This window comes from Colossoma macropomum, unplaced genomic scaffold (assembly GCF_904425465.1).
Source record: "Colossoma macropomum unplaced genomic scaffold, Colossoma_macropomum, whole genome shotgun sequence".
Classification (NCBI taxonomy): Eukaryota; Metazoa; Chordata; class Actinopteri; order Characiformes; family Serrasalmidae; genus Colossoma; species Colossoma macropomum.
Window position 1 is genome coordinate 901430 of NW_023495456.1, and position 144179 is coordinate 1045608.

The 144179-nt window shown below is 40.9% G+C and overlaps 3 protein-coding genes, 1 long non-coding RNA gene and 5 other non-coding genes across 11 annotated transcripts; 5 read left to right on the forward strand and 4 right to left on the reverse strand.

Moving 5' to 3' along the window:
• The first annotated feature begins 18553 nt into the window (after positions 1–18553).
• Positions 18554–51796, forward strand: ctps1a (CTP synthase 1a). Its single transcript, XM_036562582.1, has 19 exons — positions 18554–18663; positions 21256–21436; positions 21755–21925; positions 27985–28085; positions 29227–29343; positions 30718–30801; positions 31827–31907; positions 33429–33580; positions 36849–36981; positions 38706–38794; positions 41325–41419; positions 41506–41568; positions 42592–42635; positions 43265–43361; positions 43444–43499; positions 43610–43706; positions 43900–44044; positions 48941–49040; positions 51138–51796. The coding sequence occupies exons 2-18, from the start codon at positions 21259–21261 to the stop codon at positions 49023–49025; spliced, it is 1788 nt and encodes a 595-aa protein (XP_036418475.1). The 5' UTR covers positions 18554–18663; positions 21256–21258; the 3' UTR covers positions 49026–49040; positions 51138–51796.
• A 44-nt stretch (positions 51797–51840) lies between these two features.
• Positions 51841–57523, reverse strand: LOC118802110. Of its 2 annotated transcripts, none has more exons than XR_005006621.1 (8): positions 57468–57523; positions 56787–56832; positions 55507–55564; positions 54596–54661; positions 54344–54390; positions 53562–53608; positions 53319–53376; positions 51841–51960 (listed from the first exon to the last, which is right to left on the reverse strand). It is a non-coding gene; the product is annotated as an uncharacterized LOC118802110 (long non-coding RNA). The 2 variants fall into 2 exon arrangements; XR_005006622.1 differs by having other exon boundaries at positions 54123–54390.
• LOC118802141 lies at positions 53441–53514 on the reverse strand. Its single transcript, XR_005006625.1, has one exon. It is a non-coding gene; the product is annotated as a small nucleolar RNA SNORD99 (small nucleolar RNA).
• Positions 55636–55771, reverse strand: LOC118802143. The gene has a single exon (XR_005006626.1). It is a non-coding gene; the product is annotated as a small nucleolar RNA SNORA16B/SNORA16A family (small nucleolar RNA).
• On the reverse strand, positions 56937–57078 carry LOC118802144. Its single transcript, XR_005006627.1, has one exon. It is a non-coding gene; the product is annotated as a small nucleolar RNA SNORA16B/SNORA16A family (small nucleolar RNA).
• Positions 57524–58603: 1080 nt separating the features above from the next.
• On the forward strand, positions 58604–76081 carry rab42a (RAB42, member RAS oncogene family a). The gene is made up of 2 exons (XM_036562610.1): positions 58604–58971; positions 74880–76081. Exons 1-2 carry the CDS (start codon positions 58757–58759, stop codon positions 75304–75306), a joined length of 642 nt encoding a protein of 213 aa, XP_036418503.1. The 5' UTR covers positions 58604–58756; the 3' UTR covers positions 75307–76081.
• An 11577-nt stretch (positions 76082–87658) lies between these two features.
• On the forward strand, positions 87659–87794 carry LOC118802140. The gene has a single exon (XR_005006624.1). It is a non-coding gene; the product is annotated as a U11 spliceosomal RNA (small nuclear RNA).
• A 2027-nt stretch (positions 87795–89821) lies between these two features.
• Positions 89822–89956, forward strand: LOC118802145. Its single transcript, XR_005006628.1, has one exon. It is a non-coding gene; the product is annotated as a U11 spliceosomal RNA (small nuclear RNA).
• Positions 89957–94626: 4670 nt separating this feature from the next.
• gmeb1 (glucocorticoid modulatory element binding protein 1) lies at positions 94627–119556 on the forward strand. Of its 2 annotated transcripts, none has more exons than XM_036562590.1 (11): positions 94627–94717; positions 101188–101337; positions 102026–102081; positions 103607–103728; positions 104100–104203; positions 105881–106029; positions 106256–106387; positions 109342–109479; positions 111831–111953; positions 115712–116019; positions 118285–119556. In XM_036562590.1, the coding sequence occupies exons 2-11, from the start codon at positions 101207–101209 to the stop codon at positions 118717–118719; spliced, it is 1698 nt and encodes a 565-aa protein (XP_036418483.1). In that variant the 5' UTR covers positions 94627–94717; positions 101188–101206; the 3' UTR covers positions 118720–119556. The 2 variants fall into 2 exon arrangements, with proteins under 2 accessions (XP_036418483.1, XP_036418484.1); XM_036562591.1 differs by lacking the exon at positions 94627–94717 and adding an exon at positions 94779–94886.
• The last annotated feature ends 24623 nt before the right edge of the window (positions 119557–144179 follow it).

Below are 144179 nucleotides of genomic sequence, written 5' to 3' on the forward strand. Positions count from 1 at the left end.
TTCGTGGGCAGTGAAGCTCCAACAGCTCAGAGCGTTCGTCGTTGGTTCCACAACACTGGATGATCTCCGAAATCGCACTGAAAGAGCCGTGAGTGCAGCGACACCCGACATGCTCAATCCAGTATGGGATGAGTTTGACTATGGCGTTGATGTTGTCTGTACAGCTGGGGGAGGTTCATACTGAGCACATATACAATTACATAATAACTTTATGCTCATTTAAACCATTTACAGTTCACTGCATTGTTCTGTAATGATTTAAAAGTGAAATCAATCATTTTCATATTATATGTATTATTATATATTATATGCATCTCCTCTCAGACTGAAGGGGCAGCCATCTTCGGTGACAGTCAGAAACTCTATGACCCCCTTTTTCAATTGGATTGTGATTGGTTCCTCAGCGCCTCTCGGTTGTAAAAAATATGGTGCTTTGAAATCGGATGAATCTTTTTGAATCACCCTGTATAGTGAGATGATTTCTCTAAATAAAATTAAAATGTCTTTTCATAAGTTAAATAATCTTCTTATGACAATCTCAAAATAAGAAATATTAGATATTATCAACTAGATGAGTTCACTTACCAAGATATAGTTTTTTTGCAGTGTTAACAGAAAAGGCACTCAGAGAGCCAGAACTTTTGTCAATTTAAAAATTTACTTCCAGGGGGCGCCATTCTGGCCTTTTGTCCAGATTAGGGGTCGCAATCCAAATGTTAAGAAGAGCCATTTTGTCCTTTCAACAAAAATCAAACCACCTTGGGAGCCACAACATTTAATGTCAATTTAACCATCTTGTCTGTAAATATGTCTCAGTATGTGCTGATGTTCTGGTATAGACTAAAAAACATAATATAAACAAAAACACAGACTTACTTTGCTCTGCTTTAAGCTTTAGCTCAGCTATAGCTGCTTTTCTCACATCTCCAGCAGGAAACTTTCCCAAAAGTAGAACAGTTTCTTGTAAAATGTCTGTCAGTGTTTGGCTGAAGTCGCTTCTCATTCACCAGCTTCTTGCTCGAATTCTCCCATTCCTCCTTAAATGGGGCCTGAGGCGCCAGAATGTAACTGCTGCACCATTTAAGGTGGAACGGGAAAATTCAAACAAAAAGCTGGAGAATGAGAAACTGAATTCAGCTTCATGACTTTTTAGTGTTTCAGTTTCTCCTTGCATTATAAATGCTAATAAGTCCATTCATCTCCAAATTATCGATGTTCATCTTAAATCTCTCTCTTTGCCGTTTCGTTAGCTACTAGCTAGGCGAGACTGTTGTCTGTGTTGCTATGGTGACCAGCAGTCTGTGCTGATCTTCAGGGTTAAAGGGGGAATCAGCAGTTCTACATTAACTCCAGAGTTTAAGACCATTTATTGTTAAACTGTGTTGAACTATCAGCAGAGCTTTATTTTACTGTAAAGGAGGATTATTTTATTTTTACCTACAAATCTGATTCAGCTGTGGAGCCACAACAGGGCAGTAAAAGAGCCGCATTTTGCCGTCCCCTCAGCTAGGGCATTAGAATCACTAAATCTGCCCCTGCTGGTCAGTAATGAAAGCACACTATTCCTGTATTTGCTCTACAATCCTGCAAACTTTTGTGGTTCTGGCCTGAAAAATAAGAGTTTTAGGGATTTGGAGACCCCTCTGGTGGAAATGTGTAATTACAACATGTGTTATGCTTTAGTCCCCTTCCCTGATTAGGTGACTCTGATGACTGAACAATTATTCATAACTGAAGTTAAACTTTTAATGCTATTTAGAGACAAATGGTGCATTCTCATGTATAAAAATGATTAAACATTTACCAATTTATTTTAAACTAATTTGGGAGCGCCCTCCAGTGTCAGACTAAAAATTCAGTCTGCCAGTCTGTGACGTAAAACTGCGAGAGGAATGTTCTAATGAATGTACTTTCGTTAGCGAAATTGCGTTGGCAAACAGCTACCCTGACTGAGCACTTAAGGGGCTCACCCAAGGGTTGGGGGTTAATGTTTGGTTTAGGATAAGTCATTCAGGGACAAAGGGTGAGAAAACGGGCGAAGGGATAAAGGAGCAGATCGTATTAGCTGAGGAGGGGAGAAAAAACTCAGAGTGTCCTCGATGACTCAGCCTCGCTTTTCTCGGGGTTGGTAACATCACAGTTCTGTGAAAATTCCCAAGGAGAGATTCGTATCAGGCTGACTTGGCATGACTTCCCGCTGAACGGAGCGACGGGGCTTTTGGCCTCGTGCTTTCCTATTCGCATGCATCACAGCAGGACGAGAAGGAGGGACGCTGATTTTTTCACATTTTCCCCGTAAATCAGGCTCCAGGAAAATGACCAGCTGCTTCTTATAGCTGCTGAGAGAAAGAGAGAGAGAGAGAGAGAGAGAGAGAGGGAGGGAAAGAGAGAGAGACAGCAAGTGCAAATGAAATTATCTCATGATGAACAACACTGAAGGAGTCCTGGCTTTCTTGCAGAAAGAGAGAGAGAGAGAAAGAGGGAGAGAGATTCTGCAATTAGGAAAAAGAGAGAGAGAAAGAAGGAGAGAAAAGGAGTAAGAGAGAAGAAAAAGAAGAAATTAGAAATGAATCAGAAAAATTAAGGAAAGAGAAAGAGAAATAGAGAGAGAGAGAGAGAGAGAGAAGAGAGAGTTTGCAACTGGGGAAGAGAGACAAAGAAAGAGAAGGAGGGAAAGGAAAAAGAAAGAAAGAGAGTGCAACTGGGGAAAGGAAAGAGGAAAAAGTGAGGAAGGAGAAAGAGAAGAAGAGAGAAAGAAAGAAGAGAGAGATGGAGAGAGAAAGAGAAAAGAGGTAGGAGGGGAGAGGGACACACATGGACAGAAAGACAGGTAAGAGAGAGAAAACAAGGAGACAGGGAGAAAATAGAAAAAAGAGAGAGAAAGAGATAGAGGGGTTAAAACAAAAGGAAGAGGGAAAGAGAACACGAAGAAGCCTGTGTTTTTTTTTTTTGTTTTTTTTTTTGCAGAGAGAGAGAGAGTCTGCATTTGGGGAAAAGAGAGAGAGAGAGAGAAATAAAGAAAGGAAAAGAGAGAAAAAAAGAAAAATGACAGATACAGAGAGCAAAAAGAGAGTATGATGGCAGAGAAAGGAGAGAGAGAGATAAATTCAAAAGAGAGAAAGAAAAGAGAAAATGAGAGAAAGGGAGAAAGAAGACAGAAAAGAGGGAGACAGAGGAAAAGAAAGTGAAAAAGGAATGAGAGAGACTAGAAAGAAAGGAAAAAAGAAAGAGAGAAAAAATGAGAGATAAGAGAGAGAGAGAGAGAGAGAGAGAGAGAGAGAGAGAGATGCTAATGCAGTTAGAGGTGAAGGCGTCTGGGCCTCCTGTTTGCAGGACAGGCAGCTGGAGATCCAGTGATGTGTCCAGATGACGGACAGAGAGCTCACAGTGTGGAGAGGCTGATCAAATGTCATCTGTTCTGCATAATTAGATAAAAGAGAGAGAGACTGAGAGAGAGAGAGAGAGAGAGAGAGGGAGAGAGAGAGAGAGAGAGAGAGAGAGAGAGAGAGAGGGAGAGAGAGAGGGAGAATAAATAAATATTTTAATCTGTTGAAGAACAGATAAATAACTTCAGGACGTTGGAGATAAAGATAAATTAGTGATTCTATTATTAGAGGGTCCATCAGCGTCCACTGCAGCCAGATAAGTGTATATGAGTGCCACACACTCCGGGACAGTGAGTGACCACCACACCACAGCCTTTTCTTTACCTTCACTGTTATATATGTATATCTGTGATATAGACGTCCTTTTTCCTTCTCTTTTTTCCCTTCTTAATCACATAAATATATTTGATAATTAACTTTTTTTCTCTCTTTCCTGTTATAAACTACACATATTCAATAGGCTTTGTTTTATTATTACATATACTTTTATATTATTAATTGATAATTAACACTTTCTCTTCTTTCTCTTCGTTAATCTTGGTTTTGTATTTTTGTTTTTTTTCATTTGTTTTGTTTTTTTGTTTTTTTATTATTATTAACTTTTAATATATAGATCATTTTTGTTGTGCTTTGACAATACAAACATAAATTTGTCATGTCAAATGAACTTGAGAGACAGAGAGAGAGAGAGAAACAGAGAGAGAGCGAGAGAGAGAGAGAGAGAGAGAGAGAGAGAGAGAGAGAGAGCGAGAGAGAGAGTAAACCTGGCAGTAAACCTGAAGAAGACAAAAGTTATGATCTTCCAGAAAAGGCCCAGGTGTCAGGAACACAGGTACCGGTTCACTCTGGGCAGCACCGCCCTGGAGCACACGCTGCAGTACACTTACCTCGGCCTCATCGTCACTGCGTCCGGGAGTTTCAGTGCGGCAGTGAATGCACTAAAGGAAAAAGCTGGCAGAGCGCTGAACGCAATCAGGAGGAGACTCTACAGTATCGACATTCCCATCTCAGTCTGGTGTAAAGTGTTTGATAGTGTGATCCAGCCCACTGCGCTGTATGGGGGTGAGGTGTGGGGTCCACTCAGTGAGCACGGCTACACTAGATGGGACAAGCATCCAACCGAAGCCCTGCATGCAGAATTCTGCAGAACGATCCTGAAGGTCCAAAGAAAAACACCAACCAATGCATGCAGGGCAGAATTAGGCCGATTTCCTCTGTTAATAAACATTCAAAAAAGATCTCCACATTTCTGGATGCACCTGAAGACGAGTCCCAGAGAAACGCTGCAGTTTAAGGCACTACAGACCCAAGAACTGAACCCTGAGAAGAGCTCCCTCAGTCAGCTGGTTCTGAGGCTTATTAACCCTCTAACAGCTCCGAACACACAGCAGCTTTGCTCCAGCACTGCTTTACAGCCCAAACTAAACATCAATCACACCATCAGAAACAGTGAGAGTGACCATCAACACTGGGGTAAAGAAATGAACACTCAGAGTAAATTAGAACACTATCAGGCCCTAAAAACAGAGTATGAACTGGAAGAGTATCTCCTGACTGTCAGAGATACAGAGCAGAGACAGATCCTGACCAAGTACAGACTCACTGACCACAGCCTGGTCATAGAACGGGGCAGGTATAAAAAGTCCTGGCTTCCCAGAGAGGAGAGGCGGTGTGGTCACTGTCTGACAGGTGAGGTCGAGACAGAGATGCACAAACAAATTCAACAAATTAATCCCAAATTTTGAAAAATATACAGAATTGGAGAAATTACGAATGTTCCTTGGAGAGGGGCTCACAGCTCACAGCCCCCCTCGCTGCCAGATACATAACAACATGCCACCGCCTGAGAGACAGCGGGTAACAGTAATAATAATACTCTAATATCGTGATTATAATAATTAATATGGTTATTTATGTTGGTTCTTTTATCTTATTCTGTTTTCATTACTGTTTTTGTTGTTCACTTCTACTGTTGTTATGCTTTAGCAATACTGTACCTCACAGTCATGCTAATAAAGCTATTCTGAACTGAGAACTGAGAGAGAGAGAGAGAGACAGAGAGAGAGAGAGAGAGAGAGAGAGAGAGAGAGAGAGAGAGACAGAGAGAGAAAGAGAGAGACAGAGAGAAAGAGAGACAGAGAGAGAAAGAGAGAGATACAGAGAGAGAGACAGAGAGAGAGAGTGAGAGAGACAGGGAGGGAGAGGGAGAGGTCATTCTGTAGTCGGCGCTGTGCTCTTATGCCCATATAAGGAACTACGGGTCTTCTCTCGAATATAACCGGATCCTCTGAATTACGAGGTCGTTAAAGAGTCGAAATATGAATATTGCTACATGTGAGCTAAAGTTACTGTGCACTGAATTGACGTCATTAGACTGGCAGCCTCCCTAATAACCATGCAAACCAGCAGCTTCGTCAGTGTGGCGTGTATTTCCATGTACAGACTGATATTACAGCTTAATATCACTGCTCACCCCCTGATTAGCTGATTTATGGTATCAAAATATCCTAATTATTGTTTTAACGCTGGGGACATTTTCTCAGGACATTCGCCAGCTTCTTGTTCGAATTTCCCCGTTCCACCTTAAATGGTGCAGCGGCCGGCGAGAAAGAAGCCGACTTCAGTTTCATGGAGAGTTGAAAGGCGTGATATGAGCAGGTTTCTCTGTTTTTGCTTGACAACTGAGTAACATTCACTTAGTTTTGCTGTTTCACAGATACTTAACCCTCTACTGCACGGTGTTGCCAATGGCAACAATGTACTGATCTCAGTTTTATTAAAAAAAAGCAGTGATATCAGAACTTGTAGAGAGGAGAATTTCCACTCTGCAATGTCTTCCGGGTTTCTCAGACACTAGAGGGCGCTCCCGAGCGAGTCCAAAATGAATGGGTTAATATGGGGCATTTCAGCAAAATCACAGTTTATGAATCTTAAACATTTTTAATGTAAAGGAATACATTCATTTCCTGAACACAGAGCAGCATAAAACACTGCTTTTATATTTTTAAGAGCTTTTAAACTCGAGTTATAGGAGTTTAAAACGGCGCCTCATGTACGTTCATGACATCAGTGAGCGCGAACAGCCAATGAGCTGCTCCGCTCGCCAACCAATCAGCACTTAGTAGCAGTAATGCCCGCCTTCTGCTGCCCGAAACCCGTTTGCTGTAGAAAAAGGAAACATACAGGTGAGATTTCTTTGCTGTTTTAGTGAAAAACATCCTTCTGCTTTCTAAAATTAAAGGAAAGTTCTGGTTCAGTGACTAGAAACTATTTTAACTTTTCGTTTTTAGCCGTTGATTCACTCGCGGGCGCCCTCTGCTGTTCAGCAGTCCTGTTTTTGATATAATGGGGGAAATAGGAAGTGGCCTCCTCATAAACTGGATTCTATAAGCTGGATTTGTTTGGTCTTGTTTTCAATAAATGTATGTTTTTAGAGAAAAATGTGATTTTATGGTGCTTTTTTTAGATTTGCGCATTGTTGCGATATGACAACAATTTACCAAATACCCCACTTTAAAAAAAATTAATACATTTTTTCAAATATTTCTGTTATTTAACCAATTTTAAAATAACAAAAACACATGAAAACATTTTTATCATGTTTAAGTAGTAATTCATGCAATACAGGGTTAAGGATCAGGTATCAGTATCGGTATCGGAATGGAGCGAGTGATATCGGTCCATCCCTAACCGTTATGTTATGAATTTGGGCTGGGAGAGTTTACAGTTCATCCAGGGGGAGCAGCGAAATATTTAACATGATGAAAACATAGAAAAGAAGACGGACACCTTGCGGTTTGTATGAAAATTTACATTTTATTCAAGGAAATAACCTGAGACCCCTCCCCCACCCCACCCCCCTCCGGGCTTAACTGAGTCTCTATAAGGGGGGTTTGCTCTTAGAGGAGGTTCAGGACCCCCCCCCAGCCCCCCTAAGTGTTCGAGTGTTTACGGTTCTATTTAGAACCACTGTCTTTACTGAAGAACCCTTAAAGAACCACCTTTTTAAGAGTGTACCTGACTATCCTGCACTTTCATGATGTGTATGATACAGTTCGTAGGTTAGTTTCTCCTTCGTGCTATTTTTGCACACATCCTTTGCGTCATTTTGCAATGTTGCTAAACATGCTGCTGCATTTCTCCGCGTAACTCAACCGTTACCTGCGCGGCTGGTGCTGCTGCTGCTGCTGCTGCTGTTTGGTGCTGTGGAGGTGAGGCTGGTCGACTGTAGCGCTCTGAGCCTCACTGCCCCGCTTGCTTTTTAATTAGAGGAAATGGTGGGATGGCTGGAGGTGCTGCTGCTGGTGGTGTTGGGGGGGGTGTGGCGGGGGGGGCCGTACTACTGGGGCAGTTTAATTAAATCAGCCTCGTGGTCCGGGATGAATTAAAACGGTCTCATTATGTCTGAGAGCGGCTGATAATGTGCCTGGTGGATCAGCCGTATTGCCAGTTAGAGCGCAGCAATAACCGCGGACCCTTGAGCGGTCAGCTCTTCTTCTTCCCCCGACACACTCTCACACTCTCACTCTCTCTCTCTCTCTCTAGTAGTTAACTGAGTCGTCTCACCCCCTTGAGCAGTCAACAGCTTCATTTCTCAATACTAATATCAGCTCCATTAGCCGCCTTACTGTCCTGCTGAATGAGAAACGGGCACTTTGGTACAAAACGATGCTGGTGGTCACCAAACACTAACACGCCTCACACTTCTCTCTCTCTCGCTCTCTCTCTCTCTCGCTCTCTCCCCAATATCTCTCTTTTCTCTTTCCCTTCTCTCTCTATCTCGCTCTCTCTCTCACTCCAATACCTCTCTTTTCTCTTTCCCTTCTCTCTCTCTTCCCCCTTTTACCCCACCTCTTTTTCGTTTTCTTTCTCTCCCCATCTGTCTTTTCCTGTCCTTCTCTCACCGTCAGTCTCTGCCTCTCACTCCTGTTTCTCTCTATGTCTCTCTTCACCTTTTGTCTGTGTATTTCTCTCCATATTTCTCTCCCTTTCTCTTTTTCTCTCTCTCCCTCTTTCTTTCTCGCTCCATTCTCTCTTTCTCACTCTCCATTCTCTCTCTCATTTTCTGTCTCTCTTTCTCTCTCTCTCTCTCTCTCTCTCTCTCTCTCTCTCTCTCTCTCTCTCCTGAATTATTGTGACTGTAAAAATGCATCTTAAACTCAAATAAACTTCAAAAACTCCTGAACGTCTTAAATACTATAAATACCAGAGTGTTGGGGTTCATCTTAGTGACTTCACTGGTTTCTGTAAAAAGCTCTTAATGATCTTCCTCTTTCGGTCTGGGTGTGTTTTTGTCGGTTTAACGGTTCTGTAATAAAGGTAGGAAACTGTCAGCAGCATCTGTAAAGCTGGTAAACATGTAAAGACTGTTAATATAGTCAGAGTATTTTAAATTTCTGCTCCGCCCCCTGACCCTTTTCATCAGATTTGTTTTGGTTTTATTCAGTTTTCCGTTCTCTCTCTGTTTTGTTTACTTTTATCTCTGTGAGGATCCTGTGCTTCACTGTTGGCCTCTAAATTTGGGGCTCTGTAAAGAAACCTTGGTCTTCAGAGAGGAGCTGTATGGATAAAACAAACTGTTGTTGATGTTATTATAATAACAAACTACATTCTTGTGAATATCAGAGCTTTATCAGCGAAATTATTCATAATAACAATGAATAAGTGGAATCGTAAAAGTGCTACATGCTACAATTAACAAACACCGCTCAGCGCCGCCCTCTAAAGGCATCATTAACAGACATCAAATAAAGAAACGTCGCTCAGCGCCGCCCTCTAAAGGCATCATTAACAGACATCAAATAAACAAACGCCGCTCAGCGCCGCCCTCTAAAGGCGTCATTAACAGACATCAAATAAACAAACGCCGCTCAGCGCCGCCCTCTAAAGGCGTCATTAACAGACATCAAATAAACAAACGCCGCTCAGCGCCGCCCTCTAAAGGCGTCATTAACAGACATCAAATAAACAAACACCGCTCAGCGCCGCCCTCTAAAGGCGTCATTAACAGACATCAAATAAACAAACGCCGCTCAGCGCCGCCCTCTAAAGGCGTCATTAACAGACATCAAATAAACAAACGCCGCTCAGCGCCGCCCTCTAAAGGCATCATCAACAAACATCAAATAAACAAACATCACTCAGCGCCGCCCTCTAAAGGCATCATCAACAAACATCAAATAAACAAACATCACTCAGCGCCGCCCTCTAAAGGCGTCATCAACAGACATCAAATAAACAAACACCGCTCAGCGCCGCCCTCTAAAGGCATCATCAACAAACATCAAATAAACAAACGTCGCTCAGCGCCGCCCTCTAAAGGCGTCATTAACAGACATCAAATAAAGAAATGTCGCTCAGCGCCGCCCTCTAAAGGCGTCATCAACAAACATCAAATAAACAAACGTCGCTCAGCGCCGCCCTCTAAAGGCATCATCAACAAACATCAAATAAACAAACGTCGCTCAGCGCCGCCCTCTAAAGGCATCATCAACAAACATCAAATAAACAAACGTCGCTCAGCGCCGCCCTCTAAAGGCGTCATTAACAGACATCAAATAAAGAAATGTCGCTCAGCGCCGCCCTCTAAAGGCGTCATTAACAGACATCAAATAAAGAAATGTCGCTCAGCGCCGCCCTCTAAAGGCATCATCAACAAACATCAAATAAAAAAACACCGCTCAGTGCCGCCCTCTAAAGGCGTCATGAACAGACATCAAATAAACAAACGTCGCTCAGCGCCGCCCTCTAAAGGCGTCATGAACAGACATCAAATAAACAAACGTCGCTCAGCGCCGCCCTCTAAAGGCGTCATTAACAGACATCAAATAAACAAACATCGCTCAGCGCCGCCCTCTAAAGGCGTCATGAACAGACATCAAATAAACAAACGTCGCTCAGCGCCGCCCTCTAAAGGCATCTTCAACAAACATCAAATAAACAAACCTGGCTCACCGCCGCCCTCTAAAGGCGTCATGAACAGACATCAAATAAACAAACGTCGCTCAGCGCCGCCCTCTAAAGGCGTCATGAACAGACATCAAATAAACAAACGTCGCTCAGCGCCGCCCTCTAAAGGCGTCATTAACAAACATCAGATAAACAAACGTCGCTCAGCGCCGCCCTCTAAAGGCGTCATTAACAACCATCAAATAAAGAAATGTCGCTCAGCGCTGCCCTCTAAAGGCGTCATTAACAAACATCAAATAAACAAACGTCACTCAGCGCCGCCCTCTAAAGGCGTCATTAACAAACATCAAATAAACAAACGTCACTCAGCGCCGCCCTCTAAAGGTGACATCGACAAACATCAAATAAAAAAACGTCGCTCAGCGCCGCCCTCTAAAGGCGTCATGAACAGACATCAGATAAACAAACGTCGCTCAGCGCCGCCCTCTAAAGGCGTCATTAACAAACATCAGATAAACAAACGTCGCTCAGCGCCGCCCTCTAAAGGCGTCATTAACAAACATCAGATAAACAAACGTCGCTCAGCGCCGCCCTCTAAAGGCGCCATTAACACAAATCAAATAAACAAACGTCGCTCAGCGCCGCCCTCTAAAGGCGCCATTAACACAAATCAAATAAACAAACGTCGCTCAGCGCCGCCCTCTAAAGGCGTCATTAACAAACATCAGATAAACAAACGTCGCTCAGCGCCGCCCTCTAAAGGCGTCATTAACAACCATCAAATAAACAAACGTCGCTCAGCGCCGCCCTCTAAAGGCGCCATTAACACAAATCAAATAAACAAACGTCGCTCAGCGCCGCCCTCTAAAGGCGTCATTAACATCAAATAAACAAACATCACTCATTACCGCCCTCTAAAGGCATCATTAACATCAAATAAACAAACCTCACTCATTACCGCCCTCTAAAGGCGTGTTTTAACAATCTTTAAAAAACAAATGTCAGTCAGTTGCTCAACCCAACAGATGAAAGCGCAACTCATGTTCAGTTTGTTTCAACACAAACACATGGTTGTGAAAGCTAAGAACTGTGGGAAATACATGTGAACATCTGAAATAACTGCAGTCAGATGATGTTGTGATAACTGAGAGGCCTAGGCTGGAGTGAACCAGCCCACAGCGTGGAGTGCGGCTGTAAAGGACACTGTGTCCACTGTGCAGAAGAGCGTTAGGGTGTTGTGATGAGATACGGTGTGTTGGGTAATCAGACTGAGGAGAATGGGGAAGCGACCTCTCCGGGTACTCCAGTGAACCGCACCTCGCCCTCACCCCGCGTGGCGCGCCGCACAGGGCCGCGTGTGTTTTGGATGGAGGCAGGTTTGAGTACGTGTGCGTGTGCCACACTGCCTCTCTGACAAACATGGCCGGTCCAGTGGAAACAACACAGGCCTCCCACATCTCTCTGATAGCCTAGGGCAGCTGTGCTCCGTTTTTCAGGGTAGTTCTCTGAAAGCTCCCTCCTCCATGCTGTTCCCCCAGACCTCCAGCCTTCACACAGTGACTCACGCAGTTAAGAATTAATTCTGCTCGCCGCTGAATCATCTGTTGTGAGTCGTGCTCACTTTTCCAAGCCAGGAGACGGTGGATAGTTAGCTGGTGAAGAGGCAGCGTTACAGAGACGGGGAATGAGTCTCATTTCAAGGTCAGTCCTACTGAGATTAGGGCGCCTTCACTGAGAAGGCTGGAGCAACACTGTCACCTGCTGGTCAGATCAGTCATTGAAGGAGCTGAGGGAAGAAGAAAAACTAAACCACAGACAGTTGATGATTCTAAAGGGGAATTCCACTAATTTTCCAAAATTTTCGGTATAATTCAGTGGTTGAGACGTAGACAAAGCCAGAAAGCTTTGGATGTGAAATGGTTTATTGCAGCAACTCACTACAACACAAATGTAGACATTTTATTTACTATCAAAACCACCAGTGAACCTACACGAGTCTTCTGAGTTTATATGGAATGTTGATGATGGGAAAATACTGGAAAATCTGAAATAATAAGTTTTCTATGGGGACTATTTTGCACCCTGCATGTATCCCTCCACCATGAAATCATTTTAAAAGCCGTCTTATGTAATATTTGTCTGTGATGTAGCTTTTTTAACTGGCTTCTTTCCAATTTTAATGATAAAATGATTAATTAATGATTGAAAAACTGATATAAATTCCTCTCTAAAGAGCCGGTGTTGTGAGATGTGTGAGTGGGAATGACCCTTATACAGTATAAAGAACCTGTACATAATATATAAGTGTGTTCTAGAAACGTCCCAGCAAAGAATCGTTTGGAAACCTTTTTTGTTAGGAGTGCAAGCTGGTGTCTGAGTTTATCATGCGCAGGTGATGATGTGTGAACCTGCACACACTCTCAGAAATAAGGGTACTAAACTGTCACTGGGGTGGTTCTCGTCTCGTCACTGGGGTGGAACCCTCAAGGCTCCATCTCAGTACCTTTAGTCAGGGAACATAACTGAACCATAATCCACTGAAATGATATGTTCTAAGCTGTACTGACTCCACACACCCCGTCTCGTCTCCAGGCTTTTATTTTACTGTTCTGTTTAAAACATTCGGTTATGAAAAGGTACAAATACGAACTTTTCACCTGGAAAAACTTATTTAAGGTTCACAATCAGACCTTAGAACCACTGTTGGAGCTTTGAGGGAGCATTTACACTGTTTGTACCTTGATGAACGAAAAATGTACCTGAACAGAACCTTTATTACTAACCTTTATTATCACAGTAAGTGGAAATAAACTGGAGCAGAAAACATTTCTGTTTCTTGTGAAGGGGCATCTTGTCCCACTGTCAGGGCAACATGCCCCCTACTTCAGGTAAGAAGCTGGCAAATTTTGCACTGATTTGCCATTTTTTACAGAATGTATAATTTATTATTTATATGCTAAAATCACTTTTATTCTTTGCGTTTTTTTAGCTACTGTGTTAATAATTAAAGGGCCCGTTTCCAACATTTTTCACATATTTTATTCTTTTCCCTAAAGATATTTGTGTTGTTTTATGTACCAAAGCAGGGATGTCAAACTCAACCACTAAAAGGGCTGTATTTAAAAATCTCAACAAATCTGTGGACCAGCTGTGTTTTAATTTTATTTTTACGTTTTGCCATGACCCCTAACTGGCCACTGTTTATTCAAAATATGCCAAAACTACAACGGAAAAAACTAGGCACTAAATACTTAAATGTTTCAAAAATAGTTTTAAATAAAACCAAATTGTTTTATGTAAAACAATAGACGATATTAGCTGCAGATCACTGTTAAACCTCTTTAAATGCCTCAAGTGTACAGTAGCGTTTTTAAACCTGCCTGTTTGCTTAAACTGGACACCTGGCATCTTTTTTATTTTGTTTTGTGTTTGTGGAGCAGTCCCATAGATCGTTGTTAGGGAGGGGGTATGGGCACACATTACATTGCAATGCATGATGGAACTGTTGTGCACAGAAATAAAGGTACTAAACTGTCTCTGGGTCAGTTCCCCTCTTGTCACTGGGGTGGAACCCTCAAGGCTCCATCTCAGTACCTTTAGTCAGGGAACATAACTGAACCATAATCCACTGAAATGATATGTTCTAAGCTGTACTGACTCCACACACCCCGTCTCGTCTCCAGGCTTTTATTTTACTGTTCTGTTTAAAACATTCGGTTATGAAAAGGTACAAATACGAACTTTTCACCTGGAAACACTTATTTAAGGTTCACAATCAGACCTTAAAACCACTGTTGGACCTTTGAGGGAACATTTACACTGTTTGTACCTTGATGAACGAAAAATGTACCTGAACAGAACCTTTATTTCTAACTGTGCGGTTCATGGTGAAATGGGCCAATGTTAATAGAAAATTAAAGTACTGTTGTGGGCCAAATAGGATGGACCACAGGCCTTGTGTTTGACACATTGGTAGCAAAAACTGTAGGGAGGTATGAAGGTGTTTTAAGCCAGGGGTGCTGAAATTTTAAGCAGCATATCCATAACTTGAACAGTGACATCATTATTAGGACGGCTGGCTCTGTTGTAGGAGTCAAGCTGGACTCTTTGGAGGTTGTGGCAGAATAAAGGGCGCTCAACAAGCTGTTAGCCGTCTTGCACACATCTCACACCCCCTGCATGCTAAACAGAGAAGCTCATTCAGGTCAGACTGTTCCAGCTGCGCTGTGTTAAAGAGGCAGTGTGAGATCTTTCTTACCCACTGATATACGGCTCTACAGCGAGTCTCCTCACTGCAGAGACGGTACTGATCTCCTGCTGTCTGAACTGAGCTGAACTACATCACTGTATCTCCTCTCCTGTTAACACACACTGGGTAATATATCATAACTGCTACTGTAATGACTCTCACTGCGCATTATTACACTGTAATACTGCTGCAACTCCTAGTTATGTCTATACTCATTGTGCTAGTTTACCTCATACCCCTCAGTGCCTGCTATCATGTAAATACAACAAATCTGTCTCATATGCTATGTAAATATGCAAATACATACACTTTTAATTCTACTCTTGTATACTTTAACTTATGTCTATTTTTATTTTATTTTTATTTTTTTATTTTCTGCATAGTGTAAGTTTATGTGTAATTACACCGATCAGGCATAACATTCTGACCACCTCCTTGTTTCTACGCTCATTGTCCATTTTATCAGCTCCACTTACTATATAGGTGCACTTTGTAGTTCTACAGTTACAGACTGTAGTCCATCTGTTTCTCTGATACTTTGTTAGCCCCCTTTTACCCTGTTCTTCAGTGGTCAGGACCCCCATGGACCCTCACAGAGCAGGTACTGTTTGCGTGGTGGGTCATTCTCAGCACTGCAGTAACACTGACGTGGTGGTGGTGTGTTAGTGTGTGTTGTGCTGGTCTGAGTGGATCAGACACAGCAGTGCTGCTGGAGTTTTTAAACACTGTGTCACCTCACTGTCCACTCTATTAGACACTCCTACCTTGTCGGTCCACCTTGTAGATGTAAAGTCAGAGACGATAGCTCATCTGCTGCTGCACAGTTTGTGTTGGTCATCCTCTAGTCCTTCATCAGTGGTCACAGGACGCTGCCCACAGGACGCTGCTGGCTGGATATTTTTGGTTGGTGGACTATTCTCAGTTCAGCTGTGACACTGAGGTGTTTAAAACCTCCAGCAGCACTGCTGTGTCTGATTCACTCAGACCAGCGCAACAGTCATAACTCACTTCCACATGACCATTTTCCATCCTGTCTACATCCCGTACAGTTAGACAGGCTGTTTTTGTTACTGTGCCTTTAAACGAGTCGTGGGTTGGAGGTTACTGAGCCAACAGTACATGACTCAAGTGCCCTTGAGCAAGACACCTAACCCCCAACCGCTCCCTGGGCGCTCTGGATAGGGCTGCCCACCACTCTGGGCAAGTGTGCTCAGTGCCCCCTAGTGTGTGTGTTCACTAGTGTGTATGTGGTATTTCACTGTACGGATGGGTCAAAATGCGGAGGTGAAATTTCCCTGTTGTGGGACTAATAAGGGTCACTTAATCACTTAACTTAAACTGATATACCACTGCTGTTGGAGCGAAACCTCAAATCTCCAGCATGTTAACTTACAGGAAAAACATACTTTACTTCTAATGTAAGTCAATGGAACCAGAATTTTTTCCAAGTCATTTTGAGCCATTTCTTTTGTTGTATGTAAACAGAAACAGGCATTTTCAAACTATGTCAATAACTGAAAAAATACAAAAATACAGCGTTTTGTTCCAACAGCAGCGATATATGAATGAGCTCTGTTCTGACAGGTCATGCCTGAAACACTCCTTATAACTTTAGCGTGAGTGGGCGTGGCTAAACTGCTGTAGTTTGTGCAGGTAGACACATGAAAGCTGCTTTTTCAGCTCAGTAGCAACATGTATGAACCAAATGGAGCTGGGAGTTTCAGAAAAGTGAGGACATTTCAGTTTTGAGTGTTTCTGCAAGTACAGGCGTTTTTTACGTCCCAGCAGTGGAATTTTACATAAATAAATATATAAATATATGCACAGTGTTATTACACATCTTGACATAAAAAATAAGTACTAAAAATGTGATTTCTGAAGCATTTTATGGGTCCAAACACCACTTTTGTTCAACAGTGGTGTTAATGTTTAGATGTGTAAAAATAGGCCATTCAATTCAGTTGCAATTGAACATTATTTCAAATGAAATTGTTTCATGTGTGTATATTTTTAAACCATACTCATCATTTACATGATTTTACGCCTGTCCTTATCGCAACACTGAACAAATGCCATAGTAAATTTTTTTTCAAAGCCAAACAAATCTAGTTTCTAAGGAAACAGACCTTAGTAAATGAGCACATGGTGCACATGTGCTCACCACCCACACTGGGTGACTCAAGATCCAAAAAAACAGGGTAAAGATCATCTTTTTAAGTATTTATTGTGTGTCCTCACTGTACAGCTCAGCTGTCGTGTATTTTGAACTACACTTTAAAAGTAAATGAATTTTTGCATACTGTTTTATGAATACTATATATTTGCACACACTAACAATTCTTATGTACTGCTTTCTCGTTACTTTATGATATGAAAGTATGCCATTTTGGAATGTCAGTGCTTGTATAGACAGATGGATTCGTAATATTAAAGAGTGGGAGGAATTAAAAGGAAATAAACAAGAACATGTCATTATTATTAGCTTTTATTTGCTGATTTTTATGGAAAAGTATAAGATTTTAAACATTAATTGCACAATGCACTCAAATCGGTTAATTTATAGGAACAAAATTGATCATAATTATAATGGAGTTATTCATTTCGGAGGTTGTAGTAAAGAAGAAAATGGAAATTTGCTGTCCTGTAAATTGATTACAGCGAAACAAACAGATGTAATGTCGTTGGCGGCTCTAGGAAAACTCCCAGCAAGAAACATAGTGAAATGGAACTGGAAGTGTCCAGTGCCAGAATGTTTTGAGTTAGAAATTATTGGTAATTTATTAAGCGCAGCCACGTTGTGATAAGCAGTGCTGCGCATGTGCTGATCTGTCATTTGCATGGATCAGAGTAGCTTATCAATCATCTAACCTTACACAAAGACAGTCTGGTCATTGAGTTCAGTTGAGGAGTGCTGCCACATTGACCGTCAGTGAACAGCAGATTTACAATGCATGTCCAGGCAGTCCTTCCAATGAGTGAATTCAGCTGGTTTAAGGTGACCTATTGCTGATACAGCTTGTATAATCTGACCAACAGAAAGGGACACTCTGGAGCAGCCAAAGGTCACTTAAGGTGTGCCAGAGGTGTATAAAGCCCCCCAGCATCGGGCTGTGGAGCATTGGAGCTGCGTTTTCTGGACTGATGGAGCTCCATCCAATACCTTTGGGATGAGTTGGAGTGATCTAGAACTGACCATCCAACATCAGCACCTGACCTCACTAATGCCTTCATTTCAGGAGAAACGTCTATAAACTTTTGGATAAAGGTATTATGGGTAATTTGATTGTTAATTGTGTAAATGTATGTGTACCTTGAAATATAAAATAATATAACAAAATATCTATATGCGACATACTTCGTAAAAATGTAAACGTAATGACTTGTTATAGATGTTATAGATGTTCATGTTACATTATATTCTATCATATTGTTGAAAATTCAATAACGTTCTTATTCACCAGGGTATATTTTGGTTTTTCCATCTGAATTTCCATGACCAAATCGTAAGGCAAATTATTCAGTAACTGCATGAAATAAATGTTTTTTTTTTTTGTAAAAGCTCCCCTCAAATTAACAGAACATGTGTTTTATAATCATAAACAAAATGCCATATGCTTACAATTTACTGCTGAAAGCCAAAAATCTTAGACGCTCTTATTGTATTATTTTATAAAAATAATGTTTACAGAGCAGATCACTGAAGAGACGCCATCTGTTTATAGTTTATAGCCCAGATTCGTGGAAAAATGGGTCGACTTTCAGTAGAAAAAAAAAGTTCAGCTTCTTTTATTATAAGGGTTAAAATTACATCACCATCTATTTGACTGGAAAGAAGACAGTTACAGCTCTCATACGACCCCCACCTTTAGAATGCAGCTTATGAAATATGAAAGTTATGAAGAATATGACGAAGTGTGTTTTGGAACCACCGGTGGTCTCAAGGAGAGGAGTTGAAAAGATTAAAAAAAAACCAAGGCGACGTCTGGTGACTTTTATTTTGAAAGCCCGGGTTTCGTCACGGTTATTGTGCTCCTGGCGCCTTTACCCCTCAAACACGTGTAGTAGGAGACTGTAGTGGTCAGTAAGCCTCTCCAGCTCTCAGCGCCGTCCACCTCAGCCGTAAGTGCGTCTTTAGACCGCTTTCACCCGTACAGAGTGTCGTATTTCCTCACAGGTGGGAGTTTCGCTCCTTTAGTCTCACCTGTGGAGGTTTATTTTGAAGTTAGACGCGTTATTCTGACCTGAGAGCACAGAGGAGGACAGTAGCCGGTTAGCTTAGCTGTCTGTCCGCGTAAATACACATAAAATAAACACAGATAGGTTCCTAATTTAAATGACAGTTTATTTTGGACCTTATTCGGTGTTTAAGATTCTATTTGTGCATTTATTTAACTCAAAATGTCGTTTTTATGTTAGCTTTTTGCTATATTGTTAGCCAGCCTCGCTGCTAGTTAACTGTAATAAACAGTTAAAAACTAATTGCAGTAAGTTAGATAATAAATTTAGATAATAATTGTAGATAATATAATTGTTTGAGAGGTTTATATAGTTATACTCGTAAAAAAAATGGTTCTTTAGCAAAGGCAGTGGTTCTCCTTAGAACCATGAGTTCTATATAGAACCATTCCATGCTTAAAGGGTTCTTTCCATGGTGAAATGGTTCTTCAGATTGATGGAGAACTTGTTGTATATGGTTTTATATAGCACTACTGTTTACGATGTCAAGCTATCAACTGAAGAACCCTTTTTGGTGCTACAGATAGAACCCTTTTCAAAAGGGGTCTGTTTAGAACAGTAGTAACACATGCTCCATCAATCTGAAGAAGGGTTTCACCATGCAGAGAACCATTTAAGCATGCAGATTGTTCTGTGGTTCTAAATAGAACCATTGCCTTTACTAAAGAACCTTTGAAGAATCGTTGCTATAGTTTTCATAATGTTTTTGCCTTTTAAGTTCATGTTTAAAGTTGATTCTTTGCTTTTGTAGTTGAATTTGAATTATTTCTTTAAACGTTTTGTTTTAATTACACCTTTTCACTGTTTGTTCCTCTGGCAAAAGATGTTCCCTAAGCTAGTTTAGACAGAGAGCGAACTCTTTGAAGGGGAATCCCACCCGTTTTTCAAATTTCTTTTGCATAGTTCATTGTTTGAGATGAGTGATTCAGAGTGGTCTGGTGTGAAATGGTTGATTGTAGAGTTTTCTTGCGGGACTATTTTGCCTTCAAAAGCATGTAGTAACTTTCTGTGAGGGAGCTTTTAGAGGTGGACGTCTGGTTCCTATCACCACCACTGTGAACAATTCTCTGTAAGTGTCTCTGGAACCTCTGTGAATGACCTTGTTTACATTTTAACCATTTAATTATGTAGAAATTTGGAAAAAATGGTGGAATTCCCCTTTAATAAGTGCAGCCACGTTGTGATAAGCAGTGCTGCGCATGTGCTGATCTGTCATTTGCATGGATCAGAGTAGCTTATCAATCATCTAACCTTACACAAAGACAGTCTGGTCATTGAGTTCAGTTGAGAAGTGCTGCCATGTTGACCATCAGTAAACAGCAGATCTACAATACATGTCCAAAAGTATCCAGACAGTCCTTCCACTGAGTGAATTCAGCTACTTTAGGGTCACCTATTGTTGACACAGCATGTATAATCTCCATAGAAAAGCACTGACCAACAGAATGGGTCGCTCTGGAGCAGCCAAAGGTCACATAAGATCAGCTGGAGGGGTATAAAGCCTCCCAGCATTGGGCTGTGGAGCAGTGGAGCTGCGTTCTCTGGAGTGATGGAGCTCCATCCAATACCTTTGGGATGAGTTGGAGTGATCCAGAACTGACCATCCAACATCAGTACCTGACCTCAGTAAAACTCAATCAGATCCTCACAGCAATGTTCCAACATCTAGTCTAAGCTCCCAGAAGAGTAGAGGCTGTTACTGCAGCACAAACTCACTATTAACACCTTTATTTCAGGAGAAACGTCTATAAACTTTTGGATAATGTACATTCACAATAGAAAGTAGTTGCTGACCTTAAAGTTGGGCGATACGGCAAAAATACAGTTTTGTGATATTTTAAGAGATTTTCACGATACACGTCACAGAATTAATATTTTTTAGACGTCTGATCAGTTGGAACTGATAAAAAAAGAACCAGTAGTGCTACATTTAAAAAAATCCTATATAAAACTGTGAATATGATGATTTTTATTCAATATAACAAACTATGTTGCACTCAATCCATTTAAACGGGGCTAATTTTGCCTTCGTAATAATTAAACATGCAGTTGGTCAGTGTTTACGAGCATCATATGCTGAGAAGAGCATATTCTATTGTAACATAGTTTACCACGAACAATGACATAGATCGTAGAGGTGGGCGATTTGTATAATGTAATATCGTGATACTTCAGGAAGTTTTACAATACATAACGATTTTGACATCTGATAAGTTATAACAGACAAAAACAGCAGTGCCACATTTTAAAAACACTGTCAAAAGCTATGAATCCAGTTATTGGGGTGCACTGTGCTGCACCAAATCCAGTTAAATAAGACTCTTTTTTAATCAAACGTGCAGTGTTTTTTAAGCCAGTATCCATGAAATGCTCAGAAAAGCATATTGTGATACAATAATCACAGTAATGATAAATATAGTCATGGTGCCCCAGTTGACCCATCGCCTCATGTCCATGTTCTGTCTGTTTTTGCAGTAAATGACCGCCACAATGAAGTATATCCTGGTGACGGGTGGTGTGATCTCAGGGATTGGTAAAGGCATCATCGCCAGCAGTGTTGGTACTATTCTGAAGTCATGTGGCCTCCATGTCACCGCCATCAAAATCGATCCCTATATCAACATCGACGCCGGGACCTTCTCTCCGTATGAGCATGGTAAAGTAGTGACGCCTTTCCAGAGCGTTTTGTACGAGCCTGGACAAACAAAATGGCAAAACATTCAGTTATTCATTCAACCTAATGAGAAACTGTAGAACAGACTCAGTTTATATCACAATACCTACATTTAGAGTCGGTTATTCGTTCAGCCTAATGAGAAACTGTAGAACAGACTCAGTTTATATCACAATACCTACATTTAGAGTCGGTTATTCGTTCAGCCTAATGAGAAACTGTAGAACAGACTCAGTTTATATCACAATACCTACATTTAGTTGTTGATTCTGTTTGTGATTGTATTTTACTCATATCCAGGTGAGGTGTTTGTGCTGGACGATGGAGGAGAGGTGGACCTCGATCTGGGGAACTATGAGCGCTTTCTGGACATCCGACTCACCAAAGACAACAACCTCACCACCGGAAAGATCTACCAGTCAGTCATTAACAAAGAGCGACGGGGAGACTATCTGGGGAAAACTGTTCAGGGTGAGTGTGTAGGACGAGTAATAACCTCTTTATTTATTAGTATTACATAAGGCAGGCTTTCATCAGGCTGTTCAGCTGAATCAGAGCAAATAACTGAGATGATGCAAAATAAATTGGGAATTAGGCTGCACTTCCATCAGCTCTGTGTAAAAGAATGTAACTGTTTAGGGCACGTTCATAAACGCTCCCTGAGGAATGTGGAGCGAGTTTACGGAGAAATTTATTCGGAAAAAGTCTCCAGTTCAAGCGGGCGTACAAAGTTTGACTGTTTTATTTGATATTCGCTGTTTTCAGTAGGGGCAGCACGGTGGCGCAGTGGGTAGCGCTGTTGCCTCACAGCACGAATGGCCTCGGTTCGATTCGCCGCCGGGTGACCAGGGTCGTTTCTGTGTGGAGTTTGCCTGTTCTCCCCGTGTCTGCGTGGGTTTCCTCCGGGTACTCCGGTTTCCTCCAAAAACATGCAGTTAAGCTAACTGGACATGATAAATTGCCCCTAGGTGTGATTGTGTATGTCTGTCTGTCTGTCTGCCCTGCGATGGACTGGCGACCTGTCCAGGGTGTATCCTGCCTTCCGCCCAATGACAGCTGGGATAGGCTCCAGCACCCCACCGCGACCCAGAAGGATAAGCGGTTTAGATGATGTATATATGTATGTATGTATGTATGTTTTCAGTAGGTTTCTTAGATGTTTTACTCGGGTTTAGGTTTCAGGGCTGAGACTAGATGTCATCAATACAGGTATAGATAATACAGTTATCACTATTCTGTTAATTTCATGTGTTCTGAATTATAAAAATGGAATATTTCTTGGTTAATATTGATTTAACCTTTTAGCATCTGTTATGGTAACCCAAGTGATTCCGTTTCAGAACATTAAAACGATTCTTAAAACATTAAAACACTTTTATTTATTGCGCTCCACCGCAGGACTGAAAGATGAAGTGTTTAGTTTTTTTTTTTTATTTTTTTAATCAAAATCGCAAAATGAAAGTGTGCGACTTTCAAATCGCATTTTTTTAAAATAATTTGTCATTTGTGTTATATTTTACAACAACACTAAATTTAGTGCACTACATTCAGTGTTCAATCCTAAGAAAAAGTGGATTTTCTGGTCGTCTTGGCCTAAAAAATGACCTGTCAGTCTGCTTTTGTCTTTATTTCACCCACTTCACTTCCATCTTTCACCAAAATCAGACAACTGTGTGAAACGTTCATCCATTCATTGGTAAATTTTCCAGTTTTTAAGAATATTGTTTAATGTGAGACACATTTGTGCAGCAGTAAATAACAACAGACAGGTCACTTAAGCATGACAATAGACACTTAAGTGTAAAACAGAATGGGAATGATTTTCAGCTGGCAAAGTCTTTGTTACTATAGGCGTCTTTGGAAAGGAGGACTTTAATGGTAATAGCTTATTGTTCTGATAACGACCACATGTAGGCAGTAGTAGTACAGGCCTGGTGCCAGGGGGTCACTAACCAGTCATTATACCCCACTAAACGGACTGAATAAAAACTAGTGGTAAAAATATTTCATATGATTTGAAATATTGACTAGTACACATCTGCAGCCCTTTGCAGTGGCTAGCACGGGGCAGTCGTGGGCTGGAGGTTAGGGAACCAGCCTTGTGACTGGAAAGTCAATGGTTCGATCCCCTGAGCCGACAGTAAGTGTCTGAAGTGCCCTTGAGCAAGACACCTAACCCCCAACTGCTCCCTGGGTGCTGTGGATAGGGCTGCCCACCACTCCGGGCAAGTGTGCTCACTGTTTACTAGTGTGTGTATTCACTAGTGTGTATGTGGTGTTTCACTGCACGGATGGGTTAAATGCGGAGGTGAAATTTCCCCGTTGTGGGACTAATAAAGGGTAACTTAACTCAAACAAACACAAAGCTGGTCAGCTTCTCGTTTGAATTTTCCCGTTCCACCTTAAATGGTGCAGCACTTACACTCTGGTGCCTGAGGCGAGGCTGGTGAATCGGAAGCCAACTTCAGCCTTGTTAAACAAGCCAGCAGCAAAAAGTCATCACTGTAGATAATAACTGTAATAGAACTGTAATATAATTGTATCAGAAGTATAATAGAATTGTAATATAACTGTATAAGTGGTTTATATAGTCTTATATCAGGCAGAGCCAAAGGTGGAATTTTCCATTGCACTTTAAATGGCACAGCAGTTACTTTCTGACACCTGTACCTGATTAAAACTGCTGCACCATTTAGATAGACAGACAGGCAGACAGACGGATACCTGATTGTAACTGCTGCACCATTTAGATAGACAGACAGGCAGACAGACGGATACCTGATTGTAACTGCTGCACCATTTAGATAGACAGACAGGCAGACAGACGGATACCTGATTGTAACTGCTGCACCATTTAGATAGACAGACAGGCAGACAGACGGATACCTGATTGTAACTGCTGCACCATTTAGATAGACAGACAGGCAGACAGACGGATACCTGATTGTAACTGCTGCACCATTTAGATAGACAGACAGGCAGATAGACAGAAAGACAGATAGATACCTGGTGCTGCACCATTTAGACAGACAGATAGACAGACCTGGTGCTGCACCATTTAGATAGATAGACAGGCAGACAGACGGATACCTGATTGTAACTGCTGCACCATTCAGACAGGTAGACAGACAGACAGATACCTGATTGTAACTGCTGCACCATTCAGACAGGTAGACAGACAGACAGATACCTGATTGTAACTGCTGCACCATTCAGACAGGCAGGCAGGCAGACAGACAGACAGACAGACAGATACCTGATTGTAAGTGCTGCACCATTTAGATAGACAGACAGATAGACAGAAAGACAGATAGATACCTGGTGCTGCACCATATAGACAGACAGACAGACAGATACCTGATTGTAACTGCTGCACCATTTAGATAGACAGGCAGACAGACAGACAGATACCTGATTGTAACTGCTGCACCATTTAGATAGACAGACAGATATCAGCAGTGTTACAGTGTAAAGTGTGCAGTGAGAGTCATTACAGTAGCAGTAATGATATATTGCTCAGTGTGTATTAACAGGAGAGGAGATACAGTGATGAGGTACCGTCTCTGCATTAATTAATTATGTTATTGATGTAATTTTCTTGTTTCCTTAATTGAATCAGACCAAAACTCTGCTGCTGCAACATCAGCAACAGCTTCAAAAACCTTGTCAGTAATCTTCAAAGTCCTGATCATCAATGTACTGATCAGAACTCCAGGGCAGTTTGGCTCTGTGTGTCATTTAGCAGCAAACTGTTCCATGTAGGGATGAATCTTAGGTATGAATGGAGACGGAAGAGAATTAGTTTAATGTTTTAATTTTTGGATGTACAGTTGTGTAAAAGGAGATTTTCTAATAATTTAGGAAATTAAATAAAGGTCAGATCCTGAACTTAAATGCCTGAATACACTTATTCCAGTTAAAAAAACAGATTAAGTTAGATCCAGTCTCACCACAGAGGACATCAGCAAAAAAAACACTGTTTGGTGGTTAAACTTTCATTCATATCAATAAAAAATTGCTCTGAAAATGAGCTAAAACGATTTTCTACCTAAAACAGATCAACTGTGGGCTTTAGAAACATCATAAATGCATATTTTTCAACTAATTACTTCTCTTGCACCCATAAAATGTGGTTGATGAGGTGGCAGCCAATTTGAAAAGGCAGAACTCCTGTTGCGAATGACAGACCCCAACAGATGAGGCACTGTATTGCCAAAAGTGTTCACTCACTAATCCAAATCATTGAATTCAGGTGTTCCAATCACTTCTATGGCCACAGGTGTATAAAGCCAGGCACCTAGGCCTGCAGACTGCTTCTACAGTCATTAGTGAAAGAATGGGTCACTCTCAGGAGCTCAGTGAACTCCAGTGTGGTACCGTGATAGGAGGCCACCTGTGCAACAAGTCCAGTCGTGAAATTTCCTCACTACTAAATATTCCACAGTCAACTGTCAGTGGTATTATAACAAAGTGGAAGTGTTTGGGAACGACAGCAACTCAGCCACGAAGTGGTCGGCCATGTAAAATGACAGAGCGGGGTCAGCGGATGCTGAGGCGCATAGTGCGCAGAGGTCACCAACTTTCTGCAGAGTCAATCGCTACAGACCTCCAAACTTCATGTGGCCTTCAGATCAGCTCAAGAACGGTGTAGAGAGCTTCATGGAATGGGTTTCCATGGCCGAGCAGCTGCATCCAAGCCTTACATCACCAAGCGCAATGCAAAGCTTCGAATGCAGTGGTGTAAAGCGCCGCCACTGGACTGGAGTGACCAATCACGCTTCTCCGTCTGGCAATCCGATGGACGAGTCTGGGTTTGGCGGTTGCCAGGAGAACGGTACTTGTCTGACTGCATTGTGCCGAGTGTAAAGTTTGGTGGAGGGGGGATTATGGTGTGGGGTTGTTTATCAGGAGTTGGGCTCGGCCCCTTAGTTCCAGTGAAAGGAGCTCTTAATGCTTCAGCACCAAGAGATTTTGGACAATTTCATGCTCCCAAATTTGTGGGAACAGTTTGGGGACGGCCGCTTCCTGTTCCAACATCACTGCACAGCAGTGCACAAAGCAGCTCCATAAAGACATGGATGAGTGAGTTTGGTGTGGAAGGACTTGACTGGCCTGCACAGAGTCCTGACCTCAACCCGATAGAACACCTTTGGGATGAATTAGAGCGGAGACTGTGAGCCAGGCCTTCTCGTCCAACATCAGTGTCTGACCTCACAAACGCGCTTCTGGAAGAATGGTCAGAAATTCCCATAAACACTCCTAAACCTGTGGAAAGCCTTCCCAGAAGAGCTGAAGCTGTTATAGCTGCAAAGGGTGGGCCGACATCATATTAAACCCTATGGATTAAGAATGGGACGTCACTCAAGTTCATATGCGTGTGAAGGCAGACCAGCGAATACTTTTGGCAATATAGTGTATAACATTGGAAAGGCCAGGATGTCCCTACATGGCACACCAGGTTTCAGCACTGTAGTTTATGTGGTTTTTGAAATATCCTTTGGGGACTCACGTCCACCACAGAGGACAAAAATGAATGACCAGGTCTCACGAGGACAGATTGTTCTCTCCTGGTTTGGGGAGGAAGGTTTAAAATTGTTATTTTGTTTTGTTTTGGATGAGTTTAGTGCTTTTTTGGCTTTCAAAGAAATAAAGGCTGATAATTGGTCTATTATTTGTCGTTTGTGGTGTCTTGGTCTGGCAGTGAGTTGGCCCTGGCATACTTTATGTATGACCTTAATTTCCCCCTAAGCTATGTTCACATTACAAGCCTCGTTGCTCAAATCTGATTTTTTGCTCAAATCCGATCTCTCTGACATCGGTGACTCAAGTGACTCAAATCTGTCGTTAATGTGACAAACCGGCGTCCTGAAATGACCCTCATGCGCACATCCTACTCAGTAACGTCACGTGAATGAATCACGTTCATCATCAGCACAAACTAACGAGCAGAACGAGCTTCGCTGAGAAGATCATTAACTCTGATCAGCTCTCAGCTTCATTATTAGAGCGAGACGAAGGAGAAAAAGGTGTGATGAGCTGCTTTTCCACCGTTTACAGGCTTTAACTTCAGTTCGGCGCTGCTGCCATGGTAACGCTGAATGATGGCGCTCGCGCAGTGGAAAAGAAGCACATCAGTTCCGATCTGAGCGTCACATTAAGGTCACATGGCCACGATTTGGATACGTATCCAATCTAGGACCACATATGAAAGTGTCTCAAGTCGGATTTGAAAAGATCAGATTTGCGTCCACACAGCCCTGAAGACATCAGATCTGAGTCGCATTAGGGCAGAAAATCGGATTTGTGCCACTTCAACCTGGTAATGTGAACGTAGTCCTGGACATTTGAGGTGGTAACAGTATAATGATTCTGACGGAACTCAACCAAAGTCCAGCTGTTTCGTTCACTGCTAAGCGTTACCACTTACCTGTGGCTGTCTTGCAAAACTAAAGTGTATCAGGAATTCACGTCAGTTGAACATGTAGATTGAGTGCGGACACTAATCATCTGCATCACCTCCTTCATTCCAGTGGTGCCACACATCACTGATGCCATTCAGGAGTGGGTGATGAAGCAGGCCAAGGTCCCCGTGGATGATGACGGCATGGAGCCTCAAGTCTGTGTCATAGAGGTGAGTTCTGATGTTGAACTGAACTAAAAGCTGGCGTATCGAGGCTCGTTAGCTCTGTTCTGTGGGAAGCTCTCATAGATATTGATATCTAGATGCCGTGTTGTCTGTTGTTCTCTGTCTGAGGCGATACGTCTGCGCGTCCGCCATATTGGAGAGGTCAAGATCCGCTTGTGAGCAGATTCACTTGTATTGAGAGACGATGAGTCTCAGGATTAAATCAGCCACAACTTCCTTATTACTCAACCGATTTTCACCAAATCTGTTTAGTTATAATCCTCAGACAGATTAATCCAGGCTGCTCGGATCTGCTCTCGGTAGCTTTTATTACTTTAATAACTTAAATATAATTGATAATTAGCAGTCCAGACCAGCAGAGAAATATTCAGTCTGCAGAGTTTAGCGAGAGTAAAAACACAAACTCACGCACATCAGCAAATCCATCAATGTGTGAATCACTTCTAATCTTAATACACACAAAAATAAAGTTGAAGTCGACTTACTATTCGCCCGCTGCTTCAAGTTTTCCCATTCCACCTTAAATGGTGCAGCAGTCACTTTCCGGTGCCTGAAGCTGCACCATTTAAGGTGGAACGGGAAAATTTGAACAAGAAGCTGGCAAATAAGAAGCTAACTTCAGGTTTGTGTAAGAAGGTGCTAACATTAATCTATTATGAATATCTACAGGGGTTAAGGAATGCTGTAACTTACCACTACAAAGCTTTAACCATCATTGTAAATAAATAACTACTACATAGAGTTAAGACCCCCTGAATAGACTATTAAATGAAATAAGCTTAATATAAAACCAGAGGAAAAACAATCACATCAACAGGTTCTCTGTGCTTCACCAACCACACGGCCACATCTACACATGAGTGTGGATCGCTGCGTTCCCTCCGTTATATAATCCTATCCCACTTTCTGAGAGCAATATTCTGGAAACAGTTGAATTTTGGACGGTATCTTACTTAAACTTCCGCTCTGTAATGGTACTGAATGCAGTCCAGCAGCGATGTTGACCGCCCCGAAATGGTGGCGCCGTTGACGTGCCTGGCTGGACCCAACACGGCATCTAGGTATGTATATCTGTGGTAGCTCTGCTATGTTGTGTGATCTATGTTTGTGTGCTTGGTCTCTGCAGCTGGGCGGCACAGTCGGAGACATCGAGAGCATGCCCTTCGTCGAGGCTTTCAGACAGTTCCAGTTTAAAGTGAAGAGGGAGAATTTCTGTAACATCCACGTCAGTCTGGTTCCTCAGGTGAGCGCTCGTTCCTGATTAGCCAACCACTCTGCAGTATGTGATGCAGGATACTTTCACGCTTCTTTAGGTCTGTCATTTTCAGCAAAATGCCAACTACTCACCATTGATTTATTATGTGGTCGATGAAATTGTGGCTGATCTAAACGATTCACAGATTTATTGGTATTGATGAAAATTTTGCCATTAAAGTACTGATATTATTTGAATACATTCCGATTACAGATTAAGACTGAGGTGTTTATTCTTACTCTACTCAAAAATCTGATGGAAGATCTCCGTTTACATGCTCACTACAAGTAATCCGATTCAAAATGATGCACATGCGTGGAGAACCACTTAGTGTAGACGTCACCATGACAACCAGCATCACGTGAGTCCAGTCAGAGTGAGATGAGCAGCAGTGAGCAGTGCTTGTGTTTTTAACTGCTTTAAAATGATGTCAGACTCAGGAAAACGTCCTTCACATGTCCTTATTAAAGAAGGCTGAGAGGAAGACGTCGTGTTCTGAGACACATAAGCTGGACGTCCGTCCCACCGCCGTCTTTTAAAGATCAGAGCATAAACTTCGTCTCCTCTGCAGACCAGTTTCTGCTCTGCCATGTTGAACGGTATAAACTCTCACTATGACGCGACGAACATGATCAGAACGGACTTGGACTTTCTGATAGGGAATGTAATCGGATACAGGCGTTTACACGGATATTATTCTTCTATTTAACAGATTATTTACAGGATTACCCACCTCGATCAGTCAGATAGAAACTGTATTCCGAATGGCCTCAATCGGACTAGACTATCCCGATTGAGGTGTTTACATGGACGTATTCTATTCCGATTGCGCTATTAGTCGGATTATAATTGGATTATTAGGCTGCATGTAAACGTGGCTAATGAAAACTTTACAAAAGAGGAAAAAAACATACTTTACTTTTAATGTAAGTCTTTGCAACTAGAGTTTTTTCCAAGTCATTTTGAGCCGTTTCTTTTGGTCTATTTATCAGGGCAACAGGGACTTAAAATGAAATTGAAGTTGTCAAAAACAATGTCTGCTCTGAACCTGAACACCAGTTAGGCAGTATTTTGGTTTTCAAACAAAAGACTAACTGGGTGTTGAGTGTCACATGAGTCAGACTTGGATCATGATGATCTGATTTATTGTGATAAATTTCTGCAGATGATCACAGTGTGTATTGATGATCATGTCAGTCAGTAATGCACTATTTAACTAAGCCTTTTAGAGCGTTTCAATTTTGACTGTATAAAAATGTGATATTGGCTATCAGGATTAATTTTTTGGGTCTTACACAATATATTTATATGTTTTAAACATTCTCCTATATTTTGTTTATTTACATTGTGTCTAATATTCAGCCCAGTGCTACAGGTGAGCAGAAGACCAAACCCACCCAGAACAGCGTCAGAGAGCTGAGAGGACTCGGCCTGTCCCCAGACCTGGTGAGAGACTAGTTTCATCATCTCATAAACAGGACAAGCGCAGCTAAGTTTCTGTCATCTGGGGTGTTGTCCAAGTTTTTTTGACATCTAGATTAAGCTTTTTTAGATCACAGTACTGGTACTGCACTCTTCAGCTTTTAATACCTGTTCGTTTTCATGCAGCAAGTCATTCAGCAATATAGTGATTCAGTACACTGTTAGAAAGACGGACATCTCAGGATTTATTCCCACAAACTATTTTATGATCCGTTATTTACAGCACTTACGATCCCCTCATTTGCGACATGGGCACATAATGAGCAGGATCAGGCTCAGGTGTGGTTGTAAGTGAACTAGGCTGGCGAACTTTGAGGAATAGGCAGTAATTAGTTTAGAGATCTGAGAGTCAGACTGAGATAAACTCCTTCATTTTAAAGTACGGGTCACTGATCTGCTTTGGAGCTGGAGGTTAGGGAACCAGCCCTGTGTGCCAGTTTGATCTCCTGAGCTGACAGTACATGACTGAAGTGAGCAAGACACCTAACCCCCAACTGCTCCCTGGGCACTGTGGATAGGGCTGCCCACCACTCTGGGCAAGTGTGCTCACTGCCCCCTAGTGTGTGTCTTCACTAGTGTGTGTGGTGTTTCACTGCACAGATGGGTTAGATTGCGGAGGTGAAATTTCCCCGTTGTGGGACTAATAAGGGTCATTTAATCTTAATCTAAAAATTCATTCTAGTCTTCATACAGTTATTCTGATGACTGAGAAAAAGCCCAAGAGTGTTACTTTTCAAATGAGACCAAGATCATGACTGTAGCCCAAAGTATGTGGGAACAGCACCCCCTTTTTTTTGGGTATGCTGCTTCGGGCAAAAACCCCCCCAAAAAACAACAAAACATGGCTTAGACAGTTAAGATGTTAACAAAAATCACTACAGCACTCTACACAGGTTTGCAGTGATACTGGTGTTACTTCAAAATGTGTGCATGTTAGTGAGCGATTGTGCAAAATGATAATTTGTCATTCTTGTTTTTTTGTTTTTAAGATCATGTGCCGCTGCTCCACTCCCCTTGATAACTCAGTGAAGGAGAAAATCTCCATGTTCTGTCACGTGGAACCTGGACAGGTGAGTTTTGTCTGTCAGGTCACTGTAAAACCTTATGTAAGTGAACCGATGAGGCATAACATTCTGACCACATCCTTGTTTCTACGCTCATTGTCCATTTTATCAGCTCCACTTACTATATAGGTGCACTTTGTAGTTCTACAGTTACAGACTGTAGTCCATCTGTTTCTCTGATACTTTGTTAGCCCCCTTTTACCCTGTTCTTCAGTGGTCAGGACCCCCATGGACCCTCACAGAGCAGGTACTATTTGGGTGGTGGATCATTCTCAGCACTGCAGTAACACTGACGTGGTGGTGGTGTGTTAGTGTGTGTTGTGCTGGTCTGAGTGGATCAGACACAGCAGTGCTGCTGGAGTTTTTAAACACTGTGTCCACTTACTGTCCACTCTATTAGACACTCCTAACTTGTCGGTTCACCTTGTAGATGTAAAGTCAGAGACGATAGCTCATCTGCTGCTGCACAGTTTGTGTTGGTCATCCTCTAGACCTTCATCAGTGGTCACAGGACGCTGCCCACAGGACGCTGTCGGCTGGATATTTTTGGTTGGTGGACTATTCTCAGTCCAGCAGTGACACTGAGGTGTTTAAAAACTCCAGCAGCACTGCTGTGTCTGATCCACTCAGGCCAGCACCACATCAGTGTTACTGCAGCGGCTGATTATGTTCTCTGATTATTAAAAGTGAAATGAAAGCCGTGCTTATTTATTAACTGTTAAATCAGACCGTAAACCGTGTGATCAGATATGTGAAGAGTTATGCAGTAATAAGCAGATGTGGGTGGAGTAAAATCATACTGCAGTAAAATACTGTTAGTGATATAATGGCTACACTTTCAAAAAAGATGGTTCTTCAGGGGTTCTTTAGTAAAGACAGTGGTACTATATAGAACCATGAACACTCAAAGAACCATGGTTCTTTGCGTCATGAAAGGGTTCTTCAGATTGATGGAGAATGTGTTGTATATGGATCTATACGGAACCTTTTTGAAAAGGGTTCTGTATAGCACCAAGAGGGTTCTGCTATTGTTACAATGTCAAGCCTGTATATAATAGAATAATTTTTTTGTGCTATATAGAACCATTTTCAAAGGCATCCATCAATCTGAAGAACGATTTAATCATGCAAATGGTTCTAGTGTTCATGGTTCTATATAGAACTGTTGTTTTTGCTAAAGAACCCTTGAAGAACCATCTTTTTAGAGAGTGTACAGTAAAAATATCTGCCACAAATATTGAGAAATTAGGGGCTTTAATGCTGTCAATTAGAATGAAACTGAAGAAAAACGATCACTTATCTCGCTGATTTACTTGAGTAAAAGTATTATCATTTGCAAAAGTACAAATCCACCCAAATTTTACTTGAGTAAATGCTGATAAGACAGATCTGATTGTCTGGTCCATCGTCAAGACTCCTGACCGTTCCTCAAACCTAAAAAGCCTGACCCTTCGAATTCAGAACGATCTAATCACTGGGTTACATCACAGACTGCTGGTTAACGTGCGATCTCTCCTCTCTGTCCAGGTGATTTGTGTCCATGACGTCTCGTCCATCTACAGAGTGCCCCTGCTGCTGGAGGACCAGGGTGTGGTGAACTACTTCTGCCGCAGACTGGACCTGCCCATCGAGAGCAGGCCCAGGAAGATGCTCACCAAGTGGAAGGAGATGTCAGACAGGTGTGAATAAAACATCTACGATTCTTTCGTTTTGTTTGTCCTCTTGAAGTCATTAAAGGGCACATATAAGGAAAAATGTTTCCTTGTTGTTTTAAAAGTAAGAGCAGGGTCTGTAAACATTGCGAAGGTTTGAAAACGAGTTCTCTCCTCAGTTCATGTGGTCTGTAAATCGTCACTGCTGGAACAAAACCTCATATCTCCAAAACGGTAACTTTACAGGAGAAGGAAAAAACATACCTTCATTTTAATGTAAGTCAATGGAACCAGACTTCTTTCCGAGTAATTTTGGGCCGTTTCTTTTGGTCCATTTGTCATGAAATCTACACACAACGTAAAGAGCAAGAGGCGTTTTCAGATTATGACAAAAACTCAACATCGACAAAAATTGAGATTTTGTTTTCCGACAGGAGCGAAATGGAAATTGAGCTGCTAATCAGTCACTGTTTTTATGATGTCACAAAAACCAACATATCTACCTTTTTGCCTACAGCAGTTTAGCCCCACCCACTCGTGTTGATGTTATAAGGAGTGTTTCAGCCCGGAGTGGAGGCACAGCCAATCAGAACAGAGCTCATTTGCATTTAAAGCACTGACAAAAACAGCCTGTTTAATTCCAAGGGAATTTATGGGAAACGGTCATGTAAAAATGAGTTATTACCATATTATATTGCTATTAATGTGTTTGCTAGACCAAAAATGTAGTTTGTGACACAAACAAAATAAAAAAGCTTTTTAAAATACAAATCAAATAAATGCAGTGACAGCATTTCTGTTATCAACAGTGAAGGCCTGGGTCTGTATTACAGACACTTCCTATCTTTTGTATTAGGTTAAGATTTTTCACAAATTTATATTACAGAAGGAAATCTGATCTTCATTTAGGAATTTTGTCTTGTCTTACAGCCTCTTATCTCCAGTTAGGAAATATTAACCATCGCCGCTCCCCAGTTTCAGTCTCCATTTCCCAAACGCTTTAGCCGAGCGTGCTAACGTTACTCCTCCTAATAAACAGACACACGTTCAGCTCCGTCTCCTCATTATTCACCACCATCACTGTAATATTTCATCATCAACATTAACACACGAAGGTGATCAGAGGGGCGGTGGAGATCGAGTCTGCAGCGTCTGAGATCTTTAAAACGCAGAGTTAGAAAAGAAAATCATCTCACAGTGAAAGCAGCGTTTTACAGTAGGAATAAATGGAGCTCATTATGCTGGTAGTGAACTATGCTGCTGACACAGCTGCCTAAAAACCATAGAAACGGACCTTAAACAGAAGTGAGGACCCTGTTGGGGTTCATCCTAAAGTTAGGACAGGATTTAGGAGGTTTAGTCTAGTTAGGATGTTTGTGTGATGCTGTTTTCTTATCTGGAGTTCATGATGAGATTATGAAGGTAGGAACTGTTATTCTGGAACAGCTACTGTCCTAAACTGAGTCGTCATGGAGACCAAACAGATCATAATAGTTGCTTTGCTAACACTATGTAATCCAGTACTATGACTCGAGTGACTTACTAGATAAGGACTGCATTGCATTGATATATCTATTTATTTTGCATAATGGGGTAATTTACTTCCCGTACTAATGTAATGTGCATAACTAAGGCTACGTTCACACAGCAGGTAAAAGTGGCCCAAATCTGATCTTTTTCTTCATGTGTGACTCAGATGTGTGTCTGTGTGTCTGTGTGAACAGATAAACACACTGAATCTGACATTTTCAATTCTGATTTGAGATGCTTTCATACGTGGTACTGAAATCCGATACGTATCCAATCTGAGGCAATGTGACTCAGTCTGAACAGCCAGATCGGAATTCATGCGACTTTTACGTCAGTCCAACTCTACATTCGTCATAATTTCGCGCTGCTGAGACTCATAAACATTTAGTCTGATGTTTCTGTACCCAAAAATTAGAAGAGACGTATTGCAACTCCTCCGTGTTCGAAGAGGTTTTGAACGGAACAGCCGAGCGCGGCCAGAGGAGGCGGAGGCTGCAGCGTCAGAGAACAGCTTAAAGAATCCGAGGAGACGAACCAAAGTGGCCGTGGCTGAATAACGCGCCCTTTTTACTGCGAGCTCGAACACATTGTGGGTGATGAGTCCAGCTGTCAACCACTGGATCTTTATACTCGCTCCTGTGATGCTGGCGAGGATGAAACTGAAAACTGCGGGAGCGACTGGCGTTCGCTGGCCGTCATGACTGTTTACCTCTGGACGAGCCACGTGAAGCATCATTATTTTGCGCATGTGGGTCAGTTTAGGAGCTGATCTATTCAGACTGATGTCGCATACAGATCACGTTTTAAAGGTTAGTGTGAACAACCAAACAAAAAAATCGGATTTGATGAGAAAATCAGATTTGGGCCACTTTTACCTGCTGTGTAAATGTAGCCTAAGACTGCAGATATTTAAAATAATGGTTCAGTTGATTCAGAGCCCCCTTTTTCTATTGGCTGTTGGTGTCTGCGGGTGCTTGATGTTGGGGAAAAATGATTCAGTCAAAAAAAATGAGAATCGTGCAGTTTAGTCAATGAAAATCTTCCTTTATTCTGGGACTGGGAGGGTTTCATCTTGCACTGAGAGGTCTCAAACATCCATCCTCTCGCAATGGATTATACACTCACTTCAGAACAGTTAATGTAAAGATTATGATTGGTTACACAGTAAAACCTCACCAAATATGGATTTTGTAACATGACACTTAAAAACAATGGCCCATATTTATTAAACTCCCTGGAGTAATGATACTGATTTAAGTTCAGCTTGTGTTTTTTTAAATCTAGCACTGAATGAACTTCCATGACCTGACGAGACCTGATCTTAGATCAGTGTTCTTAATCTGAAATGCTTGATAAACGTAGGCCAATGTTAGAGCACGTACTCCTAAGGGGTGAACTTCCAGTTCAGGACAGAAGCCCTATTTCTAGAAGGTGTTAACTTCATTTTAATAAACATTTCATCAACCACAGAGGCGGACGCTGTCTTGTTTCCCTTCTCGCTTGCACAGGAAATACCTGCACCCTCTCGGTGTCTTAAAAAAGATTATTTGTCAGCATGTCGGGTTGTTTGTCTTCCTGCAGATTATTCTGTCCCCAGACAGGAAGATAAAGCTGTTTGATTAAAGCTGAATACTTGATTTAAGATAAAGTAAAGATTATAATCAGGATATAAGATGTTTTTTCTCACATTCTCTTTGCATGTTGGGTTTTCTTCAGTGCACTATTGGGGTATGACTTTAATTTTGTGCTCATGTTTGTGTCTCAGATCAGACAGACTGTTGGAGCAGTGCTCCATTGCTCTCGTTGGGAAGTACACGAAGTTCTCTGACTCGTACGCCTCCGTCATCAAAGCCCTGGAGCACTCGGCCCTCGCCATCAGCCACAAACTAGAGGTTAAGGTGGGTGTGCTATCGGCCCCGTCCCAGATATCCCATATTCCTCTACTTTAGTATGATGCTGGGCAATTAGGGCTGGGCAGTATGACAATATACACTGATCAGGCATAACATTGTTTCTACGCTCATCGTCCATTTTATCAGCTCCACTTACTATATAGGTGCACTTTGTAGTTCTACAGTTACAGACTGTAGTCCATCTGTTTCTCTGATACTTTGTTAGCCCCCTTTTACCCTGTTCTTCAGTGGTCAGGACCCCCATGGACTCACAGGACGCTGCCCACAGGACGCTGTTGGCTGGATATTTTTGGTTGGTGGACTATTCTCAGTCCAGCAGTGACACTGAGGTGTTTAAAAACTCCAGCAGCACTGCTGTGTCTGATCTACTCACACCAGCACAACACACACTAACACACCACCACCAACCCAAATAGTACCTGCTCTGTGAGGGTCCATGGGGGTCCTGACCACTGAAGAACAGGGTAAAAGGGGGCTAACAAAGTATCAGAAACAGATGGACTACAGTCTGTAACTGTAGAACTACAAAGTGCACCTATATAGTAAGTGGAGCTGATAAAATGGACAATGAGCGTAGAAACAAGGAGGTGGTCAGAATGTTATGTCTGATCAGTTTATATTGTTATTGAGATTAAATTGCCAGAATACAATATGCTTTTCTGAACATGTTGTTTATATCAGTGCTTGTAGACACTGACCAGCTGCATGTTTCATTATAAAGAGCACAGTTAGTCCCGTACAAAGGCACCCTGTACGATTCTGGAGAACAATTGTTGATATTTGAGCTCAACAGCAAAACAAATACACCCCTCCCTTCAGAAGCTCTGCCCCCAAACTCATGGAAGCACATTGCTGAGGCGAACAACGCTTTTTTTTACATCTTTATGGCCATAAAACCCTTTGCAAACGTTGTAACTAGTAGCTAACAAAAAGGCAGAGAGAAAGATTCAAGACGAACATCGATAATTTAGAGATAAACAGACAAAAAGTCCTTTATAATCACTCCAGCTGGTTTCCTGATACGTTTAATCTGCAACGAGAAACTGTCAAACACTAAAAAGTCGCGAAGCTGAAGCTTCTCATTCGAATTGTCCAGTTCCACCTTAAATGGCGCAGCAGTTACATTCTGGCGCTTTAGGCACCATTTAAGGTGGAATGGAAAAATTTGAATGAGAAGCTGACATCCTCCAAAAATTTCGAACATTGAGAGAAATTTTACAAGAAACTGTTCTACTTTTGATGAAAAGTTCCCTGCAGATGCGAGAAAAGTTGCTATAGCTGAGCTAAAGCTTAAAGCAGAGCAAAGTAAGTCTGTGTTTTTGTTTATATTATATTTTTTAGCGTACACTGAGACATATTTACAGCCAAGATAGTAGAACATTACTTCAATAAAATGGACATAAAATGTTGTGGCTCCCAAGTTTTTTCATTATATATTTTGAACTCCTGTTTCAAAACAGTCTGAAGCTGCGTTTTTATCTGTCAATACTGATAAACCTAAAATTCAATATTGTTGTCTGACAGCAAATCCAGCATAGATGTCCAGCACTGTTATCTACTTCACAGATATGCAGAGAGAGAGAGATGAATGTCCTGTGTTGCCTAAAGTGCTTTAAACAGCATCTTTTCTCAAGCTGTCTTGTTTTCTCTCCATATCTTATCCCCTCATCTATTAACACTTTATTTACTTCTCCTCTGTCTTTCATCAGTATATTGATTCTGCAGACCTGGAGCCGAGTACTCTGCAGGAGGAACCTGTGAAGTACCACGAAGCTTGGCAGAAACTGTGCAGTGCAGAGTGAGTGAAATACACAATGTTTTGTCCTTAAAATGAGGAATTTTTATTGATCCTGCCATTTCTAACAGTGATAATCTGATCTATGTAAGAAGTCCCCACTGAAGTGTTTTGAGTTTTGAATTGCAAATGCCCTGAACTGCAGTCTGAGTGTGCTTTAAGTACTTCTAAAGGTGTAATTTAAAGCAGCCGGCAGCAGTGCCACACGCCGGTTCTGTGTTAAAGCCAGCATTTAATAGCGCATTAACACTTAGAGCCTCAAGCCGTTCCTGGGCTATTTAAGCTCACGGTGGATCCTTTTCTGACTGCAGTATGTGAGTGTTTCACGTCTATGGAATCTGCAGAACCTGAACTAGATGGCTGGATCATTTGGACGTCTGTTGGAAGCAGCAGAACACAAAAGGAAACCTATTTTTAAAAAGAATTTTAAATGGGGCCAGTACAGATCGCATTTCAGCACGATTCTGGAGAACGATCGTTGATATTCGCACTAACAGTGAAACAAATGCACCCCTCCCTTCAGTGCACCTTCAGAGGATCTGCCCCCCAAACTCATGGAAGCACATTGCCAAGGCGAACAGCGCTTTTTTAGATTTTTGTGGCCATAAAATCTTTTGAGACTAACATCGATGATTTAGAGATAAATGGACTCCTTTGCATTTATAATCACTCCAGCTGGTTTCCTGATACGTTTAATCTGCAAGGAGAAACTGACAAACACTAAAAAGTCGCGAAGCTGAAGCTTCTCATTCGAATTGTCCAGTTCCACCTTAAACGGCGCAGCAGTTACATTCTGGCGCATCAGGCACCATTTAAGGTGGAACGGGAAAATTCGAACAAGAAGCTGGCGAATGAGAAGCGACTTCAGCCTCATGAAAATTCGAACATTGAGAGAAATTTTACAAGAAACTGTTCTACGTTTGAGGAAAAGTTTCCTGCTGGAGATGTGAGAAAAGCAGCTATAGCTGAGACATATTTACAGCCAAGATGGTAAAACGTTACTTCAATAAAATGGACATAAAATGTTGTGGTTCTCGAGGTGGTTTGATTTTTGTTGAAACGGGACAAAATAGCTCTTCTTAACGTTTGGGTTGCGACTCCTGCGTTAACTGAACAGAAAACAGAGGAAACATAACAGCAAAACAAATGCACCCCCTCTTCATTCCGAGCACGGTTCATGTTCTCAGCACGTCACAGCGCACCACGCAGCATTTTGCTGTCACTGCATTAAAGCCATATCGAGATAACAGAAAGCCACAGTAGCTCACATGTGGCTTTACATGTACAGAGAACGGCAGCCAGACTTTTAGGTAAACAAGCGGCCTCAGCTAACGTCACTATCCGGCCTTTTTCAGCTCATATTTTTGACCTCAAAAACAGCCAGTTTGTGAAAAGGTAGTAAGCGATTAGTGATGTTGAGCGCTTTATTTCATTAAATTCATTAGATTAAATTAGATTTAACTTTGTCATTGGTCAGAGTTCAGGTACAGAGCTAATAACATGCAGTTACCATCTAACCAAAAGTGCAAAATAGTGTTATTTACATACAAAGTGCATAAAAGTAACCGACAATTGACAATTACAGTATGAACAAATAAGGACGGCAGGGTGGTTAAAAAATAAATGTAAATGTAAATATAATATAATATACGTATATGGAGAGTAATTGGAGAGAATGCAGATGTAGGTAGTAGAGCGAAAAAATATACCTGAACCTGGTGTTTATCGGCTCCCTGCTGGCATTCTATAGCAGCGCCCTGCTACGCGTCGCTGTGCGTCTGGCGTGATTCTTATACTTTCACAGAAGAGAGCGAACCGGAAGCGTTCGTGTTTGCGTTTATAGTTGGCGATTTCGTTGTTGTAGTATTTCCTATGATATGATATTATAGAGCTCTCATAGAGGCGCCTGCAGAGGCGAACGAAGCTGCTGAGCAGATTTCCCTTCAAATTCATTCATTTTGACTGAAGTGACACTAATGGACAGAATAACATCAGAATACATTTATTTTCAGGGACCAGAATTTTCAATTTGAGATATTCAGGGGGTCTGAGAGGTTAATTAGGAGGTCCTGCACCCCCCCAGGACCCCCTGTAGTCTAGTTTGTGTATCGCTGCTGTCGGAACAAAACCGTGTATTCCCAAAAATCACAACTTTACAGGAGAAGGAAAAAACCTACTTTACTTGTAATGGAAGTCAATGGAACCAGACTTTTTTCCTAGTAATTTTGGGTCGTTTCTTTTGGTCCATTCATCATGAAATTTACACACAATGTAAAGAACAACAGGCATTTTCAGATTATGCTGAAACTGAAAAACGACAAAAATGGAGATGCGAGGTTTTGTTCCGACAGCAGCGATATGTTTTAATAAAAGGGTCATGATGGGTTCTGGTCTATTTTGTGCCCCACCAATAATTTTTAAACAGCACTGAACAAATTTCTCTAATTTAAAACATGTGAAATAGTCACTGTGGTACCAAACTGGACCCAGATTAAAAAGGGGGTCTTTAACGTTTCTCTCGGTGTTCCTGCAGTGGGATTCTGGTACCGGGTGGTTTCGGAGTGAGAGGAACCGAAGGCAAGATTCAGGCCATCAGCTGGGCCCGCAAACAGAAGAAGCCTTTCTTAGGTGAGATCTAAGGTTTAAAGAGAATTCCTGATCAGACGTCCTGACGCCTCTTTCAGCCTGATTCACCTGTGCTTTGATGTTTTCAGGTGTGTGTTTGGGAATGCAGCTCGCAGTCTGTGAATTCGCCAGGAACATGCTGGGCTGGGCAGGCAAGTCCTACTGCTTTAGCTTTAAACACCCCACTGCACTGCGGAGGGTTCAGAGCCCTGTCATCATTATCGTCATCATCGCTCTGACACCTTCATTAGTTTTTATTTTTATTCAGTCTTTAATTTTGGTTTTAGATTTGAGTTTTTTCTTTTAGTTTTGCTTTTATGTTTTGAAAAGTAGTAATTTTAGTTTAGTCTTTAGCTTTTATGATAAGCGCTGTTATGGCAGGTGTCTGATAAGCGGCGAATCAAATGAGCACAAAGGTAGACTCCGGCTTTCCTTAAAGACCGCCAAACGCAGAAGAGCTCCACTTCTAAACTCTCATTCACTCACTGAGAATTAAAACTAACGTTTTTTCCTCAGTAATTCTGTTTTGTATGTATTTTGAAGTGGACATTATTGTTTTGATTTAGTTCTTGTGTTTCTGAAATGTTTTTATTTATGTATTTTTTTACTGCTACATTTCAAAAAGATGGTTCTCTTAGGGTAGTAAAGAAAATGGTTCTATATGGAACCATGAACATTCAAGGAACCCTTTGCATGATTAAATGGTTCCTTGCATCATGAAGGGGTTCTTCAGATTGATGGAGAATGTGCTATATATGGTTCTATATAGAACCTTTTTGAAAAAGACACTATATGGCAACAAAAAGGGTTTTTCTATTATGTCAAGCTTGTAACAATAGAAAAGCCCTTTTTGATGCTGTATAGAACCCTTTTCAAAAACGTGCTATATAGAACCATCTAAAGCATGTTCTCCATCAATTTGAAGAAGACTTTTATTATGCAAAGAACTATTTAATCATGCAAAGGGTTCTTTGAGTGTTCATGGTTCTATATAGAACCATTTTCTTTACTAGAGAACCCTAGGAGAACCATCTTTTTTAAGTGTATTTTTTTTAGTAGTTGTTTTAGTTGACTGTAGTGGTGCTGTCTGTTAAATCTCTCTCTCTCTCTCTCTCTCTCTCTCTCTCTCTCTCTCTCTCTCTCTCTCTCTCTCTCTCTCTCTCTCTCTCTCTCAGATGCCAACTCCACTGAATTCGACCCAGAATCAAAGCACCCTGTGGTGAGTTGCTCTGAACTTCATTGCATATTTTAAATTGTTGACGGTCGAGCCAATCGGATCAGTGACTGACATACTATTGAAAAGCAGAATGACATTTATACGCACATATTTTGATATTAATGTAACTTAAATATGGTCGTGTCAAAAGCACAGTTTGATCGCCATGTACCGATTAAGGCAGGGGTGTTCAGTCATATCCTCTGGCATGAAAAGTGCTACATAAAAAGTATTATTATTATTATTATAAAAAATAGTAAGGCTTCGTGCTGAATCTCTTCAAAGGTGCAAAAATGCTGCAGGCTGTGGGTGGACATTAGTCCATTTTCAGCTTTTCTTTTTCAAACAAGCTCTTTTTTTATTTACCTTGATAGCTGCCTTCCTCACCTCTCGCTCACTGTTCAAACTCCTCAACAAACTCTCGAATCCTCGGCAGGCTGTATAATTCAGGGCTATAGAAGCAGATGAGGCTCCGCCGCAGAACGCAGCTGCTAAGGTCGCGCTCTACCTGGCAACGGTCCTTTGAATGAGACGCAATGTTGATGTCTTGGTTCGGTTCAGTTTCTGAGACTAACTGAAAACTCAGGCTTCTGTATGCATGTAATCATAGCTGTTGTGTGATGTATTTGCAGGTGATCGACATGCCTGAGCACAATCCTGGACAAATGGGCGGCACAATGAGGCTGGGAAAGAGGCGGACCATTTTCAAAACAAAGTCCAGCATATTGAGTAAGAGCCAGTTTTATTTAGCATAATGCAGCACACGTCGGTACGGGCGTTGGTGTTTATCAGCCTGCTGTGTTTCTTTAAGGAAAGCTGTACGGAGACGTAGACTATGTTGAGGAAAGGCACAGACATCGTTTTGAGGTCGGTTGCCAGCACTATAATGCTGTTGTTCTGTTTATCTGACCACTGTTAGTCTTTGCTTAGACTAACGGTTTATTTGTTAGGGTACTGAATGTGACTCACCTGTGCAGGTGAACCCAGAGCTGAAGCAGCATTTTGAGGACAAAGGCTTCCTCTTCGTGGGTCAGGATGTAGAGGGAGAGAGGATGGAGGTCATAGAGCTGGAAGGTAAGGCCTCTGTTCCGGGAGAGTAAGTGAAACTCTGTTTCGGCCGTATTAAATTGAAAATTGATGTTTTACCTTGTAAAAATGTAAAAATGCTCTCATTCCAACATCAGGAGTGTCCAAAGCCCGTGGTGAGGTGTTGTGACGTGTTTCTGGGCTCAGACGAGTCTATCAATCTCTTTCTTTGACTTTTCAGACCACCCGTACTTCGTGGGCGTGCAGTACCACCCAGAGTTCACGTCCAGACCCATCAAGCCCTCGCCTCCGTACTTCGGCCTGCTGCTGGCTGCGGCCGGAAAGCTGCACAGCTACCTGCAGAAGGGCTGCCGCCTCTCACCACGGTACGGACCCCTACAGTCACACCCCCAGCTTCTGCATTAGAAGAGCTTAATTTAACAGATAATATAACTTCATATATTTGACTTCACAACAGTTTGGTTTCAGTTGTTTAGGTAATAATTGAAAGCATCATGAAATCTCACAATTTCACAACACGTTAATAAAGAAATAAGCCACGAGAGGCTCGTCGTGCCTAAGAACCCCTTTCCCCGTGATAAAGTCACAGGAACGCATCCATCAGTCAATCAACCAACCTTTATTTAAACTCGGAATACATTGAGGGAGACCCTCATTTACAACGCAGCGGAGTAATACAAGAATCAGGGATTGAGAATTTATAATTAAATATTTATAATTAAATAATAAAAATGATAATAGTAAAATTTTATAATAAGAAGGTAGAGATAAACTGTTAAATCAATAAACGATTAAAATCACAATACAGTAACTTATCAAGTAACAGAGCAGGTGAGGATAAAATAAATAAAAACAAATTAATTAAATAAAAGAAATTGAAGATGTAAGATAATGAGTTGATAGTAATAAAATAAATAAAAAGAATACTAATAAAAGAAAGAAACAATAATAAAAGGTAAAGTAAAACAGTAGCTGAGACACAGCTAAAACACAGTCATATTAAAAGTTGAGTAAAATCTAATAAAGCAGTGTCAGGCTGATTGGAGGTGTTTAGAGACTAAAAGTTTAAATGTTCATGTGACTCCAGAGAGTGCACAGTTTTAGTTTCCTGAAGTCCAGCTCACTGGTGCTGCAGCTAAAAGCAGATTTTCCCAGCTCTGTAAAAGCTCTCGGCACCTGAGGCTGATCCAATCACTGGAACGACCCTGTAAACTGCACTATTCACACTGAGCATTTCTGTGATGTACGATGGCGTATGGCCATATGCCCAGTGAGGCGTGGCCTCTTGTGGATTATTGCTTTTATAAAATGGCGGCCAACTTCAATTATTTTCAGAAAAAAATTGTTTTATCATATTTTAAGTTATTATTAATAATAATAGTCAAAAACAAGTATTCCACCGAGAAATGTAGTTCCTTTAGAGTTTGGTATCGTTGCTAAGCAACCATGGACCATTGAATGAGGAGAACATTCAGTCACCCATCGCTGTATATTGTGGTCATTTCATGAACTTTAACTTTTTGTCGTATAGTAATGAACATATGATAACACAGCACTGTTTAAGGCAGAAACTTTAGCTTTATAAGTACTTTTTTGGTCACCAAATTAGCACTGCAAGGCTTATTTAGCACCAATCCAGCGGCCCCTCTTCTCACCCTGGGGCTGAATCTCAAACGGCTCCCTGCTCCCTACATAGTGCACTACGTAGGAGTTTAAATACTGGATCCTGCAGCCCAACAGAGCAAAATACAGCTAAGAAACAGTCATTTGGGACTCAGACTCATCCACACTCGATACATGATGCACTGTTTGGCTGTAGAGGGTAGAATTTCTAAACTTTCATAGCTGGAACACTGTTTAGGGAGTACGGAGCCGTTTGGGATTCAGCCTGGGTTTGACGCGACTTCTGACTGAAACACAGACATTTGAAGTGTGTAAAACATTCAGGGGACATTTTTAGTCTTTTATACTGCAGTTTTACAGTTAATCAGACTGTAAGTGCTTTAATTGAAGCCTGTGGTATTAATGATGGAGCTGTTTAGGCTGTTGGCTCTTTTAGCCTGTTAGCTAGCTGATCAGCCTGGTTCTAGTTAAGAACATAAGTTGTCAGCCCCTCAGTTTAAACAGAACTGGGTTCTTACTTCACCAGTATACTCGGTGCTCCATGCGAGCAGCGTTAGAGTCAGATTATTCATTAATAGCACAAGCGTTTTTTCATATCATGGCGCAGTGATACAGAGTTCCGGTGTTGTGATGCGGTCATAGGTCGGCGTGAGGATCTGCTTTTAAAAAACTAAATGCTGAAATCAGAATTTAATACAATCTGCCTTGAACTATGAAGATCTGTTTAAAGTGCTGCACAGTGGAGAATGTGTTGGATATGGTTCTGTATAGCACCGAAATGTTCTTCTGTTGTTCCGAGCTTGACATCGTAACAATAGCAGAACCCTTTTTGGTGCTGTACAGAACCATATACAACACGTTCTCGTATCAGTCTAAAGAACCATTTCTCCATGCAGAGAACCATGTAAGCATTCAAACAGGGTCTTTGAGTGTTTGTGGTTCTATACAGAATGATTGTCTTTACTAAAGAACCGTCTTTTTTTGAGAAACTTTAAAGAGTATTTTTTGAAAATTGCGCTCTTAAATTGCAAATCGATCTTTCAGCCCTGCTCAGCGCTTTCATTTCCCTAAATGCAAATCCTCATGCGCGGTGAAGACGGTATGATAGACGCTATGATGGAGGTTTGGCTTTTCGTTTTGACCCGTGTTCCTCATTTCACGTTTTTCTGCTTTTCCGTCTGGCACAAATTCTTCTCCACAGTATCCACTTTAAACATTTTCCAGTCTTTCGCACCTAGACTTGGTCTGGGTGGGAGAACTTAGTCTCCGTCTCCTCTACACTGTGAGATCATCAGCAGGAGGAGAAACAAAAATAAAGTCTATGAATAGAGCAGTGAGATGTCCAGGCCGATTACAGGAACAGGTCTAACAGCATCTGTACGCATGAAGCACTTTATATTCACTACACAGCATCATCAGAGCATTACTTTAGTACAGTATCAGCAGCTTTTCACGCAAGCTAAGATGATCCTTTATCCGTCCCATGATGGGGGAAATGCTCAGTGCTACAGCAGCAAAGGGAGAGCAAGACACTCAATAATAGAAGTATTTTTAGTCAGACTATGATGTGTAAAGACTGGGGATCTTGCAGTGTCACTATTGACAAGACTGCAACTAGACTTTTGAGATTATTTCCCATCATGCACCTGGTGGAAATATACAAGCAGAGAAACCCCTTTCCTTCCACTCTGTAGTGGTGCAGATGGGAAGATACGCTGGCTGGGTGTGTACAGATCTGGGCTCGGCCCAGTTCACTGTAGAGCTGTTCACTCTGGCAGATCATCACCCAGAATCTTTAATTAACCTGTAAAATGTGCAGCTACTTTTTTATAACATAAAGATTTACACACCAACACAACATGCAGCGATTCAGCACTGCTGACAGGATGTTATGAACTACATAACAAAACAAACAGTGTAACAGAAAGCAAAAAAAAATAAATAAATAAAAAAAGGAAAAACGGCAACGATTCTTCAATAATGCCATTCTTAAAGTCCTGAAATATCAAAGCGGTCAGTTTACATTTTAACTTAATATGATTATTGTATTAAAGTGGAGCAGATTTGCTGTTTTTAGAGATTTCTCTCTCTCTCTCTCTCTCTCTCTCTCTCTCTCTCTCTCTCTCACCACCTCACACTAAACGACATGGCGCGACTCTAACAAGACTCTCGTGATTTTATTCCGACATGGATATTTGTCTGCAACAGTGAAATCGCTTGAAAAGTCGTTCGGTGTAAGGCCGACATAACATGGTTACAGCTTATTACTTACTACATATATTACTATATATATAATACTAAAGATAAACATATAAACTCTGTCCGGTCTCACTTTATCTGGATAGTCCCACTATTGATTATCTACAGATGATCAAATTGTTAACAAACTATCTGTTGGAACTGAGTGATTCTAAACCGTGCTGGGGTTAAGGTCAGGATTAGGGCCAGGGGGAGAGTTTGGATTAGGTTTTGGGTTGAGGTTAAGGTTTGGGTCAGGATTAGGGCCAGGGGGAGAGCTAGGATTAGGTTTTGGGTTGAGGCTAAGGTTTGGGTCAGGATTAGGGCCAGGGGGAGAGCTAGGATTAGGTTTGGGTTGAGGCTAAGGTTTGGGTCAGGATTAGGGCCAGGGGGAGAGTTAGGATTAGGTTTTGGGTTGAGGTTAAGGTTTGGGTCAGGATTAGGGCCAGGGGGAGAGTTAGGATTAGGTTTTGGGTTGAGGCTAAGGTTTGGGTCAGGATTAGGGCCAGGGGGAGAGTTAGGATTAGGTTTTGGGTTGAGGCTAAGGTTTGGGTCAGGATTAGGGCCAGGGGGAGAGCTAGGATTAGGTTTTGGGTTGAGGCTAAGGTTTGGGTCAGGATTAGGGCCAGGGGGAGAGTTAGGATTAGGTTTTGGGTTGAGGTTAAGGTTTGGGTCAGGATTAGGGCCAGGGGGAGAGCTAGGATTAGGTTTTGGGTTGAGGTTAAGGTTTGGGTCAGGATTAGGGCCAGGGGGAGAGCTAGGATTAGGTTTTGGGTTGAGGTTAAGGTGAATTTAGTAGATATTTTAGCTGAATGTAACTTGAAAGTAAATTAAATATCTACAAAGCATCAAAAGTGGACTATCCAAATAAAGCGTTGCCCTCTATCCTTCACAAAATATAATAACATAATATAAACATCATGAATAAAAGAGCAAAAATCCAGGTTGAGAAATGTCCAAAACTCGCCCCTCCTCGTTTATAAATGATTTTCTTGCCATTCAGATCCGCCAGTTTTATCCCTGAGAAGACGTGCAGTTGTGTTTGTGCTGCTGATAAACTGATCTACTCCAAACATCCTTTGTTGACATCATTTGAAATCACTATTTGCCCTTTGCGTCGTGCCGAAATTTCATGATGAATGGTCCAATAGAAATGCTCCAAAATTACTTGGAATAAATCATTTCTACGTTAACTTCCAATTTAAAAATAATAAAATTTAAGGATGTTTTTTCCTCCTGTAAAATTACCAGTGTGGAGATACGAGGTTTTGTTCAGACAGCGATGGTATGATTTGCTAATGATACTTTGCGCCGGTCAATTTGAGTGCTTATTATTTTTGCTATAATATAATATAATAATGATAATAATATAATCTGTTTTTGTTTCTGCCTCTTCACAGCGACACATACAGCGACCACAGCGGTAGCAGCTCTCCAGACTCGGAGATAGCAGAGTTCAAACTGCCCTCCATCTCCCAGGACTGACCGAATCAGTGAACAGTATGTTCTCCATCATTCCACGGGTTCTACCATTTCATACGTACATTAATGTTCTGTATGTGTGCTTTTCACAACAGTACAGCCCATAAAATGGATCCATATGTTCTCTTACAGATCTGTACTGTTTTAGCAGCTCTGATTGATTAAGATGTTTAGTTTTTAGTCTGTTTTATGTTCTCGACTCATGGTATCCAGGATCCTACACACGTAAAGATGGTTCTTTAGTAAAAGCAATGGTTCTATTTAGAACCGTGAGCTCTCTATTCATGGTGAAATGGTTCTTCAGATCGATGTATTGTGTTGTATATGGTTCTATATGGCACCAAAAAGGGTTCTTTTCATTGTTACAAGCTTGACACCGTAACACTGCTCTCTTAAAGAAGATGGTTCTTCAGGGGTTCCCTTTGCATGAGTAAAAGGTTCTTTGCAGCATGAAATGGTTTTTTAGATTGATGGAGAATGAGCTGGAGATGGTTCTATATAGAACATTTTTGAAAATGGTTCTGTTTAGGGTTCTTCTATGGTTACCATGTCAAGCTTGTAACAATAACAAAACCCTTTGTGGTGCTATGGAGAACGCTTTTCAATAAGGTTCTACGTAGAACCACGTACAACGCATTCCCCATCAATCTGAAGAACTATTTCATGATGCAGAGAACCTTTCAATCATGCAATGGGTTCTTTGTTCATGGTTCTATGTAGAATCGTTGATTACAGAACCATCTTTGTGTATACATTTAAACAACAACATGCCATTTACTGAGTTTCACACAGTTTTGAAAGCAGTTTACAAACAAATCTGTATTAAAAAAACTAAATAAATGTAAATTTTCCTTTCTGTAAATCTGTTTTCTGGGTAATGTTTACAATTTTGGTGCAATTTTAAGAGAAAAGGAACCAAACAGTCCAGCCAAAACAAGCCGTGTCAGGACTGTGAGAGACACTGAATTCTCTTTGGGCCTGAATTGAAGTGAATGGATCCTGTTGTTTTTATAATAAATCGTTCCACACAAGTTTTAATCATTTAAATTCATATTTTTATGTGAAGCTTCTCACGGGTTCAGATTTGCTTCATTTGAAAGAAGAAGCTGGTATGAACCCACACCAGGCTACATTATCAGGCTGAAGTATTTACAGTAAAACTGTTTCATAAAAGTATATTTTACTTCCGTGCTTCTTACGAGCGCATCTGTGTCCGAGGTCCCGCGGCGGTAAGTGGTGTTGGACCCAGTGAAAAAGTGAACACTGCAGTTCACATATTACAAATCACCACAGACACACTAGAGGCAGTCAGCATTGTTTGTGGTGGAGACAAGGAGTTAAATTAATGCTGAGAGCTGATAAAGAATCAATCAAATGTCTGTTATATTTACAGAATACTTGATTTGCAGTAAATTGGTTGCTATTACGAGAACATGGTGGCTAGTAGGGCTGAGCAGGATACTATCGTGATCAATGATGTTGCAACATATACGCTATGACCAAACAGCATACTGTATTATTGTCTCCAAGTGACATCAGAGAGCAAAATTAGTCCTAACTGGATTTAGCACAGCCCAGTGTGTCAAATGTTGAATAAAAATCATAAAATTTGGTTTTTTTTTTAATATTTTAAGCATAATTGGTTGTTTTTTCTGTTCCAACTGATCAGCTTTGAGAAAATAAATACTGTGACATTCTGTGTCGTGAATTTCTTGAAATACCGCAATATAGTGTAACACCGTTTCACCCACCTTTAGTGACTTTAAGCACAATGTTCTTCCCCCTGAATGTACTCTGCTGAGTTTTGGGGAAAAATGACCCTTTTCTCCCCTTATTAGCTTTAGTGTTCACCCAATGTGTGCTTTTTCAGTAGCTGTTGGTGGTGAACCAGTGTCTATCCTTCTTTATATACGTCTCAATATGAATAGAACAGGTTCAGTCCAGAGATCTGCCCTACAGGCCACCATTTGATAAGATTATATTAGATTAATATTAGTGAAATTAATGTTTATAAAAGCTGCCACTGTAAGGCTTTTAAAACACCTGGCTGGACCTGAATGACCTGTATGTGAACGGCCTGATCACTGTATTCACACTCGCTCTTCTCGTTTGCAGGGCTGCAGTTGGAGAGATGTACTGAAGATCAGGCTCACAAGCTTTTTAACATGTTTTACTACAATACTGAACATTTTATTCAGACTCTGGTTACTTTCCTCACGTCACTGGGCAGCTTTGAGGTGTCTGTGCTTTTATCTTCATGTACTTTCAGTTACAGCAATGTAATGTTTTGTAAAAGTTGCATAACAGTTACTTTATCAAATGATGTTTTTTTGTATTATTTTGCAACTACAGGCACCACAACTTTCCAAACACTGACCCTGTTTAAATAGTACTGTCACTGCATGTCAGGTGTTTCTGATAAAGGACCCAATTCCACTCAATTCACTGATCAGGACTAGCCGTCTGCTGCTGCATTAGATGGAGACCTTGAATTAGTCTTAAGCCTAGACTATATGGATTTTTTGAAATGGTGAAACAATTACAGATCAGTCCTGGTTTAAGCATCCAAGAAACTAGCCTGACCAGAGTTCAGCCTTCACTGCTGCAGTATTTAAGACTATTCAGAGTTAAAACTTATTAAATCTCCATTTAATGCCATTTTAAGTGTTGCTCAGGGTAGGCCTTACTTTTAACTACTGCCTTTGTGTATTATGGGTATTTATATAAACACAAGCTAAATAAAGTTGTCCATGCATGTGTTCTGTAAATAAAGTAGTCCATGCATGTGTTCTGTAAATAAAGTAATACAAAAACCGAGTGAGCTCATTCGCTTTATTGCATTAGGAAACGCTCAGGACTGTACTGACGTCACCGAAAAGCCGTTTCTGCAGCCACAGCTTCGCCTGCCAGCTCCACACACAGCTCCGTTCAGCCATTCCTATGCAGGGAATGGAAAACAAGTCAATAATGCATTGTCCACTCTTCACTCGGTCAATCTGAAATAAGGTCATGCATTAGGAATCGGTCATACAAAGGTGGATTTTCTTGCTTAGCTGGCTAATTTGAAGCTTAGTTCACCACCCAACTTTATTTTCTCACCACAGTGGCTCAACTTTACACAAGAAAACGCCAAACGCCGACTGATGTCGCACAGCTAGCGGGCCCTGGGGCGGGTTAAGTTCTGAATTTTAAGTGATCAAAAGGGCGGAGGCTGAAAAACCTGATGTACAGACAGGACGGCGATGCATACGGAGTGATTTTTAAACCCGTTTTACAAACGAGGCCCCAGGTTTTTGTGCAAATTGCTTGAAGTTATTTCCCTATAATTTGTATAATATAAAAAGACCCCCAGAAAAATGATACAGAAACTACTTTGTCTACTCAAATGTGGAAAAATCACTTTAGCAAAGGCAAAATTAATCCTGATACAGGCAAGTAATTATATTGTGATAATTTATGTCAATATGGTTTTCTGGTGATATGCATGATTTGCTCACTACGTTTTAAGTAGTGAGCATAATTAGGCCTGTTTAGACTTTAACCTCTTATTCTCCAGGGTATATTTGGGTTTTCCATCTGAATTTACATGACTAAATCTTAAGGCAGGTAATAAACGGTGTTTTTTGTAAAAGCTCCCCTCAAATGAACAGAAATTGTTGAACATGTTTTCTGTTTTATAACATAACATGTTATGATCATACACATGTATGTAATAATATAGCTATGTTTACAATTTACTGCTGAAAGCCAAAAAAATCTTAGATGCTATAGTTTATAAACATTTTTACAGAGCAGATCACTGAAGAGACGCCATCTGGGATCCAGTTTGTAGCTCAGATTTGTGGAAAAATGGGTCGACTTTCAGTAGAAAAAAAAAGCTTTTTATTATAAGGGTTTAAAATTAAATTACCCATCTATTTGACTGGAAAGAAGACACACCTTTAGAATGTAGCTTATGAAATATGCAAGTTATGAAGTAAAGAATATGAAGTGCGTTTTGGGGCCACCGGAAGTTCCAGTGTTATTCTAGTGTTTTTCTAAGTGGTAGTAAAGGTTCTACTGTGTCTGTTCCGACTTCTATTAAACCACAGGAAAATATTGTGATGCAGATCATGAAAATGTTTAAGTATCGTGATTTTTCCATATCGCCCACTCCCTACCATCTAAATGTGTTTCATGCGCAGATTATTCACAGCCCAAATACCTGAATCTGGGTTAAAGCTGACCACTGTCGTAAAACGAGTTAACTTGGGTGCATTTATGTTTTGTGATGCTGAAACTTGGACCATGTTTTACCTTTGATGACCCACATGCAGTCAAACCAGGACTCCTTCCACAGCCGGTAAACCTACAGCTGATCACAGAAGGGAAAATGATTAAACTCTGCACTACACAGAAACACAGCTGCACAGGTTCTGCACAGATCTCAGTCCCATATCCGCAAGATTCATCCAGCAGTCACTATCAAAAAATGGTGTCATCCTTGATCAGTTTACGTTTCAAACTACACGATTCAGTTTATGCACTTAACTGACGTACCTGATTAACTTCAGATGGACGCACGGCGACTGCGTCGGCTCAGCACCCTGGACAAAGAGACAAATCAGCAACGTCTTAGATTTGCACAAAATTTTAGAGCAAGAAAGGACAGTTTATATTCTCTTGTTTAATATGAAGATTATGGGCACGACTGATTCAGTATTTTGTCTACAGAAAACATTACACAAAAATATTTTTTTAAATGGACATTAGGTCAGGCAGCATGACTTCTGTAAAATGTAACTGCAATTTTTCTGGACAAACTGCGATTAAAATGTGATTTTTCTATAAGTTAAAACCAAAGCCACCCCCAAGAAGTCCAGCACATCCATTTTTCAGGCCTGGAGCTTCTAGTGCATCGACTGCCAGCTCACAAGCTGTTAGGCGAGATCTGACCACTTAAAACGTTTACTGATGTAGCGTAATTAAAACTGCAACTTAATTTTAATTTGCAGCCTTTAAAATTAAAAGGGAAGTGATAAAATCTTCAGCCCAGCTAGAATTTTATTTAGAGATAATGGAAACGAATTTTGGCAACATTGCAGTTATTCAAACATTCACACTTGACTCAATGATTAATATGAAGGCAGTGTGTTCCTTGGTTTTTCCAACGCTGAACTGACGTGTAGGGCAGTCGAGTGACCGTCACAGACACCAGCCAGCCTGGACAGTCAAAGTCTCCCCGTTACTTTAGCACGAAGTTGGAGAATCTATCCTACTGACCACAGCACAGATCCTTAGGAACCGTGCATCAGGATTAGTTTCAGAGTCAGATTGTGTACCTGTCACTGAAGATGGACGTCCAGCTCAGGAGGAGAGGTCACAACACCTAAAATCAGAGAATCAGAAGAGAGACATTACTACGATGATCGGGAGCCGACGAAGATGCGCAGAACGGGTTTCGATGCAAACCATGACTCAGGAAAGTGGGTTTTTGTTTCATAACAGAGCTGCGCTCTCAGAGAGGGCAAGTTAGTGTCATCACAGCCAGGTCCAATTTAGTGGTCAGCAAAAACAAAGGCACTTCAATTTACCTCTTTCAGTAGAGGAGCCAGGATCATCTTGACCACAATGTCAGCCAGGGGAACATGAGATTTCACCTGCAGTGACGAGAAGAGAGATCAATTAGGGAAACTTCAAGATTTGCAGTTAAACAGCACCAAGTCTGGTTACGGCTCAGTGTTGAGGTTAGGAAGATTCTCATAACTGAAGTCTCAGATAGGGCAAGTGGGTCATCACAGCCAACACAAGGAGGCCTCTTTTCCACCACAGGGCTGGACGGTTCTGAGCACGGAGGGAGGAGACCGTTCCAGTGCTTAAAACCCAGCAGTGAGGAGCTGAACTTTACCCTCCTTTGCCATCACTTTATTTGAGGGTCCCATTTCACAGGGCAAGATTTTAAACACTACCCCTGTAACTCCGTTCCAAGGGGTTAGGGTGACAAATAAGGGGTAGGGGTAAAAAGAAATGGGATTGGGCCTCGGGGCATTTTCATATTTGGGCCGTTTCAGTGTCTTAAGTGAACCAAGACCTCCGAGTCATGGTTTCTTCGGCACGTCAACACGCCAAACGAACTCAGACCCTCTAAATGGCCCGAGAAACAGACCACCAAGGATCATTTCTAAGGTTCTACTCAGGATAAAACCTGCTTGTGATTGGCGATAAGACAAGGCAACTTACATTGTGAACACATAAGAACTTGGATCATTTGCAATTGGTTCCCTTTAACAGAACTCAGTTCGGTTATTTTAAAACGAACTGTGAAAAGGCTCAGCGCAGTTCTCCTCTATTTAGTGTCCCGGCTCTGATTTAAGAACACAGGAGATGGAAAAAGAAACCGTACCTAGTTTCAAGAGTGCGGATCAGTGCAAAACAGCACAGTACGGCCCTGAGAACCATTTGTGGAAAAGAGGCCCTAAATGAGTAGAACGTGAATGCAAATTACCAGCAGCTTCCATTCCTTCGTCAAGGTGGCGCCGACTGCCGAGAACCTGCCACTACACCTGCAACGAGGAAGCAGGTGTCAGAAAGCAGCCTGAACATCTTAAAGCATTCTTAACCAACAGTGAAGGCAAGTTGTCCTTTTCCTTAATGTTGCTGAAGCGGCTACGTTACAGCCGAACAGCGACCGTCGGCAAAAGCGATTCTTTAGGCTCCCTTTTGACCGCGCCTGCTACGAGGGAACAGGAGCGACTTCGATAAGGGCCAGAGGCGTTCGCTAAAGCCAAAATCTGATCTACACAGCCGAAGTTACATGACTACCTTAAAGGGAAATTCCACCAACATTTCAATTTTTGCATGATTTAGCAGCTGAGAAAGTAACTGAGTGGTTCGATGCAAAATGGTTCAAGATTTCAGGCCAAAAGCTTTAACACTACTGTAAAATGATGCCTCACATCAGACAGTGAATTCATAACAGCTTCATGTAGTAACTTTCTGTGAGGGAGCCTTTATAGGTGGACGTCTGGTTCCTATCACCATCATTGTGAACAGTCCGGACTAAAATGGAGCATTTCACACCAAAACACTCTAAATGACTTTACATGTTAACCGCTCAATTATGCACAAGTTAAAAAAACAGGAGGAATTCCCTTTAATAGCAGAAGGGCAAGTCCAACCAATTTCCAAAGTTTCTAAGCAATTTAGTCTTGAGATTGGATTCATTCAGAGTGGTTTGGTGTGAAATGGTTCAGATGTTTTTACAGTGGTGGTGACAGGAACCAGGGGTCGCCATGACAACAACACAAATATAGACATTTTATTTACTATCAAAACCACCAGTGAACATAAACAAGTCTTCTGAGCTTATATGGGATGTTGACGAAGGAAAATAGTGGAAAACCTGAAATACTAAGTTTTTCTTTGGGGACTATTTTGCTTCACAACACCCTGCATATTATGTATCCCTCCACACTGAATAACTTAAATGGATTAAAATACATGTTAAACTTTCACAAAACAGTGCGTCAGTCATCAGGCAGTGAATTCATAACCATTCCATGTAATAACTGTGAGGGAGCTTTTAGAGGTGGACGTCTGGTTCCTATCACCACCGTGAACATTTCTGACTCTAGAATGGAGTCTTTCACACCAAACCACTCTGAATGACTATGTATACCTGTTAACCTTTTAATTATGCAGATTCTTTTTAAAAACCGGTGGGGTTCCCCTTTAAATGCACTTCTGCCCCAGACTCCAGCAGCTTAGCCTAGTTTAACTACTTACCTTGATTTAAGTCCTGACAGAAGTTCATGACGTCATTTACAATCATCTGCAACAAAGAAAACAGAGGCTGAGTAACTGGAGTATTTTAGGACATTCCCAAAGGAAAAAGTCCATGTTAAACCGAGTAGTTTACTAGCTGACCAGCTAAAACAGTGTCCTTCCCCATATTTGTTGCTGACCAGTTAACGTTTACAGAAACTGGGCAGCGACCGTCGGTGGAAGTTTCACTATAGGCGCCTTGTTGACCGATTCAACCACAATACAGACAAAATCGACTTCGATAAGGGCCTCGATGAAGCTAATTTCACTGATTTATCCAGAACAAACGCCGGGTCCACCTTAAATGGTGCAACAGTCGTTACACCGGCTGAGGCGACAGAATGCAACTCAAGCACCATTTAAGGTGGAACCGATAAATTCGAACAAAAACCGACTTCAGCTTCAGAAAAAACACTTTTGATTAGCATTTAAACATAAACTGCAGGATGGAGTAGACCCGGCTGAGAAAGGCGTGAGCCGCCACGCTCAAACATACTTCCAAATAATACATATTAAATGGTTCTGAACTTCCTCAAAACCCTCCTCTACTTAATCTTAACCACCCAAACTACCCAAAACAACAAACAAACAATATAATAAACTCCAAAAACCGCTGGATGGCTTTGGATTACAAAGACTTACCTCCACCACCGTCACTGGAGTGCAGAGCAAGAGGGAAGCAGTGGGGCGGCGTTTTCTCTTATGTCGTCTGTTCCTACACGCTGATTGGCTGGTTAGTTGCGTCACCTTGGGAAGCATTGTGGGAAATGTAGTGCGACATCTAAACGAATAAAACTCGTGTATTTATTTACATAAAACGTACGAAATAAATACAGGGGGTGGGCAGTTAGCACAAGACAGTTGCATTTACAGCCATATCAATACAAAATGCCAGAGAAGCAGCTTTACACACATTACAGAATAAAAGTCTAAAGTCGTGATATGGTTTGGAATAAAAGTGGCAGATTGGTAAAATACGTAATCACTTTTATTTTTTCATTGCAAAAAAATGAGAATGTTCTGCAGCAGCCAACTGTATCTGCACTGTCTGGATCAGCAGGGGGCAGTCTCGCTCACTAGCAGTCCAGGTGAAAAGCAATAATTTGAGTTATAAGTGTCAGACCTTTATGAGATAATTTTATTATTTGAGTTTAACAGACATAAAAGATGCCACTGTATTTCATAATAAACATTTAATATTAGTCTATTATAGCGCATTGTATTCTGTAGCCGTTTAAAATAAATAAATTATTATTTATTATTAATAAAAAAATAAAAAAAACAACACATTTTGCCTCTCGTCGCTTACCGCAGGTATGCGCCCACCACCACTGCCCACCAGGGCCAGGTTTCAGTACCATGGACAGGGCAGCGTTCCAGTTTATAAGGTGCATTGGAACGGACGCAGTGAGAAGCACAAGGCAGGTGTTTCCGATAAAGTGGCCACAAGGTAGGTGTTTCTAATAAAGTGGCCAAATAGTGGAAGCATAAGGTTCGTGTTTCCAATACAGTGGCCAGTGAGTGGAAGCACGAGGTAGATGTTTCTAATAAAGTGGCCAGGAAGCACGAGGTAGGTGTTTCTAATAAAGTGGCCAGGAAGCAAAAGAAGTAGGTGTTTCGAGTTGGGGGTTTCTAATAAAGTGGCCAGTGCGTGGCCACGTAGTGGGGGCGCGAGACAACCAGTGCACACAGGCTGTACGGGCCTAGGTGCACGGGCCATCAGGAGATGCGAACGTCACGTGACTGCAGCAGCAGCAGCGCTCGCGCACACGCGCCACCCTCTTCCTCCTCCTCGCCGTCTGCTTCAGTGTCCTCAATGTAAACACCGCGTCCGCGCGCTTTTGTTGTTGTAATTCTAGGGGTTTTTTGCGCGCCTCGCCTTTTTTGCGCACCTGTCGTTTTTTGCGCGCCTCGCCTCGCCTCGCCATGCCATGGATATCCTGTGGCAATACCAGTTCAGGATCATCTTGCTGGGCGACTCCACCGTGGGCAAATCCTCTCTGCTCAAGAGGTTCACGGACGGCGTGTACAGCGACGTGGCTGACCCCACGGTCGGTGTGGATTTCTACGCGCGCTCGCTGGACATCGAGCCTGGGGTGAAGATAAAGCTGCAGCTGTGGGACACCGCCGGCCAGGAGCGATTCAGGTGGGCATTGTGGGGGTTTTGGAGGGGCTTTTCTCACGTGATTGAGATGATTTGAGATGCATGAGATGCATCGAGACCTGCATAGATGATGCGCTTCCCCAGTACGGCGTTTTTCTTCGACGAGGCTGAAGTTGGCTTCCCTGTTAGCCAGCTTCTGGTTCGAATTTGCCCGTTCCACCTTAAACGGTGCAGCAGCTCCATTCTTATAGTTCGAATTTTATCGTTCCACCTTAAACGATGCAGCAGCTCCATTCATCTAGTTTGAATTTTCCCGTGCCACCTTAAATGGTGCACGGGTTACGTTCTTCTTTGCTAGAAATTTTCCGTTCCACCTTAAATGGTGCAGCAGTTACATTCTTCTTGGTCGAAATTTCCAGTTCCACCTTAAATGGTGCACGGGTTACGTTCTACTTTGCTAGAAATTTGCCGGTTCCACCTTAAACGGTGTAGCAATTAACGTGCTTCTTGTTAGAAATTTCCCATTCCACCTTAAATGGTGCAGCAGGTACGTTCTTCTTGGTCCAATTTTCCCGTTCCACCTTAAATGGTGCAGCAGTTATGTTCTTTGCTGGAAATTTTCCGTTCCACCTTAAATGGTGCAGCAGTTGCATTCTTCTTTGCTGGATATTTTCCGTTCCACCTTAAATGGTGCAGCAGTTGCATTCTTTCCCGTTCCACGGCGCCAGAAAGTAACTGCTACCTAATTTAAGGTGGAACGGGGAAATTCAAGAAAGAAGAATGTAACTGCTGCACCATTTAAGGTGGAACGGGGAAATATCAAACCAACTTCAGCCTCGTTTTTCTTTGCATCATCACTGTAAGTATCTGACCACAGTGCTCCGTCTGCTGAGGCATTTCATCACCCTATAAGGCCCGTTCAGGGTTTCCAGCTCATTTCCTCCCTCTGAGACGACAGAAACCGTGTAGCTGCACCTCAACGCTCGGAAACCGAGCCGTTCATTCGTGGATGGCGGCCGGTTTTCAGGCCCTCGGTTGTATAACAGCCTCAGAGGCGAGAGCCGCTGAATATGACCGAGCTGTGGACGATCAGCAGGTCAGCCTGCCCGCTTATCTCATCTCTCATCACTCATCACTCATCACTTCACCTCCGTGGCTGCTGTGAGACAGCACTGCTCTGCTTAACGCCGAGTGAATGAGTGAAGTAAACAAACAGACCCCCTCTCTTCCCTCCCCTCCCCTCCCCTCCTCTCCTCTCCCCTCCCCTCCTCTCCATTCATTTATCCCATCACTCTCTCCTGGATCTCTCCTCCCTGAGTGTGATTCAGCCTCACATCACATCCAGCTGCCTTCACAAGCTTTAGTTTCTCTGATGCTGCTGCATTCAAAAGCACTGCAAGCCTTTCAGGGTCTGTCCTACAGTACAGGGTTCTTTAAGGGTTCTTTAGTAATAACAGTGGTTCTACATAGAACCATTTGCATGCTTAAATGGTTCTTTGCATGGTGAAATGGTTCCTCACATTGATGAAGATGTGTTGTGTATTTTTAAAAAAAATGGTTCTGTATAGAACCAAAAGGGTTCTGCTGTTGGTACAGTGTCAAGCTTACAAGTAACAATAGAAAATCCCTTTTTGGTGCTTGTTCGAAAAGATCCTTTCTAGAACCACATACAGCACCTTCAGAACCATTTCACCATGTAGAGAGTCATTTGATCGTGCAAAGGGTTCTTTGAGTGTTCATAGTTCTATATAGAACCATTGCTTTTACTAAAGAACCCTTAAAGAACCAGCTTTTTAAGAGCGTTCAGTGTCAGGTTTGTAACAATAAAAAAGTTTTTTTTGTGCTACATAGAACCGTTTTCCAAAAGGTTCTGTATGGAACCATATCCAACACATTTTCCATCAATCTGAAGAACCGTTTCAACCACGCAAAGAACTGTTTAAGCATGAAATGGATCTTTGAGCGTTCATGGTTCTATATAGAATCATTGTCTTTACTAAAGAACCTTTGAAGAACCATCTTTTTAAAGGATGTACAATATCAAGCTTGTAACAATAGAAGAACCCTTTTTGGTGCTTTTTCAAAAAGGTTCTACATACAACGATATACAACACATTCTCCGTCGATCTGAAGAACGATTTCACCAGGCAGAAAAACATTGAAGCATGCATATGGTTCTTTGAGTGTTCATGGTTCTATATAGAACCATTTCTTTACTAAAGAACCCTTGAAGAACCTTTTTTTTTCAAGAGTGTACAATATCATAGATGTATGATGTCAAATCGTATTTTAATAGTTTGACAGTCCTACACACTTAAAGATGATGGTTCTTTAGTAAAGAAAATGGTTCTATATGGAACCATGACCACTCAATGAACCCCTAATTGAAGGGTTCTATGCTGGTGAAACTGTTCTTCAGATTGATGGAGAATGAGCTGTATATGTTTCTATATGGCCAAGTAATATGAGGATCTTATTTACACGGAGGTTCATTTTATTTCCAGATATTGCTTCTGTGTGAACCATCGCAGTGCCTCGCTGTAAACCAGCCAATCAGAGCAGAGCTCATCTGATTATCAATTCATTCACTTTCTTCTTCTCGCTCTCAGGGAGCTTTTCTTGCCACTGTCGCCACTGGCGACGCCCAGTAGGGCTTAGAACCGGATTTTCTGTAAAGCTGCTTTGTGATCACACCTGTTGTAAAAAGCTCTATATAAATAAACTTGATTGATAAAAAACGTGAAGATCTATGAATATGCATGAGTATGCAAATTTTAAACACCCTCCATTGCATCTTGGGCCCTAAACCACCCACCATCCCTTCACTACCAGGGAACAGTGTTGCCAGATTGGGCGAGTCCCTGCCAAATTTGGATTTTGGTTGGATTTGGCAGGTGGAAGAAGTGCTTTGGTGATTGGATAGAATATGGACTGACTTGTTATTTGGGCAGGTTTTTAAAAAAGAATATCAAATAAATAAAAACTGCAGTTCCAAAAAAGTTGGGATGGTATGTGAAATACTGTTAAAAACAGAAATGAGTGTTAGGTCAGTTCTGTTTGACCTGTATTACATTGAAAATTGCACTGAAACACAATATTTGATGTTCTACCTTATGGATTTTATTGTTTTTTTTTAATATGCACTCATTTTAAAATTGATGATGGCACCATGTTCCAGAAAAGGTGGGACAGGAGTGTGTTTATCACTGTGTTACACCACCTTTCCTTTTAGCAGCACTTAATAAACGTTTGCGGACTGAAAACACAAACTGATCCAGTTTTGAAAGCCAAACTTTTTGCCTTTCTTCTGTTGCAGAAGTCTTTAGCTGTGCAGCCGTTCGGGGCCTTTGTTGTTGTATTTTGTGCTTAATAGTGCGACATCTTTTCAAGGCGAGACAGTTCTGCACTGCAGGCACCGCGTTCTCTGATTACGCAGCCATGCTGTTGTAACACGTGCAGCGCGTGGCTTGGTGTTGTCATGTTGAAATAAGCCTGGATGTCACTAAAAGGCAGCACAATTTGCTTCAAAATGTGTTCAGTGTTAATGGTGCCTTGACAGATGTGCAGGTTACCCACTAATACCCCCCCTCACACCATCACAGAGGCTGGATTTTGAACTTTACGCTGGTAACAATCTGGATGCTCATTCTCTTCTTTAGCCAGGAGAACACAACATCCATTATTTCCATAAACAGTCTAAAAGTTTGACTCGTCAAACCACAATACACGTTTCCACTGAGCATCAGTCATTTCAGAGGAGCTTGAGCCCAAAGAAGTCGGCGGCGTTTCTGGACATTGTTGATATTCAGTTCAATTAATCTTTATTGCCATTATGCATCTGCAGGGAGTATAACGTAACATGTTCGGGCTGCTTCTCTGGTGCATAAACATTGAGACAAGGACAAGTGAGATGATAGTATGCATACCTAAATAAATATAGAATAAATATAGAATAAACTAAAGACACAGATGTGTACTGGTGCATAGAGTAGAGCTGAAAGATTAATCATTTTTATATCGAAATTACAATTTGAAAAAAGTGCAATTTTCAAATCACAAGAGCTGCAATCTTTATTATATGTCATTAACAGTGTTGCCTTAACAAGTTTTAAATGGAAAAATAAAATAATAACAGAGCTTGTGAACTGTCTGTAGATGAGTTACACCAATCAGAAGCAACAAAACACCCATGACATCACAACCATCACAACTAGCTGGTAGTCTGATGCACTCAGCATTCAAGATTCATGCCAGAAAAAGTGAATATTCTGCTCTTCTTGGCCAAAAAAAGAGGCTCTGACATTTATGGAATTATGGAAACTTACTGCATTTAAATTGCAATCAAATTGAAATATTTGTCAGAAAATTCACAATTCGATATTTTCCCCAAATCGTTCAGCCCTAGCATAGAGTGTGTAAACGTGTGTGCAAAATACGTGCTGCAGTTTTAGAGGTAGCGTTCAATAAACAGTGGTATGAGTGTTAGTGAAGTGTTTGGTCCAAGTATTTATGAAGTCAGACAGCAGATCGGAATAACATTAAAGTGCAGTGTGCATATAGTCCAAGTTGTGTTTGTTTTCATGATCTGGTTGGGGGCTGTTGGTGTGACCAGTTTAACAGCTCGAGGGTAGATATATGGCTTCCACTGCGCATTTTACAGTCTTGTTTTTGTGGATGCAGTGATTGACGGTGTTTATCAACAGTGTTTTTTTTTCAAAGTATTCCCGAGCTGATGTGGTGAAATCCACCGCAGAATCATGCTGGTTTTTAATGCAGTGCTGTCTGAGGAGTCGAACACTCAATTGTGGTTTTCAGCCTTTTCCTTTTACACACAGAGATTTCTCTGCTTTCCCTGAATCTTGTGATGATATTAAGCACAGTGGAGGGTGAAATACCTAAAATCCTTGTCATCCCTGCCTGAGGAACGTTATTTTAAAACTGTTGGGTTTTTGATCGATGCATTTTGTGGCAAAGTGGTGAGCCTCGACCCATCCTCGCTGCTAAAGGGCTCAGCCTTTTCGTGGATGCTCCTTTTATATCCAAGTATGAGCGCATCACCTGTTTAAGATGTTTTTTGAACATTTTTACAATGTTCCTCCTCTTAAATTACCCCGTCACAACTTTTTTAGAACGTGTTACAGGCATCAATTTTAGAATCAGCAAATATTTACAAGAATGACAATGAGCCATTCGTGTCTGGGAGTCAAAGAGAGCACGATTGGCCTCGCGCTCTGGGTGGGTCGGATGGCCCCCCGTCTACCCCCATCACCCGAACACGATGCTAGTCAGCACATGCGTCTGTGAGCTGACGTAACAGAACTGGAGGTTAGTGTTCTCCGAGCGCGTTCGGCTGTCCGGTGACGTTGTATGAGCAGCAGTTCGAAAAGCGGTGGAGCTTCACAGGTCTCGGAGGAAGCCTGTGGTAGCCTTCGCCCTCCTAGTGCTGGTAGCAGGGCTGGGCGATTTAATCGAAAAGTAATCGAAACCAACATTCAGAACCTCTAACCGGCGTAATCTCGCCCTTGACGGTTATTTAGATTTTTTTTAAATTCTGTTAATCCTTTCCCCTCTGTGTGTTCATGTACTGCCCCCTTAAAACTTACTACCGTGTGTGTGGTCACGTGACTCCACCACGTCCACTCTGCGACATGGAAGCTAAGGCTACATTTACACAGCAGGTAAAAGTGGCCCAAATCTGATTGTTTTGTTTGGCTGTTCAGATTATCTTCTAAATGTGATCTGTATCATCAGTCTGAACAGATCAGCTCCTAAACTGACCCACATGCACTAAAGAACAGAGCGTCACGCTGCTTCACGGCTCATCCAGAGGTAAACAATCACGACTGCCAACGAACGCCAGTCGCTCCCGGAGGATCAGCTTCATCTTCACCAGCATCACAGGAGCCATCATGAAGCTTCACTGACTGACAGCTGGGCTCATCACCCAGAATGTGTTGGAGCTGTAAAAAGGGCGCGGTCACTTCTTTGGTTCGCGTCCTCGGATTCTTTAAACTCTGCTTTCAGACTTTTAACTGTTCTCTGACGCTGCAGCCTCTTTCTCCTGCGGCCGCGTTCGGACACTTCTTTAAGAATCTCTTCGTTTTGGATTTTGGATGAGTCTCTTCTAATTTTTGTACAGAAACATCAGCCTAAATGTTTTTGAGTCTCAGCAGCGCGAAATTATAACGAATGTTGAGTCGGATGAATTCTGATCTGGCTGTTGAGACGATTTACATTAAGATATGCAGAGCACATTTACATTACAAACCTTTTCAGTGAACTATGAGGGCAAAACAACAAACGAACAAACAAAAAAATAAAATAGTTCATTAATTGTAATTGAGGTAAAACATTCAATTAATTAATATTGATTTGAGGTCATATCGCCCAGCACTAGCTGGTAGTATCGTGTGATTGGGGAAATGACTAAATTGGGGAGAGAAAAAAATACAATGAAGTTGTTAAGATAAAACATTATATTTCCAGTATTGTATATTAATGATAAAATTATTTTCTGTTCATTTTGCTCTTGTTATGTTATTGTTTTGCTATCCGATGTGTACCAGAGGAGAATGGGTTCCCCTTTTGAGTCTTGGCGACGCTCAGTAAGGCTTAGACCTGGATTTTCTGTAAAGCTGCTTTGTGATCACACCTGTAAAAAGCTCCATATAAATAAACTTGACTCATAAAAGATGTGAAGATCTATGAATATGCACGAGTGTGCAAATTGTAAACGCCCTCCATTGCATCTTGGGCCCTAAACTACCCCCTTCCCTTCACTACCAAGGATTGGTGTTGCCAGATTGGGTGAGTCCCTGCCAAATTTGGTGGATTTTGGTTGGATTTGGCAGGTGGGAAAGTGCTTTGGTGATTGGATAGAATATGGACTGACTTGTTGTTATCTGGGCAGGTTTTAGGAACATATATGAAATGGTTAATCTGCATTATTACAACCCAAATTCCAAAGACAGTATGTGCATATAGTCCAAGGTGTGTTTGTTTTCATGATCTGGTGGGGGCTGCTGGTGTGACCAGTTTAACAGCTCGAGGGTAGATACACCCATCAGGCATAACATTCTGACCACCTCCTTGTTTCTGCGCTCATTGTCCATTTTATCAGCTCCACTTACTATATAGGTGCACTTTGTAGTTCTACAGTTACAGACTGTAGTCCATCTGTTTCTCTGATACTTTTTTTTACCCTGTTCTTCAGTGGTCAGGACCCCCATGGACCCTCACAGAGCAGGTACTATTTGGGTGGTGGATCATTCTCAGCACTGCAGTAACACTGACGTGGTGGTGGTGTGTTAGTGTGTGTTGTGTAGTGTAGTGTGTGTTGTGTAGTGTAGTGTGTGTTGTGCTGGTCTGAGTGGATCAGACACAGCAGTGCTGCTGGAGTTTTTAAACACTGTGTCCACTCACTGTCCACTCTATTAGACACTCCTACCTTGTCAGTCCACCTTGTAGATGTAAAGTCAGAGACGATAGCTCATCTGCTGCTGCACAGTTTGTGTTGGTCATCCTCTAGTCCTTCATCAGTGGTCACAGGACGCTGCCCACAGGACGCTGTTGGCTGGATATTTTTGGTTGGTGGACTATTCTCAGTCCAGCAGTGACAATGAGGTGTTTAAAAACTCCAGCAGCACTGCTGTGTCTGATCCACTCAGACCAACACAACACACACTAACACACCACCACCACGTCAGTGTTACTGCAGTGCTGAGAATCCATGGGGTTCCTGACCACTGAAGAACAGGATAAAAGGGGGCTAAGAAAGTATCAGAGAAACAGATGGACTACAGTCTGTAACTGTAGAACTACAAAGTGCACCTATATAGTAAGTGGAGCTGATAAAATGGACAATGAGCGTAGAAACAAGGAGGTGGTCAGAATGTTATGCCTGATCGGTGTGTATGTCTTCCACTGCGCATAGTACAGTCTTAAGTTGATTTTGCTGATATTTGAGTAGGCCTAACTTCACCCCACAACGAGTCAAGTATCAAAACTTTGACTGACATACATTTTAGTCTTTAGGAGGACTTTACTATGCTACTAGATAGTTTCCGTTTCACTCAGTATGTAGATTTTCCCACCCATGACAAAAAGCCAAACTCTATTCTAGTTTGTTCTTCTCTGTTAACTGTACTGAATCTCCATCCTCTGCTGTTTCCACTTTCTGATCATAAGCTCCTGTTCTCTGTGCTGTGTGCTGCTCTCGCCGAGTGACTTAATTCATTAGCACCTTTGCAAGCTAAATCTGACTCTTTTAGCACCTCTGCCTTCTGGGACACTTCTGAACTTCGCGGTATGAAGCAGGCTGGCCTTTGGTTGGAAAGACTTAACAGATCAAAACTTTCTGTTCATGTAAGCTTATAATCAACACATTATCTGCCCACAGAGATGCCTTCCTCGTTACTAAAGCCGGGGTTACACTACACGCCTTTTACCCCGATTTTAGCCCTGATTCTCAGTCTGGCTGAGTCTGAGCTGCTCGGCTCTAGTCTGCAGATTTTTGGGACAGTCGGAGTCGATGGATGTGGAATATCAATTTGACACTTGTCAGAATTTTAAATACCACAATAATTTATTTATTCTAACTACACACTCCAAACATCTCACATATGAAGTCAGCTACGTTAATGCCAAGAGGAGTTACCCAGTTGGAGTGAGGAGATCTTTAAAGGGGAATTTCAGTGATTTTTCTAAATTTCCTCATAATTCAGCCATTGAGATTGTCATGCAGAGTGGTTTGGTGTGAAATGGTTCAGATGTCCTTACAGTGGTGGTGATAGGAACCAGGCGTCGCCATGACTACAACACAAATATAGACATTTTATTTATTATCCAAAACCACCAGTGAACCTATATATATATAACTTTTTGTGAGGGAGCTTTTAGAGGTGGATGTCTGGTTCCTATCACTACCACTGTGAACAGTTCTGACTCCACACCAAACCACTCTGAATGACTTTGTTTACATCGTAACCATTTCATTACGCATACGTTTTGAAAAATAGGTAAAATTCCCTTTAAGGAAGACTGAAGCACAGCCAGTAGAATTGGTGCCACATGCGTGCTAAAGGTCACCGTAGCAGTCAGCTAGAGGGATATAAATGGGTTGTAAATCGGTCTGTGGATCAGTGGAACTGTGTACTGTGGTACGCACCACTGGGATGTTTTGGAGTGATCCAGCACTGACCATCCAACATCAGCACCTGACCTCACTAGGCTGATATAAAAATGTAATATGATGCTTACCTAGCCTTTAATCACGGTCACCGTCATGGCCATTAAGTACAAGTTGTTAAATTGTCAGGACAAAAGCAGAAAATACATCTTTAACAGAAATTTATACAACAGTTGAATCTAATCTCAGCTGTGTGAGTCAGCGAGTCACTCTTTCCCTTTATTACAGCTTTCATTCTTTTCAGGAGACTCTCTAATAAATCTGCAGACACACCTCCAGCACGCAGAGTATTTATTGAACCCCACTGAACTCTACACACACACACACACACACACACACACACACAGACATTTATTGCTGCTGTCATTCTGTTGTTTTTTGCAATAATTTGCGGTGCACTTTATGACCGCTGCCCTCTGCCACTTTTTGACCGCTGCTCTGCTCTTTCCACCTTACTGCACATGAAATCTTACTTTCATGCTCTTTGTACAAAACTCCTCAAGTCATTTAAGTGACCCTTATTAGTCCGACAACGGGGGAATTTCACCTCCGCATTTTGACCCATCCATGGAGTGAAACACCACATACACACTAGTGAACACACACGCTAGGGGGCAGTGAACACACTTGCCCAGAGCGATGGGCAGCCCTATCCACGGCACCCAGGGAGCAGTTGGGGGTTAGGTGTCTTGATCAAGGGCACTTCAGTCACGTACTGTCGGCTCAGGGGATCAAACCGGCGACCTTCCAGGGCTGGTTCCCTAACCGCCTGCCCAGAACTGCCCCCACTAAGTTTACTAACGTATGTGTACCTCTTTGTGTGTTAACAGTGAATTAGCACAGTAAGGGTTTCATTGTATGGTGTAAACGCCTGGTTTACTGTGTATATGACAGTAAAACTGTTGAAAGTTCAGTCTTAGAAGTTGGTTTATCATTTTCTAAGGTAAGATAATCCTTTATTAGTCCCAAAACATGGAAATTCACAGTGCTACAGCAGCAAAGGGAGAGCAAGACACTCGGGAAAAGAAATAACAAAAAGAGAATTAAAAGCTTAATTAACCTTATTAATTACTTAACAAGGTTACAGCTTGTTACTTATTTCTGTATAGACAATATAAATAATACTATAGATAAAAAAATATAAACTCTATCCTTCATATGAAATCTATATATAAAAATTATCAATGTAAACATTATAAATAAAAAAAGCAATAAAAATAAATAAATATTTACACCGTAAGGATATTTTACCCAAATTGCACATGGAATATTGATTATATTGCACATGGGAATGTTGATGAATTAACAATATAAACGTTATAAATAGAAAAGTAAAATCTTCACTAAAATCTTTACACTATAGAGATATTTTACACATAATGCACATGGATTATTGATCATTTACTGAAGTAATCAAACACATTCAGTGGTGTTGAGGTCTGGACTCTGGGGTGGTCAGTCCATCGTTCAGCTTCTTTGTTTGATGTGTCCGTCTCCTTTTCTCAGTGAGGTTCTTCTTGATCAGCTACACATCCTTTCAGACCCACAGCGCTGAGTCGTCTTCTCACAGTGGAAGGATGGACAGAAACACCTGTGGATGTTTTCAGATCTGATCAGCTTGATTTTCTCCTCTCTCTCAGAGATGAAAGCTTTAAGTGCTGTTTATCTGATGGGGGCAGTTTTGGGGTCGACCAGCTCTTCCAGGTGGTTGTTAGGAGCCGCATTTTCTCTGTCGCTTTTAGTCATTTTTGAACTCCAGTTTTGGAAACTCCTTCTTGACTTTCTCCTTCCTTAAGCAAGTGGATTATCTTGTATTTAATCTCCTCTGGAATATCTTGTAAAAATGAATCAGTTGTACTCAATGGCTGTTTTTGACAAATTCCAGTTTTCCAGTTTTGGAAACTCCTGTTTTTTCACTCCGACTTTCTCCTTCCTTATGCAAGGGGATTATATCTAATCTCAAAATATCTCCTGAAACATAAATAACTTGTGCTTAATGGGTGTTTTGACTGTAAATTAAATAATGAACAGTGATTATTGACTTGTCCACAGTACAGTACGTTTCAGTTGCTAAGACTCACTGATACTCTACATAAGAACGGTCACATGTTCTTGCTAAACATGTTTCCCCTGCTGTGGTAGTTCAGCTAATCCTGTGGCTGAAAATGTTGCTGCTGTATTTGTGCGATGTATAGAACACAGTACGGCTGATTGTGTTAAAGAGAACATCGAGCCTCATTCACCAACATCTTCCTAAGTCTGTTCTTAAATGTGTTCTTGAGAAAGGTCCTAAGAAAAAGTCTACGTCTGATTTGTGTTGTGTTCTAAAAGGGCAGAACTGTTCTCACCTTTGTGCTCTTGAGTTTGTGTAGATTCTGTTCTTACCTAAGAACAGTGGTGGACGAAGTACACAAACCATGTACTGGAGTTAAAGTAGAGACACCCAAGGTAAAATATTACTCCAGTAAAAGTAGAAGTTCCTCCCTTTAGACCTCCACTTGAGTAAAAGTACAAAAGTATTTGCCTTCAAATGTACTTAAGTATCAAAAGTAAAAGTACTAAAAGATTAATTATGACTCTGATGTCCTGTTATCATTTCTGTAACAAGACTCGCTTCATTAACTCATTTTAGGTGAAAATACTCCAGTGTCTCTCTTGGTAAACCAGTCTTTTAATAGAGTCATTAATTAGTGACGCTGATGTCTATTAAAATTATCATAAGCACAAAACACTGAAGGCGAACAGTTTCCATCAGGTAGAACTGAGTGGCTCTGAAATCACTTTTTACAAACAAGCAAAGTTTCAGTTTAAGATTTATTTGAACTTAGTTCCAAGTTTAAGATTAATAAACTTTAAACTCAGATTCACAAATGAGTTTCCTTTACTAAACTGCGTCTGTAGGTCTCTGTTCATAAACTTAAACTAGCCAAAACTAATTTACTATAAAATGAAATAATGTTTGTATAAATTCCGAAAAAAGTCTCGTCAGTCTCAACTGCATATGAGTACATATTTCTATATTGTGGTCTGTTTACACAAAGTTAGGTTAGTTCATCATTTATGTTGAATAGACTCTCCCAAAATTTTACGCTGCTGCACTGATGTTGAACCGTGTGCTGCACTGGGTCGGTATGACCAACAGGTCAAAACAAGCTCAAAACAAAGTGACTGCTGTTCCCTGATTGGTGTTCTTGCTTTGCGCTCCTTTCGTTTTGACATGTTATGTTTTTATACACACATAAACCAAAAGGAACGACAGATTTCTCATAATGTAGTGGAGTAAAAAGTGAGATATTTGACTTTGAAATGTAGTGGAGTGAAAGTAAAAAGTCACCCAAAATTGAAATACTTCAGTAAAGTACAGATACACGAAAAACTACTTAAGTACAGTAATGAATTACATTTACTTAGTTACTGTCCACCACTGCCTAAGAACAAACCTCAAATAAGAGAACATTGGTGAATCAGAGTCTTCGTAAAAATCCATAAGTGGGTTTTAGAAGAAATTTCTTCTTAAGAACGGTTGGTGAACGAGGCCCATTGATTCACACGGTGCTACTCATTTGTACAAATTTGAAAACAAAGCTTGGATCATGATATGAATCAAAGTGCTTCAGCGTCTCAGATGTTCTACAAGGGCAAACTGAGCTGATTCTGCACAGCAGGCAGTTCTTCATGCAGGTACATCAGCGCAAAACCTGTCGCTTCGGTTCAGAGCTTGCGGAATATGTTTCAGCTCCTATCAGCAGGATCCAAAGTCATTGTGACAAAAAGAAAGACTCTTTATTTTTAAAAGTACATGAAAGGTTCTTGGCTTGAACGTACGGATCTTGAGAAACCCTTTAGGGTCCTTTTTATTGTGTTGAGTATTTTTAAAGCTTGAAAACATTATTTACACTTGTGCATCTCATTTACAGAAATGGTTCTTTTAAAGGGGCCACATTTTACATTTTTCTTGTATTTTTATATTTTTGAGGCTCATGTATGACATCTGTATGGGTTTAACTCATTTTCATGACCATTTTCCAACCTCTGTTTTATCCCTTAGGCTGGGTTTTTGCCAGAAATTACATGTTCTATTCATTTTCTAGGTGAAAATAAATATCCTCTACAGGGAAAAACAAATATGGCATTTTAGTGCACAATTTCTTTTGATTTATAGAGTTTAACATATTTCAAAAACATAAAATTCACAAAACATTTTATGTTTTGTTTTTTCCCCCCCAATATATTCAAGTAACTTGTTTAACTAATTTAACTTATTGTCACTTGGAAAATCAAATAAAACATGTATTTTGAGTGTGCATTTGATTGTATATGTAAATGAATGTTCTGATTGGCTGCGCCTCATTCAAAATACAGTCCAGGCTAAAACATTCCTTACAACTTCAATGTAAGTGGGCGGAGCTAAACCGCCTTAGGCTGTAGTAGATATATGGTAATGCCATGTTGACTCATGTTTGCTTGTTTTAGAGTTTGTATTTTTATATTTTATTTAGATATTTTCAAAGCAGCAGCCGTAACTGTTTAAGTTAATGATGCATTTTCACTACAGTGAGCCGACTTGCTTCCCTTGACAACTGTTGGTCGTTTTGGGGGCGTGTCACCAAAACAAAGAGGGAACATCTAGCCCAGGGGTTGGAACCCAAATGTTAAGAAGAGCCATTTTGTCTTTTCAACAAAAATCAAACCTTCTTGGGAGCCACAACATTTTATGTCCATTTTACCATCTTGGCTGTAAATGTGTCTCAGTATGTGCTGATGTTCTGGTATAGACTAAAAAACATAATATAAACGAAAACACAGACTCACTTTGCTCTGCTTTAAGCTTTAGCTCAGCTATAACCGCTTTTCTCACATCTCCAGCAGGAAACTTTTCCTCAAAAGTAGAACAGTTTCTTGTAAAATGTCTCTCAACGTTCGACTTTTCATGAGGCTGAAGTCGCTTCTCATTCGCCAGCTTTTCCTGTTCCACCTTAAATGGTGCCTGAGGTGCCAGAGTGTAACTGCTGCACCATTTAAGGTGGAACGGGAAAATTCGAACGACAGGCTTCAGCTTCACAACTTTTTAGTTTTTCAGTTTCTTCTTGCAAATTAAACGTATCAGGAAACCAGCTGGAGTGATTATAAATGAAAATCAGTCCATTAATCTCCAAATTATCAATGTTCATCTTAAATCTCTCTCTTTGCCGTTTCGTTAGCTACTAGCTAGGTGAGACTGTTGTCTGTGTTGCTATGGTGACCAGCAGTCTGCACTGATCTTCAGGGTTAAAGGGTGAATTAGCAGTTCTACATTAACTCCAGAGTTTAAGACCATTTATTGTTAAACTGTGTTGAACGATCAGCAGAGCTTTATTTTACTGTAAAGGAGGATTATTTTATTTTCACCTACAAATCAGATTCAGCTGTGGAGCCACAACAGGACAGTAAAAGAGCCGCATGTTGCCGACCCCTGATCTATGCAGAGGTATAGACCAGTTCTGAGCCAGAAAGCAGCCTAATATTGTTTTATAACCTTAAACAAATCATCTGACATGATAATAATGTTTTATGAACTGTTACATCTCCTGCTCGGTGTGCTTTCCAGTGATAAACTTCAGCGTGTGACTGTGGGCGTGACACAGTCATCTGTTTCAACAATTTAATTGGTTGCCACTCAGTTCATTTGCATAAAGTTCATCCAGAATGAGGGAGCAGAGAGAGGCTGTGCATCAGTGGCCTTATGTGTCAGTTATACGTATATTTTGTAATTTCTCGCCTAATCATAGCACGTTATGACACGTTCTGTTTAAAGTATCAAAAAATATCCAACACAAAATGCGAATCATTATGCATTACGTCATCGTTTACATCACTCAGGCTACTTTCACGTTACAAGCCTCATTGCTCAAATACGATCAAATCTGTCATCACTGTGAACGAGCCGGCATCCTTAAATGAGCCGCATGCGCACAACCTAACCAATCACGTGCATCATGAACAGCAAACAAGCTATCGGGCAGAACGAGCCTTCGCTCCAAATATAATTAGCTCTAAACAGCTCTCAGCTTCATTATTAGAGCGAGACGAAGGAGAAGAAGGTGAGATGAGCTGCTTTTTTACCATTTACAGGCTTTAATTTCTGTTCGGGGCTGCTGCCATGGTAACGAAAGCACATGAATTCTGATCTGAGCTCCTCATTAAAGTCGCACGGCCACGAATCGGATACATATCTGACTTTGGACCACATGTGAAAGGCTGCGTTCACATTACCAGGTTGAAGTGGCACAAATCTGATTTTTTTGCCCTAATGTGACTCAGATCTGATGTTTTCAGGGCTGTGTGGACACAAATCTGATCTTTTTAAATCCGACCTGAGTCACTTTCATATGTGGTCCTAGATCGGATACGTATCCGATTCGTGGCCATGCGACCTTAATGTGACGCTCAGTTCGGAATCCATGTGCTTTTTTTCCACTGCGCCGTCATTCAGTGTTACCATGGCAGCAGCGCCGAACAGAAGTTAAAGCCTGTAAACGATGGAAAAGCAGCTCATCTCACCTTTTTCTCCTTCATCTCGCTTTGCGTGTCCACACAGCCCTGAAAACATCAGATCTGAGTCACATTAGGGTAAAAAAATCGGATTTGTGCCGTTTCAACATGGTAATATGAATGTAGCCTTACACACTTCTTAAAATTTCAGCACCCTCAACCTAAAACACCCACGTTGCTGACTTCAGCCCCTGTTTAACGCACTGAATTTGTTTTGTTTTTGGCTCTCCAGGTCCATCACCACTTCCTATTACCGTAACTCGGTGGGCGGCCTCCTGGTCTTCGACCTGACCAATCGGAAAACCTTCGACCACGTGCGGGAGTGGCACCGCGAGGTCAGCGAGCACATCCTGCCGCACCACATGGTCTACATCCTGGTGGGCCACAAGAGCGACCTGAACCGGGAGCGCAAGGTGTCTCGGGACGAGGCGGAGCAGCTGGCGGCCGAGCTGGGCGTGCGCTACGTGGAGACGTCGGCCAAGTGCAACAGCAACGTGGAGCGTGCCTTCGAGCTGCTCACGCGCGACATCTACGAGCTGATGAAGATGGGCGAGATCTCCACCCGCGACGGCTGGGACGGCGTGAAGAGCGGCCTGACCGCCAAGGTCCTGTACCCGGCCGAGGAGGAGGCGGAGAGGGAGAAGAGCTGCAACTGCTGACTCGGGCCGACCGCACTTTAACCTTTCACCTGTTTGTGTCCGTGTCAGTCCGTCGCTCACTTTTCACGCCTTCGCTCCCCCTGTCGGGCCTCGGCGAGGGCCCAGGGACGCCATCGCACCGCTCGCCCCCTGCACTGTTGTCGTCGTCGGTCTCCACGCTGGGAAAATGCAGTTTCGTGAACTAAGCTTCTCTGAATTGGATAGACCTCAGGTTGGATAAATCTGAGCCTGGATGGACAGAGCACAGCTCTGAGGGAGAGCCATCAGCTCCAGGAAGACGTCTCGGAAGTGTCGTTGTTGAAAGACTTGGTGCCAGACTTCTGTTTTTGTGTTCACAGGGTTCCCCATGTTCTCTTCCAGCTGTAAAGCTCTTGTTCCTTTTGTCGTATAGTGATGAGACCCTCAGAAGTCATGCATTTAGAGGCCACGACACACTGACCCAACATGCCAACTAAGTAGGGATGTGCATTCTGAGTGATTTTGACATCTGTAAGAGTTAAACAATGGAAAAATTATTCAGCTGACAACAACAATTCTCATAATCAAGGTGTCCATTGTGACGCCCTTTTCTAAAATCTTGAACTTAAATGGGGGACGGACGCCCCTAGATTGGCAGCAGTGCTTAATTCAGTGGATACTTAGCTATAGCCACTTTTCCACTGCATGGTATCCGCTCGACTCGACTCTAATCGGCTTTTTTTGGTTTTCCACCAGGCAAATCTGGTACCTGATACCTGGTACCGGGTACTGTTTTTGGTACCACCTCCATCAAGGTTAAAGGCTAAACAGATATTCTAACGGTAGCTACCAGGTTAGCGTAGCCTCTTGTGTCGCCTTTTTTGAGCAACCAGAATCGTCTGAACTCTGATGTCGTTTTTGCCAGACTCTCCTCTTTTGTCTTGCTGTCATCAGCCTCTCCTGAGCAAAACGTCTCCTTCACGTCAGCAGTTTCATTTGGCCTCACGGCTACATTGAGGAGGTGCTATATCTGCAGCGGGAAATGAAGTAGCTGGTACCAAAAGCGAGTAAATTCGAGTCGAGCCGAGTCAAGCTGAGCTGGCACCATGCAGTGGAAAAGCGGCTTACGCTTATGATGGAGGCAGGTGGGCAGCAGTGGTGCTTAATCCCAACTCGAAGGGAATCTAAATTGGGTTTGATGAAAATACACAACAAAAGCCGTTTTAATCCTCAAAAGAAATGCTAACATAAGCCTAGACTGTGGGACGTTAATGGAATTCCTTTTTTTCCAAGACAGAGGACCGAAATCCAAGATGATCCAGGAAAATCCTGTTCAGGTGGCAGCCCTGGCTAAACCTGTGTGGTGGTGCTAGCAGGCTAAAAACATCAGAAAGGCGTGGCTTTAAACAAAACTGAACATTTAAAAACAGGTTTTACTGCTCAAAAAGAGGCAAGAGACGTTGTGTAGACACAGCAGGCTAAACTGGTAGCAACAGATAAACACAAAGCTTGATAAACAGGCTTTGCTAATGAGCTAATGCTAACAATACGGCTACCGCTGCAGCGATAGACTCATAGGTTTCTGATGATGTGCCGACAGATTAGTTAGTCAGGGCAGCACTGAGAACAGTGACATATCTGCTCATAGTTTTATGGTTCTAGCTAACAGCAGCTAGAGGAGTGAGCCTAGCTAAGCCACGTTATCTCTGCCTTCTCAATCTCGTTCTTAACAGCGCGTCGTTAGCAACGCGCTCACTTTAAGGTACTTAATGTTTTGTAGTAGCAAAATATAAATTACTTCATCTTAAATTCAAGCAAAACTATCACACTTTAAAACCCTGATAAAACTAAACGGTGTTTTGATTAATTAGTAGCTTCTAGATTTTCTCCTGACGTTCTGCGATGAAGAGAAACTCCTACGTGAGCGGTGATTTCAGTATTCGAATACTGGCACCTGGAACCGTAACAGAGTACTCGAGTACCCGCGCGCATCCCTACAGTATATACCCTGATATTCCTCTGTCGGGAGTCGACTTTGTTCTGTTATAGAATAAGAACTGAATAGAGGAAATAACCAGTGTGGAAGCAGAACATTCTAGAACAGTGTCAGTGAAGTTTTTTAGGACGGTGTGAATGAAAAAGAACATTCTAGAACAATGTGAAGTGTTTTTAGGATGGTGTGAATGAAGGAAGAATGTTCTAGAACAGGGTGAATGGGAGAGAACATTCTAGAACAGTGTCAGTGAAGTTTTTTAGGATGGTGTGAATGAAGAAAGAACATTCTAGAACAATGTGAAGTGTTTTAGTATGGTGTGAATGAAGGAAGAACGTTCTAGAACAGGGTGAATGAAGTGTTTTAGGATGGTGTGAATGAAGGAAGAACGTTCTAGAACAGGGTGAATGAAGTGTTTTAGAATGGTGTGAATGAAGGAAGTTCTCAAACACAGTGAACGGGGAAAAGATTCTAGAACAGTGTGAATGGAAGGAGAGACATTTTTAAAACTGAATAGAGGTAGAACATTCTAGAACAGCGTGAATGGAAGGAGAGACATTCTTAAAACAATATGAATAGAGGGAGAACGTTCTAGAACAGTGTGAATGGAAGGAGAGACACTCTTAAAACAATGTGAATAGAGGGAGAACGTTCTAGAACAGTGTGAATGGAAGGAGAGACACTCTTAAAACAATGTGAATAGAGGGAGAACGTTCTAGAATAGTGTGAATAAAGGGAAAGCATTCTAGAACAGTGTGAACGTTTTAGAACTGTGCAGTAATAGATGGAGAACATTCTAGAACATTGGGCCTCATTCTCCAACATCTTCCTACGTTTGTTCTCAAGTGTGTTCTTGAGAAAGGTCCTAAGAAAAAGTCTACGTCAGATTCATGTCGTGTTCTTAAAGCGCAGAACCGTTCTCACCTCTGTGCTCTTGAGTGTGTGTAGATTCTGTTCTTACCTGAGAACGAATCCCAGATAAGAGAACATCGGTGAGTCAGAGTCTTCATCAAAACTGCTTAAGTGGGTTTAAGAAGAAATTTCTTTGTAAGAACGGTTGGTGAACGAGGCCCAGTGTGAGTGAGGAGAGCGTTCTAGAACAGCGTAAATGGAGAGATGATTCTAGAACAGAATGGGGTCGGAACATTTCTACAACAGTGTGAATGCGGGAGAACACTTTTGAACAGTGTTCTAGAGCCAGACGTTTGGGTTTGTTGGTGTTTGTTGGGTCAGTTTGCCGTGGCCTTTACGGTCCCTCTGTGGAAAACTTTACACGTTGACATTTTTCCACTTAAATAATTTTTATTTTATGTTTTTAACCTCCGTTTTTTTCCTCCTTCTTTATTTCGTCTCTACTGTACATATTTCTAGCTTTCGCAGCCAAATACGTCACACATGGACTTACATTTTAAATAGATTACATACTTTACAGCACAGCTATGATGTAAACAAGGCCGCGTGGAAACTTTCGGTTTGTGTGATTGGCAAAGACATGATCGTCTGGAGTCGAGATTCTCTGTTATCTCTGTCTGGGTGCTGTTGTCTGACAATACCAGTTCAAGTTCTAAGCTGTTAGCCATATCCGCCAAAACAGTAAACATTTCATCTATTAGATGGAGGCCTGTATGTATTATCATGTAATAACTGATACATATTCATCATCAGGATGAAACACAATCATCTCAGAATTCAGCAAAGAATCTCTCTGTAGTAAAACAGTGAGTCATGAAAGGCTGTCAGTGCCACCTGCTCTATTAGACGGTTCCTTCTCCCGGCGTTTCCTTCTCTGGCAGGTCCTGGAGACCCTTACAGCCTCGTAAAGCTGTACTACTCTAACTAGGAGAGCAGCAGCCCTGCTGAGGAGTAAACAGAGGGCAGTAGTGGGCCGCATGTGAGCTCAGACAGGCGTACGAGACGGCACAGCGCTTCTGTTTCTGATAGCGATACTGATACTGAAACCTATATCGGCTGATGTTGATACCAATCTGATATTTTTTCCCCAAAAGGTTTTAAACAAGCTCTGGGGGCAGTCGTGGGCTGGCGGTTATTTGCCACAATAGGGCAATAAAAGAGCCGCGTGTTGCCCAGCCCTGCACTAAACATATGCATATACATACCAACCACAGTTGAGTTACGTGACTTAAGCAATTCTGAACAAAGTTACTGTTTTACAAGCAAAAAACATTTTCAAAACCTGGTCCAACATGGTCACTCATGGTTTGTTCGCTGCTTTTTGAGGTAAGGAGCTCCGGTAGCAGTGTGGGTGTTCAGAGGCCTCGACTCCCACCTAAAAAGAATCAAGATGCGCCTCTTAAGAGGTTGACAAATGTGTGAATATGACGTACATACATATATAATTTATCGCCGCTGAGGAAGAAAACCTCGTATCTCCATTTTTGTCGCTTTTCAGTTTTTGATATAATTTAAAAATGCCAGTTACATTATGACGAATTTTCATGATGAATGGACCAAAAGAAACGGCCCAAAATGACTTGGAAAATATTCTGGTTCCATTGACTTACATTAAAAGGAAAGTAGGTTTTTTCCTTCTCCTGTAAAGTCACAGTTTTGGAGATGGAGATTTTCTTCCGACAGCAGCGTTTTAACAATATTTCTATAACAAAACACAAATGTTAGAAAAAAGCAAGAATTCATGGTGTTAGAAAACGAACTTTTCCACTATATTGGACGAGTGACTAGGAATCCCTTGATTGGTCAGATGACATATGGTGCCTTTCGTGGCCGCTCAACACAAACATTGAATCTTAAATCTTAAATCTAGTCTAATATTTAGTTTAAGTATCTAATATTTCTCACTATGGGATAAGGTTTAACTTACTTTTAAATTTTTTCTTTTACTTATTTTTATTTCATTAAATTCTCACTATATTGACAGAATAAATATCCTTAAAACAAGCAATCTGGCAATATAATATCAACTCTAACGCATGGCTTATAAATGCGAAGCGTGCTGTTCAGGCTGGACGAGCCCTTTTCAGTCGATCCACCAACCACATTAAAAGAAGCATGTTTAAGAGCCGCCGTCTGCAGCTTTAAATCGTGCTGGGTTAAAACTATAACTTTGTCGCTGTTTCTTCTCAGTGAATCCGTTTCTTCTTCCTCTTCGTCTGCTTTTACTGAAAAAGTTGCATCGGACTTGATGTGAAGTTTTCAGCGCATTAAAAATTGCAGTCGCTCTTGTTATAAAGTCATAAAAACAACATACAGTCGCTGTCGGAGCAAAACCTCGTATCTCCAAAGTGATGACTTTACAGGAGAAGCGAAAAATGTTCTTAATTTTTAATGGAAGTTAATGGAGAAAAGATTTATTCCAAGTCATTTTGGACCGTTTCTGTTGGTCCATTCATCATGAAGCCCTCACACAGTGTAAAGAGCAGCTGGCCATTTCAAATTATGTCAAAAAATGAAAAATGGACAGTTTTCTCGCAAGGTTATTACGTCCACCGACTCGCTGGGAGCTCCAAACTCATAACCCAATACCCATAGTCTGATTTTTCTTACTTTCTTTCCTTCTTTTACCAAAAATAGACAGAAACGTAGGACTCGGATCACAGATTAGAGCACTGAATGCTCGTACATCAAAAAAAAAACCTGATTATATATCGATTTCATGGCTTTTATCAGTAATTGTTGATAAATCAGTAAGTGGTCTTGCCATACAGACGACATAATAGCAGCTCTCTGCTTTGCTGAGTAGCTACTGTTTTGGTGTTAATGTTAACGTTGGGCTACATGAGCTACTGTTGTTATCATGTGACCTACTTTGCTTTCTATTGCAAAACAAACAATTATGTGATGTTTCAGGCTAGATTGTTAGTTTTGAGATGTGAGTCACATAATAAGCTCACTCGTCCTCAAGCCTGGATCTTAAGTTCATTTCGGATGTTTGCAGGCAGCACATATTTTTAAATACAACCCCAATTCCAAAAAAGGACGCTGTGTAAAATGTAAATACATGTAAATAAAAGCGGAATGCAATGATTTGCAAATCTTATAGAACAATATTTTATTCACAATAGAACATAGAACACATATCAGATGTTGAAAGTGAGACATTTTACCATTTCATGAAAAATATTAACTCGTTTAGAACAATGGCAGCAGCACATCTCAAAAAAGTCCCACTATAGCGCCCCCTTACTGCAAGGCTCAGAATGCAGGATACCATTATGACACACATGCATCGACTGAGTTTGCAAGGCTCAAAGCGTTTGCATTCGCATTCCTGCATGAAGTATGTTTCAGGCTTTAGCCTCATTGTGTGATGTAGGCTGTAGGTTTATGCTGTAAAGCTGATGTAAACAGAGGCCTCCTGTCTGCCCTGCTGAGCCTGAGCTGGTCAGGTGAGGCTCTGGTTGGTGCTAATGGCTCGTACAGCTTAAACTAAGATTTACCGAGCTTTGAAAACAGTTTTGACATCTTTTCAACACGTCTTTTGTAACGTATGAAAATATTCTCTATAAATGTGTGCGGAAAAAATCTTCTTACTTTAACTCCCATTATAAGTTATCAAAGTTTTTTCCTTCTCCTATAAAGGTACATATTGGAGATACAAGATGTTGAGATATATATATATATATATATATATATATATATATATATATATATATATATATATATATATCAACCAGCCACTTAACTTCCTTTTAACAGCTCCACTGACCATATAGTTGTACTCTGTAGTTCTACAGTTACAGACTGTAGTCCATCTGTTTCTCTGATACTTTGTTAGCCCCCTTTTACCCTGTTCTTCAGTGGTCAGGACCCCCATGGACCCTCACAGAGCAGGTACTATTTGGGTGGTGGATCATTCTCAGCACTGCAGTAACACTGCTTTTAGTGTCCACTCACTGTCCACTCTATTAGACACTCCTACCTTGTCAGTCCACCTTGTAGATGTAAAGTCAGAGACGATAGCTCATCTGCTGCTGCACAGTTTGTGTTGGTCATCCTCTAGTCCTTCATCAGTGGTCACAGGATGCTGCCCACAGGACGCTGTTGGCTGGATATTTTTGGTTGGTGGACTATTCTCAGTCCAGCAGTGACACTGAGCTGTTTAAAAACTCCATAATATATACAGCTCTATAGAATTACTTCACATACGGATTGTAGTGTGATGAAAACAGGTAAACGATCGTGTATTAGTGTCAGTATCAGCCTCAACAAGGTGTTATCAGTTATCGTTATCAGAAAAAAATCCATGTCGGTGCATCTCTGCTTTCTTTCCCTTTTTGTTTGTGATGATGTAACAGGGCTGCTTGTAACTCCAGAGCTAATCTCAGTGGGAAACATTGGCTGAATGTTACTCCTTTTGCCAGTTTTGTAGTTTTTAGACGTGAAAGATGAGCGAGAGTTCTCACTTACGGTACTTCCATTAACAGACATCATCCAAAGCTGCTATTCAAACGGTGCCAGCAACTGACCACTCACATCCTCTCTGTCTTACAGGGTTTATTTTGTACAAGTGTGTTTTATAAAAGCTTTCAGTATGTGGTGTAAAATGATTGCTGTTCTTTGGTGCATGCAGTTTATTCCACCAAATGATCTCCAGAGCAAAAAACATCAGATGAATTACTGAATTTGGGTGGATCGGTGGATGGATGGATGGATGGATGGATGGATGGATGGATGGATGGATGGAAAGCCGTATCTTATTTGGAGCCACTGAAATCAGGACGAGCTGCTTACAAACCAGCTCTCATCCTGGGCCAGAACAGATCGTGGACAGTTATTTTAAGTGAGGGGCGGATAACTTGAAGGGGAACTCCACCAGTTTTTCAAGATTGCTGCCTAATTAAGTGGTTAAGATGTAAACAGAGTCATTCAGTGTGGTTTGATGTGAAAAGCCCAAACAAAATTTGATTATTTTCAGATTTTCCACTATTTTCCATCATCAACATTATATAGAACTGGTGGTTCTGGATAGTAAATAAAATATCTATATTTGTGTTGTAGTCATGGCGACCCCTGGTTCCTATCACCACCACTGTAAAGACATCTGAACAATTTCACACCAAACCACTCTAAATCACTCTGTTTACATCTCACACACTGAATTTTACAGAATATTTTGGTGGAATTCCCCTTTAAGTACCCTTTACATATATTCTTGTGGCTGTTAATAGTACTATTTCTTAAAAAAGTGTCTCAATATCGTAGAATTAAATGAATTAACAGATCAAAACAATAACCAGAAGTGGCTAATCATGAGGTAGAGAATAAAAGGAACCATTAAAGACTGCATTAAAGTTTGTTTACAGCCTTCAGGGTCAGCGCTAGGTCACTTCAGCTTTGTACATAATCCAAAATTATGGTAATAATCTGTCATGGGTGGCTTAAAGTTCCAGAAAACACTTAACACGCTTAGGTATTCATGTCCCAGAAGTCTGAAATGAAGGTTAGTAGTGAGTCTGTGCTGCAGTAACAGCCTCTACTCTTCTGGGAAGCCTTTACACTAGATGTTGAACATTACTGTGAGGATTTGATTGAGCATTAGTGAGGTCAGGTACTGATGTTGGATGGTCAGTTCTGGGTCACTCCAACTCATCCTAAAGGTATTGGATGGAGCTCCATCACTCCAGAGAACGCAGCTCCACTGCCCCACAGCCCAGTGCTGGGGGGCTTTAGACCCCTCTAGTTGGGCATGGTGACCTTTGGCTATTGGTCAGTGCTTTTCTGTGGAGATTATGCAAGCTGTCTCAGCAATGGGTGACCTTAAAGCAGCTGAATTAGAAAGGCAGTCTTGGACTTACTGGGTGTTAAGGTTGATTGTTCAATGCTCAGCTGAGTTTTATGACTGGCTTTACACAATTGCTGTATTTAGTACATTGGCGCCCCCTTGTGGTGGCATAAATATCAGCTCCCATGACCTACTTACTCTACATGGATACATAATTAAATGTTTTTTTTAAACTCTGTTTCTATGGTCCAGTATTTTGGTAGGCTTTCTAAGAATAGCACCATTTTACAAAGTGTGCAGGAAAATATCCATAAAAATATGAGAGCATCATTTCTGCAAACCTGTAAGCAGCCAGTTGAAATCTCAGCCCAGCACAAACTGTCACGAAATGGGGGAAACAATATTTGTATAAAGCCTTTGTTGCAGACATTAGATGTTACTGCTGAAGCAATCACGCGCATCGAGCTTTCAGACTCTGTAAAGTGTCAATATATTTGCTTTGTGATTTGATATGTGGCGTAAAATAAATTATTTATGTTGAAATAAACCACGTCTGTGTGATCTGGTGAATCTCTGACCACGTGACGACTCTTAAAAGAGGTTCTTGGCTACAGATGCCTGCATCACTCTGGGTTTGCATCTTTGAGGATAACTGAATAATATGATTTTAACAAACAATAGGAAAATTCTGACTCACTCAGCCAGCGAAGGCTTTTCTTTATGCAGTAAACTGGATATCTATCGTTGTATGAAAATGACAGAAATATTGTAGCCAGTGGTGATTCACTATGCAAAGAACCATTTAATAGTGCTTAATAGACTCCAAGTCAAGACCAAGACTTTCGGTGGTCGAGTCCGAGTCAAGACCGAGAATTTTTTCAGGAAAAAATGTAGTTAATTGTACATTTATTACCATTACTGATACATTATATACAATAATACATGACATTATTATATTGTATTATTTTGTGAAATATATGATTAAATATATAGCCTAAAACATAGGCTACATTGTCCGTTACGTATTACAGTAACAATGACTGTTGTAGAAGTTACTGATGTTACAGGGTCACATAAAATAGGGAAATAAAATAGGAAATAATACAGCAATAATGATACATCAATGATGGTTTATCAACAGCTTTGTAAACAATGTACTATGAACAGTAAACTACAGCTCTCAGTAACATTATTATTCTTTAGATGGTAGTAACTTTTTCTTAAATGGTGCCTGAGTGGCCTGATTTACCAGAATTTAACCGCTGCAGAGAACTTGTAAGTTAGAGAGGAGAATTACCACTGTGTAATGTCTTCCGGGTTTCCGTAACGCTAGAGGGCGCTCTGCAGCAAGCATTGGAGCAAAATCATAGTTTATAAATGTTTCAACATTTTTAATATAAAAAAAATCGTTCATTTTCCGAACAAAGAACAGCATAGCACTGCAGTTAGATTTTTAAGAGCTTTTAAGCACGAGTTACAAGAGTTTAAAATGATGCCTAATGTACGTTCATGACGTCATGACGCCAATGAGCTGCTCCACTCACCAACCAATCGGCACTCAGTAGCAGTAATAGTCCACTGTAGTCGTGCGTCATTCTGTAGTCCTCGTTATGCCCATATTAGGAACTCCGGGTCTGAGCTCCATTTCTCTATGGTCAGAATGAATAGGGTTTTCGAAAAATCGCCTCTAGCGCCCCCTGTGTTAAATAAAAATGTTCAGAACCCGATACGTTCTGTCCTGTGAACATTCTTCTCCTGAATATCACTGGATCCTCTGAATTATGAGGTCATGAAGAGCTAAAATACTAATATTGCTACATGCGAGCTAAAGCTACTGCGCATCAATTCGATGTCACTAAGCTACACTAAGCTAAGGCGGGCTGTGGCGGTGCTCTGACGAGCTGTGCTACCTTATCAAAATGTTCTACCGTAGCGCATTTTTACAGGTATGCCCATAAATAAAACCTCTGGGTGGGATATTTTGAGGCTAAAACTCCTTATCAAAAATACTACCAGCATTAAAACTACGAGGCTGAATTTAGTTTCTTTTTTCGCAGCTTCGTGTTTGAATGTTCCCGTTCCACCTTAAATGGTGCAGCAGCTGTGATTTGCTGTCACAAGCATTAGCAAAAAAACAAAATACTGAGCTGTCAGTTCTGTGGAACAGCAAAAATAAGTTAATGTTACTCAGCTGTTAAGCGGAAATAGAAAAACCTCCTCATATCAGGCCTTTCAATCCTCCATGAAGCTGAAGTCAGCTGAGTTTTCTCCGGCTGCTTGTTTCGACTTCAGAACGTGACTGCTGCACCATTTAAGGTGGAACGGGAACAGTCGAGCAAAAAGCTGGGGAATGTCCTCAGAAAAATGTTACCAGCATTAAAATAAAAATTAGGATTTTCCAAGAGTCTAAATCAGTTTATCAGGGGGTGACAACCTGCTTAAGGAGGCTGCCAGTCTACTGACGTGAATTCAGAGCGCAGTAGCTTTAGCTTACATGTAGCGATATTCATATTTCAACTCTTTAACGACCTCGTAATTCAGAGGATCCAGTTATATTCAAGAGAAAAATGTTCACAGGACAAAATGTATCGGGTTCTGAACATTTTTATTTAACACTGGGGGCGCTAGAGGCGATTTTTCGAAAACCCTATTCATTCTGGCCATAGAGAAATCGATCTTAGACCCGGAATTCCTAATATGGGCATAAGAGCATGGCGCGGACTACAAAATGACGACTCGACTACAGTGGTCTATGAGCTGCACTCACCAACCAATCAGCACTCACTATCAGTAAATCTAACCAATCAGCGCTCAGTAGCAGTAACGTTACCATCCTGCTGCCGTTCGCTGAATTAAAAGATCAATTACAGGTGAGTTTTCTTTGCTTTTTTTAGTGACGTACAAACTTCTACTTTCTAAAATAAAAGTAGTCTGTAGGCGAGTGATTAGAAACTATTTTAACTTCTCGTTTTTAGCCGTTGAGCTCAACCCACCCCCATTCACTGGCGCCCTCTGGCGTTCGGCAGTCATGTTTTTGATATAAGGGGGTTTGAACAAACACTACGCTACACTATGTACATAACTTTCGCTCCTAACAGCTATAAATGTATTAAAAACCGAATCAAACGATCACTTGCCAAATCATACGAGCACAACCTGTGACAGAATAAAGGAATTTGTTTTTGTTGTGACCCGTTTTAAACAGAAACTTTAATTGTCGTTTGTTTTCCTGCTCCGCTGCTTCTGTCTGTATCATAGCAACGCGTCTGCGCATGCGTATCAGCGACGCAGATTGAGAGTCTAGCACTGTTTATTCTGGTTTTATTGATATTCAGTAATAATTCAGCTTCTGGTTACCTCAGACTGAGGTAGCGGACTCGGCTGGTGTCTGCAACCATTTCCGAGTCCACCTCACCCCGAGACCGAGACAGTACGGAGTCCAAACGAGGTTCAACGCTCGTTTATGGTCTCAAGGCCAGGACTCGAGTACTACAGCACTAAATTACCACTGAATCATGCAAAGGGTTCTTAGAGTATTTATGGCTCTATATAGAACCATTTTCTTTGCTGAAGAACCATATTTTTTTAAGAGTGCGCAGATTAGAAGTGAAACAGCGCTGGTGTGAATCTAGAACCTGGCCACCCTGATGGAGGTGTGTAGGTTCCTCTGAGTGGTTCAGTCTGCAGACTAGCGTAGAGTTAAAAAGGGCATCTGTCGTGACTGACACAGCAGGAGAGGGTCTCTCTGATCCTGCTGCGGAATCGATATCAAGAGATTTCGGATGCACAATTTTTATAAACCGCGGGCTGCTAATGACCGTCTGTCTTGGCGCCCCAATATTAAATGTATAAAAAAAAGAAATAACACGAGATGGTACAGTGAGTTTAATTCATATGGTGCTTCTTATTAACGCTTTACTGTGCACTCTCAAAATGATGGTTTTTCAGAGTCGTAATGAGGAACAGATCTGTGAGAATCAGCCACTGTTACAGTGAAAACCAGTAACTGCTGTTAGGAGTGGATCAGTGAGAATGAGAGTTAAAACTCATCCCAAGTGTTGGATACAGCTTCTCTCCAGCATGCTATATCTATATATATACTCAATACTGTATCAGTGTATCATTTATACTGCATAATGTATTATATATTGTGTACATCGTACTGTATCTCTATGTCCTGTATACAGCATATTGTATCAGTATATACTGTATACAACATACTGTATCCCTATATGCTGTATACAACATACTGTATCTCTATATGCTGTATACAGCATACTATATCAGTATATACTGTACACAACATACTGTATCTCTATATACTGTATACAGCATACTGTATCAGTATATACTGTATACAACATACTGTATCCCTATATGCTGTATACAACATACTGTATCTCTATATGCTGTATACAGCATACTTTATCAGTATATACTGTACACAACATACTGTATCTCTATATACTGTATACAGCATACTGTATCATTATATACTGTATACAACATACTGTATCCCTATATGCTGTATACAACATACTGTATCTCTATATGCTGTATACAGCATACTATATCAGTATATACTGTACACAACATACTGTATCTCAATATACTGTATACAGCATACTGTATCTCTATATACTGTATACAACATACTGTATCCCTATATACTGTATACAGCATACTATATCAGTATATACTGTATACAACATACTGTATCTCTATATACGGTATACAGCATACTATATCAGTATATACTGTACACAACATACGGTATCTGCACATACTGTATACAACATACTATATCATTATATATTGTATACTGTATCAGCATATACCGTATGCAACATACTGTATCTATATACTGTATACAGCATACTGTGTCTCTATATACAGTATATTGCATCATGTACCAGTATATCCTGTACACTGTATACTGTATTCGGTGTATTCAGTGTTTTTATTTTTCCTCTCTCTGCTGCTCTACTGGCGCCCTCTAGTGGTGGCACAAAAAATTGCTGTAATGACCTACTTGCTCCAGTGTGCTGCGTTAGAGATGGAACCTCATTGTGTTCCTGTTTTTTGTGGTCCAGGTTTTTAGCGGACACTTCACGAGCGTTTCTAACTTATTATCTCACATCTGCTATTTGAACTGTCATTCCAGCATAAATGATGACGCACTGAGGGAGAATATATGTAAACTGGAGACGTCAGAGTCACTGCTGAGGCTAAAACGTGCTTTATTTCAGGATCTGTAAAGCATTAATATCCCTGCTTAGTGATTTGGGATGTGGAGTGAATTATGTATATGGAGATAAACAATTTGTGATTAAAAGTGATTACATGTAAGAAATAAAACGGTATTTCATGAGCATGAGTAGGCCTGCATTAGAGGAGGTCTACAGAATCTAATCACTTTTAACCAGTTTTGTTACATTTTTCATAATAACAGAACACAATTAGACACGAATGGGTTAAAAATGTCATAATGACAACAATAATCTTGTATTTTGACACCCTGTGCCTATAAAACACAGCTGCGGCCGAGTGTTTTTGAACGCAGGGCCGTTTGAGGAGGGGCGCGTTCCTATTGGACGAGCCGCCTGTCAATCACGATGGACGCAACACTCCCGTGATGCTTTGCAGGCGGCAAACGCTGCAATGCGCACTTTTTAAGGCGATTTCGCTCTAATACAGATAAATTCAGGTCCACATAATGATAAACATATAATACATATAACATATTACGTTGTTACCCACGCATTAGAAGTGAAACAGCGCTGCTGTGAATCTAGAACCTGGCCACCCTGATGGAGGTGTGTAGGTTCCTCTGAGTGGTTCAGTCTGCAGATTAGCGTAGAGTTAAAAAGGGCATCTGTCGTGACTGACACAGCAGGAGAGGGTCTCTCTGATCCTGCTGCGGAATCGATATCAAGAGATTTCGGATGCACAATTTTTATAAACCGGGGCTGCTAATGACCGTTTGTCTTGGCGCCCCAATGTAAATATGGGTGAAATATAAGCAAAACATATGACGAAGTTCAAACTACATTATTATTGTAAGTGTCTTAGCATGGTAGGTTCTGGACAATAATGGTTCTTGTGGGACTTTGATTCTATATAGAACCCTAACCACTCACAACACTCCTAGAAAGATTGAAGTGTTCTTCAGATTGGTGGAACATGTCCTGCAGATGGTTCTATGTAACACTGAAAAGGCTTCTGCTATTATAATGATGATTTTACCATGCAAAGAACCTTTTGATCATGCAAAGGGTTCTGTAAGTGTTCATGGTTCTTGGCATCCCAGTAATTGTTTATATAAAAAGAAAAATAACATGCAACATAAGTCATATAGCGCTTCATTTTACTGTGCTCTCGTCGAAGTGGTGGCTCGTCAAGTGTTCCTTAGTGACAAAAATGGTTCTATATAGAACCATGAACATTTAAGGAACCCTTTGCATGATTAAAGAGTTCTTTAGATTGATGGAGAACGTGCTGTAGATGGTTCTATATAGCACCAAAAAGGGTTCTGCTATTGTAATGATGATATAGAACCATATAGAACACATTCTTCATCAATCTGAAGAACGTTTTCACCATGCAAAGAACCCTTTAATCCTGCAAAGGGTTCTTTGAGTTCATGGTTCTATACAGAACCATTTTCTTTATTAAGGAACCCTTGAAGAACCTTTTTTTAAGGGGTAGGGTTCTGTTCATATAGAAAGCTACAGTAACATTAAGACCTGAAAGTGTGTGTTATACGTCATTACTCCTAATTAAGAAGGTTCTTGAAGGGTTCTTTAGTAAAGAAAATGGTTCTACATAGAACCATGAGCACTCAAAGAACTTTCTGCATGATTAAATGGTTCTTTGCATTGTGAAAGTGTTCTTCAGATTGATGGAGAATGTGCTGAATGTGCTTTGGTGGTTCTACATAGTACCCAAATAGGTTCTTCTATGATTACAAGCTTGACATCGTCAAAATAGAAGAACCCGTTTCAAAAAGGTTCTATATAGAACCATCTGCAGCACATTCTCCATCAATCTCAAGAACCCTTTCATGATGCAAAGAACCCTTTCTTTGAGTGTTTAAGGCCCTATATAGAACCATTTTCTTTACTAAAGAACCCTTGAAGAACCACCTTTTTTAAGAAGGTAGAGCTGTTTAGGACTCTTTAACCTGTGTTCTTGTAAAACGACTGCAATTACAGTTGAAGGGGAACTCCACCGATTTTTAAAATTCTAAATAATTAAATAGTTGGGATGTAAAGCCATTCAGAGTGGTTTGGTGTGAAATGCTCTGTTCTAGAGTCAGAATTGTTCACAGTGGTGGTGATAGGAACCAGACGTCCACCTCTAAAAGCTCCCTCACAGAAAGTTACTACAGGAAATGGTTATGAATTCACTGCCTGATGTCTGAGGTTTTGGCCTAAACTCCATTCACGGTGGAGAGAAACTTATTATTTCAGATTTTCCACTATTTTCCCATCATCAACATTCCATATAAACTCAGAAGACTCGTGTTGGTTCACTGGTGGTTCTGGATAGTAAATAAAATGTCTATATTTGTGTTGTAGTCATGGCGACCCCTGGTTCCTATCACCACCACTGTAAAAACATCTGAACTATTTCACTCCAAACCACTCTGAGTCACTCTGTTTACATCTCACACAGTGAACTATGCAGAAATTTAGAAAAATCAGTTTCCCCTTTAATTCATATTTTCTAAGGCGAGGCTTTAAAGTGCTACACAATAGGATGTTATAACAACATTTAAAGAGAGAAAAAAAGCTGATCCACTAAAATAAGTCAATAAAGCACATTAAGACAATCTAAGACAACAGAAAACATCAACAATAAACACAACAAAACAAACCAGTTAAGCTCGTTACCTGTGATCACCAGTCGTGAAAGCTAAGGAATTAAAATGAGATTTAAGTCGTCTCTTTAAAATAGTCATGGAATCAGTGTGTCTGATGTCGACAAGGCTGTTCTAAAGTTTAGTGTCATGAGCAGCAAATCGCTGCTGTCGGAACAAAATATTGTATCTCCAAAATGGTAACTTTACAGGAGAAGGACAAAACATACTCTGCTTTTAATGTAAGTCAATGGAACCAGACTTTTTTCCAAGTCATTTTGGGTCGTTTCTTTTGGTCCATTCATCATGAAATTTACACACAATGTAAAAAGCAACAGGTATTTTCTCTTTATGTCAAAAACTGAAAAACGTCAAAAATGGAGATACGAGGTTCCAACAGCAGCAAATGCTTCAGTTTTGTTCCTGGAACCGCTAAAAGTCCTCAATTAGAGTTGAACCAAGTAAAAAAAACTCCCTAAGAGCCCAAAGAAGAACCACTGAGGGGAACCAAAACTCGAAAGGGGAATCCATCCTCCTCTGGACCACACTGGATAGCAAAACAATAACAATAATGAGTAATATTAACAAAGGACAAGATTTTACAATAATATAAAATATTGAATATTAACCAATAATAACTGCTGACTCCTGTTAGTGTGGAGAGGAATTCAGGCCTGATTGAAAAGCAACACACTACAACTCACTACAGTGGAAAAATGTGAAATGTACAATGGCGTTTTAGGGCCACTGTTAATAAAAATAAAAATAGTAGACTTTGAGAATAAAGTTGTAATATTATCTAGAACAAAGTTGTAATATTTCAAGAATAAAGTCGTGAGGCAAATACAAGTACCAAAAAAAGGTCAAGCGACATGAAAATAGTGCAGTAGAGGTTTTACTTTTCATTTAGGCTGAAGAAAAAAGAAGCAAACTTTGCACTTTACACTGTAATATTGCTGCAGCTCTTAGTTATGTTTATACTCACTGTGCTTTTAGACCTCATACCATTCAGTGCCTGCTCTCATGTAAATACAACAAATCTGTCTCATATGCCACGTAAATAGGCAAATAAATATACTTTTCTACTCTTATACTTTAACTTGTGTCCATTTTTATTTCTTTTTTTTATTGTCTGCATAGTATATGTAAGTTTATGTGCAATTATATGTCTTGCTACTGAAACACTGCAATTTCCCTCCGGGATCAATAATGTTCTATCTATCTATCTATCTATCTATCTATCTATCTATCATGTCTGCATCACTGTTTTACCGTTATGATTGCATTTCAATGAGGAAAATCTGTTTACTGTATAGTGGAAAGCAGTGTAGCTGTGCATTCACTGCATTTTAAAGTGGACTGTATTCAATTCTGACACCAATGTAGCTTTTCATTTTTAAAAAGCAAATCCTCATACACTGTTTTTCAGTAAAGAGGTTGAACGACATGGAAACAGTGAGATAGAGCGCTTGTTTTTCATTTTGGCTCGTATTCTGCGCGTCACTATGGAGCAGTAAATGTTGTGTACATTGCATTTCACGTTTGTCTGACTGCTTTTCAATCAGACCCAAATTCCTCCACAGCACAACCCAACTAAGACACTGAATGGTCGATATTTTCAGTGAAACTGTTCCTGAAAGGCAAAATGCCTCACATATCACTCTTAAAAAAGAAGTTCAAGGGTTTAGGTGAAGATATCGGTTCTATTTAGAACCATAAGTTCTGTATAGAATTATTTGTATGCATAAATTGTTCTTCGCATTCTGAAACGGTTCTTCAGATCAATGGAGAATGTGTTGTATATGGTTCTATATAGAACTAAAAGGGTTCTGTTACTGTTACGATGTTAAGCTTGTAAGAATAGAAGAACACTTTTTGGTGCTTTTTCAAAAAGGTTCCATACAGAACCATTTGTATGCTTAAATGGTTCTTTGCATGGTGAAATGGTTTTTCAGATTAATGGAGAATGTGTTTTATATGGTTCTATATAGCACCTTTTCAAAAATGGCTCTATAAAGCACTAAAAGGGTTCTGCTATTGTTATTATATTAATCCTGTAACAACAGAAGAACCCTTTTTGGTCATTTTTCAGAAATGTTCTATACAGAACCATTTGCATGCCTAAATGTTCTTTGCATGTTGACAAGGTTCTTTGAATTATTGGAAATGTGTTGTATATGGTTCTATATAGCACTAAAAGGGTTCTGTTACTATTACAATGTTAAGCTTGTAACAATAGAAGAACGCTTTTTGGTGCTTTCTCAAAAAAGGTTCTACACAGAACCATTTGCATGCTTAAATGGTTCTTTGCATGGTGAAATGGTTCTTCAAACTGGAGAATGTGTTGTATTTGGTTCTATATAGCACCTTTTCGAAAATGGCTCTATATAGCACCAAACAGGTTCTGTTACTGTTACGATGTTAAGCTTGTAACAATAGAAGAACCCTTTTTGGTGATTTTTCAAAAAAGGTTCTACACAGAACCATTTGCCTGCTTAGATGGTTCCTTGCATGTTGAAATGGTTCTTCAAATTGATGTAAATGTGTTGTATATGGTCCTACTTTGTAAAAAAGCACCCAAAAAAGTTCTTCTATTGTTATGATGCCAAGCTTGGTGCTACATGGAACCATTTTCAAAAAGAAACCACACGTTCTCCAACAATCTTAAGAACAGTTTCACCATCCAGAGAACCATTTAAGCATGCAAATGTTTTTATACAGAACTCATGGCTGTAAACAGAACCATTCCGTTCCCTAAAGAACCCTTGAAGAACCATCTTTTTGAAGAGAGTAGGCCAACAGTTGGAACAGGGAGCCACCAGGAAGTCTAGCACAAACAAACTGCGCATGTTCGTAAGGCGTTCAGAAAGATGGATGTGTCCGCCGTCGTTGTAAAACGGTAAGCTAATTCCACCCGGTTTGGTCCTTTAACGCGTTCTAGGGAGTAAACGACGGAGAACCGTGTGCGGAGGAGTTTGTCGTGGACCGGCGGAGAGCGGCTGAACGTATAGCTCCGGACGCAGCCCACCGGAATGGCGGAGCAACGTCGCCGTAGCGCTGTTGTTGGTGTACGTGCCGCCGCACAGGGAGACGTCATTTCGAGGCGTAAAAAGCGGCACATCGCCCCGAAACGCACGTATTTACACGGTCCAGCGGAACCACGCACGGCAAACGAACCGCCGCCAGCTGCCCAGAGTCCCGCCGCGGACGAACACACCCGCCCGAAACCGCGAAACCGTTTATTTTTGTTTTCTTTGCGCTTTTAGCTTAGCATGCTAACTAGCTAAGTTAGCTTATCACAGAACGGAACGTAATGACGAAGCTGCAGTCAGCGTCCTATTCGAATTTCCCCGGTCCACCTTAAGTTAAATGACTTAACTTAGTTACATTCTCGCGTCTGGCGAATTCCCCGGTTCCACCTTAAACGGTGCGGCATTTACAAGTTTGCCGCCTGGCGAATTTTCCCGTTCTGCCTTAAATCGTGCAGCAGTTACGTTCTGGCGCCTGGTGAATTTTTCCGGTCCACCTTAAAAGGTGCTGCGACATTTAATGTGGAACGGACAAGAAAATAACAATGATGTAACCTGCAGCGTTTAAGGTGGAACGGGGAAAGTTCTACGAAAGATAAATGCGCCAGAACGTAATTGCTGCGTGATTTAAGGTGGAACGGGAAACTTCGAACGAGAAAACAAAACATAAAAATAAAGGCGCCAGAATGTAACTGCTGCAGCGCTTAAGGTGGAACAGGAAACGTCAAAATACAAAGTTTTAATGTACTTTTAGTTTACATTGCAGAATTATAACAGAGCAGGACGTCAACACTTATAATAGCACATAAGCTAGCGGAGCTAAAGCGAGCTAAACACGGCTTGTAGTTACTGAAGCAGGTAGCTGGCTAAGTTAAAGGGGAAGTCCACCGAGTTGTAAACAAACCTGCATAAATAAGTGCTTGAGGTGTAAACATGGTCATCCAGAGTGATCTGCTCTAAAATGCTTCATTCAAGAGAAACTTGCCGAGTCTGAATGATTCGCAGTGGTGGTGATGGGAACCAGACGTCTACTGACTCTTAAAGGGGAATTCCGCCGCTTTTTCAAAATCTCTGCATAATTAAATGGTTTAGATGCAAGCAGAGTCGTTCAGAGTGGATTGATATGAAATGCTTCGTTCTAGAGAAACTTTCAAAGACAGAATTGTTCACAGTGGTGGTGATAGGAACCAGACGTCCACCTCTAAAAGCTGCTTTACAGAAAGTTACTACATGAAATGGTTATGAATATGATTTTTTAAAAAGCCATTCGTGGTGGAGGGGTACATGTATGGTGTTATGAGGCAAAATAGCTCCCAAAATACTTACTTTTCTGGATTCACCACTATGTTGCCATTATCAGCAACACAAACATACCAGAAGACGTGTAGTTTCACTACGATGGCGTTTTAGGGCCACTGTTAATAAAAATAAAAATAGACTTCGAGAAAAAAAGTCGTAATATTTGGAGGATAAAGTGGGCTAACTGTAGGGGGCTGCCATAACGCGTTGGGGTCTCGGTTGCTGCACTGGCGCCGGAGCTCCACTCACTCCTGTCTCTCTGTGGATCATTTTGATCATCATTCTCACTGTCTGTGAAACTTCATGCCCTCTTTGAATGGGGGAGATGTAGCCCCCGATAGCCGTGTAGACGACCCTGCCTGAGATTCTCCTTCAACAAAACAGACGGACTCGAAGGAAACTTGTCTGTCTGTTTTGTTGAAGGAGAATCGCAGGCAGGGTCGTCTACACGGCTCTTTATTCTAGATAAACACAGTTTCCTGCTCAGCCGTTTCAGCCGGTTCTTATCCTAATAACAGGCTGGTGCTGATGAGCAGGAGAGACAGGGAGACTGAGTGTTTCTTTATGGGTGAATCGATATGAAAGTAGAACTCCACCAACTCACCGTCCCTCATTTAACACGAGGAGGTGCTGCCTTCAGTTTGCAAAGACTTTGGCCACAATATTGACCTTTCCTGGTATTAATGCCACGTTAATGTCGTAATTCTATGAGTTTTTATTCTTAAAATATTACAACTTTTTTCTCAAAATATTATGATTTTTTTTCTTGAAATATTACGACTTTTTTCTCGAAGTCTACTATTTTTATTCTTATTAACAGTGGCCCTAAAATTCCGTCGTAGTCCACTGGTGGTTTTGAATAGTAAATAAAGTGACACTGTGACTCTACAATGAATCATTTCACATCAAACCACGCTGAATGAGTTTGTTTACATCCAAATGACTGAATTATACAGAAACTTTGAAAAATTGGTGGAATTCACCTTTAAGACTTAAAGTTATTATTTGAAAATGGTTACTGATGCCTGAGATTTTGTTTTATGATACTTTTGTGATGGTTTTGGCCTAAAACTTCATTTTTAGACACATTTATTGTGGAGTGTGAGTTTTTTCTTAGATTTACCACAGTTTTACTGTTATCAGCATTACATAGAAGAACTTAAGACACGTGGTCTGGTCATTCTGGATAGTAAATAAAATGTCTGTGTTGTAGTCATGGTGACCCCTGGTTCCTATCACCACTGTAAAGACATCTGAATTTCTCTGCAGTGAATGATTTCACACCAGACCGTTTTAGGAAACACTGCAAAAATGGGATTTAAAGCTTATGGAATTTAATAATATAGTTTAGACAGTGTTTGATTCTTTAGCGTATTATTATGTTCCCCTACCCTGTATCTTCACTCACTATGTGTTTCCTTGGGTCCACTTACCATATAGGTGCACTTTTATGACTGTAGTCTGTGTCTCTGTATAGTTTTTAGTCCTCATTCATCAGAAATCAGAAAGAAAAGAAACGTATTGAATGAAAAAGTCACCCCGGTCAAATTCCATGTATTCATTAATTTTCTAAGAATAATTGAAACACATCCTCTACAAAAAAACAGTTCTCCACATTTTAATACACAATTACTGTTTATTTGCTGAATTTAACAAATTGGGAAAAATAAGACATAAAACGTTGCCTGTTTAAAAGTTATGGCACGTTTTATATTTCATGTTTTAGTTTTTTTCCCAATATGTTAAACAAAAAGTTTATTGTCTGTAAAGGATGTTTTTCATTCACATATTTTCACTTCAAAACATGTCATTTGACCAGGGTGTTCACAGATACAGATGTAGTTTACTTCACATCACAGTTTAGGCTTTATCTGTTTCTCTGATACTTTGTTAGCCCCCTTTTACCCTGTTCTTCAGTGGTCAGGACCCCCATAGACCCTCACAGAGTAGGTACTGTTTGGGTGGTGGGTCATTCTCAGCACTGCAGTAACACTGACGTGGTGGTGGTGTGTTAGTGTGTGTTGCGCTGGTCTGAGTGGATCAGACACAGCAGTGCTGCTGGAGTTTTTAAACACCTCAGTGTCGCTGCTGGACTAAGAATAGTCCACCAACCTTGTCCTGTGACCACTGATGAAGGACTAGAGGATGACCAACACAAACTGTGCAGCAGCAGATGAGCTATCGTCTCTGATTTTACATCTACAAGGTGGACTGACAAGGTAGGAGTGTCTAATAGAGTGGACAGTGAGTGGACACAGTGTTTAAAAACTCCAGCAGCGCTGCTATGTCTGATCCACTCGTACCAGCACAACACACCACCACCACGTCAGTGTTACTGGAGTGCTGAGAATGACCCACCACCCAAATAGTGCCTGCTCTGTGAGGGTCCATGGGGGTCCTGACCACTGAAGAACAGGGTAAAAGGGGGCTAACACAGTATCAGAGAAACAGATGGACTACAGTCTGTAACTGTAGAACTACAAAGTGCACCTATATAGTAAGTGGAGCTGATAAAATGGACAGTGAGCGTAGAAACAAGGAGGTGGTCAGAATGTTATGCCTGATCGGTGTAGATGGTGATATTGCCTGCATTATTGTATTGTACAGTCTTTCCTTCACTCAGTCTGCACCAAAACACTGATCACACAGAGCTCACTGCCCTCCTGTTCCTCATCTCCTTAAGCAGTGGTGCTGTTATAGTAATCTGCACTATATGGCCAGAAGTATGTGGACGTCCCCGTTTATTGACACCCATTGCTAGCAGTATAAAATCAAGCACATAGCCGTGCAACCTCTATAGCCAAAGACTGGCAGTAGAATGGGTCGTACTGAAGATCTCAGTGAAACATGTCACTGTCATAGGATGCCACCATCGCCACAAGTGAGTTCATGGAAATTCTGCCCTGCTAGAGCTGCCCCTGTCAACCGTAAGTGCTATTATTGTGAAATTGAAGTACCTGTGCAACAGCAGCTCAGCCACAGAGTGGTAGACCACACTCACGTTAATGTGGCATTATAGGGCATTGATATGGAGACACCCCAGCACCCCCAGTGTTTGCGGGTATAAGCGCCTCCACTTTTCTGGGAAGGGTTCCCACAAGATTTTGGGTATGTTTGTGGGAATTTGTGCCCATTTAGTCAAGAGAGCATTTGTGAGGTCAGGCACTGATGTTGGACAAGAAATTCTGGCACTTGAGGTCAGGGCTGTGTGCTGCCCACTGCACACGAAATTCCTCAAACCATGTCCTTATGGAGGTCGCTTGGAATGGTGGAAATTCCAACAGGAAAGGCTCTTCCCCAAACTGCTGGCACAATGTTTGAACCTATATATATATATATATATATATATATATATATATGCCCCAGCCCATTATCTATGTTTTTTACTTTTTTTATTATTATTAATTTTTTTTTAATATCTCTATAGTGACTTTTCTATTTACCATGTTTATATTGTTAACGCCTCACTATCCCATGTGTAATATAAACCAGTGCCTCATGCGCAAAACTCCATGTTAATTTTGGGCAAAATATCCTTACAGTGTAAATATCTTAGCTTTTTATTTATTTATAATTGTTTATAGTGTTAATTTTCTTTGTGAAGGATAGAGTTTATATTTTTATCTTATTTTTTTACTTTTAGTATTATATATATTGTCTATATAGTAACAAGTAACAGACTGTAAAAACCTTGTTAAGTAATTAACAAAGTTAATTACTTGCTTGTTAATTCTCTTCTTGTTACTTCTTTTCTTTTTGTTGAATGTCTTGCTCTCTCTCTGCTGCTGTAGCACTGAGAATTTCCCCATTGTGGGAGTAATTAGGGATTATCTTATCTCCTCCACCAAACTTTACTGTTGGCTCTGCATTCTGGTAGGTAACGTTCTCCTGACATCCACCAAACCCAGATTCATCATCAGACTGACAGATAGTGAATCTGATTCATCACTCCAGAGAACACGGTTCCACTGCTCCAGAGTCCAGAGGCGGTGCTTTACACCACTCCAGCCGACACTTGGCATTGCGCATAGTGATCTTATGCTTGTGTGCAGCTGCTCAGCCATGGAGACCCATTTCATGAAGATCCAGACAAACAGTTCTTGTGCTGATGTTGCTTCCAGAGGCAGTTTGGAAGTCAGTAGTGAGTGATGCAGCAGAGGAAAGGCGTTTTTTTATGTGATTCATGCTTCAATTCTCAGTTGCCCCATTCTGTTGGTTTGCGTAATCTACTGCTTCGTGGTTGAGCTGTTTTTTCTCCATTTCACAATAATAGCACTTACAGTTAACCAGAGCAGATCTATCAGGAACTTGTGGCAAAGGTGGCATCATCGTTCTCGCTCTCTCTCCCTTTATTTGAGCCCCTGAGCGACGTTTGCCTGAGTCGCCACATGGGAGCCACCAGAGCTGCTAGAGTCACCACCAGAGTTTCAACCACCATGGAGCTTCACGCTATACAGAGCTATGCAAATCTCACCTGCGTGAACTGATCCTCCTGCTGCTGCTGCTGCTGCATAAACTCAAGCTATCTAATTAACCATTGCTCCACCTGTTTTTCAGGTTTTGTAATCTAATATTTTATACTAACACTGTTTGCTATCCGGTGTCGACCAGAGGAGGATGGGTTCCCCTTTTGAGTCTTGGTTCCTCTCAAGGTTTCTTCCTGTTGCTCTTAGGGAGTTTTTCCTTGCCACTGTCGCCATTGGTGACGCTCATGGGGGCTCGGATCTGGATTTTTCTGTAAAGCTGCTTTGTGACAACATCTGTTGTAAAAAGCGCCATATAAATAAACTTTGACTTGACTTGACTTGACAGTGCCACTTTTAAAGTCACTGAGCTCTTCAGTTCGACCCCCTGCTGCCAGTGCTTGTCTGTCGAGACTGCAAGACTATGTGCTTGATTTAATACACCTGTTAGCAATGGGTGTGGCTGAAACGCCTGAACTCAATAATTAAGAGGGTTGTCCACGTATTTTTGGACGTACGGTGTAACAGTTTTCCCTCTGACACAGTCAGTAACTTATCCCCTGTGTGTTTCTAACCAGTGTGCTCTAGGAGCGGGACATGGCGGAGACGGAGGTGACCGTGTCTGTGGGGGACATGGTGGTGATGAAGGCTTCTGAGGAAGAGGAGGTGGGGGCTGACGATGCGAGCAAGACGCAAGTCATCCTACAGCTGCAGCCTATCACATCTGGGTGGGTCGTCTGGCACCAAACATCTAATGAGACCTTTTTCCTGTGTGACCAGATGTGACACAACCTCACATGAACCTAATAGAGTGCATTACGCTGTATATCCAAGATTTTCTAGGCCCCAGTGTATATTTGTAATGCGTTTCCATACATTAAAGGGCTCTTATCATGGAAAATTGTATTTCTCCCTTTTCCCCCTGCAGTAAAAGAGTTTGATGTAGTATATAAAGTTTGTTAAAGTTACCGTTCACTCCCCGGTACACACAGTCCATTAATGGAAAATAAGCTGTGAAAGCAGCTTGTTCTGTGTGTCACTAAGACCATTGCGACAGTACACGGATATTGCATATATCCGTGTACTCAATGTACAGCTGTTTAGCCCTGCCCTCTCTCTGGGGAGCCAAAGGAATGTTTAAGCCTGGACAGCTTTTTGAATGAGGCTCAGCCAATCAGAGCAAGAGCTCATTTACGTATATCAGTCTTAAAGGTACAGTAATGTAACGTCGCTTCTTTTAAAACCCGTACAGTTATAGGACAAATCAGCCTTACGCCAACAGCAAAGAACTGACCTCTGTTTGGATAATAGATTTTGGTAGGTAGGTAGATTATGTGTTAGTAGATGTCTGGAATCAGATTGTTGGTGTTGGTAGTACACTGAGGGTCTTAATACAGTGTCTGTCTGTATCTGCAGGGTTAGAGATGAAACGGGGGAGTCAGGTACAACAGTCGTGGCAGTGGAGACACAAGGTAAGCCAGTACTGAGCTTTTCTCAAATCATTATTACACAACTAAATGATATACTGACAGGTTTATACTTTGTGTGTGTGTGTGCGCATATATATATATATATATATATATATATATATATATTATTAACACTAAACAACTGCCCACAACTCTAATTTGTCTTTGTGCGAGGAATAGGACCAACCTTTATCACCACACAGCACCAAACAAAGAACGTTTTTTATTTATGTGTTAAAACATTTCGTTTTACTTTAATATACTTAGTGGGGTGGGCAATACAAAGATATTTATCGTTATTGTGATAAATTATGTCGTATTACATCATAGTTTGCCTTACTGAGTATATTAGAAAAATTTAAAGGAAAACACCTGGAAAATAAGAAAATTGATAAAACGTCCTGACATTGAGCCTCTAAGCCACCAGGATTTAGCATAACCTTAGCTGCTAATGTCCAATGTGAGTGTCCATTTTCCAAGTTTGAAAGTCTACAGTGCAGAACATTAACAGATACGTGGGCGCTGTGTTGGAACACCTGGTAGAGTGAAGCCAGATTAGCACAGCCTAGCTTCTTGCAGTTTTAATATTTTAGTGCAACTAAGTGTTTGTTGGAGGTTGTTGACTTTAATGTTCGGGATTTTGGCATTATTTTAAGATGAGCATCAGCTGTCATGTGTGTATGTCATGACAAAGTCCTAGAAAATGATCTCATAAAAGAACTGGGAACTCTGGCCGGGTATTTCCAGAAAGCTGGTATCTGCAGATTTAAGATCACTTGCTGAAACATAAGCAGACGGACAGTCAGTGAGGTCTGCTGGTGCTTTAAGGCCATTTAGAGCTTTAAATACAAATAAAAATACTTCCTTTCCTTCCTATCAATCCTTAAAGATGCAGGTTACTAGTGTAGTTCTTTCAAAAGTGGGAGATAAAAGATCTATCTTTTTGTTTTTGTTAGGATCTCTGATGTTGTAGAGGATGTGCTGCTTTTTGGGAAGCCAATTCAGAGCGTTATAGTAATAATTTCTGCTTGTAATAAATGCATGGCCAAGTTTTTCTGCATCTGGCATTGAAAAGGCTGAACTTTAGCAGTATTTAATAAGCAATAGAAAGCAACCTTAGTAACTATTTAAACAAGACGTAAAACAGAGATTAGAATCTAAAATTACTGCCCGGTTTTGTTCTTCAGATGTGATATATGATGCAAAAGGGCCTTATTTTATCATGAATCAGTCTTAGTAACAAGTATCAGTATCTCAGTTTTGTCCTGATTAAACTGCAAGCAATTATATTTTGTGACACCCACTGAGAAATAACGGACACACAATTAATTTGCCTGCTTTGACTTTGAGAGGGAACGCACATGCATAATTTCGCACCTCCGGTATAGCTGAGAAAATTTGTCATGTGAACCTGATCACATTTCTGCTAGGTAGCATGTACATTGAGAAAAGCAGCGGCCCTAAAACGGAACCCGGTGGGACTCCGAAGGAGATGCTAAGGTTTTTTGACGAATGATGTCCTTTGCAGATGAAGCTTTGGTGGCAGGAGATGATGTTGAACTGGGATATCCTATTACATGTGGAGAGAGCAAAGCCGTTCTTCTGTTCAAGAAATTCGTTTGCCCCGGAATCAATGTCAAATGCGTGAAGGTGAGCGTCTTTGGCTTAATTCTGATTAAAATAGCCTTTTAGGAAGCATGTCACAGCCAGCAGCCCTGCAGCTCATGCGGAAAGAACATTATTATGATTGCGGAAACTAATAATGAGTGTCATCACTCGAGAGTCTCATCAAATGAGATGTTAATATTCCGTCCGCATTCGGAGACTGGGGTAATAGCAATATTCAGTCCAATTTCCTTGAGCGGTGCTTAAGACGGCCTGTGAATCATTTCTCCTGGCAGCTCTGTTATGAGAAAAATGCACTAATTTTAGCATGTAATCCCTTAAAGTGACACTGCTTTGAGGATGGTTGCCACCTGCGTTGCTCCATGGATACACTTCTCTCTCTTTCTGTCTTCCAGTACGAGGACCAGTTAATCAGTCCTAAGCAGTTTGTTCACATGTCCGGCAAAGCCACTCTTAAAGACTGGAAACGGGCCATCAGAATGGGGGGAGTCATGCTCAGGTAAAGATTATTCACAGCTTGTTTACACCTGTTATTGAAAACAAAATGTTCCAGTAGAATGAGACACTCTGGAGCAGCCTGGGGTCACCTAAGGTGGGGTATAAAGCCCCCCCAGTATTGGGCTGTGGAGCAGTGGAGCTGCGTTCTCTGGAGTGATGGAGCTCCATCCAGTCCCTTTGGGATGAGTTGGAGTGACCCAGAACTGACCATCCAACATCAGTACCTGACCTCACTAATGCTCAATCAAATCCTCACAGCAATGTTCAACATCTAGAAGCCTTCCCAGAAGAGTAGAGGAAGGATGAGCTTTTTAATAAGCTGATTGATTGAATCCTCTGTGTCAATAGCAGAGAAAACTTCACAATGTAATCAAGAACTCATTTACATATTTAGGTCGTTCTCCATTTGGAGTGGGAATTCAGGTGGATACATTTTAAAAAATCTCTTTCTTTCATCCCAAAATTAAATCATCTTAATATGTCCATTATCATCTCCTATTATCAAATATGCAGAAAGGAGAGCTTAACTCAAACATATTCTACAGTGACTGGTGTTGTATGAATATGGTGTAACTCCAGTGATGGTGACTCCAGTGACGTTCTGGTTAAAATTGATTTTGTAGGATTTTGTAAATCGGCTGATTCGTTGACCGTCAGGTGACCTTGTGAACTATTTAAAATCAGAAATAAAATGATAAATGATATTATTTTGACAAAATTTTAATTACCCAGCTATTAAAGCACAAAACACCGGTAACACATAGAAGTTACGAGCTGCCTGATAAACAAAATTATTAATAAATTAATGAAACATAGTGAGCAAGTGTGACTCACCTTCTCAGGCCTTGAGATGCTTTCTCTCTAATGAGCCTCAACCCAAAAAAGCAGTTTAATAGAGCTGAAAATACTGTGTTAAAACATAAAATAAGAGTCCTGATAACACCAGCGATCACAATCTCTGTGGCAAACGAATTTTTAAAATAAAACACATTTTAAATGCAGTTTATCATTAATGGTATAAAAAGTAAACATGAATCTGTTTTATATAAATTCCTCAGTTAAACCTCTTAAAAATATTGTTTTATATTAAAAATGGTTTGAAAATTGGTTTTGTGACGAGCTGTTTTACAGATGCAGAGCAACTATGAAACAGGATAAAGTATGAAAAATCATAGAATCATCAATTTAATCTTAGGTCGACTGTGTAAATGCACATACTGAGTATAACTGGAGATTTTAAACACCTCAGTGTCACTGCTGGACTGAGAATAGTCCACCAACCAAAAATATCCAGCCAACAGCGTCCTGTGGGCAGCGTCCTCTGATGACCAACACTAACTGTGCAGCAGCAGATGAGCTATTGTCTCTGACTTTACATCTACAAGGTGGACTGACAAGGTAGGAGTGTCTAATAGAGTGGACAGTGAGTGGACACAGTGTTTAAAAGTGTTACTGCAGTGCTGAGAATGATCCACCACCCAAATAGTACCAGGGGGTCCTGACCACTGAAGAACAGGGTAAAAGGGGGCTAACAAAGTATCAGAGAAACAGATGGACTACAGTCTGTAACTGTAGAACTACAAAGTGCACCTATATAGTAAGTGTAGCTTATATAGTTTATAAATGGCTGAATGTTGGTGTATATTGTCTGTATTGTTTCTTCTCTTTCTCTGTCTAGGAAAATGATGGATTCAGGTCAGTTAGATTTCTATCAGCACAGCACTCTGTGCACCAACACCTGCCGCAGTACCAAATTCGACCTTCTTATCAACAACACGCGGTTCCCTCCGGACAGCAGCGTGCTCAGCACTCCTTCCACAACCCACGGTGAGTCTCTCTCACACACACACACACACACACACACACACACACACACACACATACACACACACTGCAGTGCTTATCAACTGGAAGCACATTGTTGCACATATCACTTACAAAACTTACACAATAAACTGTTCAGATCAAAGAAGAGTAAGTATTGTACACAGGTTTTAACTTGTGTGTTTTGGGAGGTCTTTGTGTTGCTCTATCATGCCTATTTGGTTTCCAGGGCAGGTTGCCATGGGTAACGGTGGGGAGGTCGTCATGGTGGAGGAGAAAGCCGAGGAAGCGACCGGCTCTTTGGATTGGAGTTCTGCTACTGTGGAAACTGTAGAGAAGAAGGAAGTAGCGGAGATATCTGGTGAGATGCTGATCCAACAGCTGAGAACAGTGGCTCCTAATCCCAACAGAGTCTGGCTGCAGACATGCACTCTCAGCCAGGTGCACTCTCAGCCAGGTGCACTCTCAGCCAGGTGCACTCTCAGCCAGGTGCACTCTCAGCCCCAGTGACGTCACGTGCACATGCACTCTGCCACGATGGCAGAAACAGCACAATAACTTTTGGCTGCTGCTACTTAGCGATGTCATCACTTAATCCATTTTTCGTCCATAACACGCCTACAGAGTTACATTTCATGCACCTCCCTGTTGAAAAAATTCATAGAACCCATTAAAAGTGCCTGCTGGTTCCTGATGGTTTTCAGTAGTCACTAATGGTCTTCTGTGTTTTCCTACTGGATTCATCTCGCAGTGTAAAGGATTCTGATCGTTTAATCGGGTGTTCAGGGGCTGATTCCAGATACATTTGATCGTTTTCTAATGATTTGTTTTTTTTTCTACCAATAAACCCATTATGTCTTATTTTCGTGGTAGGTTTTATTTTGAAAGTTTCTATATTTAATTCCGTTTATTCTCGGTATAACAACGTAAATATGTGTTCAGTGTAACTGTTGTTGCCGAACAGTACGCGGCTCGCTATTTCTCCTCATAAAACAGAGCGGCACTGACGTCATTAATAGTGCATGTCTGCAGCCAGACCCTTCTCCCTAGTCCTGGTCCTTTACACAGAGGATTCAATCAGTCACCTTATTAATAAGCTCATCCTTCCTCGACTCCTCTGGGAAGGCTTTACACTAGATGTTGGAACACTGCTGTGAGGATTTGATTGAGCATTAGTGAGGTCAGATGCTGATGTTGGATGGTCAGTTCTGGATCACTCCAACTCATCCCAAAGGTATTGGATGGAGCTCCATCACTCCAGAGAACACAGGTCCACTGCTCCACAGCCCAATGCTGGGGGGCTTTATACCCCTCTAGCTGGTGAGCATGGTGACCTTAGGCTGCTCCAGAGCATCCCATTTGACTGCTTAGTGCTTTTCTATGGAGTGTCTTCAAGCTGCCAGCAAAGGGTGCACCTTACAGTAGCTGAATTCACTCATTATAAGAGCTATCTGGATACTTTTGGATATATTAGTATACCTTTTGACTTTTATTGATTGGCTGAGCTGTTGACACCATAAATATAGGGCAAAAATGTGAGCTCCTTCAACTTGGTCAAAAAAACATTGAGTGCGTTTACATGCACTTAATAATCCAATAACTGCAGAGAATCAGATTTTGTCAGTAATCCGATCAACGCGTTTACGTGCACATATAATCAGATAATGGGGAAACTCTGGGTCTACATGAGTCAAGCAGCAATCAGATTTCTGCTTTACAACCAGCCAATAAACTCACAGAAGAAGACGAGACATAAACATAATGTAAACTGAAACTTCATGCTGCAGCTTTTTTTAAACATCGCGACACTTTACCTAAAAATATGAACACACATCATCTAGAAGATGAAAAATATTTAAATGTTTTATTTCGTGTTTGGTTTCAGCGCCGCTCCAAAAGTATCTTGCAGCGATGCTGCTCGCTTATTTCCGGTACCGCCGTCTGATCTCGCGCATGCGCAGACTGAGAAAACCGAAAGAAATCAGAGTAAGAGTTTACATGCGCTGAGAAATCTGATTACTGAGCTAAAATCCAGCCTCTTTATCGGATTTCTTAATCAGATTTCTAGATCGGAGTATGGTGTTTACATTACCATTTGAATAATCGGATAACTGCAGAAATCCGATTATGATCAGATTATTGAGTGCATATAAATGCACTCATTGTTCTCAAACTACAGTTCACACTGATGAAGCTGTTTTAAAACATTCTAAAACAGTCTGATTAGAGAAGACGAATAGATGGAAGGACATACAGACGACAGGCAGACTGAAGAGCTATCTTGATTGTGCCGGCTCAGTTATACTTGCTACCCAAAAAAAATATGTGAACATGTATTTTTATATATTTAAAATACATTTCGAACATATTGCAGTCGATGCTGAAATACACTCCAAACACTAAAATGTATTTCAGAATATTTGCCATATTAACCAATACATTTTAAAATGTATGTGGAAATATTACACACAGAAATGTTCCGTACAGAAATAACTGTATGTAAATGTTTTTATCAAATCCATTTGAAAATGTATGAAAATATCCAGAATCCTGTCTGATGCTCTTCACTGTCTGATACCTTTTAGAAATGAATTTGTGTTCCAGTATCTTCATTTTAAATCTGATCTAATGATCTTTATCAGGACAGAAGCGAGTGTTGTGGGTATTGATACTCTGTGAAAATGCAGTTATGATCTGATATCTTGTTTATGTGAAATACATTGTGTGTGAGAGTCTGACTGCAGACGTACATGGTTAATGTAAAGTACAGTGCTGTTCATTCAGCCCTATGAATATTACAAATAAATGCATTTTAAATATACATTTAAAAAAATATACTTTTTTGGCCATTTTCATACACAGCAAAAATATATTTGATAAATATATTTGGAATGTGTTTTTTTTTGCATATGGATATTTTAATAAAACATATGGATGTTTTGTTAAAGTTGTGTATGAAGGAGAAACCATATCAACCTCGCGATCAGTGAGGATATTGCTTCTGTACCTGAGACCCAAGGTTAGGACCCAGTTTACATTGAAAGAGGAGAATTTTGGCAAAATACGTCATACGCATTATTGGAAAATTATTCACAGGACATCACTGTGCATGCATTGTTTCCACAAGAGCAAGATTAACCTACTTAGAAAGAAACACAGATTTAGGTTCACTTGGGCCTTAAAAAACATTCAAAAACAATGGAATTTAAAGCAGTAGGGATTCTAAAAATACGTAGAACATTCATAAAGAATATTGGGATGAATTGCTGTGTGTTTGGGTGCGTGTGTTCATGTTTGTGCCTCTCTGCTGTTCAGAGGAGACGTTCAGCTTCTGGAAGGGCATTGCAGATGTGGGCCTCATGGGGGAGGTGGTCAGCAACATCCGTACAGAACTGCTGGAGCTGCTGAGGGGGGTGCAGCTCCGCTCTGACCAGGCGAACCTGCAGGACGCTGGTGAGTTCCAACGGTCAGCCGGACTGATCATGCTTTTACACTCATTTTATTAAAAATCATACAACCAGCCTTGTAAGTAAACCTGTGTTGAGCTTAAACTCTACAAAGACCAACAGAAAAGGATACAGTGGAGATAATAATAATAATAATAATAATAATTTTTAGAGCACTTTTCATACCAGTGGCAGCTCAAAGTGATAAAGCTTAACAGTAACAGAAGAAATGGTGAGTATTAAGTTACAGTCAAATAAGGCAGAAATGAAAAGATGAAGACCAAAAGAGCCGTGGAGTTTTAATGAAGTGCTGAGTTAAAGTTTTCAGATGTTTATTAAAAGTGAGCTCTGAGCTCGACTGTCTAATAAAAGCTGAACTGAGCTCCACAGTTTAGAAGCAGAATAACTGAAAGAGGCTCTCCACGTTTTCTGTGTTTTACTGAAGGTGTTCAGAAGGTCAGAATCTGCAGATCTAAGATCATAAACAGACGTTCAGGAGCTTTAAGGTCTTTTAGAGCTTTAAAAACCATCAGCAGAGCTTTAAACTCTCTCTAACAGATCCAGGCGGTCAGTGCAGTGTGTAACGGGGTGATATGAGCTCTCTGTGTTGGTGCTTTGAGGATCCGTGCTGCTGCGTTCTGTATGGGTTCTAGAGGATGGACTGTTTTCTCCAGTAAGAAGATCATTACAGTGATCAACTCTGCTGAACAAACACAGCAACGAGTTTCTCTGAGAGAGAAAAGGCTGAACTTCAGTCATTTTCTCATATGATAAAAAGCTGCTTTAGTGACTGTTTACATGCAGATTAAACAGAGCTCAGAGTCTAAAATCACACCCAGGTTTCTACTGCAGGTTTGGGATATGAAGATAAAGAGCAGAGATTCTCATAAAGCAGCTTTCTCTGAGTTTTCGTACCAATTATCAATATTTAATTTTTTTAATTTAGTAATAAATATGTGACACACAGCTGGTCAGTCTGGACAGACTTATGACATTTGTATGTTTTTGTGTATCAGAAACAGTCATCATTGGTTTATGAGTGGACATTTTCCAATCCGAATTAATCAAGTTTTGATGTTAGAGTTTTTGTTACTGCTATAATGGTATATGCAAATGAGCTCTGATTCTGATTGGCTGCCCTGTAGCAGTCCAGGCTGAAACACTCCTTATAACTTCAGTGTAATTAGGTGGGGCTAAACTGCTGTAGGAGTAAGATATAGAAATCCGATCAAGAAATCCGAAGAGGCTGGATTTGAGCTCAGTAATCAGATTTCTCAGTGGACTCTTACTCTGATTTCTTTCGGGTTTCTTGGTCAGTGCATGTGAATATTCTTCATTTTCTAGATCAGGGTTATTTAATTAAAATTCAGTAAGGCCCAGTTAAAGAAAATTTCCTCAAGCAAAGTCCAGAACATCATAATGTCTACATCATGATTCAGTGCCATATACTGTTTACTGAAGTAGCCTAGTAGGTATATCAACATCTTATACAGTCAACAACTGAATGTCAAATCAAATAAAGTACAGTTCAGTCATATTTCAACAACATTTATCATCAGTTTTCTCTTTTTAGATCACAACATGTGAAATAACTTCCCTCTGACTCACTTTCTTCTCTGACTGCTGTCTCGCCTCGTCCCTCCCCTGTGTGTGCGTCACTCACTCGAGTCTCAGTGCTCATCGTAATGCACAGATCTGATTGGCGTAGCGTGACGTGTGATATTTACAACGCATGTGATTGGTCTGTGAGTCTCCCGGGCCATTAAAGTGGTACCATAAAGGCTAGAAAAGTTACGCCCATTAAAACAGGACCACCCCGTCAAAATTAAATAATTGTCCATAGTTTATCGGTTATGGGTCCAGGTCTGCATAGGACAGCGTCTGGATCCGGACTTGGACTGCGGTCCGCCTATTAGTGACCTCTGTTCTAGATGATGTATGTTCATAGTTTCAAGTAAAGTGGCGCGATGTTTTTTTAAAAAAAGAAGTTTGATTTTTTACATTATGTTCACGTCACGTCCTCTTCTGTGAGTTTATTGGCTGGCTGTAAAGCAGAAATATGATTACTGCCTGACTCATGTAGACCTGCAGTTTTCCCCATTATCTGATTACTCAAGTGCATGTAAATCACTGACAAAATCTGATTTTCTGCTGTTATCAGATTATTTGGTGCATGTAAACACACTCAGTGTTTACATACTACATAAAACTACCAAAATTTTCTTTACTGTGCTTTTGGCCCTTTATTAGTGTATGTTTTGAGATATTAAATTTAGGAACATTTCTCTTGCATAAGCTGTGCTGGTGACTGGGTTGTGATGCTAATTGTAAAGGGTTTATGTATGTTAATGTTTGCAGAAGTGGCCGTTCTGAGTAACCTCGCCCAGGTGTTTGGCCTGCTGGACTCCATCAAACGCATCCTGAGTGTTCGACGACAAATGACCGATCCAGGAGAGAAGCACGTCCTCAAAGCCCTGACCAGTGAGTCCTGACAGAGAGAGATGTGGTGTAAACTCAATGTTAAAGCATGTTTGATCTCTTGTTTATCGGTTATGTACTGCAGAACCCTAACCTTAAAACATTGCTGTGAAGTGTAAGTAATGACTTGAGGCCTGAAACATCCTTCCATCTAACCAGACTAGGTTTGTGGGCTGTCAAATAGCATTAGCCAAACAGTAGAGAAAGGGCAACTACATGATGGTGCATTACATTCTGGGTAGCGGTCGCCATATTTTAGGATACGCGTCTTAAAACACAAATCAACAGAGAAAAAACACGGATGGACCGGGCGAAGGTCAAGTGCACGATTCCTTACTGGGAGAAGCTGAACAAGGAAGCAAAGGAGCACTATTTTGAGAAAATAAAGGAAATTAACAGACTTGATCCATACAAACACAACAAGTGGACGGATGATCTTTCCAGATTCCAACATTTCCAGATGTGTTTTCCTGTCTTGGTTGTGGTTTGAGCACTTACACATACCAATACTTGAAAGTTACACGGCCACTTTACTTCTTCTACTTGTTTTATATGCACTTCAGGGTGGTTTGGTGTGAATTGCTGCATTCTAGAGAAACATGCCAAAGCAGAATTGTTCACAGAGGTGATGATATGAACCAGATGTCAGAAGAGTTCGACCTGAGCTCCACTGTTTTGCTTCCAAGCTGGAAAGCTGAAAAACGCGGTCCATTTGCAATACGGTTTCCACACCGGTCATGAGGACGATTATGGCAGTTGATAATACATTAAGCGTTCACTATTTCGCCGTGTTCAGTGGACACTGAATAAAGTAGTGGTTCTTGCGCTTTCTAACTTTTAATGGGTTTTAGAAAGTAACTTAGACGTAAAGTAACAAGTAGTGAAATTTCTTTTAAGCAATAGAGCCCGAGAGGGAGTGTGTTATCGCGAAATAACATCACGGCTGTGATTTGGTCGCCGTAGATCATCACAGCCGTGATGTTATTGGCGATAACACACTCCTCGAGTGTTCTATTGCTTTAATACAACAGTTAAATAAATACAGTAATAAATTAATAAACTGGGCCGTGAACGCGGCGTTTAATATGTTTTAATGTTCGCAGTTCCTTCACCAAATTATAGTTCCTTAACGAGCAGCTCGTTGCTACGTCAGAGTAACGAGCTCCGCCCACTCGCTGCACAGCCGGCAGTTCGTTCTCCAGCTCCTTACACTAAATTCCCAAACTGTCATCACCACTGAGCAGCTTTTCAGTCGGCAGCTGTGACAGAAGAACAGCTGAACAACCTGGAATCAGCCAGAAATGAACCCAATACCATTCGCCAAACGTGTAGTCTGATCTTCAGAGTCTGACCAAATCAGACTGAGCCATAAAACTGCCGCAATATCAAGTTCAGCTCAGTTTTGTCAGTTTTTGCCAGATCAGTATTAATGTTGTTTTGTTCCAGCCAGTCTGTAAAGCATCTTACAGCCCATTTAGTTTGGCGAATGGTGTTGGGTTCATTTCTGGCTGATTCCAGGTTGTTCAGCTGTTCTTCTGTCACAGCTGCCGACTGAAAAGCTGCTCAGTGGTGATGACAGTTTGGGAATTTAGTGTCGTCTCATCTTCAGAGTCTGACCAAATCGGCTGTCGGTCAAATGTGATCTTAAAAGTGTCCATTTTCTGTTTGTGGCAAAGTAAGAAGTAAAAATGTTCAAATGTCTTGAGCGTCTCCTACAGCTGTCAAAGTCGTTGCTTAGCAACGGCGTCTCAGCAAAGTAATACAGTGTTTGTGAAAAAAAAAAAACGTGATGTTATGGCGAAATAACAGCACAGTTAGAACGCCTCTCAACCAATCAGCTTGCGTGGCCGGAAATAACTGTTGTATAATTCCCATTAAGTAATAGGTAAAGTGATTCCATTCACTTACAAGGATGACGGAGTTCGAAAAAGGTCTTCTCTGTGGTTCTTAATGGATGTGAAAGCTGGACAGTAAACAAGCGAGACAGGACCAGCCATTCAGAAGCATGAAGACCCAAACAGAAGACAGGATGTTCTGGAGTAAAACTGTCCATATGGTCGTCAGCAGTTGGAAACAACATTGGCAGCATTTAGTAATACAATAATAATAATAATAATAATAATAATAATTGCACACTGCAAAAAAAAATACTGTGGGAAATGCACTGATCTTGAGTCTAGTCAATATATGTAATATTCATCATAATGAAGATGTTAGAGCGGGAGTGTTCTTTAAGCAGTTGAACACTCAGGGTCATGTGTTTTCACGCATAACATCACAGTCTCGATTATCGATTCACCTTCAGCTCATGCCTGACTGAATCAGAGCCTCCAGTGTTCTTTTACTTTTGTACAACAGTTCTGCCAAATTCAGCTCTGCTGCTGGAGGATATGTGGAGAAACTGTGGTCCATCATGCTCATGTTTTCTGGTCTTGTTCCTCTATGCAGACTTTCTGGAAGTGTTAATAATCATTTCAGGAATCCTGGGTTTTGGTATTAGTACAACATTCACACCCCTCTATCTTGGTCATATCCCTGAGGGGCCAAGTAAAGCTGATATTAACCTCCTAAAGATTTTGTAAGCTGCAAGTAAAAAAGCCATTTCTGAACACTGGCTCCAGCAAAATCCTCCTACTGTTGGCATCTTTGTCAACATTGTTAAACAGCTACACCAAATGTGCTTCCTTCTGCAATTCCTTCCGCCGCAAAAGCTAGAACCCTTTGGTGTTCTGGGATATAGCCATGAAGCTGTGTGAATATCAGGTTGAGCTCAGTGTTTGCAGTGTTTGTCCGAATGAAGCCGATTGTGGTTTTGCTCCAGTCAGTCTGTAAAGAGTTTCACAGCCCGTCTTTTTTGCTAAATTGTGTTCTGTTGGTTTCTGGCTGATTCCAGTTTGTTTAGTTTTTCGGCTGCCGAGCAAAAACCTTGAAAAGGATCAAACGATAGGTTTGGAATTTGATGTAGTTCTGCGGTCACTCTCTTCTTCGGAATCTGACCAAATGAGCCACAGGTCAAAGTATCTTATAGACATTATCTAATATGTCCATTTTCTATTTTTGTATTGTACAGTTATTGTGAAAAACTTTTAAAACGCTTTTATTTGGGACCAAACGTTCCTCAACCAATCAGGTTGTGCCATCAGGTAATATTGCAGCAAAGCAATATTACCTACTTATTATTAATGCAATAGACTATTGGATTTTTTTCTTTATTTACCTCGTATACTGCCTGTCTGTCATTATTATTATTATTATTATTATTATTATTATACCTCTTTTTTGTGTGGCTTGTCTTGCTTTATTTGTTTGCCTCATGTACTGTCTGTCTTTTGTCAGGTTTTTTTTTTGTGGCTTGTCTTGTCTTAACTTATTTGTCTGTCTCTTGTACTTGTATCTATTTGTTGTTAATTAAAAAAAAAGGTTGTGCCATCAGGACTAACTGCGGTACCACCCTTTTATAGTGAAAATGTCTTACTCCATTGGCAGCTTTGCTTGTTATAAGCAAACATATCTGCCACTGGAAATGGATCATTTAACTAGCTATTGCTTAAAATGTTTATAAATAGTTTAAATAATCTTATATTCTTCATACATCAGTCTCAGAATGAGAAATATCAGATACATTAACTACATTTGAGAAGAATTCTCTTGCTGAGACACCCTGTTCTGCAGCGAGAGGAGTAGTCTTTTGAGTACCTGTTCCGACCAGCACTGGTGGTCAGTAAAGTTATGTGTGTTGTGTTTGTTGTGTTTGTTTTTAGGTTTAGAGCAGCAGCTGGAGGAGCAGAAGAAGCAGCAGAGCTGGTTGTCTCAGTCTCAGGCCCTCAGCAGCCTGCTGGCGCCCTCCTCTCCCCCAGCCAAACGCACCCCCAAACGCCCCCGGCTCCAGCGGCCCGCCTCCACCACCCTGCTGGGCTCCACCGTGGCCCAGCCTGTGACCCTCCAGCCCCAGCAGTTCACTGTGCTCTCCCCGATAGCCCTGCCTTCCGTCGGACAGCCCTTCACCGTGGCCGGCTTGGCTCAGCCGCCCACCGCGGTCACTCTGCACGCCCTTCCTGTGGGCTCGCAGGTAAGGATGCACTGTACTCAAGGAAAAGTACTGATACTTGGGTAAAAGTAAACATACCTTCCCAAAAAACTACTTGAGTAGAGGTACAAAGGTATCAAGTCAAAAAAAAGTTATTAGTAACTAAATATGAATGGCTAAAATGTTACTGAGTAAAAAGTAGATTCCCTTAATCACTAGTATACTTGAGTAGAAGGCCCAGTCCCATTTCACCCCGCGCCCCTACCACTTAGCCCTAAAACTGCTGCACCATTTAGGGTGAAACAGGAATGTTCAAACAAGAATCTGGTGAATATCTGACTTCAGCTTCATATCACTGAAGAATTAGTGCTGGATGATAATAAATAATTGCCCCCTCTTTGAAGATCATATGATTCCCTAAATGTAACTAAAGCCCAGCAGTGAGGAGCTGAACTTTACCCTCCTCTGCTGTCACTGCAGACTGGCAGGGTCGCCTAAATAGCAGCGCTGGTAGCTGTTAATGAAGTAATGCTGTTTTTATTTGAGGGTCCCATTTCAGAGGGAAGATTTCGACCACCACCCCTTGGAACTCAGTTCCACGGGGCAAGGAGACACTCAAAAACAAGGGGTAGGAGTGAAAATAAAAAATGGGACTGGGCCAAAATAAAAGCATTGTGATTTGAAAATACTCAGAGTACAAATCCATCAGTATTTCAGTACATGTACTTCAGTAAATGTAACTAGTTAATGCCGACCTCTGCTGACAGGGAACTGGGATATGGGATCCGTCAGGAAGATAAGTGATAATTAACACATTGTTGTGGCCAATACAGACAGTAATTTTACTTTTTTACATTTTGAAATATCAGTCAATCAATCAACATTGAGGGTGACCCTGATTTACAATGTTGCCGAGTTGATACACGAAAAGGGATTGATAATGTTAAGAACATATCAAATAATAAAAGTAAATTTAATTAAAAATGACTCAAATCAAGTAAGTAAAAAAGAAACATTAATAATAAAAATACAGTAGGAAATATAAAACAATAATTAAAACATAGCTAAAATGTAAAACTTAATAAAATCAAATCAAAATAAAATTAAAGGAGAATAAGAACAAAAAGTAAACTAAAAATGATTTAAAATGACTAAAATAATAATAAAATAATAATAATTAAAATAAGAATAAGAATATAAATAATAATAAATGAATAAATACATAATAAAATATTAAAAATATAATAATAATAGTAAAAAATCAGGTAAAACAGTGTGATGCAGAGTGGAGGTGGTTAGAGAGTAAGAGTTTAAATGACTGAGTGAGCTGAGCTGTAGTGGTTCCTGTAGTGAGGGTCCAGTTCGCTGGTGCTGTTACTAAAGGCTGATTTTCCCAGTTCAGTAAAAACCCTCGGTACCTGGCATGTGATCCAACCGCTATAGTGAGTCTGATAAATACCATTATTTATAGACATCATTGAAGTAATATATTCTGGCATACAGCCGGAGAGTGTTTTCTAAATAAAAATAAACCATTTAAAGTCTGGAATCACTTGTCATTAATATTTATGTAATTTAATTCATTAAAAAGTATACAGTGTAGATTGAAACACTATTATGCAACTGAAAGTTGTTTCTTCTTAAAATGATGAACATTAAAGTGACTTGTGCTCCCCCTGCTGGAGAAACGTCAGTCTGCTAGACAGGAGTTCCCAAGCCACATCCACACGCACATTAATGCTTACATATTAAATTATGAGGTTGCAGTGAGTGGAGGCACTCGGGAACTCGGCTTTAGATGCCGTTTGGAAACCATGAAGTATTATATTTTCATAAGTTCACAACTTTTAATATTTGGTATTACTTAACAAGCTGTTTAAAATCAAATAAATCCTCTAGTTTTCTTTCCCAACATGATGAATATAATCTAGTAGAATCATCTGCATTATTGTGTTTATTCAAAACATAAATAAAATCTCAAATTATATATAAAAGAACCATTTCTTTCTCGCTTGTTTCGTCCGAGCGTGTCCTGTGTCTCCGTTTTGCAAGTTTTAGTTTTATTGTTTGAGCTTTACATTGTGTGAGATTTTCACGGTATATGGATTATTAGAAATGCTCCAAAATTATTCGGAATAAAACCTCTTTAAATGACATTGACTTACATTAAAATGATTTGCTCTTTCTGGTAAAGTTACCATTTTGGAGATTCTTGTTTTTCTTTGTACAGCGACGATTTACATCATCATTATCAGCCTTAAGGCTAATCATAACTCATAATTAAAATTTCCCACAACTAATTCAAAGGTCTTCACGCGGATCGCCACCGACGGAAAAGGCGAGACCATCACACTCCACCCAGCGCAGGGGATCACGCTGCTGGGCACGACGGCGGTGCAGGACCCCGGCTGCACCATGGTCAGCCCCGTGGAGCTGGTGCGGCTGACCCAGGGCTCAGAGGACGAGAGCCAAGCTCACACCGCCACGGTCATCGAGATCGACCCGGCGCCGGTGGAGCACGGCGTGGGAGTCGTGGAGCTGCAGCTGGAAGCGGACGGCGCGGGAGGAGTGGAGGAGGCGACGCTGGCTGTGAAGGAGGGAGAAGGAGAGGAGGTGGTGCAGAGGGAGGAGGTGCACGGCCAGACGGAGGAGCTGCAGCTGGAAGCCAACGGACAGATTCACAACCTACAGATATTAGTAGTAGAGGAGGAGCAGACACACGAGGAGGGCAAATCCAAATGAGAGAGACTGATTAACCCACACAGAGCAGAAAGATTTTGGCAGGTAAAATCATCTTAAATCGAGGAATTCAGTCAATAATATCTCATATTTCTCATTATAAGACTATTCAGCCTACTAAAATTTGCTTATTTGAATAAATAATGTATAAAAGAAGCTAAATTATCTGTGAAATAGGATTATTTCGCAGCTTAAAGGGCCCATATCAAATGAAAAACAAAGGGTTATATGGAAATTAAGCTGCATTGTTTCTGTGATGTCACAAAAAAAACAACATATTTACACGTATCTGCCTATTCAGCGTTCAGCAAGTTGGATTGTTTCAAACCAGATTGCTTTGTCAAAGATCACAACAGAGCTCATTTACATATCAGTCTTAAAGGCACAGCAACTAAAACAGCCTGTTTAATTCTAAGGGATGGAGAAATTGAATTATGACTTTTTAGTACATAAACCAATTAAAATATTATAGGTGGACCATAAAAACATGCAATATGGGCCCTTTAAGTTGACTTAAAACAAGCAACAATAAGTTATATTATAATAATAATCCATAATAATTAAGTTTCATGAGAAATATTAGATGGTTAGACTAGGTTCAAGATGATTTCATCAGCATTTTCTGCAGCGCACACACACTCACTCATGCACACTGACCCCTGAGACGGTCAGAGATGCCGTTTGCACTTCGCAGCCAAGTCTGTTTTTTCTTTTTTGTATTTTTTTTGTTTTGTTTTCTTTTTTTGTACCTACTTTCCTAAAAGTGGTCCGCATGACCAAGTATGAAAAAGATGTAACTGCTTTTGTACGAGCAAGTCCAGTATTACATTTTGACCTTCAGAGGGCGCTAGTGAGTTTTGTTATGCTTTTGTAAAAGAATTCAGTATTTTTGTTTTCCCTTTTGGTGGATCGCAGACGAGCAGATCAGGCACTGTCCTTTCCTTACGGTGGTGCCAAAATGCAGGACCGAAACTATGATGTACCTGAAACTGTCGCTTAAAGCCAAGATGTGGACACTCGTCAAAAAATATTAGGACTGTTATTTGTACTGAGACTCAGCATCTTAGTTCCTGGACTGAGCTGACTTACCTGAGCTCCACCCTCAAATTGAGTGATGCACTGGGAGGCTCGTTTAACCTAATGAGAAACTGCAGCACTTTATCTCTTCTGTCACAACACAGATTTCCCAAATTGGACCGTTACAGTCAGAGACGGCTCCGATCTGATTACGGATATCGGATATCAGCAGAAAATGCTGCACTGAATGTGACAAACGAACAAAATCAATCCAGTTCTGTAACAAATCCATCCTGAACAAATACTCACTTGTACTTAGCGGTGCAGCTTAAAGGGCCAAAGTCAACAAAAATGATCATTATTATTTTATAAATAAGCTTTTGTAAACATCGATAATATTTCAAAACATACCAATCAGCCTCCAGGCTAAACAATCCATATATGGAAACTAAGCAGCAAAATTGGGCCTGTTTTTTTGTGATGTCAGGTTTACATATGTTTATGAAATATTATCTATCTATAAATATTATCTAACCATCAATAATTAATAATAAATATTATTATTATGTTTTGAAAAAATATTAATGTTTACAAACACATTTAAAAATAATAAAAATAATAATAATTTTTGTTTGCCATGTCATTCGCCTACAGCAGTTTAGCTCCGCCCCAGTCACACTGAAGTTATAAGGTGTGTTTCAGCCTAGTCTGCTCTTTGAATGAGGCACAGCCAATCAGAACAGAACTCATTTACATATATCACCCTTAAAGTCGTCCGAGATAAAGAGTGAAGTGCAAGAAAAATGTATATTTTCAGCTGCGGTGTTTGATAACGTTGAGTTTCCTGTTTAAAACGCGTCACTGCTGAGCTGGACTGTAAGGTTCTAGCTAAACATAACTACAGACTCACAAATGATGTTTCTTCAAGGATTCTTTCGTGAAGGAAATGGTTCTATACAGAATCATAAACAGTTAAAGAACTCTTTGCTTTAAATGGTTCTTTGCATCATGAAAGTGTTCTTTAGACTGATAGAGAATGTGCTGTAAATAGTTCTAAATAGAACCTTTTTTCGAAAAGCGTTCTGTACAGACCCAAAAATGGGTCTTATATTGATACAAGCTGGACATCGTAACAATAGCAGAACCCTTTTTGGTGCTATAGAACCCTTCTATATAGAACCATCGACAGCACATTCTCCATCAATCTGAAGAACTCTTTAATGATGCAGAGAACCATTTAGTCATGCAGAGGGTTCTTTGAGTGTTGATGGTTCTATTTCGGACCATTTTGTTTACCCTTAAAGCTCCATAGAACCATGGCCAGTCAAAGAACCCTTAGCATGATTAAAGTGTTGTTTGCATCATGAAGAGGTTCTTCAGATTGATGGAGAATTTGAATAAATGTGCTATAAATGGTTCTATATAGAACCTTTTTGAAAAGGGTTCTGTATAGCACCAAAAACGGTTCTTCTATTGTTACAAGTGTGACATTGAACCCGTTTGGGTGCCATATAGAACCCCTTTCAAAAAGGGCCATCTGCAGCACGTTCTCCATCAGTCTAAAGAACAATTTCATGATACAGAGAACCCTTTAGTAAGGATCATCTGTGTAGCTGTTAGTTAATTCAGTCTTTAATTAAGGTCTGCATGATTTGGAGATGTTGAAGCATAAGCAGCTGATATTACATGAAGTGTGACGGTATTTATCCATCACAGTGGACCAGAATATACTGGGGGGTCTGAGTATAGCCTGTGTGGGAGACCCTGAACTGAACTGCTCCAGTTTCTCATTAGACTAAAAGAGACTTTAACCCTGTTCATATTTTGACTGCTAAACAACCCTGATTCAGAGGATCCACTGACATTCAGACATTCTGGAGACAAGTGTATGTGTCTGATTCAGACACTGCAGAAAGTGGTGTCTTATGAAGTGAAATGGTCTTAAATCTAGTTGATATATCTCATATTTCTAATTTTGAGACTGTTGTATGAATACTATACAATTATTTAACTTATTTCTAGACTTTTTTACTCGTTTTAAGAAAAATTATCACTATATTGACAGAGAATTTTCCTGTTTTCAATCGTATTTCTTTAAAAAGCAAATTTATCTGCCCATATAGTGACCTAAGAGAAGTAAAACCTGTCTAGAAATAGGGTAAATAATCTAATAATACGGTTGCAACAACTTTAACCTGAGAAATATTAGATATAATTAAGTAGATTTAAGATAATTTCACTTGACAGGATCCTGTTTTTTGCAGTGTAGCATTTTTGTTCATCAGAGAGTCGACAATGGGCAGGACAATTAATATATACACTCTTAAAAAAGGTTCTTGAAGGGTTCTTTAGTAAAGACAGCGGTTCTATATAGAACCATGAACACTCAAAGAACCCTTTACATGCTAAAATGGTTCTTTACATGGTAAAGTGGTTCTTCAGATTGATGGAGAACGTGCTGAAGATATCAAGCTTGTGACAATAGAACAACCCTTTTGGAACCTTTTAGAAAAGGTTCTATATAGATCCATGTATAGCACATTCATGCACATTTTCCGTCAATCTGAGGAACCATTTCACCATGCAGAGAACCATTTAATCATGCAAATGGTTTTTTGAGTGTTCATGGTTCTATATAGAACCATTTTCTGTACTAAAGAACCCTTGAAGAAGCATCTTTTTTAAAGGTGTAGACTTACTGACTCGACTGCCGCCGTCTGTGAAATAAACACTTAAAGAACCCTTTGCATGATTAAGCGTTCTTTGCATGGTGAAATGGTTCTTCTGATTGATGGAGGTGGTTCTAAATAGAACCTTTTTGAAAAGGGTTCTGTATAGCACCAAAAAGGGTTCTTCCACTGTTATGATGTCAAGCTTGTATCAATAAAAGTACCCCTTTCAAAAAGGTTCTATATAGATTCATGTATAGCACATTCATGCACATTCTCCATTAATCTGAGGAACCATGTCACGATGCAAAGAACACTTTAATCACGCAAAGGGTTCTTTGAGTGTTGATGGTTCTATATAGAGCTATTTTCTTTACTAAAGAACCCTTAAAGAAGCATCTTTTTTAAAGCTGTAGACTTACTGACTCGACTGATGCCGTCTGCGTTTGAAATAGTGAAATAAACACTTAAAGAACCCTCTGCATGATTAAAGGGTTCTTTGCATCGTGAAATGGTTCTTCTGATTGATGGAGAATGTGCTGTAGAGGGATCTATGTGGAAAGATTTTTAAAAATGGTTCTATATAGCACCTGGTTCTTCTATTGTTATGATGTCAAGCTTGTATCAATAGAAGAACCCTTTGGGTGCTGTATAGAACCCTTTTCAAAAAGATTCTATATAGAACCATGTATAGAACATTCATGCACATTCTCCATCAATCTGAGGAACCATTTCACCATGCAAAGAACCATTTAATCATGCAAATGGTTCTTTGAGTGTTCATGGTTCTATATAGAACCATTTTCTTTACTAAAGAACCCTTGAAGAACCATTTTTTTTTAAGAGTGTAGACTTACTGACTCGACTGCCGCCGTCTGCTTTTGAAATAAACACTTAAAGAACCCTTTGCATGATTAAAGGGTTCTTTATATGGTGAAATTGTTCTCAGATTGATGGAGAATGTGCTGTAGAGGGATCTATGTGGAAACACTTTTAAAATGGTTCTATATAGCACCCAAAACGGTTCTTCTGTTGTTATCATGTCAAGCTTGTATCAATAGAAGAACCCTTTTGGTTCTTCTATTGATACAAGAATGTGCTTTTGAAAAGGGTCCTATACAGATAGGACCCTTTTCAAAAGCACGTTCTCCATCGGCACGTTCTCCGTCAATCTGAGGAACCATTTCATGATGCAAAGAACCCTTTAATCATGTAAATGGTTCTCCGAATGTTGATTTTCTTTACTAAAGAACCCTTGAACCATCTTGTTTAAGAGTGCAGACGTACTGACTCGACTGCCGCCATCTGCGTTTGAAACCCAGTGAAACCCTGTGCTATCCGCCCCTCTCTGTGTCTGGCGTGTGTACAGAACCGATTCAGGGTACCTGCACTGTTTAAACACGCGTGTTTTATCAGAACGTTATTGTAAATAGCAGCACAACATGAAGAACTGTGATAAGAGTTATTTTTAAGTGTAATGAAAGTGCTGAAATGGCTCCTGTGTTACTGTTTGGTATAAATGAGAGGCTGTATGAGAGGATCTGGGTTTTGTAGTTTTTTTCAGGTTCTGTGAAGCTGTTTTGGGCTGAGGGTGAGGAGGAAGTAGACTACAGTCATTAAGTTCCTAATGTTGACTCACAGTGAATCCCAAAACTTCATGACACAGATGTGTAACTTCTGAAATACTTTCTAAACATGCTTTTTAAAATATACTTTTAATTTATTGTGAGTAATATCGACTCTGCATTTATGGTCTCAACTTTTTTCACACGAGCAGTTCTTTTAGAAATGTCTCTTTTCTTTTCAGACTTCTCCCAAATCCAGTGTGTGAGGTGTAATCAAAGTGACTCAGAGTGGTTTGGTGTGAAATGGTTCATTTGTTTTTACAGTGGTGGTGATAGGAACCAGGGGTCGCCATGACTACAACACAAATATAGACATTTTATTTACTATCCAGAACCACCAGTGAACCTAATAATACGTTTTCTTTAGGGACTATTTTGCCTCACAACACCCTGCATGTATCCCTCCACCATGAATGGAGTTTAATGCCATAATCTTCTCAAAACTATCATAAAACAGTGTCTCAGTCATCAGGCATTGAATTAAAAAATAGGGGTCCTGCACTGTCTGATGTAGGACTAAATGGGTCCTACACTGTCTGATTAGGACTAAAAGCATCCTACACTGTCTGATTAAGGACTAAAAGGGTCCTATGCTGTCTGATTTAGGACTAAAAGCGTCCAACACTGTCTGATGTAGGACTGAAAGGGTCCTACACGGTCTGATTTAGGACTAAAAGGGTCCTATGCTGTCTGATTTAGGACTAAAAGGGTCCTACACAGTCTGATTTAGGACTGAAAGGCTCCTACACTGACTGATTAAGGACTAAAAGGGTCCAACACTGTCTGATGTAGGACAAAAAGGGTCCTACACCGTCTGATTTAGGACTAAGAGGGTCCTCCACTGTCCGATTTTGGACTAAAAGTATCCTGCACCGTCTGATTTAGGACTAAAAGGGTCCCACACCATCTGATTTAGGACTAAAAGGGCCCTCCACCATCTGATTTAGGACTAAAAGGGTCCTCCTCTGTCCGATTTTGGACTAAAAGAGTCCTGCACCATCTGATTTAGGACTAAAACAGTCTTACACTGTCTGATTTAGGACTAAAAAGGTCCTTTCACCAAGTCATCATTGTCTTCATCCAGTTTTCATTCTGTTTGAAAATGCCAGCTGCCATTTACAGTGTGCAAGTAATTGAGATAAATGGACAAACAGAATTTACTTTAAAAAACTTGTTACATTGACACACATCAACTAACTCTGATCTCAGCTGTGTGAGTCAGTGAGTCACTCTCTCCCTTTATTCCAGCTTCCATTGTTTTCAGGAGACTCACTTTCAGTTCCTCAAAGAATCTGCAGACACACCTCCAAAGGTCAGTCTTAGAAGCTGGTTGATCATTTTCTGAAGTATCAAACACATTCAGTGGTGTTGAGGTCTGGACTCTGGGGTGGTCAGTCCATTGTTCAGCTTCTTTGTTTGATGTGTTCGTCTCCTTTTCTCAGTGAGGTTCTTCTTGACAGCTACACATCCTTTCAGACCCACAGCGCTGAGTCGTCTTCTCACAGTGGAAGGATGGACAGAAACACCTGTGGATGTTTTCAGATCTGAAGCAGCTTGATTTTCTCCTCTCTCTCAGAGATGAAAGCTTTAAGTGCTGTTTATCTGATGGGGGACAGTTTTGGTGTCCACCAGCTCTTCCAGGTGGTTGTTAGGGGTCCAATAATCTCATCTAATCTTTTCAGAAATATCTGTTGAGGAAATTAATAACACTGTACTTAATGTCTGTTTTGACTGGACTCAAAAAAGTTCGAATTCTCTTTAAGAAGATTGGAAACAAAAGCAGGTAGGTGCACAAAGCAGATCATCCGTCTTTGTTGTTTACCTCCTGTGTTGACATAAATGACTGTCCTGCATAGTAAAGCTATAGTAAAGTACAGAGTCAGGCTAATAAACAGTGGTGAACAGGCTGTCTGGCTGCTTTGTGCCTCATGGAAAAGCAGTGTGACTGTATAGCTTGGCCAGCAGGGGGCGGTGGAGTTCTATCTCAACCCTGCAGATGTGAACAAGCGACTGCATTAGTAAACAGCAGAAAGAGACCAGGCGGCTTTAATCTTCCTGTCCCCCCGTGCCTCTCTCCGTCAGCGGCGCCCGGCCTGTTTAAGCTGTCACGCCGTGTATCGTAGCCGTGATGGGTGGGAGCTGTCACCGCCGCTGAGCCTTTGACGCGCGGGCTGTTTGCGCCAGCCGTCATCACAGCTGTAGGATGCTGTCAGCCTCCGACAGGCCTGTAGGGGAGGGAGGGGGGAGAGGGGGGCATGGCCCAGGGCCCACAGAACCACATTTAATACCTGAATGGCCCTCTGTGGAGCATTATTTATTTTTTTCACTATCAACATGTCTTTTTTCTCAGACCGCAGTTACTCGATGTGCTTTGCGCAGGCAGAGTGGAGCGGCTAAACTATAGAAATGGACCATTTTCCTCTGTTCTGTTGTTACGGTTGCCTGCTTTCTTGGCAGTTGAGGCCTTAATGGTGCTCTATTCAATTCAATACAAGTGTATTTGTGTGGCTCTTTTTACAGCGTGTGTTGTCACAAATCAGTTTTATAGAAAAACTGGGCCGAGATGACCCCAAATGACCATCACTGAGGGCAACGGAGGTCCCTAAGGGCACGAGGAAGAACCACTGAGAGGAACTAAGACTGAAAACGGAACCCCGTCCTCCTCTGGTCAGCACTAGATAGCAAAATAATAACACAAGCAAAATGAACAAAGAATAAAGATTTGATAATGAATATACAATAGTCAGTGTAGAACAAAGGAAAGAAGTGAGACTCATGACTGAAGTATTTATATTAATGACTCCCAGCTGATGTTGTTGCATCACTATTAGCTCATATTTTTAATCTTTCATTAGCTGTGAATGAGATTCCACTGATCTGCAAATCTGTTTTTGTTCCACTATTAAAATGAGGAGATGCTACAATGGTGAATAATTATAGGCTCATTTCTGAACTGTTGGTTTCAGCAAAGATTTTAGAAACTTTTGTAAGTGAGCAGCTGAAGGAGCTCTTAACAGTGAATAATACTTTATCTGATAACCAATCAGGTTGAGGAAAAACATAGGACAATCACAGCAGTGCTGAAAGTAATAAATGATATATCAAATGCTTTTGATTATCTAAGACTTATGAGCATTTGGATTTTCTGAAGACAATCTTTGGTTTAAGAGTCATTTGTTTGGTAGAGCAGTTTGGGCAGGCGGAAGGTTTTATGTCTACCCCATTGATGATGGCTAAGGGTGTACCTCAAGGATCAATTCTGGGGCCTCTGCTTTTTTTACTGTATATATTAATAGTCTTTGTCGAAATGTGCCAAAATGCAAATTTTCACTACTATACTGATGATACTGTCATCTACTGTTTGGCACCTACTCAAAACCAAGCTTTGTGTAAAATACAGGATGCTTTTAATGTTATACAAAAATATTAGAGTCTTAAACTTGTTTTAAAGGTTGTCAAACCTGAAAAAGTGATTACAAATTCAAGGAAAATGTCCTCAAAACTTCCACCTGTCACCACTTTAAATGGAAATGTATCTCATACAGATATCTTCGTTTGATTTTAGATATCTCTTAATTATTTTAGCTCTTAAAGACTTAATTAGGATTTTATTTTAGGAATAAGTCTTGTTTATCCTTTGAAGCTAGAATTAAACTTGTTTCTGCTTTTTTAGCCTGTAATTGATTACAGAGACGTCATGTACATGCGCACACCTTTGTACTGCTTACGTACATTAGACACTTCATCATGGTGCTGTAAGTTTTATCACTAATAAGTGTTGGTTAATTACTCACCAGTGTTCTTTATGAAAGAGCAGCTGTGTCTTCATTGAATATGCATAGGCTGATTTACTAGTGTACTTTATAAATCTGTGCTCGGTTTATTGCCTTCTTATCTCTGTAATTTTATATATCAAAAAGGAAACAGGAATTATGGTCTCAAAATATGGATCTTCTTAAGATTCCCATTGTGCATCCTGAATTAGGAAAACAAGCTTTTAGTTATGCTCTCTGTATTTTTTCTTAATCTGTTTTTTTAATGATCCTGTTGTTCAGTCTTCTAGAAATACTGAGCGTAAACTCCAGAACAGAGTGGTGAGAAGAGTATTTGGAATTTTTCACTTAAGCAGTAGAACACGAGAGGGAGTGTGTTATCGCCATAGGTCATCACAGCTGTGATGTTATTGGCGATAACACACTCCTCGAGTGTTCTATTGCTTTAATACAACAGTTAAATAAATAAAGTAATAAATTAATAAACTGGGCCGTTTAATATGTTTTAATGTTCGCAGTTCCTTCACCAAATTATAGTTCCTTAACGAGCAGCTCGTTGCTACGTCACAGTAACAAACTCCGCCCACTCGCTGCACAGCCGCAGTTTTAGTGAATTTAGAGTAGTTTCATCTTCAGAGTCTGACCAAATCAGACTGAGCCATAAAACTGCCACAATATCAAGTTCAGCTCAGTTTTGTCAGTTTTTGCCAGATCAGTATTAATGTTGTTTTGTTCCAGCCAGTCTGTAAAGCATCTTACAGCCCATTTAGTTTGGCGAATGGTGTTGGGTTCATTTCTGGCTGATTCCAGGTTGTTCAGCTGTTCTTCTGTCTCAGCTGCCGACTGAAAAGCTGCTCAGTGGTGATGACAGTTTGGGAATTTAGTGTCGTCTCATCTTCAGAGTCTGACCAAATCGGCTGTCAGTCAAATGTGATCTTAAAAGTGTCCATTTTCTGTTTGTGGCAAAGTAAGAAGTGAAAACGTTCAAATGGCTCCTACAGCTGTCAAAGTCGTTGCTTAGCAACGGCGTCTCAGCGGAGTGATACAGTGTTTGTGAATAAACCCGTGATGTTATGGTGAAATAACAGCACAGTTAGAACGCTGCTCAACCAATCAGCTTGCGTGGCTGGAACTAACTGTTGTATAACAACTGCTATGACAGTATAACAGCTAGTGTGCCAGCTGGCGACTCGCTATCCAAACTACATACTAGCCAACCTTTTGAAGTAGTTTTGCCTCTTTCCTTTAAACACAGCATTTACAGCTCATATCGCTTCAGTTCTGTCCTTCAGACTGAAGGTTTTTCTTAATGAAATTTCATAATTCATAAAACTGTGTTGAGTCACAAGTAATTTAAGGGCGAGTCTGAGTCGAGTCGTGAGTCTTTTTAGTGCAGCGTTGAGTCGAGTCAATTGCGAGTCATTTAAGGGTGAGTCTAAGTAAAGTCACAAGTCATTTCAGAGCATGTCTGAATTTGCTAGTCATTTAAGGGCGAGTCTGAGTTACGAGTCATTTAAGGGCGTGTCTGAGTCATTTAAGGGTGAGTCCAAGTTGACTCACGACTCATTTAAGGCTGAACCTGAGTCTGAATCGTCGTGAGTCATTTAAGGTCAAGTCAGAGTTGAGTCACGAGTCATTTACAGGCGTGTCTAAGTTGTTTAAGGGTGAGTTCAAGTTGAGTCGTGAGTCACTTAAGGGCGAGTCTGAGTTCAGTTGCGAGTCAATTAATAGCAAGTCCGAGTTGAGTCATGAGTCTTTTAAGGGTGAGTCCAAGTCATTTAAGGGCGAGTCTGAGTTCAGTTGCAAGTCAATTAATAGCAAGTCTGAGTTGAGTCACGAGTCTTTTAAGGGTGAGTCCAAGTCGTTTAAGGGCGAGTCTGAGTTCAGTTGTGAGTCATTTAAGGACGAGTCCGAATTCAGTTGCAAGTCATTTAGGGATGAGTCTAAGTTGAGTTACGAGTCATTTAAGAGCGAGTCAGAGTCATTTAAGGGCAAGTCCGAGTTGAGTCACGAGTCTTTTAAGGGTGAATCTTAGTCATTTAAGGGCGAGTCTGAGTTCAGATGTGAGTCAATTAATGGTAAGTCAGAGTTGAGTCACAAGTCTTTCAAGAGTGAGTCCAAGTCATTTAAGGGCGAGTCTGAGTTCAGTCATGAGTCATTTAAGGGCGAGTCTGAGTTCAGTTGCGAGTCAATTAATAGCAAGTCCGAGTTGAGTCACGAGTCATTTACAGGCGTGTCTAAGTTGTTTAAGGGTGAGTTCAAGTTGAGTCGTGAGTCACTTAAGGGCGAGTCTGAGTTCAGTTGCGAGTCAATTAATAGCAAGTCCGAGTTGAGTCACGAGTCTTTTAAGGGTGAGTCCAAGTCATTTAAGGGCGAGTCTGAGTTCAGTTGCAAGTCAATTAATAGCAAGTCTGAGTTGAGTCACGAGTCTTTTAAGGGTGAGTCCAAGTCGTTTAAGGGCGAGTCTGAGTTCAGTTGTGAGTCATTTAAGGACGAGTCCGAATTCAGTTGCAAGTCATTTAGGGATGAGTCTAAGTTGAGTTACGAGTCATTTAAGAGCGAGTCAGAGTCATTTAAGGGCAAGTCCGAGTTGAGTCACGAGTCTTTTAAGGGTGAATCTTAGTCATTTAAGGGCGAGTCTGAGTTCAGATGTGAGTCAATTAATGGTAAGTCAGAGTTGAGTCACAAGTCTTTCAAGAGTGAGTCCAAGTCATTTAAGGGCGAGTCTGAGTTCAGTCATGAGTCATTTAAGGGCGAGTCTGAGTTCAGTTGCGAGTCAATTAATAGCAAGTCCGAGTTGAGTCACGAGTCTTTTAAGGGTGAGTCCAAGTCATTTAAGGGCGAGTCTGAGTTCAGTTGCAAGTCATTTAAGGATGAGTCTAAGTTGAGTTACGAGTCATTTAAGAGTCTGAATTGAGTCACTGTCTCCTGTCTTGCACCATTTTCTGGTATTTTCTCCTTTTATTGGTCTCAATCTTTAAAAGCTGCCAAGGTCCACTGAGGGACACTAACTGAGATTTGCATTTCTGACAGGATTCGAGAGGAACGGTGCCAATTAAAATTTTATTAATTAAGTAAGTAATTAACAGTATTTTGAAAACGTTTCGTGTCAAAAAGTCACGATTTTTGTCCTCTGTAGTTTCAGCAACATGTTACAAAAATAATCAAACAGATTTCCCATCTCAGCAGATTCATTTGTGCCAAATAACGCTGAGATGTTCGACCTCATCACTGGAACCGTGGCAGAGGGGAGCATTTCAGGCTGCCACGCTTTATATTATGAAGCTCAGACACTTTAACGTCAGTCGTTCAACAGTAAATGACGTGACTTTTCTGTGAATATTCAAAACATGAGTAAAAAACAGTTTGCTGTCTGTTTCGTGTGACGGGCTGGACGTCTTACGCTTGACGGATCCTGTTAAGGACGGAATAAATGCCAAATTACAAGAGCTGAATAAATGCAGAACTTCTGAATTTGGCTCTTCTGAACGCTTTTCATCATGTCACTTAGTGTAACAGTGCATTATTTTTATGGCTAAGTTTGTGTGACAGAGAAAAACAAACTCAAAGACAAATTATTTTTTATTAAAATTAACACCGATCAGGCATAACATTATGACCACCTCCTTGTTTCTACGCTCATTGTCCATTTTATCAGCTCCACTTACTATATAGGTGCACTTTGTAGTTCTACAGTTACAGTAAAGTCAGAGGCGATAGCTCATCTGCTGCTGCACAGTTTGTGTTGGTCATCCTCTAGTCCTTCATCAGTGGTCACAGGACGCTGCCCACAGGACGCTGTTGGCTGGATATTTTTGGTTGGTTTAGGTTGAGATTATGAAGTTAGGAGCTGTTATTCTGTAAAAGCTACTGTCCTAAATTCAGTCGTCATGGAGACTAAACAGATCAGATTTCAGAGTTAAGAAGTTTCTGGAGTATAAATGTGAGGTATGAGGTAAAATCCCTGTGTCATCCATCAACACAGGCAAAGGCTTAAAACCCACTTAGTTTTATTTATTTATTTAATTTTTATACACATGAATGTTGTTCAATGTGCTTCTTATTCAATCATTCAGAACAACTTTGGAGACATGTGACCTCACTACATTTGTAGGGTGAGGTTAAAGTGCATATCTTAAAAAATATGGCTCTTCAAAGTTTCTTTAGTCAAGAAAACGGTTCTATATGGAACCAAGAACACTCGAAGAAGCCTTTGCGTGATTAAGTGGTTCTTTGTGCGGTGAAAGTGTTCTTCAGACTGATGGAGAATATACTGTAGACGGTTCTATATAGAACCTTTTTGAAAAGTGTTCAGTGTAGCACCAGAAAGGGTTTGTTACAATGTCAATCTGTAACAATAGAAGAACCATTTGGTGCTAGACCAATCAGGCATAACATTCTGACCACCTCCTTGTTTCTACGCTCATTGTCCATTTTATCAGCTCCACTTACTATATAGGTGCACTTTGTAGTTCTACAGTTACAGACTGTAGTCCATCTGTTTCTCTGATACTTTGTTAGCCCCCTTTTACCCTGTTCTTCAGTGGTCAGGACCCCCATGGACCCTCACAGAGCAGGTATTAGTTGGGTGGTGGGTCATTCTCAGCACTGCAGTAACACTGACATGGTGGTGGTGTGTTAGTGTGTGTTGTGCTGGTCTGAGTGGATCAGACACAGCAGTGCTGCTGGAGTTTTTAAACACCTCAGTGTCGCTGCTGGACTGAGAATAGTCCACCAACCAAAAATATCCAGCCAACAGCGTCCTGTGACCACTGATGAAGGACTAGAGGATGACCAACACAAACTGTGCAGCAGCAGATGAGCTATCGCCTCTGACTTTACATCTACAAGGTGGACTGACAAGGTAGGAGTGTCTAATAGAGTGGACAGTGAGTGGACACAGTGTTTAAAAACTCCAGCAGCACTGCTGTGTCTGATCCACTCATACCAGCACAACACACGCTAACACAGCACCACCACGTCAGTGTTACTGCAGTGCTGAGAATGATCCACCACCCAAATAGTACCTGCTCTGTGAGGGTCCATGGGGGTCCTGACCACTGAAGAACAGGGTAAAAGGGGGCTAACAAAGTATCAGAGAAACAGATGGACTACAGTCTGTAACTGTAGAACTACAAAGTGCACCTATATAGTAAGTGGAGCTGATAAAATGGACAATGAGCGTAGAAACAAGGAGGTGGTCAGAATGTATTGCCTGATCAGTGTGTATAGAACCATGTTTAAAAACGTGCTTAGCTGTACAGTTAGACACTGTTCCATCTAAGACCCCCAAAGCAAACAATCAGAGAATGCTATATAATATCCCCCCATATACATTCAGAATAGTTACCTTTATGGAGGTTTTTATGCTCAGATGTCACAGAAAAAAATAGATTTACATTTTTGCAGCTCGTACCTAATCTGATCAGGTGCAATTGAGACTCATGGGTATTAATACCAGCTATTGGCACATTTTTGATGGATCATTAAGGTATTTAGGTGCTTCAGTATGTCAGTGTTCAGGTAATGCTTGTTTGACTGACTGTAAATGGCAGCTGGCATTTTCAGCTGCTTTAAAACTGTATAACAGTGTTGACTCTGGGTTGAAGGACCTTTTTGGTGCTAAATCAGACAGAGTAGTATTTTTATACGTGTGTATGTTTAAGGTGGCCTGTCTGAGCGCTTCCCACAGACAGACCATTTTCTCTTCAGCAGTTATCGTCCTCGGTGCAGACAGCCACTCTGACAGCGGTTGCGGTTTCTGTGGAGTCACCGCGGCACGTCGGAGACAGCAGTTTTAGACAAGCCTTCTGGAGCAGGACCCTGTCAGCGCGACGTTACAGGGATGAGATCTCGCCGTGGCAGCTGTGGGTGACGCCGCGCAACCCTGTCACAGCTCTGCGCCACCATGGCAGCCACGGTGGAGCGGGCTTCCTCACCCAGATCCAACGGCAGGTGCAACCCTGCCTCGGGCGCTCCCTGAGAGAGCGAGGGAGGACGGGAAGAGGCAGTAGAGGAGAGGAGGAAGATAGACAGAGGCCCGAACTCCACGGCAGAGCTGGAGAAGTGGGACTAGTGTTGTTTACAGCCAGAGAGGTCTGGAGGAAAGCGGAGAGACTCAGATCATCACCTCGTCTTTCACAGGCCTTATCTTAGCCGGAGAAGACAGGACGCGCGGTATGAGCGCGCTCAGAGCTGTCTCCCCCAAATCAAACAGTCTCTCTCTCTCTCGCCTCCCCCTTTCCTCTCGCTGTTTCCTTGAATTAATCCTCTGATGCTGTGTGACTGGTAGTGGGAGGGTTCTGATAGATTACCCCAAGGCCCATTTTTAGAAACATCTGCAACCATCTTCCCTTCAGCTCCACCACCTCCTTACAGTAATCCTCACACAGCTTCACTGCTTCCACACAACTCTTATCTAAAAAGGGTTGTGGGAGCTAACGGGGAACCAGAGATGCTCACAAGTCACTTCATGCGAGCCTGAGATGAGTCTTTAATAGAGAATTTTAATTTTGCCTCAATAGATTAGATAGATTAGGTTCCATAACATGTCATTGTCAATTTTCACAGGATTTTAGCAAACACACTCTTATATACACTCACGGAACACTTTATTAGGTACACCTCCTTGTTTATACACTCATTGTCCACTTTATCAGCTCCACTGACCATATCAGTGCACTTTGTAGTTCTACAGTTACAGACTGTAGTCCATATATTTCATACTTTGTTAGCCCCCTTTTACCCTGTTCTTCAGTGGTCAGGACCCGCACAGGACCCCCACAGAGCAGGTACTATTAGTGTGTGTTGCGCTGGTCTGAGTGGATCAGACACAGCAGTGCTGCTGGAGTTTTCAAACACCTCAGTGTCACTGCTGAACTGAGAACCAAAAATATCCAGCCAACAGCGTCCTGTGGGCAGCGTCCTGTGACCACTGATGAAGGACTAGAGGATGGCCAACACAAACTGTGCAGCAGCAGATGAGCTATCGTCTCTGACTTTACATCTACCAGGTGGACTGACAAGGTAGGAGTGTCTAATAGAGTGGACAGTGAGTGGACACAGTGTTTAAAACTTCAGCAGCACTGCTATGTCTGATCCACTCAGACCAGCGCAACACACACTAATAGTACCTGCTCTGTGGGGGTCCTGTGCGGGTCCTGACCACTGAAGAACAGGGTAAACTGCTGTCTCTGACATGCCGCGGTGACTCCACAGAAACCGCAACCGCTGTCAGAGTGGCTGTCTGCACCGAGGACGATAACTGCTGAAGAGAAAATGGTCTGTCTGTGGGAAGCGCTCAGACAGGCCACCTTAAACATACACCAGCGCAACACACACTAACACACCACCACCACGTCAGTGTTACTGCAGTGCTGAGAATGATCCACCACCCAAATAGTACCTGCCCTGTGAGGGTCCATGGGGGTCCTGACCACTGAAGAACAGGGTAACAAAGTATGCAGAGAAACAGATGGACTACAGTCTGTAACTGTAGAACTACAGAGTGCACTGATATGGTCAGTGGAGCTGATATAATGGACACTAAGTGTTTAAACAAGGAGAGTGTGTTTGCTAAAATCCTGTTTTTCTGTTTCTTCCTTTGTTTCCCAGCACTTGGTGTGTTTGTTTAAATCTGCCATGTGCCTTTGTTGTTTTGATCTGTCTCCTCCCTGGTCCTGCCCCCTTGTCACCTGCTCCACCTGCATGTAGTCTGTAGCCCCGCCCTCTTATTAGTCTCAGGTGTTTCTTGTTTCCCCTCAGTTTGTTTATACCCCTGTGTCAGTCCCTTTGTCTTGCATTGTCTATATACCCAGACACATGAAGGGGTACGGGGGTACGGGGGTTGCAAAATGAGGTTAAACGTCGCGACGGCTGTCCGGCGCCTACCTCATCGCTCCGACGCTGGGGCATCCTGGCTTATTCGGAGCTGCATATACTGAGGAGCACATTGCACATTGTTTCGTTCAGATCGCTTCATCATAGAGAGAGTTATTACAGAATATTTGGGGCCTCTTTCGAGTGAATCTCCCTGTAGATTCTGTAATCAAATGGGACAAAATAGGGACAGTAAAGCTGGAGAAATGTGTTTTCCTTTCTCCACTGCAGTTACGGGTGTTTACAATCGCTAAGAAGCTTTTTTCAGTACCAAGGTCACCTTTTCAATACATACATATATATATATATATAGATATAGATAGATAGATAGATAGATATATTAAAAAAAAAAGATCTTTTTTCACTTTCCATAAAAATGTTCAGACACTATTCACCCTGCATTAACATCATATTTATCATATCTAGAGTAGCTGATGTTATTCTCATAAAAATGCAGCTGTTAAGCATGAGACCACTGGAGAATGTGAGTGGGACATCTGTTCACAGAGTCCAATTCATGGCATCATTTAAAGCACTTTTGTCCAGCTTGGCTCACCAACAGAGAGATGTTCACTAGTCGGTTCATGTAAGTGTGAGTCTCGACTCTTCAGTAAAGAATTTTACTTTAGGCCAGAGATAAAGCCAAGGGGTGGTCAGTGCCTCCGTAGGATGAAGCACTGGCCACCAGTTTTATCTTTTAGTTTACTTTTAGCAAATAACTGTACTGATGTATATATGGAAGTGATGGACAGATTTACGCATGTACAGTGAAAACAATGCATCACGATAGAAGTGATTTTAATACAGTAATGCTATTTTTTTCCTAGCAGAGAATCCTCTGGGGATTCTCTGTCTATCCTATTCTAAAAGTAGCCTGGCTTAGTCTCGTTAGTAGCTGCAGACATTACATTACATAACGGAGCATTTTGATATGAAACATACGAGGGTCGTGTTATATGAAGAGCCTTTAGAGGAGAGTTTAAGAAGATATGAACAAATCCAGAGAATGACTGAACCTCACCAACGACCACCAATATTAACAAACCAATTCAAGTCTGCATTATAGCAGATTATATAAAACCCCATTTCCAAAAAGTTGGGACGGGGGCCTGTTTACCACTGTGTTTCATCATCTCTTCTTTAACAACACTCTGTAAGTGTTTGTGAACTGAGGAGACTCTGCTGTAGTTTAGAAAGTGAAATGTTTTCCTGTTCTTGTTTGATACAGGATTTCAGCTGCTCAACAGTTCAGAGTCTCCATTGTCGTATTTTTCATTGCACCAAATGTTTTCAGTGGTGACCGGTCTGGACTGCAGGCAGGTCAGTTTAGCACCTGGACTCTTTTAATATGGAGCAGTGCTGTTGTAATACATGCAGAATGTGGTTTGACATCGTCTTGCTGAAATAATCAAGGCCTTCCCTGAAAAAGACGTCGTCTGGACGGCAGCATATGTTGCCAAAACATGTATATATCATTCAGCATTAATGGTGCCTTCACAGATGAGCACGTCACCCATGCCATGTGCACTAATGCCCCCTATACCACCATGAATACTGGCTTTAGGACTGTGCACTGATAACCATACTGTATATATATATATATGGTAAAATACCCAACACTGTTTACTGCAGTGCCCTGTGATGGACAAGTGACCTGCTAGGATAGGCTTCAGCTCGCCCCGCGACCCAGAAGGATAAGCGGCTTAGAAAATGTGTGTGTGTGTGTGTGTTGAGCAGGCAAATAAAAACTGAGCAGACAAATAAAAACTGTGCCGAACAGAATAAATTCAAGTTGTTTTCCCACCAGAAAGCCCAAACGGTAGTCAGCAGCCAGCCATGAGTCTCCTGGAGCAGCACAGTGGTCTCTCCTGGGCTTTGTTCATACCTTCTGGTTGGTAATTGCTCTAGACGTGGCTAACCAAGTGAGGAAGCGGCTTAATCACAGACAATAGCAGCAGACACGCCGCTGAGCTCCTGAGCTGAGCTGTGAACCTGTGCCAGATGGCTCCCTCACAGGGGCAGTGCTTAGGGGAAGTGACCAGTGATGACAAGTCAACGAATTGGAACGCAGCCACATCCTGGTCCTGCACAGAGGCTCTGGGTTTTGTAGAATAGGCACCTGCCAAGTTCTTCGCTAATGATAGCACAACCTCATTACATGATTCATAGATTCAGAGCCGTGGAGGACAGCAATCCAGCCCAGCACAGTCATCACCTGAAGATACGTGGAGGCTTCTTAAACAAGCGCATATAGAGTTTAATACGTTATTTATCGAGCTGTGGCGTGTTCTGTAGAGCTGTATTACATCCCTGGCCACAGAAGTCGTTTAATATTTTCGTTCATCAATGTTCTCTCACTACAATAACACCACTAATTATGCAAATACATCATACAACCCTTGGGAATCTCTGAGATTAACCAGTGAGATATAGGCTAATAAAGAGAGCCCAGCTAGCATTAGTGTAACTCTTACCTTGGTTGTTGACCAAAATCATTAAGAAAACAGTGACTCTATCTTTATTCAGCACAAAATGGACGAATGTATTACCCTCCCATATGGAAAAAATATATTCCAAATGTATTTATCAAATATGTTTTTGCTTATTTGTACAACCCCATTTCCAAAAAAAGTAAAATAGAGTAAGTAAAAATAGGATGCAATGATGTGCAAATCAAGTGAACCATATTTTTAAAGGAAAATGCTACAATGACAACATATCAAATGTTGAAACTGAGAAATTTTATTGTTTTTTGAAAAATATTTGCCCATTTTGAGTTTGATGCCAACAACACGTTCCAAAAAAGTTGGGACGGGGGCCTGTTTACCACTGTGTCTCATCACCTCTCCTTTAACAACACTCTGTAAGCGTTTGGGAACTGAGGAGACACTGCTGTAGTTTAGAAAGTGAAATGTTTTCTTGTTCTTCTTTGATACAGGATTTCAGCTGCTCATCAGTTCAGGGTATCATTTGTCATATTTTTCATTTCATAATACACCAAATGTTATCAGTGGTGACCAGTCTGGACTGCAGGCAGGTCAGTTTAGCACCCAGACTCTTTTAATACGGAGCAATGCTGCTGTAATACATGCAGAATGAGGTTTGACATCGTCTTGCTGAAATAATCAAGGCCTTCCCTGAAAAAGACGTCGTCTGGATGGCAGCATATGTTACCAAAACATGTATATATCATTCAGCATTAATGGTGCCTTCACAGATGTGCACGTCACCCATGCCATGTGCACTAATGCCCCCTATACCATCATGAGTACTGGCTTTGGAACTGTGTACTGATAACAAGCTGGATCGTCTTTAGTCTGCAGGACATAGCATCCATGTGTACATACACATGTATATATCATTCATAGATATATTTGTAATTGTGTATATATTGTTCATATAGTTATATATTATATAGATGTCATATCTATACCTGTTATTGCACATTTGCACTGTCCATATTGCATTACTGCTGTGCACTGATAACAAGCTGAGTGGTCTTTAGTCCGGAGGATAGTGTCCATGATTTCCAAAATGAATTTCAAATGTTGATTCGTTGGACCACAGGACACTTTTCCACTTCCCCTCAGCCCATTTTAAATGAGCTCAGGCCCAGAGAAGGTGGCAGCATTTCTGGATCCTGTTTATATATGATTTCTTCTTTGTGTTATAGAATGAACAGCACTGACTTCTGTGATCTGCACTGTACTTTACATTAACCATGTACGTCTGCAGTCAGACTCTCACACACAATGTATTTCACATAAACAAGATATCAGATCATAACTGCATTTTCACAGAGTATCAATACCCACAACACTCACTTCTGTCCTGATAAAGGATCATTTGATCAGATTTAAAATGAAGATACTAGAACACAAATTCATTTCTAAAGGTATCAGACAGTGAAGAGCATCAGACAGGATTTTGGATATTTGCATTTTCAAATGGATTTCATAAATATATTTACATACATTTATTTTTCTATGGTTCATTTCTATGTGTAATATTTTCCCATATATTTAAAAGTAAATATTTTAAAATATATTTGGCTAATATGGTAATATATTCTGAAATACGTAATGTAGACATGAACGTTAGATCACATCTCATCTAAACCCTAATGTTGGTAGAGATACAGTGCAGTTTTTTGCTTGTCCTTCTGTATGTTGATGTGGCTTATAAAGCTACTGGACATTTTGGACATACAGAAAACAATTCCCACCAGTGGAACTTTACACTGGTAACTGTCTGTAGGGTCTGCTTTGTCTTTGAAAAACACAACATCCATTATTTCCATAAACAATCTGAAAAGTTGACGATGCACATTTCCTATCCATCTCAGCTGAGCCCATGTGGTGATATCCACATGTGTTAATGCACAGCCACCTGAAGGCCACAAACATTGAGTTGTGGTTTTTGGCCTTGCCCTTCATGCACGGAGATCTTTTGACGATGCATGTCTTGTCAAAGTGGCGAGCCTTGATGGCTCCCCGCTCATAAAGGGCTCAACCTTTCCTGGATGCTCCTTTTATATCCAGGCATCACCTGTTTAGCATTACACTAACTTAAATAACGTTCTAAGAAATGACGTTCTAAGAACCTTATGAAAACCAGACCTGTATACGTTCTCAGAGGATTCCAAGACAATGTTAAACTGTCCCTATAAAAATGCTGCAGTAATGTTCTGGCGAGGGCGGCACGGTGGTACAGTGGGTAGCGCTGTCGCCTCACAGCAAGAATGGCCTGGGTTCGATTCCCGACTGGGTGACCAGGGTCGTTTCTGTGTGGGGTTTGCCTGTTCTCCCCGTGTCTGCGTGGGTTTCCTCCGGGTACTCCGGTTTCCTCCCACAGTCCAAAAACATGTAGTCAGGCCAATTGGACATGCTAAAATTGCCCCTAGGTGTGAGTGAGTGTGTGAATGTGTTTGTCTGTCTGTCTGCCCTGTGATGGACTGGCAACCTGTCCAGGGTGTATCCTGCCTTCCGCCCAATGACAGCTGGGATAGGCTCCAGCACCCCACCGCGACCCAGAAGGATAAGTGGTTTAGATGATGGATGGATGGATGTTCTGGAGAATGTTCTTCTAACTGGAGAATAATAACACTTTGGACATGCAGAGAACATTTCATATCAGGGGAGTTTTTAGAGCGTAAATTTGTCGGCTGGGAGGGGAAGACTGCAAACAACAGCAGTGTCCTAGCTGTCAGTCTGCAGCTGGAAACATCTGACAGCGGTCAGTATTATGGTATTATGTGATTGTACCAGACTCTGTTTTACTTATAGTGCAGATATACACAATTGGATGAGCTGGGTCACCGGAGATGGGGGAAAGCTGCATCTTCTGGCCCTCAGGCACTGCTGTTCAGCTGACTGTGCACCTTCAGAAACCACCACAATGCAGAAGAGTGAGATAAACAGAGTAAACAGTCTGAAATGATCTTGCCTTTTTGCCCACAAGCAAGGCTCACTGGACAGAAGGCTCTGCTGTCCTTACAGCCTGGGTGTCTCGGTCATTAGATACTCACTAATGTAGCTGGAGGCCACTTACACAGCTGAAAATTTGCCTAAAGGTCAGTTAAGCAGTAAAATGATGCAGAACCCTGTGAAAGGAGTAGGACTGGAGGAACCAGCTTTCTGAGGAGCTGTCAAAGAGGCTGTGTTCCAAATCACGTCACAGATTGAAAAGCTGCTGAGTGACAAGACACATTATTATTTTGATGTAGATGAATCAGGCAGCATTACTTGAATGACAAGGAACCCTGTACCCTGTTCAACATGTTCCAGTGCAGCCAGTAGGGAGGGGTGTCATTAGGATTTTATCAATACTGATATTGATACTGATATTACTTATTGATACCAATACTTATTGATACTCTTATTGATGCTAGTCTCCATAATTTGGTGCAAAAAATAAAGACATCACAAAAAAGTGAAAAGATTTAAAAAGATTTGAAAAGATGTGGAAAGGCCACGGTCAGCTCCCTACACTCTTAAAAAGGATGGTTCTTTAGTAAAGAAAATGGTTCTATATGGAACCATTAACACTCAAAGAACCATCGCATGATTAAAAGGTTCTTTGCATCATGAAAGCGTTCTTCTAGACTCTTAAAAAGGATGGTTCTTCAAGAGTTCTTTAGTAAAGAAAATGGTTCTATATAACACCCAAAAGGGTTCTGCTTTTGTTACAATGTCAAGCAATTGTGACAATAGAAGAACCCTTTTCGGTGCTACATAGAACCCTTTTCAAAAAAGGTTCTATGTAGAACTATTTACAGCACATTCTCCATCAGTCTGAAAAACCTTTCACAATGCAAAGAACACTTTAATCAAGCAAAGTGTTCTTTGAGTGTTCATAATTCTATATAGAACCATTTTCATTACTAAAGAACCCTTGAAGAACCATCTTTTTAAGTGTGTACAGCTGAAACTACTGATAACCAATATTAGTCACCCCTGGTTGTCAGGACAGCTCACACTAAGTTCAATGCTGAGCTACCAAGCAGTTAATGAGTTATGCTGTGTTTACTATTCGTAGTACTGGATTCCGCCATTAAGATGACCTCGTCTCCATGTTGGTAGGTGAGCTGTAACTCAACATCACTGTTACTGCAGATACAGCCCTGCAGGAGGATGAACACCAACAACACAGACCAGAATGACCACAAACACATGGACAGACATGTGGACACTTTAGATGCGTCTCCAGAAACACTACGAGGAGAAGATCAGCTGATTGGTGGATCTCTATAACCTGCACATCTCCAGAGTTCAGAACATTCCAGTGTGAGATTTTATAAAAACTAATAAAAGAGGCTTCAAAACTCTTAAATAATGAACTCATACACAGATATAAAGATGAAGATTCTTATTCAGCAGATTCTCATCTGAATTTACCTGGGCCATTAAATGCCCATTAATGGGTGTACCTCAATAAATACACTAATTTACTTCAATAAATACATTAATTTACTTCAATAAATGCATTAATTTACCTTAATAAATACATTAATTTACTTCAATAAATACATTAATTTACTTCAATAAATGCATTAATTTACTTCAATAAATGCATTAATTTACCTCAATAAATACATTAATTTACTTCAATAAATGCATTAATTTACCTTAATAAATACATTAATTTACTTCAATAAATACATTAATTTACTTCAATAAATGCACTAATTTACCTCAATAAATACACTAATTTACTTCAATAAATACATTAATTTACTTCAATAAATGCATTAATTTACTTCAATAAATGCACTAATTTACTTCAATAAATGCATCAATTTACTTCAATAAATGCATTAATTTACCTCAATAAATACATTAATTTACTTCAATAAATGCATCAATTTACTTCAATAAATGCATTAATTTACTTCAATAAACGCATCAATTTACTTCAATAAATGCATTAATTTACCTCAATAAATACATTAATTTACTTCAATAAATGCATCAATTTACTTCAATAAATGCATTAATTTACTTCAATAAATGCATTAATTTACCTCAATAAATACACTAATTTACTTCAATAAATGCATTAATTTACTTCAATAAATACACTAATTTACTTCAATAAATACACTAATTTACCTTGATAAATACATTAATTTACCTCAATAAAAGCTCCTTAATCATCAAACCCATCAAACTTCCTCTTGGAGGTGTTTAATGAGCAGCTAACGAGCAGCTCAGCAGAGCAGCTGTTGAACGCGTCTCACTGGCTGATCTAACACCGCGTCCCAAACCACACACTTCTGTACTTCACCTACTGCACAAATGAGTGCACAAAGATATATGCACTATTTTTTACACACTATTTAGGGAGCTAGTACGTGAATTGTGATGCAGCAGAAGTAACACAGCTGGAAATCTCAGCTGTTCAGATTTCAGCTTTCATTTGTTCTCACTACAGCAACCAATCAAATAAAATCAAGGCAATGCACTTAAATATATCAGTTAATACACTTTAAAATGAGATTTAAAAAGTGATATAAAATGTGTTTTTCTGCCTTTGCTGGATCAGTTATGGCTTCTTCTCATTACAATCAGCCACAGCACTGCTGAATGAACATTATGTTGCCTACCAAAATGGTGGCAGCACGTTTATGACATCATCGGGATGCTATCAGTTGGCTATCGAATTTTAATTCAGTACAGACTCAGCTTAATCCCGATGATGGAGAATGTGCTGTAAATAGTTCTACATAGAACCTTTTTTGAAAAGGGTTCTATGTAGCACCGAAAAGGGTTCTTCTATTGTCACAATTGCTTGGCATTGTAACAAAAGCAGAACCGTTTTGGGTGTTATATGGAACCATTTTCTTTACTAATAAGCTGATTTATCCCAGCAAAATATCCTAATATTTTGTTTAATGCTGGAAACTTTCTGAAAACGAACACAAGGCTGGCCTCCTATCCTCCAGCTTCTTGTTTGAATTTTCCCATTCCACCTTAAAAGTACAGCAGGTATTATTATAAAGT

What these genes read in the sequence shown, in the direction of transcription:
- ctps1a (XM_036562582.1), top strand. Translation starts at nt 21,259, where the DNA reads ATGACCGCCACAATGAAGTATATCCTGGTGACGGGTGGTGTGATCTCA. An exon ending in CTCAAGTCTGTGTCATAGAG is followed by an intron (nt 28,086 to 29,226) that starts GTGAGTTCTGAT and finishes TGGTCTCTGCAG; the next exon opens with CTGGGCGGCACAGTCGGAGA. An exon ending in CAGAAACTGTGCAGTGCAGA is followed by an intron (nt 38,795 to 41,324) that starts GTGAGTGAAATA and finishes GTGTTCCTGCAG; the next exon opens with TGGGATTCTGGTACCGGGTG.
- rab42a (XM_036562610.1), top strand. Translation starts at nt 58,757, where the DNA reads ATGGATATCCTGTGGCAATACCAGTTCAGGATCATCTTGCTGGGCGAC. An exon ending in GCCGGCCAGGAGCGATTCAG is followed by an intron (nt 58,972 to 74,879) that starts GTGGGCATTGTG and finishes TTGGCTCTCCAG; the next exon opens with GTCCATCACCACTTCCTATT.
- gmeb1 (XM_036562590.1), top strand. Translation starts at nt 101,207, where the DNA reads ATGGCGGAGACGGAGGTGACCGTGTCTGTGGGGGACATGGTGGTGATG. An exon ending in CTGCAGCCTATCACATCTGG is followed by an intron (nt 101,338 to 102,025) that starts GTGGGTCGTCTG and finishes CTGTATCTGCAG; the next exon opens with GGTTAGAGATGAAACGGGGG. An exon ending in GGCGAACCTGCAGGACGCTG is followed by an intron (nt 109,480 to 111,830) that starts GTGAGTTCCAAC and finishes TAATGTTTGCAG; the next exon opens with AAGTGGCCGTTCTGAGTAAC.